The sequence below is a fragment of the Gossypium raimondii genome, chromosome 3 (genome assembly GCF_025698545.1).
Source record: "Gossypium raimondii isolate GPD5lz chromosome 3, ASM2569854v1, whole genome shotgun sequence".
Lineage (NCBI taxonomy): Eukaryota > Viridiplantae > Streptophyta > Magnoliopsida > Malvales > Malvaceae > Gossypium > Gossypium raimondii.
The window spans coordinates 61,186,197-61,313,204 of record NC_068567.1 but is presented as its reverse complement, the minus strand read 5'-3'; the positions used below and the strand labels follow the sequence as shown (position 1 = coordinate 61,313,204).

Genomic DNA, 127,008 nt, shown 5'->3' with positions numbered 1-127,008 from the left:
ACTATGCATGTTATCTATTGCTTTGAAACTAAGGAACATCATTGGATGCATAACAAGAGTGCCAAATCTTATATTTATTTGGAAGTTTTCTTTCGATCAATTATGTTGTTGTCGTTGGTCAGATAAACCTCTCCTTTCTGATACAATTGATCTTTTTACTGCAAAAATATGCAATATATATACAAATTTATCAGACTAAGAAACTTTTATCTGTTTAAATTTGTAGTAAGCTGTGATTGATACATTATCTTTTCATGTAACATCGTCCATTCAATCCGTATGATCATACATTTGAGCAAAATGTCTAGTTGGTTCGTATTGAAATATTTATTGTAAATATCAGGTTCTTGTGGAGTACAAAACTAAAGATCCAAACCATGTTGAGTGGGCAAAAGCATTGAAGGAGCTGTATTTACCAGGTCTGAGAGGTTATGTCAAAAGTCATTATCCTCTTGGACCAGTATGGAATGCTTCTGGTGTAAAGGTATCTGCTGCTCTATCCAAAGCTCCACAATCAGGTGCCCCTGCACCTCCTTGTCCTCCACCTGCTTCTCATTTCACCTCAGAACCTTCTAAAGCTTCTTCATCACAACCAAAACAAGGGATGTCAGCTGTTTTTCAAGAACTCAGTTCCGGGAATGTCACTGCCAGTTAACCTCTTACCCCTCTCTCTCTTCTGCTTTCCTGTCTAAATTTTATGTCAATGATTGAGCATATATGATCTGATTCTCTTAATATCTAGGCCTGAGGAAGGTTACTGATGATATGAAGGCGAAGAACCGTACTGATAGAACAGGCGTTGTTAGCACCAGCGAAAAGCAAACAAGTTCTACACCCTCTACTACTACCCCTACTGTCAAAAAAGTCGCACCACCAAAACTAGAGCTGCAAATGGGTCGTAAGTAAGTTTGCATATTTTCTGTATTACCTTTTATTTTGGTGGTTGTGGTATTTGATTTGTTAATTGACTATTACGTGTAATATTGGCAGGTGGGCTGTTGAGAACCACATAGGAAACAAGAACTTAGTTATTGATGATTGTGATGCCAAACAATCTGTGTATGTTTTTGGATGCAAGGATTCCGTTTTGCAGATTCAGGGTAAATTTATTATCTCTATGAATGTTTACATGTATGGTTGTTTGCATTGGCTCTGTGAACAACTTAGCGCTGTTGTTATATTATGCAGGGAAAGTTAACAATATAACACTTGACAAATGCACTAAGATGGGAGTGTTATTTAAGGTTTGTAGGAGAAGACCTACTTTTTACATATATATCTTCAGAAGCATAATATTTACTCATTATGCTGCTTTTGACTTAAATTGGCAGGATGTTGTGGCCGCTTTTGAGATAGTAAATTGCAATGGCGTTGAGGCACAATGTCAGGTAACTTCTTCATCCCTGATGCTGATCTTGTTATTGTGGTAAATAAATTAGTATAGGGGCCCTTTTCCCATGCTCTTTGATTGATAATTCTACCAATTACTATGCTGTAATTAGTGATCGACAGTTTTTATACTTATGATTATCTACTTTGCGGATGTTCAAGGGTTCGGCTCCAACAATTTCAGTGGACAACACATCCGGAGCTCAGTTGTACTTGAGCAAAGATTCTTTAGAAGCAGCTATAACGACAGCAAAGTCAATTGACATCAATGTATTAGTACCCGGTGCTACCTCTGATGCTGACTGGGTAAGTTTTCAAGTTTTTGAACCTTTTGGCTTTAAAGGTTTTATTGATCACCTTAATTCTCCTTCCTCTTGTTTGGAATCCTTTTGTTTTACTTATGGATTGTTGAGCTTGAACTATGTTAATATCGATTTGGTTGCCATGTCTTATAGAATAAAAGTTTATTCTGCATATATATTGAAAGACCGATAACATGAAGCGAATATACCGGCCAGGTCTCTTTATTATAAGAATAGAATTAAATTAGTCCCTTTATTATTAAATGGATCAATTTATTCTTGCATTATTAAAAATAAAATAAATCCAAATTTCAATAAAGTTAACATTTATTATTTAAAAATGACTTTTATGGATAAAAGAGTTAATATTTTGAAATCTTTTTATGATTTTGCAAATAAAATTTTTGTTTAGAGTTAAACTACAAATGAAAAAAATAGTTTTCATGTCAAATTTTTAACATTAAATGTTAGCTATGCTACAAGTTCGCTTTATTTGTTTCATTGTAATAGTATAAGAATTAAATTGAAGCATTTAATAATAGAGAGACTAATTTGATCCCGTCCTATGATAGAGTGACTTGACAATTACTTTCATTGATAATATCATTAGTTAATTTAAATGGTTAATACTATTAACTATAATAGTTAAAATGTTGATTTCAATTTCTCATTAAAAAAATCTCTTCCAACTCAGCATACTAACACAAGCTTTTCCAATGTTCAAAGATATTTTTTATTATAAAAATTCATATCAGCATTTTAATCGAAATAGTTAAAAAATTAACTAATAACGTTAGTAAAAAGATTAAATTATACTGAATTAAAGTAGGGGACTAAATATTAAATTAAAGTATTGTAAAGGGATAAAAACAAATTTCGACCTGCATTATTCCATGATTATATGCTTCTTATGTTTCCATTATTATTTATGTCAAGCATGCTTTTCAATGACATGTTGGTTTATATATTTCTTTACCAAGAAATGGATGATGGCTTAACCATGTTTGTTGTGATAGGCGGAGCATCCATTGCCACAACAGTATATCCATGTATATAAGAATGGCCAATTTGAAACTAGTCCAGTCTCTCACTCAGGAGCATAAGTAAGACTAAAATTTAAAATCCACAATTTTTAGCCTTTTTGTTCTTCTAATTTTTACGTCAATTCTTTTCTTTCTTTGGACAGTGCTTTTGATCTCTTTCTCTACCCTTTGATCAATTTATGACACATCATTATTTTTTTTATTCCTTCAGTTTAATTTTTTTTTTAAAAAAACAAATTTTATTCTCTTTCAATGAGCTTTTTGCAACTATTTATAGTATGTTGTAATTGGAACTTCAATTTTCTTTTCAATTGTTCTTAAATAAATTGATCTATTCGGTTTATTTATTTTATATTGACAAAGATTTCTTCAATTTATTTTCCTTAGATTTAAGTGGCTTAATTTATTAATTTATTTGGATGTCCTGAAAAATATGTCAGGTGATAAAAATATAAATACATGAAACGAACGTTTTCCAATAAACGAGTCAATGTAAAGAAGAAATGAAGAATAGTAGATTGGTACCCTTAAATCTATTAATTCTGATACAACTTTGAAATTTTAATAAGATGACTTGAAATCTAGTTTCATCTAACTTGATCTCGGATTCGAAATAATCTAAATTTAAACTTATTTGAATTACAAAAGAGTTAATTACAAAACATCCTAAATTATGACACTCATTCTAAATTGATCTTTAAAATTTAAAATATTCTATTTACATCTTTAAGCTATTGATCTTATATTAATAAGGTCCTTTTGTTACTAAAATAGTTCATTTAACTATTAAGTGACATAATTGAAAATGAAAACTTTAAAGAAAAATGAATGTTGTAAAAATATTAGTTTTGAGGTTTTTAAAATTTTACTGAAACTATCATTCACTTTCTTCTTTTTTTATTTTACTTTATTTTTAATTTTAAAAGTTATGCGACAATATTTTAGTTTTCTTTAAACTTTTCATTTTAACTTATGTCACATAAGATTTTACATATCATTTAATAGTTAAATTAACTAATTTAGTAACGGAAGGACCTTATTGATACAAGATCGATAGTTTGAGGATGTAATTAAAATGTTTTAAAGTTTGAGGACAAACTTAAAATGAGAGTCATAGTTTAGGGATGTCGGTGTAATCAACTATTAAAAATAAGATTTAATATATATTTTAGCATCTAAATTTAGTAAATTACTTTTTAAAAATTAATTAAATTTAGCAATTAAATTTATTTTAATTTAAAAATTTTAATAATGTAACTAAAACTTAACGAAATCTAAATTTATTAATTAAAATAGATTTAATTATCAAATTTAAATATTAAAATAAATAAATACAAAATACAAAAGCTAAAATCATGAATAAAACATTTAATGATTTAATCCAAAAAATCCGAATCTAAAATGGGCCCAATTGAGAGGCCCAGGGTACAATTTGATTGAACGAAATTTCTTTACCTCTTTCACCCTTTGCATTGCCCCTGCCTTGGGGAAAACGGGCGTTGGTCGGAGACTTGGTTGGTAGGCCTATCCATACACGTGCTCCTCCAAATAAGCATGACGTCTAGTTTGCTGCGTTTTTCTATATTTCAATGGGTTAAATTAATTTTTAGCCCCTGAACTTGATAACTAATTTAATTTTAGTATTTCTTTTTGTTTACTTTAATACTTAAATTTGATAACTAAATCAATTTTGGTTCCTGAATATAATAAATGTAAATGTTTGATTACTTGACACTCTATATGCCACATCATCAAATCTAAATAAAATCCAAGTTTAATTATTAAAATAGGTTTCGTTGCTAAGTGATACTTTGAGTGCCAAATCATTAAATCTTGACGCGATATAAATCAGAGAATTAAAATAAATTTAATTATCAAATTTAAATACCAATGTGGACCAAAAAGACTATAAGTATTAAAATGTATTTAATTATAAATTAAAAAATTTAAAATAAAATAAAATAATTCAAAAAAGTCCACCAATAAAACAAACTAATGGTACTCCTGTTTTGCCCCCACCCTCAAAAAAGAAAGGGAAAAACACACGTTGCGGGTCCCTAAAAAATGCAGTGATGTTACATCAATTAATTGAGGAAAATATCGAGGATGTATAATGATTTATTTAGTCCTTCAATTTTAATAAAAAATTATTTTAATTATTTATTTTATTTTTATACTTTTAAATTTTTAAATTTATGTTTTTTTGTTAAAATATCTCAAAATAGATGAAAATTTAAAAATATTAACTTTGTTAATATGAACATATACGTAAACTATCACATCAACAATTAATTATTTTAAAAATTTAGAAAAAAAGTTATTAAAATTATTTAAAATGTTGTAAAAACAAAATATATATTATAATTTTTTAAAAAATTGAAAAATATTATAAAACAATTAATTGTTTATGTGGCAGTCCATGTGTATGTCCACATCAGCAAAATTAACGTTTGTTAACTTTTTCACCTATTCTGAGGTGACTTGACAAAAGAATGTAAATTCAATAGTAGATGAAGGGCTAAAATGAGTTCTTTTATAAAGTTGGAGGGCTAAAAAATTTATTATGCGGTAGTCAAATTTATTTCAATAATAATTTTAAATTTCATTCCAATGCAAATTTAGGTCGATATCAACTATGTTGATGCATACCGATTAATTTCATCCATATCGACCGAAATATGGTGTACCAACTGGAATAAAAAATGATTTTAAAATATAGGGGTGAAACCAAAAAAAAAATTATTTGAGGGGACCAAAATTAGGTTTTATATTTTTATGATAGCTAAAATGAAATTTCACAATTTTAATAACTTATATCTTGATAATTTTTGGAAGGCCAATGCGTAATTTTATCATTTATTGAATTAAAATCTTGTAAAATTTAAAAGGTCAAAAGTAAAATTATTCACTTTAAGGGGTTTGGGGCCCCTACTAGCCCCTCTAGCACTGCCCTGCTAAAATATTTTTTATTATTTATAAATTATTATCTGCATAATATGGGATTATCTTCTTGTTTAATTTATGAAATAAAATTTTTACTTGTTTATTTTGAGTTTATTTAACGATGAATTGTATTTGTAAATTTTATTAAAGAATATTTTATCCGACTGAAAACTACTTTATATTTGAGACTTGATATTTACAAATATTTTTATATACATATATAAAAATATTTTTAAAAATTACAATAAATCCGAAATAATGCATCAAAACAGATCGATATCAATATCAATAAAAAAATATGTGGACCAAAATAAACAGTTTAAAAATAACTCACACTACTTTTATGAGTTTACCAAGACCCACTTTCCTCTACCATTTATTCAATCCTCACTCTCTTTCAACCTTCCAAATGTTTGTAATATTTTATCATATTAGCTTTGACACTACTGTTTATTGTCTAGAAAGTGTTTCTTTTTAAATAAATACGTTGACTCAAACTCGTGTTTTATATTTATAGGCGAAGTGGATATCATTTCAGCTGACTACTTGTTGATCGATTTATTACATTATAAATATAGAGAAAAGTTTAATTTGATACATGATTGATATTAAATTCTTGGTTGAGTTGGCGTAATGCATTAATCGAGCGCCAATTTAGTTGAAAAATTACTAAAATATTTTTTATGTTTTTAATAAAATAATATTAAGATGAGATTTGAACTCGAAACACACAAGTTTTAACCATTTAACTTAATATCAATTCAACTAAAGATTCATTTAGTTTTGATATAAAATTGTTATAAATATTTTATTTATATTTTTTTTCGCGCACATTGTGAGTGCACTATAGTCTAGTATTTATAAAGAATCATATGCTTTTTTATTGTTTTAAAAAAAATCAATATTTGATAGTCAAATCTGATCTCAACTGTATCCAAAGTCAAGCCGTATTAGACCTCTAAATGGGGAGAAGCTCTCCTATAGTTGCTTTCTCTATCAGCAAACTTGAAAAGGGTATCGAATTTTTTGTCCTTGAACTCGGTAAATGTAAATGTTTGATGACATAACACTTTGTGTGCCAGATCATTAAATCTTGATGGAATTCAAGTTTCAATGGCTAAAATGAACCTCGTTACTAAGTGATACTTTGGGTGTCACATCATCAAATCAAGTTTAAAAATCAAATTAGACTTAATTGCCAAGTTTATGTACAGAAACAAAATAAAAAATATATAAATATCAAAATAGACCTAATTACCAAGTTCAAAGACTAAAAATATATAGTAACCCTATTTGGAATTTTTTATACAATTCTTGCTTCTACCTATTACCTCTAACTCTTAAATCGAAAAAAAAACACACACAATTAAATATCTCTAATCCACGTCTCGTTAATTATTGCAATATCAATGACCTTATTTGAAATTTGAAATAAAAGTGAATGGGCCGGGAATTGACGTTTCGCCATACCAAGAGCTCTTTCTTTCGCAATTTAACCTTTTTATTGTTATTATTAAGGACATGTTTTTTTTTTTGAATTATAAAGGAGGGTAAAGCCCAAACATCAACGTGATTAGTGCGATTCGAACTTAAATTTCACTTGAAGCGATAAACATTCTAACCATCAAGTCAACACACGAGGTTATTAAGAATTTAGATAAATAAGAAGAGATAACTTTTTTTTCATTTTAAACGTGGGGTTAAAGCTTGAGCTAAGGTGCCTGGAATGGCAACCCAATCCTTGGGTTGGTGGCTCAAATCTAGCACACTGGATTTAACTTACCCCATCTTCTTCTATGCCTTTATACATACGTTTGGTTCCAATAAAACAAAAGCCAGGTCACAGAAAGTGACACCAACTTCGTCCTTTAATAGAAAAAAGAAAAGTTGGGGGATTGCTATTTCATCAATGGAAGAAGATATTGAAATTTCACGATCGGTCTAGTGGTTAAGAGATGTTCAATTATAAACTTCATCCGGATTTGAGTATTCCGAGGAGCAAGTATTAAGTATTTATTTGAACAACTCCCTTTAGACATAATGTGTGGGTGAGTGGTGTAGGTACGTCCTGACTATGTGTGTGAGAGAGCACTAATTCTTTTATTGTACAATACCAGAAAATGAAAGAAGATATTACATTGTCGTTGCAAGTTTGGCTAAATAATTAAAATTAGGGAAGGTTTGGAATAGAATATACAGGGGATTTTATTACCCTTTTATTTGATGGTAAAATGAAAAGGAAATTCGTAATTGAGAAAATTTTAAATTGATCTAATAATTAAAAAAATTATAGTTTTAATAAATTTCATTTTAAAAGTTGTTATGATAAAAGTATCATAAATGTTTCCGTGTTAAGAATCAAATTGCATTTTGTCCCCTTTACTCAAAACATGGGTAAACTAGTCCTTATACATTAGGTCAAAGAATAAACTGGTCATTTCTGTTAAAAATTTCATCCATTTTTACTGTTAAAAACTGATGCAGCTGACGAAATAACCAATCAGTTACACATGGCGTACCGCATGTACCTTATGCTAACATCTAAGACCAATTTTTAACAGTAAATTTGAATAAAATTATTAACAGAATGATCAATTTTCTCTTTAATCTAACCTATGGAGATTAATTTGCCCAATTTTAAATTGAAAAAGTAAAATACAATCTAACCCCTAATAAATTCTCACTATAATTGCCACGACGCTATCGAAAAAAATCCAAACTAAATTTAACCCTAACTATAAATGGTCCACCTCTTATGCCCCTACACTCAATTGTAAATTTAATATAGTAGAAAAAGAGAAGAGAAAGAAAGAAAAAACACCCGAGGGGGTCCCTACGAAATACAGTAATATGCTACATCATTTAATTGTGGAAAATTTTGGGAAAATAATATAATTTATGAAAAATTAACAATTTGGTCCCACATCCCAGCACGAGGTAGTTGAAATGTTAAATTTCTCACTCAAAAAGATTTAAAAAAAATTAATTCACACTACTTTTTTGAGTTTTCCACAACCTTTTTAACCCTTACATCATCCATATGGGATAGTACCATACACTATTTCCAAATCCCACTTTCCTTCACAATTTCTCATATCCTCCCTCTTTGACCCTTCCATATGGTTTTTAATCGGATTAAATCGGTTGGGTTCGGAATTGATTCGATTATCAGTTTGGAGAGAGATCAAATCGGGTTATTTGCAAATTGGTATGAATCAAGTTAAGAAATTGATTGAACTGTTTTTGTTTATATTTTTATAAATTTTTCATGATTTATTTGATTTAATCATATAGAATAATTGGACCGTCAAAGTGGTGGCGTGATCGATTTGGTCATCTATTTTTTTTATGAAAACTTTGATTTTATCATATGGAATATGAGACCATTTTATATCGTTTCAAAAGTATTGAAATTAATAAGTACACTTATCAGAATATGAATTTGTGTCTTTTCATTTATGAGAGACGAGGTGGATTTCGCTTCAATCATCTACTCGTTAGTATTTATCACATTACAGAGATAAAAAGGTTATGTTTGATCCATGATTAGTGTATAAATCTGTACGTTAATAATGAATCATATTTTTTTATTCAGAAATTTTTAATAATCGATAATCGCATTAAACTTCGATTAAATCTAAAATCAAATAACATTAAACTTCTAAATGAGGAAAATTTTATCATAAAACTGCTTTCTCTATCGATAAAACTCGAAAAGTGCATCAAATTTGTTTGCACTTAGCCTAATAGTAATTGGTAATGAAATCTTATTCGAAACTTTATAACTGTTAAGTGTTTTAGTGTGTCAATTTCTAAAGAGTATTAATTCTCTATTTATATGATATGGTTCTTAGATGTGACGTCGTAAGTAAATCCTCATGCATGTCAACACTTACCTTATTCTAGGATTAATACGTATTCTTAACCTAATTTATTGTGTCTTAAATATTTTTCAAGATAAAATTTATTAATTTGATATTTAAAGTTCATATTTGATATATATAATTTTATAAAATATCAATAAATTATATGTTTAATTATTATTATTTGATTCGTTCAAAATCGATAAAAATTTAAAATTTATAATAAAAAATTAATAATTGTTCAAAATTTTTTATTTAATTATTATTAACCGAAAATTAATGCGTTGGCTATTAAAACAATGAGCTCTTATATAAACTCATCCCTTGCAAGCAACAGACACTCAGCTTAACAAATAAGCAAACACACACTCTCATTCTCTCTCTGTATTTCCTTTGTCTCTTTAATGGCTACTTTCTTCTTCTTCCTCCTCTCCTTCCTTATCTGCTTTCACTTCTCAAGTAAGTTTCTTACTCTCCAAAACGATACCGTTTTCCCTTTCCCTTTCTCAATAAAATGAAATCTCTACACACACACACAAAAAAAAAAAAAAAGAAACTGCATCACTATCAGTTACTTCACTTTCAAGTTCCATATTTCCAATTAATAATTTCGGTTTTTTTTTTGTTTGTAAATAGGTGCTGAGCCGTTTATTGGAGTGAACTACGGCCAAGTGGCGGACAACTTACCGCCGCCATCAGCCACCGCGAAGCTTCTAAAATCGACGTCGATTGAGAAAGTTAGATTGTACGGAGCGGATCCGGCGATTATCAAAGCTTTGGCTAATACCGAAATTGGGATCGTAATCGGAGCAGCTAATGGAGATATTCCTTCTTTGGCTTCCGATCCAAACTCAGCAGCTCAGTGGATTAACTCCAACGTGTTGCCTTTTTACCCTGCTAGCAAAATCATCCTCATCACTGTTGGCAACGAGGTCACTTTCTAAAAAATTACCCATTCTTCGCTTTACACTCCCTTTTTCAATTTTTTTTTAACTTTCTAAAAACATTCTTAAATTTCAGCAAAAGTGAAACCTTTTTCTAAAAAAAAATTCAGTTAATATTGTTACTGGTTTGGGAACGAGGTATTAAATTTTGGAGTTTAATTTAATTTTTTAAAAAAATTTGGGAGTTTAGTTAAAAAATTTCAAAAATTTTGGATTTAAAGAAAAATTTAAAAAAAATTCAGGGAATTTAATTAAATATTTTAAAAAAATTCAGGGAATTTCAAATTAGTTCATAAATGTTAAAATTATTATTATTTTACCCAGGTATTGACTACAAATGACCCGAATTTAATAAACCAACTGCTACCCGCAATGCAAAATATGCAAAACGCCATTAACGGTGCTTCACTGGGTGGAAAGATCAAGGTCTCAACGGTTCATTCAATGGCGGTGTTGGGTCAATCCGACCCGCCATCTTCCGGGTTGTTTAGCCCGAGTTATCAACCCGCATTGAAAGGTTTGCTTCAGTTCCACAAGGACAACGGGTCCCCTTTTGCCATTAATCCGTACCCGTTTTTCGCTTATCAAAGTGACTCCAGACCCGAAACGCTTGCCTTCTGCTTGTTTCAACCCAACGCGGGACGAGTTGACTCGGGGAACGGAATCAAGTACATGAACATGTTTGATGCTCAGGTTTTGGTCCCTCCCTAACTTTTTCTTTTGGTTAAATTTGGTTTTGATGCTTTTATTATCTTTAATTTTAAGATTTAATCCTTGCATTTAAACCTATTCCAATTAAAATATTAACATAATTTTTCTTGAAAACAACTTTTCGAACAACAAGCAAGGTTTAGTTGTTAAAATTGATAAATTTTCCCAACTTAATTTCTATTTTTTTTTCAAATTAATTTAGTTGATAACATACAAAGTCTCAAAATTTTACATCTTTGAAAGAGTTGTAAGTTCAGGGACTAATACGAATAAAAAAAGTTAGGGACCGAATTAAAAAAAAAGTTGTTAGGTTTATGTTACCTTATCCAAAAAAAAGGCAGGTTAACAGGGTGTCAACCTACAACTCTATAGCTTTTAGAGGGAGTGAGCCATAATTTTACCAGCTTTTGCTACCACGTTTAAATTTCAAATTTGAGAATATGATTAAAATATCAAAATATAATTATATATATAATTTTTTCTATTTCCTAGAAAAATCGGGATTATAAAAATTCCGAAGTAGTAATCGTTTTCAAGGAATGTTTCAGATATTATATTAATAATATTTTTTTGCTGTAAATATTTAATTGTCGGTGGAATTCGTCGCTCTCATTCACGTGTGAGCTAATTATTCACTATAAAATAAATATTCTTGTAATGGGCTGAGTTGAGTTGAGTTGAGCTGAGCTGAGTTTGGTTCGGACCGAGCCCAGTTAAAAAGTGGAATCTGAGTCAACACAGACAACAGTGTGGAAATAAAAACGTAGGACATACGTTAATATTAGTCACTAGTCCACGACATTGACGTAGACTGTGTTGTGGGATTTGATCACATGGATTCTTTTTTATTTATTTATTTATTTTTAATTTAATTTTTAATTTGTTTGATTTACTTTTTTGACTTAGCCCAGAATTTATATATATATATATATTTTATTTCTTTGCCTAATCCAACTTCTTTTCCTTTTTAAATCAAGGTGTTATATATAAGAAAATCTAGTTACATGTAGAAATTAGGGTTATCTTAGTGCATTTAGTACTTTAGGGGTTTCTTTATACATTTACTTGAAATTAGATGAGACCGCAACAATACGTCGGTTGACTTGTAAATTGGTGGTTGAACCGAATTTCATAACTTTTTAGTATTTTTTAATAATTATATAATTTGAACTAGACAGATCGATTGGATTGAGAATCGAGACAATAGTGTTCATGAGCTATTTGAGTTCGACTCAGAAAAACTTTAAACTCGATTCGGTAATTATCGAGCCGACAATTATCGATCAAGCTGAATTTAAGCTTAGTAATACTTGATTCGAACGGCTCGGGAGTCTTATCGAGTTTTTCATGTTTTTATAATGTTAAATTACGTTATTGCTCTTAATATTATATCATCAACTCTAAGTTTAATTATTGAGTCGAGCTCGAAGTTCGAGTACAAAAATTGGTAAATGAGCTAAAGTTTAGTTTGAACTCGTGTAGTTCAATTATCTTTTGAGTTGAGCTCAAACTTAAAAATAGATATTTGATCGAGCTTGAGCCGAGTATCGAGCTTCGAATTTCGGGTCGTACTCAAAGTTCGAGTACAAAAATTGATAAATGAGCTTAATTGAGTCTGAACTCGAGTAGTTTAATTATATCTTGAGTTGAGTTTGAACTTAAAAATAGATATTCAGTCGAGCTCGAACCGAATATCGATCTCCAAATTTCAGGTCAAGATTAAACTTGGTAATATTCAGACTCAGCGTAATTATACTCTTAAGCTTAACTAGTTGAATCATAAATCTTTAAGATATAAATTTAAGAAATAACTGGTGACACTGACCCTTAATTAGCTGATTAATGAACTTTTTAAGACTAACATTTGTCATTGTTTATCCTGTCTTTTCTTCCATGATTTTGATGGTTTTTTTGAACTCAATTTAAAATCTTATCCAAGAACTGGATTTGTTGCAAAGTTTGATTAAAATTCATTAGCTTGCTGCAATCTGTCTTGTGTATATCATTATATTCTATGGAATTAATCACTTTTAAAAGATAAATTACCTTTTTACCATATTATTCATGATTTTTAAAATTATTTAATGATATTTTAGTTATTGATTCTTAATTTTAATATTTTTCTACCTTAAATTCAGAATTTTGAACCCCAAATAATAAATTCTAAACTCTAATTTTAAACTCCAAATCAAAGTTCAAGGTTTAGATTTAGGTTTAAGATTCAGGTTTGAGTTTGGCGTTTTGTGTCTAGAGTTTTCATGATTCATGATAAATAATTATTAAAATTATATGTTAATGACATAAAACAAATTATTAAAATATTAGAAATGAAGGCAGGAAAAATTTATAAAATAATTTCTCAAATGGTAGATATTAAAATAACTGAAAAGGAAAACAATGTGCATATACACACAAAACCATGTCATTCTATAGCTTTAGTATGAGAAATAGTCAACTCTATGCCTCAGTTGACTCGGTTCTATTTTTATTTTTTAATATTAATTTTGAAGTTTTGGATTTATTTTAATAAAATTAATATTATACTTTTAAACATTATCCAATAAAGTTTCAATTTTTAAATAAATATTTCTAAAATTAATTTTTCAAGTAAATAAAAAATAAAATATTATTTTTACATAATAAAATTTAATTATTTTTAAATAAAAAGTAAAATTTTGGATAAACAAATCTTTCAACTGAGCTAATGTCTCCCTACTAAATCCTAATCACATTAAATGCATCTTTGGCTTTTTTCATGAAATAATTGGAGGCACTAATAAGCGTGGTTGATGGGTGACTTACTGTGCTTGGTAACAGGCTGGCCATTCCAATAATTCTAGATTAGCCCCTCAATTGTTTTGTTAACTGTTGCAAGTATATAGATGGCTTTCAAGTAAATCTAACCTATTTCTTGAATTATATTTTGTTCTTTTTATTTAAAATACGGGTAAATTAGCTTTTATATATTAGATCAAAAAATAAATTGGTCACTTTGTTAAAAATTCATTTTATTTCTACCGTTACAAATTAATTTTTGTATATCATGCCACATGGCTCGTCATATATCGCTACTTGATTATTCCGTTAATCACACTAGTTTTTAACAGTACAAATTGATAAAAATTTTAATAGAAAAGATTAAATTATTTTTGTTCTAACGTACAAGGGCTAATTTGTCTTTTTATTAATAGAGTGGACAAAACGTAATCTAGTTTCTAATATAAGAGTTTCCATATTACTTTTAACAAGGTAAAAAAAAGAAGTTTATAATGCAGTACTTTATTACGAGATTTAAATGTTGATAGTTGGTCCTAATGGTTGTGCAGGTTGATTCAGTGCATTCTGCTTTGAGTGCTATGGGGTTCAAGGATGTCGAGATTATGGTTGCCGAAACGGGATGGCCATATAGCGGCGATAGTAATGAGGTCGGACCTAGCATTGAGAATGCAAAAGCCTATAATGGGAACTTGATTGCTCATTTGAAATCGATGGTCGGGACACCGTTGATGCCCGGGAAATCTGTGGATACTTACCTCTTTGCACTCTATGATGAGGACTTGAAACCCGGTCCCGGTTCTGAACGGGCATTTGGACTTTACAAGTCGGACCTTTCCATGACATATGATGTTGGCATTTCAAAGAGTAGTCAGGTAAGTGAATTAATTTATTCATTTGAACCGAAGAAAAAGTTATAATAATCAATTTTTCCTTTTTTATGTTCTAGACTCCACCGACTCCGAAAACTCCGGTGACTCCTCAACCAAAACCGACTGCAACTGGTTGGTGTGTACCAAAGGCCGGTATTTCTGATGCTCAATTGCAATCGAGTCTAGACTATGCATGTGGCCAAGGCATCGATTGCAGTCCGATCCAACCGGGAGGTGCCTGTTTTGAACCGAACACCGTAGCATCTCACGCTGCTTATGCCATGAACCTTTACTACCAAAATTCCGCCAAGAATCCGTGGAACTGTGATTTCTCGCAGACGGCAACACTAACATCCCAAAATCCTAGTAAATATACTTCACTCAAACTTTATCTCAGTTCTATAACGGACAATTGGTTTAATCGGTCGGTTCAGTCGGTTTTTTTTTTAATCTATTTAATCAACTTTAACATGAGAAAACTAATATGATCAACTTTAGTTGAAAAAACTAACCAAATCGAGATTGTGACATGGTCGATTTGAATGGGTTTTGTCGGTTAATTGAACTTGAGTTATTGGGTTGTGTTATATAGTTATATATTTATTATATAATAAAATATAAATATCTTTTAAATAATTTAAAATTAATATAAACGGCTTTTTCGGTCAATTGGTTTAAAAATTCTAAAATTAATAACCAATTGAATTAACCGATTAAACCAAAGTCAAAACCTACCAACCATATATTCAATCCTTCTAGTCCAAATCCAAGTAATAGACCCATAGAAATGGATATTTAGTAAAAGATTATGCTCTTTTGTGGTATTAGTGTCAATAACTTTGTGATATTGAAACATCTAAGTAACTTTAAAATTAGGCCCTAAATGATTTTAAAGTTTTTAGTTAAAAGTAATATTTATGTTACTAATGTGGTCTCATTTTATAATATATATATATATATGACATCCAATAAAACCATATCATGTGTCACATTCTTTTTATTAAAACTATATTTTGAGATAAAATGAAACAAAATTGATAATTTGAAGACTAATTTTTACATTTAAGCCTTAATAATAAGCATCGATGCACGTGTTCGATGCATACATAGACATGAATCTGAAAATATCATTCTCTAATAATATATATATGGGTGAACTATAAAAATAGTCACTTTTATTTCTCTTAGATTACATTTTAGTTACTTATGTTTGAAATGTTACGTTTTAGTCACTTACATTAACGTGTTTTAACATTGTAGTCATTGAGCCGTTAATTACCATTAATGTTGTAATGGTAAGCTGACGTGGCACATTAAATCATCATTTCGAACAAAAATTTTAGGTTAAATTATACAATCGGTCTCCATATTTCTTCGTTTTGAGCAATTTAACTTTTAACTTTTTTTTCTTTTTTTTTCATTCTCTTCTGCTTCTCTCTCTATTTTCTTCCCTTCTCCATCTCTTTTAACGTAAAAGGAAAAAATTAAATTGCTCAAAACAAAAAAAATATAAGGACCAATTGTATAATTTAACTTAAAATTTTTGTTTGAAATGATGATCTAACGTGCCACGTCAGCTTACAGTTACACCGTTAACGACAATTAACGCTCAGTAACTAAAATGTTATAACATGGTAACGTAAATAACTAAAACGTAACATTTCAGACATAAATGACTAAAATATAACCTGAAATAAACAAAAATAATTATTTCAATAGTTTACCCTATATATATATATATAACACCCATATTCGACATTTATATCAAAATCTCGACATTTATATCAAAATCTTAATTTCCATTTTTTTTTCTCTAAAAGAAAATTTTCCTTTGATTGCAGCTTATAATAATTGCATCTACCCTGGCGGGAGCACTTAGAAAAGTAAGATAAAATGTGTGGGTCTTATTTTAGAAATACAAAGTAGCTTTGACTGTAAAGTTATTCTCCTTTGATATGGATTTGCTGTGGTCTGTGTTCTTTTTTGGGTAAATTATTTGATGTAATAAAGTTAGGGTTGGAATATTGATGAACTTTTGTGGTTAAAAAAAATGGGTCATGCTTATAATCTCTTGAACATAATATCAAAATCAGTATGATGAAGGTATGAAAGTTTAGATTTTCTTCCCAATTATTAAAAAAATAAAATCATATTTCGCTTCTTGCATGTTCTATGTACCCTATCTTCTCTAAATGTATTGTTTTATATATAGTCAATGAATTTTGGCCTGTTCTTATGCCTAAAATATAGGTTTCATGTCCAAGTTTCTGCTGGTTCTTTACTTGTTCAAATGCTTATTATATGATTATGAATGTTTGAGGATTGAATACTACTCAAACTCATTTTTGCAATGGGTAAAACTAACATTAGCTTTTGTATTATGGATTGGATTGTATTTTACTTATTTTTACTTAAAAATAAGAAAATTAGTCCATGTACATTAGATTAGAGAGTAAACTAGCACTTTCTATTAAGAAATTTATCCATTTCTATCATTAAAAATTGGTGCGGCTTACAGAACAATTAAATTGTTATGCATGGTGTGTCACGTATACTTCATTCTAATTTTTAATGTACAATGATAAGTTTTTAACGGTAGAAACAAATTAAATTTTTATAGGAGGATTAGTTTGCTCTTTGATCTAATATATAGAGATTAATTTGCCCTTTTTTTTTGTAGAAGGAACACAATACAATCAAACTCCTAATATAAAGAGCTTCATGGTACTTTTACCGTTTGGAGGTTAATTTCTTCAGATGAAAAAAATTAAGTTTGGGCTTCAATTTCTTACAAAACAAAGACTTGAAAAAGGGGAATAACTAATGTAAGATAAAAATACAAATACCAATGGATCTAAAATTGAAGCCAGACAGAAAACCGGTTGAGTTTTAGCTTAATTCGCATGGATAAATATAATTCGAGTCTGTATAAAATTGTTAAAAAAAAAAACCAAAGTCGTTATGAACTATAAAAAAATTATTCTTAAAATGAACTCGTTAATGTTTAAAATTCAAATTAATTTAATCATTTGTAGTAGGGAGATTTATTTAATATTAAAATAAATTTAATTTTGAAAATTAATTTTTAACTACCTTAATTTAAAAATAAAAAATCAAAGTAATGCATTTCATATTTTTCATTAAAGTGCAAAATTTTAACTTATTTTAACTTATGGACATGATTTTAACCATATTGACTCAATATGGTTCATTCAAAAAAAGGATAATTTAAAAAATTTCATAAAATTCTATAATTTTTTTATTGGGTTCCATTTTTTTTCCTTTTATAGTATTGACTTTGGATCAATATAATAAATATATATACAGAAGTAGTATTTTTATATTTATTAAATATGTTACCATTACATGTCTTGTGACTTGGTCCAAATGACAACCCGATTAGAAAAACTCAAACATGGCGACTTGATTAGGGAAACCACAATAGTTTGCCTTTTCCTGCGTCCACAGCTCGCCATCCCCTTATCTGCCTGATACCAATAGCTCGTCATCCTCTTGTCCACCAGATGGCTACAACTCGTCATTTCTTTATTCGTACATCCGCAAGAATGCCTCTTCGAGGAATCCCTTAAAGGAATAACGCGTCTTCATGCATGACACATAATTATCCCCCTACCACGTCCCATCAAAAAATCATTTCTTATAAATACGATGAGTATTAATCTATGACAAGGAAGGAAGAGAACCACAAAAAAAATGATATTTTTATTGTTAAAAAAATTAAATGGTATTTTTAAAAAATAACTATTCTAAATAAAATAAAATAAAATAAAAACCTTTCATTTATATAAAATCTAGTTTAGACCATTTCAAAACTTACTTACAAGAATATTATATTTATTAACAAAAAGAAAAAGAAAAATTGACAAATACAATGTCAACTCTTCCTCTCCTGTCGTATTCTTATGCTGCCCAACCTTTTCCCTTAGTTATATTATATGATTAGCAGCCATTCCAACTTCTAATATTATTAATTACTTGTTATTTTAGTAAATTCCATTATATTGAAGACAGATTCTCCTCTAGTTGTTGACTTCAATGTTGAGCCATTTTTCTTTTTTAGGTTTATATTTTTCAAAATATTTATCGGAATGAGTTTAGTAATTAATCATTCGTATTCTGTAAGTTTATTAAGGGGTAGATGCTAGCCACGAATTTTAAAATTACTTCATATTCAGGATCAGACCCTCGATTATTGATTAAGATAAAAGAAATAAGGAGAACCAAAAATTGATTAATTACCTTCCAGCTATGCTTCTGCTAGTGTTTATAAGAGAAAGAAAAAAAAAAAAAACATGGTAATGGAGGAAGATTGGGAAAAAGTTAATTCCACTAAAAGTCCCCAAACTATTACCCAAAATTTAAATTAATCCTTAAATTTTAAAAATTGTAGTTGAAAATCAGTATTCTATGAATTTAGTCATCAATTGTAAACATTAGTGTAGATGAATAATCTATTATTGTATAAGAATCTTGAGTAAGATGTGTTAATACAATATTTAGTCCTTGAACTTGATAAAAAATATTTAATTTAATTCTTGAACCTTCTTCTTTTTCACATTAGTTTCAAATCTGAACAATTTTTTAATCTGATTATTGAATTTGGATTTCATTAATATGTGATAATGGGATATTATTAGAGTGTCATGTTATCACCAGCACGATCTTTAGGTGATGATGTAGCTAATCTTAAAGTGACATGTTATTACACTTTAATAGAAACCGAGTTTAAGGATAAAATCAAGAAAAGTTGTCAAGTTTTGAGACAAACGTGGATAAGCAGAGGCTAAGACGAGAAAAGTTTCCAAATTCAGGGACTAAATGTTTTTTTATCTCTAAAAGAAAATCATCTCTATAAAAATTAGGACCTATATTTTTTAACATGTCATATCTAAAGTATTTGTGTGGTAAATATATACGTGTTTATAATTTAATACACACATTTAAAATATATTTTACATCGCTAAGAGTACCATGGAAGTCTTTGTATTAGAGTCAGATTGCATTTTGTCCATTCTAGTAAAACATGGATAAATTAGTCCTAGTATGTTAAATCAAAGAGCAAGTTAGACATTTTTGTTAAAAATTGACATGGTTGATGAAATAATTCAACAATAACACATGATATGCCACGTGTACCTCAGAATGATGTACAAGGACCAATTTTAAACAATAAAAATAGATAAAATTTTTAACAGGAAGATCAATTTGCTCTTTGATGTAAATTTTAAGTAGAATAAAAAAAATACAATCTAACTTCTAGCATATAGGCCTCCATGATACTCTTACCATTTTACATCATATTTGAGTTGCATTTAACCTCCAAAAGCATCTAGCTTGAGACCGATTTAGAATTTGAGTCATAGTTTGAGGACTGATAATGAGAGTAATCCAAACAAATGCCGCAGTGGAGATCCACGTGGAAGGGTAAGTGGGGCCGGCGGCGACAGTCAAAACACAATCAAAACCTTTACCGATCAGCCATAAACCCCCCTTTTTATTTTATCTCTTTCAGAATCTTACAAAACCATCAATCATCACCTTCACCATAAAAAACCCTTCCCTTTATTTTGGGTTCTTTTTCCTTCTAAATTTTTGGGTTTTTTTTTTCTTTTTAATTATGAACCCATAGCAGAGAGATCATAGAAAAAAGGCTTGACCTTTGATCGATCTTGCAACAAGGAAGTTTACTTTTTTAATTTTAAAAAATGCTTTTTCTTTTTAAGTTAAAAAGATTTTAAAAGACCCAAAAAAAGTATAAAAAAATGTCTGTTGCAGAGCTGAAAGAGAAGCACGCGGCGGCGACGGAGACAGTGAATAATCTAAGAGAACGATTAAAGCAAAGACGTCAACAGTTGCTCGACACTGATGGTAAAAAAAAAAAATCAAAGTTTTTTAATTTTGTTGGGTAATTATAAATGATTTTTTTTAGCTTCTAAGATCTATTTGGGTTTTTTTTTTTTTGTGTGTAAATCATCATGTGTAGTTGCTACATATGCAAGATCACAAGGGAAGAGTCCAGTTACTTTTGGTCCTACGGATCTGGTTTGTTGCAGGACCTTGCAAGGTCACACTGGCAAGGTAATTTAAAAAAAAAAAAAAAACTTTTTTATTGCAATTTTTTGAATTGATTATTGTTTTTTTTAAGGTTAAAGAAGGTGAAAATTTGCTTACTTTGTTTGAAATTGAATTGCTTTGGGACATGTATATATATATATATATATATATATATATGTATGTATGTGTATCAGATTTCAGTTGCATGTGTATTTTCTCTAGGAGAAAGGGACTTTTTTTTTTTTTTGCTATGTTGATAGCTTTGTAAGTAGAAATGCTTTGTTGGAAGACAAAAATGGTGGTTTAGTTTATGGATTATTATCATATACGCCGCCGCGAGTGGAGTATAAAAAACTTCACAAGCGGGTTTAGGGTGATGCTATTTGTTATTAAGGACACTTGGCATCATCTTAGAACGTTTGTGGAGTTTTTTTACTATACTGGGGGTGGATGGAATAATTGTCGTTTGTTTAAGTGATGCATGCTCCAATGGCAAGAGAAGCTCGGATAAAGATTCGAATTTGGGGTAAAAATTGACTTAGAATGCTTCATTTAAGATTTGATATTTTTGGGCTGATTTCGCTTTCATTCAATTCTTTTTTCGTTTTTTCGAGTCTTGGGTTGCACAAATGAATTATATACTGAAATGGGGCTAAATAGTTGCTAAATTGAAGCAAATAGTCATTTGGATTGTTTTTGAGTTCTGCATGATGATAGGGAAAAACTCAAGTTAATGATAATTTGTTTGCGGATCACTTGTTATACTGATGGCTATAGATGAAGTTGAGTATTTGAACTTAATTTCCAAGGAAATATGCAGGTTTACTCCTTGGATTGGACTCCGGAAAGGAACCGGATTGTTAGCGCGTCTCAGGATGGACGATTAATTGTGTGGAACGCTCTAACTAGCCAGAAAACTCACGCCATAAAGCTGCCTTGTGCGTGGGTTATGACGTGTGCTTTTTCTCCCACGGGTCAATCAGTTGCCTGTGGTGGTCTCGATAGTATGTGTTCCATTTTCAACTTGAATTCTCCGACTGACAGGGATGGAAACCTACCTGTATCAAAAACCCTTAGTGGACATAAGGGTTACGTCTCGTGTTGTCAGTATGTTCCAGATGAAGACATTCACATTATTACCAGTTCCGGTGATCAGACCTGTGTTCTATGGGATATTACTACTGGCCTTAGAACATCGGTTTTCGGGGGAGAATTTCAATCTGGACATACTGCTGATGTGCTAAGGTATCTTAGTGTTTTTTTACCTATTTTGATTACCTTATAAGTCCATTGATTTGCATTAATGAAGTGTTTGATATCTTTGTTTAAGTGGCTCGGGTATGAAGTTAATACAGAAAAGTTATGATTTGTATAAGGTAAAATATGCCATAGGTCCCTGTACTCTTCACAAATTTTGGATTTAGTTCTTGTACTTTTTTTTCCCAGAAATTTAGTTCCTCTACTTTTCAGATTTTAAAATTCAAGTCCAATTGTTAACACTGTTAAATTTGTTGGTATAACATTTTGAAATTAAAAAAAGAACTCAATTGATAGCAATGTAACTAAAATAATACGCTGCAATAAACCTAAATTTAACAAAATAATCTTAATAGTGTTAAGCGTAACAGTTGGACCTGAATTTTAAAATCTGAAAAATAGGACTAAATTTTTAGAAATAAAAGTATAGGGGCTAAATTTCAAATTTTCAAAGAATAGAGGGACTTCTGGTATATTTTAACCTTAGTATAATGTTTGTTTTATGCACATACTCTGTTAACTACTGTGGATAATAAGCTCGAGGAATCCTGAGCAGACTTTCTGTTGCTTCTGATCAATCTGTTCTCCTTTTATTGGTATGGTGGAACCTATGTCCGGTGATATTTGTGTTTATCAAAACTTTTGATGAAAGATAATAAGTCTTCTTTTATGTTCATTCTTTCAGTGTCTCAATTAATGGATCGAACTCAAGAATGTTTGTCTCTGGTTCATGTGATGCAACTGCCCGATTGTGGGATACTCGTGTTGCAAGTCGAGCAGTTCGTACATTTCATGGTCACGAGGGCGATGTAAACACCGTGAAGTTCTTTCCAGATGGCAATAGGTTTGGAACTGGATCGGATGATGGAACTTGTAGGTTGTTTGACATTAGAACTGGTCACCAATTACAAGTATACTATCAGCAACATGGCGATAACGAGGTTCCACATGTGACCTCCATCGCATTCTCCATTTCTGGAAGACTTCTCTTTGCCGGATACTCAAATGGAGATTGCTACGTATGGGACACGTTATTGGAAAAGGTAATAATAACCCATCCTCCATCCCCCACCCCCCGTTTTTGACTTACTTTCATCTTTCCAACCCTTTGATTCCCAAACACGAATTTTTAATCCATTCGTAAACCTATTTTCCCCCATGTGATGTTTTGTTTTGGATTGTGTATTGGTTTAGGCATAATGTTACCTGTTCTCATTGTATTCTTTCCCTGCTCATCACCATCGGTGATTAGCAGGCTTTTCTTTAGCATTAGACTTTTTGATGATTTAGACCAGCATAATGCTCACATCGTTGACATAGATGTTTAATGAATACTTAAGCTGAAAAGCATAGGACTCAATGAACCCGAGTTTTGTCGACTTTCCCTCTCTTCGGGTTGAATACGGTTTGTGCAAATGCAATATATGAAGTGTCAAATGTAGTCAGCTTTGGAACCTTGCAGCCTAAACTTTTTTATTTTTCGTTTTTTATCCCATTCTTTCAAGTTTCAACTACTTGTAATTAAACTTTAGCTGAAACTATTTATAGCTGTCTCGGGTTTGGCACATAGTAGGCAGTGATTTTCTAATCACCTTCGTCTTTTATGTTAGGTCGTTTTGAACTTGGGATCTGTCCAGAACTCACACGAGGGACGGATTAACTGTTTGGGTTTATCAGCCGACGGTAGTGCCTTATGTACAGGAAGTTCGGATACAAACCTCAAGGTTAGTCTACATTCTTCATTTTATCATACTTGCATTTGCTACTACTAGAAATGAAAAACTGGCTCTGCATACCGAAACAACTAGGAATCGGTAATGAAACGAAAAATGGAAATTCAGAATTTCTTCTAAATGCAAAAGCGATATTTGAAAATGGCAGATTTGGGCATTTGGAGGGCATAGAAAGGTGATCTGATTCATCAGACCGAGAAAAACAAGTTACGGTATCTCCGGCAGGTGCCCCATTTCTTCAAACTGCAATCTTTCATGGCATTATCCAATGTGGGAGATTTCCTATGTATTTTAATGCTTCGCACTGTTGCTTGTAAACTTCCATGTTGAAAACCCAATTTGATTAGTGCATAAAGAAAGATTAAGGAAAAAAAACTTTGTATTAGGCAGAGATGTTCATTTGCATTTTTCTTATATAGCTTTTGCTTGATTGTGATTTGTGATAAAAAAAATTTTCATTTTATTTTTCCCAAATTGTCTTTGGACCGTTTTCATTCCTATAATGTAACTTTTGTGTTAAATTATAAATCTGCTAATATTGTTCTTATTAATAAACTAATAAGCTTTGTGTAATCATACCATCTTAAGCAGGACCAGCATCAAGTTGAGATTATATTGAGAAGTATAATTGGTTAAAACCAACTTAGGCTTTGTATTTTTATTTTTAAGAATTTAATCTTTTCTTTTTATATTTCAAAACTCAAATCAATTGTCAACACAATTTAAAATTTATTAAATTGGTTGGTATAAAAAATTCTCACTCAATCACTTGATAGCAATAGAAAATGACTAATTAACTGTAGTAGCAAATTTACAAAAAGTATAAAAATTTATGAAATTAATTTAATCAAATGTCTAAATTATCGCTTAAATTTCAAATTGGTTCAGTAATTTCTAAATATTTTAATCAAGTCATTTCATCAACTGAATTTCTACCTATTACATAAATATTTTATGTTTAAATTGTGAAAAGAATATTTAGTCATTGGGAAGGAGAATAATCTTCCTTAATTTTAATAATTCCTTGTTTTTAACACACAAGTTGTCACAAACTGACAATTAAGCAAAAAGACTACAAGACTTTAAAAGAAAACTTCATGTCTACACCCCGGATCCTAATATTTATAAAATTGATTGATAATCGGTAACCAGATTACCAAACGTTTTATTAGGAACAGGAAAATTCATGATTAATAATAAAATAAAAAATGAAGCAAAGCTTTGATCCACTACACTTGAATCCCGACATAAAAATAAATGTAAAAAGAAAAAAATCATTCCTATGAGCCTGACCTGACTGATACACGGTATTATTGGCAGCATTAACACAAGACCATTTAAATGTAAACGAAAATCCCGGAATAAGTTTGCATGCAATTCTCTCTACACAATTATTTGCCTTTGGAACTCGTACAAAACCACCCCCAAAAAATAGCTTAGAAGCCAGATTAGAGCCCCCAAAAAATGAAAAACTAACCGCTAGCTACGATCTCATGAATGGCGTCACTAACAGTTCCATCCTCGGATCTAACAGCAAGTTTCATGGCAACGTCCTTCGGACCGTCAAGTCCGAATTGCAACCGCACAAGCACTTTCACATTGCCTATGTATACCCCAGATAGAAGGCAAGTGTGTGACCTTGAATTTGGAGGGATAACCTCTGTGCCCTGCATCGCAAGGCATGTATAATAATATTATATCAATAGCAACAGTATAGAGCAAAACAAATGAAAAACTAAAACAGGTACGAACCTCGCAGGGTTGCATGCCGAGAAGATTAATGACAGCATTTACAGCTTCGGCTAGGCTATCCCTTGGGCCAAGGCCATATTCATCTACGTGTTCAAAGTCCACACCCATGCTTTCCCATGCATTCCTGAAATTAGAGACACCCACCTTCAACATGTAATCGGCTGCAACAAGTTCAAGGTCCTCCAGTTGGTACTCGTCCTCAACTCCATCGTCCTCAGCCTCGCCAGTACTTGGATCAACCTAGCAGAAACATTGCAAACATGAGATAGGAAAAACACCTAAAATGTCTCCAGTTCATGCCAAAACATGTTATCATTCAGAATCAATTTAAACACGATGTCCGGTCTTTGCAAAATTTGTTACCATCGAGAACCAAGTTATCATTCAAATAGTTCAGCAATGTAAAAAAACCACACATTCTTTGGAGCAAAAGAGAGAAGAAAGCGTACCTCTTTTACGATGAACCTCAGCATATTTGAAAACTTTCCAACAGCTGAGACCCCCTCTGGCTTTTCAAATGCCACGAAGGTCTGTCCGGGTGAATCATATGGAAGTTGTCTTAAAGGCTTTGAATCTACTTCAGCAAATTCCTCAGCCTCTGAAGCATCCACAATAACAGTGACCTAGTAACAGGCAGATAAAGTTATCAAAATAGTCTACCAGATTTTTTTAAGTATTTATTGATGGTTTCATGTAATTTGATCATTACGTTCTCCAATAATTGCTCTGGAATGGTATTACGGCAGTTGTACTGAAACACAACATGACCGTCAAAAATATGTTTGACAACATTAACTGCATATTCCGTTTCTGCTTCTGTCAACTCCACAGGTGCAGAGGACTGGCCAATCGAAAAACAAGGAAAAGTCACACGAGGCAAAATTGGAATACCGTCTAAATTATTATATGCAATTATATGAAAGGGACATGCAAGGCAAAGTCAATGGAAGTACCTTGAAGAGCTTGCCAAAGCTTGCAAACTCGGGAATTGATGAAAGCAGCTTCTCGTAAGCATCAACAGTTGATGGAGGGCCAGGGGGAGGAGCACCAAGACCGGTTGGTTTTTTACTTGTAGCTTTCTTCTCAGCAAGTGGCTGAGTCTTGACATCCTTTGGCACGGAATTAATGTCAAATGCCTTCTCTGACGGATCCTGCACCCAAATTAAACACATCAGATTATGTGACCTGAAAAGCAGAAAAGTTGAAAGAGAAATTTAGAAACTTACATAATTTTTCAAACTGTTCTCCAAGTTCACCAGAGGGACATCTAGTGAACCAAAGAGAAACTCCTTTACACCTTCATCAGTTTCAACAACTGCACCATCACCACCAAGTGTATTAAGATAGAGTGTAGCCCTGTCACGAACCTACAACGCAACAGATTTAGAAAACCTATTTACGAGTAAAAAGAAAAGCACATTTGACTTGCTAGAAAATCCGATTAACAATGCAACTAACATAAATAACAAAATGATGGGACAATAATGCATGCATCAGCAAGTAATACAACTGTGCACATAAAAAGAAAAGTATGCAAACCAGCAAAAATGACATTATTTATGATAAACTGACCTCATCATCATTGTCAAAAAGACAGCGCCTTAAGAGAACAAATATGCGGGGCTGCAAAAGAGTGCAAAATTTTCAAGCTTAAGTAGGTGAGCAATGAGTTGAAAGTTTTGGTTACTTCAGAAAAACGAAAGAGAATCATTAACATTTCATACCTTCAATCCATCAACCATAGCGCCAAATTTTGCTAGGGTGCTCACTGCACCAGCCCGGACAGTGGCATTCTCAAGATGCACACGGTTGTAAATGTAGCGTATATATTTGCTTGGATCAGATGTTTTTGGGCCTTCAATCCCCAAGAAATGGAGTATCTATAATACAATGTTCAGATAAATTTAACTGTACTCAAAGATGGGAGAAAAATGGAAAATAAATAAATAACATGACAGAGTTGATGCAAGATAACAAATGAAAATGCTACCTGTGTGGAAAGATATGTGAATTCACAATCTTCAATGAACTCACACAAATGAAGCAATCCACTCTCCTTTGCTTCAGGGATATCTCTGATTAGAATCACAATTGAATCTACAATGGCCTTTTTGTACTCAAATCCACCTTCCTCCCTTAAAATATTGCTTAAGAAATTCATCCTGAAGATAACAATGGATAAAAAACACTTTAAGGGAAGCATTTACCATAGCCTACTGACCAATAATACAAAGCAAAGTATCCCTTACAAAGATCTGTGCTTCAATGGAAACTTTAAGCATAGTGATCTTATGGCGTCCACCACAACAATTTTAAATTCATCAGCAATATCAGACATAAAATTAGTTATCTGCTTCATCAGGCGATCCACACTTGACTCATTTCCAGTCTTGAGAAGGGTAGTGATTGCAAGTGTGGCAATGCTTCTATTTTGGTCAGAAATTAAACTCTCCATGTCAATATTGCAGTTCGTAACAGCTGTTGGATGAGACATTGCAACCTAAAGAGAAATTATGTCACACAGTCAAAAAGTCAGGATACACAAAAAACTGAATGTCTGAATCATAAAGAAACAACAATCACTTATCATTAATTAAATGTTTTCCCTAAACAATATAGTAACAGACCTTTCAACACACCCCATAAGCATGTTTTAACTTCTGCAATTTGCAGAAGAAACTACTCTAGCCCTTCCCACTAAAGTGCATGGCTATCATTTTTCTGAGCCAGTAATAGATCTAATAATAGCATGAAATATTAATTAGCAAAGGAAAATAAATCAACCTTGTTCAGCGTACGAACTGCAGCAAACCTCAGCACTGGCTTAGAAGAGCTTAAGAAAAGCTGAAGAACAGTGATTGCCGGTGTCAATTCTCGGCTTGTCACACCATTGAGCTCTGTGATTGCTCTAGCAGCCTCAAAAATCACCATCTCAGCCTTGTGGCGCAGGCAGCCCTCAAGAAAATCATAAAAAGGGCGATCCCCTGTTTGAGTGTCATTGGTTGACTCCCGAATGACCTGCAGACTCAACAATTACTTAATGTTTATGAACAAAAAAGGTTGGCAGAAGTAAGAAGATATTTTGGAGATGAAGTACCTGACTAGTATAGCGTATCAACAGGCATTGGGCTAAAGGTGAACGGACACTTCCCCTTGTCAAACTACTGACCAGCTTATTAACAGCTAGTCGATCATTTTGCCGTATCTGCAAGTATGAAATCACATACATCCATCAATAATGTGAATCATAACAAACATTGCCCCAAACCCAACCATGCAAAAATACCATGGATTTATACTGCGTGAAGTCACTATACTTTCCTTTGTTACATGCATTGTAGTTTCAACTTGTTGCAGAACTTTTCTAACTAGGATGATGAGCATGCTGTGTGTTAAAATCCAGTAACCAGAAATTGATAAGATGCTAAAATTAATCTAAAGAAACAAAAAATCTTTGAGAAGCTATATGACACAACCTATCTTAAGAAAAAACTTGTCTTCAATTACCAGATAAAACCCCAAAACTTTCCAAACAAGGAATGTAAATACCTGGTGGAGCAATGCTAGGGCATGAAACTGCACAAGGGCTGCTCTTGATTGAACAGCTTCTTGGACCTCATTACTCCATCTTTTAACAATCTCAGGGTTTGTCTGCCCAAATATTTATGACAAGTTAATAAATCATCAGAATTTTGATAATTAATTTAAAATTTATATATAAAAAAAGAAACCTTGAGACAAAACTGTTACCTGCAGCAAGTGAATACCACTGACTAGGGCTGCACTTGCAACAACTGGATTTTTGTCAACAATTGCTTGTTTCAAGTATCTCTCAATCTGGGTAAGAAGAGTTCCATCTGTTATCCGGCAAAGTACACGAATAGCATTTGCTCGATACATATCAGTCTTGCTAGTCATGTCCTTCATGAGAGAGCTTGTAACAATAATAACCTATTACCAACAAGAGTAAGTATTAATTAGTATATAAATATGAAGACATGCATACACACACGTGAAAGGTTATTCAACAAGCATGGAAAATTCAAAACATATAACCTCATCTGCTGATGGAGATAGTTCCTTTATTATCACATAGACCATTCTCCTCAAACCCATATCCCTTGATTGGAAGAGCTTCGTCACAGCGAAGAAAACTTCTGTGGCTTCAACCTATACATATAACACGAGAAAATCATCATTCAACAAGGTCAATTTTCATCAGAATAGAGCACACTTCCTTCATTATACATGCTTAACTAAAGTAGAAATCTAAACATTATTGGTCAATTGTAATTCAGCACAGAAGAAAAATGGATTTAGTCCTTTCCTGTACAATTAGAAAGAAAGACCGACCTTAGTGAACGTTTCTCCTTGGTTCAATAGATAAAGAAGCTTTGTTATAACCTGCATTAAAAAAATTTATAAACAAACATTCCTCTACAAATTGAAATAGCAAACACAGAAAATAGAGAATCAAGATAGCCTAAAAGAAGAAACCTGAGAGCATCTTCGTGGATCAAGCTGAGGGTCATTAAAGACCCTCGCTTCTTGAAGAACGGCACCCTTCTCAATCCCCAAAAAGGGAGAGTAATCCACTGTTTAACAACAAAATTGCAAAATAAACAATTAAAAAAGACCTTCACTGAACACCTGAAAAGCTAGAAGAACTCAACAACACTATAAATAGAACTCGAACAAAACAGATACATAAAGCCTCGAGATCCACATCAAAATCAACTAAAATCACAGGCATCCATCGAACCAAACAAGCTACATTGCTCCTTCAGAAACAGAAAAATATAGTAGAGCAATAATTTGGATAAGATCAACTAGAACAAAACAATATTTCACTAAAACCAAACCGTAATCCTCAAAATAAGATCTATAAATTACGCAGTGCATCTCTAAATCAATCGAAATGAATCAAAACCGCGCAGATCTAGAAGCTAACGGCTTATCTAACAACTCGCGAACATAATAAGATTTACAATTAAAAATTAAACGATTCCGAATAAGAAAAAAAAGATACATAAAAAAGGGTGAAAAAGAGTGGAGTGAAGATGAATCGAAGGAAAATGAGAATTGAACTTACCTTCATCGTCACGATCATCGTCTTTCTTCACCAAAGGCTGTGCCATCGCTAATTAAGAATTTGAATATTCGAGATCTAATAATAGTTATATGAATATCCTTATTTTATATTTACAGGCGAGTCAATTTTTCCCCTCTTTATTTTTCTCTCTTTCTCGCTCGCTTTTCTCTCTTTCTCGCTCGCGGGGGTATAAATAACAAAAAGGTTGAATTTCATTTCGATCCATCTAACATACTTAAATTTTAGATTTAACTTTTTATATTTTAATTCATATAATTTGGTCCCTCTATTTTATTCATAAGATAATTCAAAATCCATACCATTCCTCCTCACACAACAACATAAAAAGAGAAAATAATGCAAAATACAAATAAATTAATGTAAAAAATTATACAATCAGATAATTCAAAATTCATATCATCCCTCTTCAGTCCCTCTCATACAACACCATAAAAAAAAAAGAAAATAAGAAAATGGACCTATTTTTATTAAAATATATGTATTCTTTACATCCTCAACCAAGAAAATTTTGACAGCAAAACAATCACTTTATTTCAAAAGAATCTATGGCCACAATATTGTAAGGAAATTTTCATACAGCCAATTCATAATTAACTCTAGCATTCAAATAGGTGAAAAAGAAAAATTATTAACTGCTATTTCATTATCAACTTTAGCCTTCAAATGGGTGGGTGAACAAAAAATTACTATACCAACAAATAGTATAACGCATCCACGATTTGAAATTTTCAACAGCTAATTCATAATGGGTAAAAGAAATTAGTTATCTAATGATTAGGGTCCATTAAAACCTTGTTTATTATTTTGAGAAGGTCGTGGAGGGATAGCTGGATATAAGCTTCCACCTAATCTCTCTTCCTTCTTCAAGTAAATAAGGTAATATATGTTAGTTCTTGTGTCACTTGTCGGGACTTTAGCTTTGGTCACATGCGACCTTGGACTTGGATTTCTTGCCCACAAGTCTAGTTAATCTTCAATCCTCGCTTGAGAGAGGCTTGGCACACTTAGCCTAAGCAAGTAAATAAGGAAAAGAACACTTAAAACACAGAGAAAGAGAGATAATGAGAGACTATGGAAGTGTTTCTATTACTCAAAGCTAGCTTGGATACAAATGAAGGAGGGAGCCTCCCATTTTATAGGCAAGCCCTATTCAATCTAATGGTTACAGTTAATCTCAATGGACAATTAATATCTAATTCTAGAACTTTCCCATCTAACTCAATATTGAAGCATTCTAAAATTTTTAGAACATTCTACACGGGTTTGGTCCTAGAGTTTTCCGGGACACTTTGAGAAATTTGTGGCTAGATACTCTCGTGTTTGCTCGATTTCGGGCTTGATGAGTTTTTGCTCACTTATGAGGCATGACATTCATCCTCACTCAATCCAACAATGCCCTTGTTGCTAAGGGAGCATTGCTCTTGATTCTTTGGTCGTTGCCTTCTTCGTGAGTGACTCCTTTGGAGCCTTTGCGTCAAGTCTTCTACCCTCGGCTTTGCTTGAGCATCGCTACTCTTGGAACCATCGTTCTAGGTTCCTTTACTTCCACATTGTCGGTGTTATCACCACTCTTTTCGTTGCACTCTCAAATGAGAGGGGTTGAACTTTTTCTCACTTGGTTTCACATTCTCCTTCGGTGCTTGATTGGACTTTGCCTTGAAACACCTTTGGATAGCACCCAACCTTCACACTTTTAATATTTAAACTTCAATTATTTTATTATAATTAATAAAAATAGTAATTCAAATATGGTGAAAACGCATTCAATTGTTAATGTGATTCATTTCTTTATCTTTGTCATTTTCATTCATTTTTGTTTATTTGGTTTTATGTGCAATTCGTCTATGGTTTCAATAAACTAGCGGAGGGACCGATTGAATATATTTAATTAGGGTTCAAATAATTTATAATTAAGTTTCAACTTTTTGCCTATTAATTAAAAACATATTTAGTCACGAAGTCATTTCACTATAGTATCATAACTGAACTCTCTCTAATTATATATCATTATGAAAGCTACCTAATCAATGCTCATCCAATGACTTTGTCATAAGTGTATTACCCTCATAAGATATTATTAATCTCTTTGGAATAAATCTATTCCCCCAATATAATCTTATTTTATCTTATAGCAACAATTATATCTTCCTTAATGAAAAGTCAATTACTATTAGATAGTAATAAAGTCATTTGTCACAAAGACAAACGACCCATGACCACATTTACTTTTTATCTATCATGTAATGTCGACGAGAAAATATCATTTACCCATTAGTTAGGTTATGAATTTCACTTTTGTAAATGATGCTACATACTACAGAAGTCGTATACCCAACACACTAGTTTTCAGTTTCTTATCTATTTGAACTCAATTTTTTATTTACATTAAAGTATATGAGTCATGCGTATTTAGTCCATCTTCTACTCAGGATTAATGTATGTCACACTATAAACATCACAGATGAATAAATCCATAAATGTTATGAATCTAAAACTTTTTTCAAGAATATTCAATATATCCGTTTTACATATATATGTTTATTTTTTGTACTGATGAAATTATTGTGGTGACCACCTTTTACTTAGTTTCGCTGATGAAATTTTTGTAGGTTATAATCAGTTAAATTAGTTTCATCAAAAAAATTCGACCGAGAAAACCTAATAATCTTCCCCGCAAGTCATACAATGTAGAAATCGGATCGGATCAACATAAATTTTCAATCGGGTCGGTTAGAAAAACCCAGCCCCACCCTGGTCCGCCCAGCTCTATTGTAAATTTGGTCTAACAGGAGCAACAAGGGAAGATAACGTTACCTTTAAATCTTTTTCCATAAATAACAGACCAATCAACAAGCTACCACCAAATCAGTTACTCATAGGTTCACTCATGTTGAACGAAACAAACAATCAAACAAAGCTGTCACCCAAACTTTCCCTCAATTCCTTCACAAATTACAGGTCATTCCAGCTTTTGCATAAGAGAGAGAGAGAGAAAAAAAAAGCTAGAAAATACTTTGAAAAACACGCTAGAAAGTTTCAGCCAATTTTCCTGCCAGACAAACAAGTCCACCAGTCCTCTCACTAGGTTTCAATATAGAAATTTTTTTCTCCTTTTTCTATCGATCTGTACATCCGCCGATTCCTTAGTGTTCTTTACGATGCCTTCTCGCCGTAGAACCCTCTTGAAGGTCATCATCCTCGGCGACAGCGGGTTAGTGTTTTCTTTTTTCTTGTTGCTATTATTATAAGCCTGTCCGTTCAATTTTATGCGTATATATTCGCATGTATTTTGAAAGAATTCGTTTCTAGGTTTTCCGTACGGATCTTTCTATTCGAATTACTGCTCTCGTTTGTTGTCGAATGATTATGATTTGATTGTGATTTGTGATCTTTAATTTGCAGGGTAGGGAAGACGTCTTTGATGAATCAGTATCCTGCAGCAGTCGTTTTTTACTAATTATTGAGAAAAGCAGAGAAATGAAGTGTTTTTTTTTATATGTAAATAAGAAATTTACTTTTTACTTTTAGATATGGTTTTGTTTTTTACTATTAGTTATGGTTTTGTTTGCCTTTACATTTTACTTTTAGATATGTAAATAAGAAATTTAGCAATCAGTATAAGGCGACGATTGGAGCTGATTTTTTGACAAAGGAAGTGCAGTTTGAGGATAGGCTTTTTACCTTACAGGTTAGATTTCACACTGATCTCTACTTTTTAACATCTCGATGAGATTGTTTTAGTTGCTGTATTTGTTTATTTTTTTGAGATCTTAATCTACAATGAACGACTATGGTGTGCTATTGACTAGTGCTTGGTTTTTTATACCTACTCCTTTGTTCTTGAACCAAGTTCTAGCTTTGCATCCAAGATCTGTGACAAATGCATCTTTTCTCTATGATATTTAACTCATAACTGCCAATGCTAACTTTTTTCTTTTTATTCATTGAAAAACTCCATGGCTGCTTTTTTCTTTAGTTATATCATTGATCAATTGACGAGGAGCGGATTTGTGGTTATTGACTAGGGAATTATGTTGCTCCACTTGTTGACTAGACTTCTGTGATTTAGCATTAGACAACCTCATGGATCACTATTGAGTATTTTCTAGCAGATTGTAGCATTGCATTCTAAAATTATCTAACTTTTCTTTTAGCCTTTTTGTGTTATTTGAGTGACCACTTAGCTCAAAATTCATCAATTTTCCCCCTCAGATCTGGGACACAGCTGGCCAGGAAAGATTCCAGAGCCTAGGTGTTGCTTTCTATCGCGGTGCTGATTGTTGTGTTCTTGTATATGATGTCAACTCAATGAAATCGTTTGACAACCTTAACAACTGGAGAGAAGAATTCCTTATTCAGGTATATATTCTGAACTTCTGAATACAGATGAAAACCATCTATCAACTCTCTGGGATTTATTCGGTAGAGAAATGACAATTTGAGAAACCTTGCAGGCAAGCCCTTCGGATCCTGAGAATTTCCCGTTTGTTGTTTTGGGGAACAAAATCGATGTTGATGGTGGAAACAGTAGAGTGGTATGTATTTTTCAATTCTTCCTTTACAGTGTCACTTGATATTCTCTTTCTTCCTAAAAGATACAATTATCCACATTGTTTTGACTCTCTAGGTGTCTTTGAAAAAGGCCCGAGCATGGTGTGCCTCGAAAGGAAATATCCCCTATTTTGAGACATCTGCCAAGGAAGGAGTTAACGTGGAAGAAGCTTTCCAATGCATAGCAAGGGATGCTCTAAAGAGTGGGGAAGAGGAAGACATGTAAGTTAAAAACCATAAAGTAGTTCTACTCCTGCAAACATAACATTCAGCACTTTCGAATTATGAAAAAAAAGCCCTCGGTAACACCAATCAATTGCTACACATAGATATGCAATACAATGGTTTAGCTTGTACATTCTCAAACCGGGAAGTAGCAATATTTGCATGGCAATATTTAATATTGAGGACACATAGTTGCAGACTGTTTAGTTTGTGAATTTATTTTTAGCATAATGACTTATTTGGCTCTCCGTTTAATTTTTTGTTTTTTTAGCTCTTAAACTTGCATTAATTAATTTTTGAACATTTTCAGTCATGTTAATACTTTCTTATTTTTTCATGTTTTTGTTTTCGTTCATGAAGATACTTGCCCGACACCATAGATGTTGGGAGCAGCAGCAGCCAACCAAGGTCAGGCGGATGCGAATGTTGAAAGATACCATGCATGTTCATTATTTTTTCCTGTTCCGCCAATAAGTACGGTTAAAATGTTTAGAATGATTTGGTGTTTCCCAACCATTTTATGGGATTTATGGTGTTGGTGTGAGAAAAAAAAAAGGTCTGTTAATGCTTTTGGTTTGGCTGGATTTAGTTCTGTAATGTTCTCATTTGTAAACATTGTTTTTTGTTCTGCACTGCCTACGCATTGTTTTTAAAGTACATTTTATGGTATATTTCATAATTTCAAACTAAGATTATCTTGTGGAAGAATTAATTTTCATTGTCCGTAAAATGAACATTATTTATAAAAGAAAACCCAATCTCAGCTTAGCAGCTTGTGAAAACTATTCTAAAATCATCGAATATTTGTGAAATCAATCCAATCGGCTACTAAAATTTGGTCCATTTTTTCCATGATTTATCCATTTACTTGGGCGTTGATGCAATGATATAATAAGGAAAGAGTACTGAGGAAGATGTGGTGGTATCAATCAGGTTGAAGTGTTGTGAAGAGTCGGAAATTATAAAGGGTAGACGTGGAGAGAGTTTGAATGTTACGTGTCAAGGGTAAGTTGACAGCTTAGGGGTCAGGGTTTTTCTTTCAACGGCTCTGTACCTTGTATCAGAATGAATGATAAGATATGTCCCATAATAGATATCATTGTCTCATCAAAGACATCTACTCTAGACATTCCGCAATTATAACTTAATTACAAATTCAACACGTTAACGTTATTGTTTTGGAGTATTTTATCGGCTAAATAATATACCGTCTCAAACCTTTCTAGTATAAAACATTTTAAAATTGTCTTGCTCTTTTTTTAAATTTCTTCCAATTTAACTTATCATTATAATATTTTAACCTCCTAACTTTTTGGGAGCTTAAGATTAGACCTATTCATGAGTTGGGTATTTTATTTGATTCAATTGATTTGGGTTGAGCTTAAACAATGAATTTTTGTCTTCGGGTCTAGCTGGATTAACTCAAGTTTAAATTAAATGATTTTTAAAAATATTTTAACGAAAATTTAATTATTAAAATATATAAATATTAATATAAAAGATATTCTTTTGTTATTTTATTAGTTTTAGAAGAAGTGTATGCTTTTTGGACAAGTTGGGTTAAGCTAGGCTCTGACTTAGAAATTTTTTTGATATCGAACTTTGGCATAGCCCACGAACACTTCTAATTAAGATCCTTCAATGCATAATGAAGTTAAAAAAATCATAATTAGTTTTACTATCGCAAACATATATATATTTAGTACTTTTGAATTTAGTTAAATTTTATTATTAAGTTGTGGATTTATTTCTTGTGCTTTAATTCAACCAATTTTAAGTCTTATAGTTTTCGAGTTTTAAACTTCAATCTTCCAAATGGTAGCCTTTAAATTTGTTATGTTATATCCAAAATCTGATTTGACAGATATTATCACATATGTGAAACCATGTTAGTTTCTATTTCTACATACTAAAAAAAAAAAAGTTAGATAATGAATTTAACGATTGTCGTTAGCATCAAAATTGAAATTTTCAAATTCGAAAATGATAGGGAATAAGATTGACCCGATTATGCTTAATACAAGACTAATGCCGGAATTTAACCAAATGGATTCAATTGTTATCTTTGGATAATGGTTGGAATTTTAGAATTGGAAAAGTAAAAAAGTAAAATTGATTAAATTTTATGGATTCAGGATGACAATTTCTATTCACAAGTAAAAGAGTCTGCATTTGCTTTTGCAAATAAATTACCTGCTTTTCTATTAATGATGTCGTAAGTTGCCGGATTTGATCCTCTTCCTGGTCTGCAAGAAGTTTTGCCTTCACTGCTGCTGCTGAGAGTGCTGTTTATCAGTGGATAGGCAATTGGGTGAAGCTGATGTCATCTTTTCTTGAGGAAGAGAAGTTTCAGCATTTTGGTCAGCATGGTTGCTGGATGAAGTTTTCTGATCCCAAACTGGGGTGGACTTGTCCTCCTTGAGGCTTCTGTTTTCTGAATTTTCAACATTCTGAGCATCCTGATTACCGGCATCATTGACAACACTGCCAAACTCTAACTCACATCAGATATAAGAGCCACAAAGTGGTTCAATACTTCCGGATAATGCTTTCAGTGAAAGTTAATAAAACCCCAGTAGTCCAAGAACTCCAATACTTCCTGCCTTGCATCCAAGTCGCCAACTTCAATATCTGGCACTCAATTTGTACACTCGGATTTGCATGAAATTTCTTCATAATCCTATTACGTTTTTCATAGCGAAGGATGCTCAATTTATGCATACAAAGATATATGTACGTTTTCCATAGTGTACAAATCCGAGTGTTAACGTGGAAGAAGCTTTCCAATGCATAGCAAAGGATGCTCTAAAGAGTGGGGAAGAGGAACATATGTAAGTTAAAAACCATAAAGTAGTTCTGCAAACATAACATTCAGCACTTTCGAATTGGAAACCTTTCAGCTGTTCCAAACAAAGATTATCCCCTGTTTCCTCTGCACCTTTCAGCTGCTTTTAAAAGTTTCATCACTATCTTATTACTCAAATTGGAAGCCTTGGAAGGCTTGTTATTGAATGTAAATCAAATATGGAGGACTGACCAGAATAGGGATTCTTTTCTTGATAGACATTATAACAGTAGTTACTTAGGCATAGAAAAGAGATATATACCTAAATATATGGAAAAATATATAATATATTCCTAAATATAATATCCCATAATAATATACAGCTAAAACACCAGCACCATGGAAAGCACCTAAACATTACTGATATGTGACTCTGCCAATTTATGATTACGTATGTAATGCATCTTTTTCATGTTTTGAATATCCAAGCAAATACATAAAACCCATCATAATGAAGCTTCAAGTTCCACACAAGTCATAAAGGAGAAAACTGAACACAGCTAAAAAAAATCATCAATCAGTAGGAGATTATAGTTTTGGAAACATATTAATGTAATATCTTCAATAACATTGCTTTTATGTCACTAATCAAAAGAGACATAAAAGAGAGTATAATATTTCATCCTATGATTTGAACTAGCCCGTATAATGCTAGAGGACTCAGTAGTATTTGATTCGCCTCATTCCATTCAGATTCAAAAATTTTCTTACTCTTGAGCTTCATAAAACATTGAAGCATGAGTAGACTGTCCGACCCGGCTTGATGACTTGATCCGACAATACGAGTTACTTTTAAAGTTTGAGCTATTTTCTCTAAACCACCCAGCAACCCTAATAGTTTGAATGTGTGTTTGAGGTCGAAAACATTGTAGCCAAAGAAATAAGCCAATTGATGCACGAATGAGTGAAGATCCAAAGGCAATGGACTTTGAGTAAGCATCTTTAGCATGAATCCAAAGTCATAAGCACCGTGAAAAGTAATCCAAGTAATACCATTCAGACCATAACAATTGAAAACCAAACCGTAATCCCAAAGCTTCTTTGCAAAATCTCTAGAATCAATCCCCTTCTCTTTATTCTTCTCAAAATCTATTCCTTGACGTTTGAGCAGCTCGATCGAAGTGCTAGCATAGTGGTCTCGATTGATATTGAAATCTTTAAAATTAAATTCCCAAACATAACGAAAGGGAGAATCAAAATCCGGCAAATTACCTTGAGCATCCGAAAGACTCAAGCCGAGCTGAATAATTTGAAGCGCATCAACATTCGACTTCATATAATGATAATTAATAACGGGATTGTCTTCAAAAACCACTTGCTTACTTGGTTTAAAAATCGTCCCCGGAAATTCAGTATCCATAAATACAAAAGGATACCTCAAAATTGCTGCCCTAATTAACCAGAGTTCATTGTCTAAATCTTCAGCAAACACTCGTCTCACAACGATTGACTTATTGCTAGAAATCGACATCGTTGCTTTGTTTTTGTTGCCGTAATCTCACTCTGTTTTGTGTCTGCTCAATATCGTAATCTCTGTCTCTGTTTTGTCGGTAGAGTGCCGACTTTTAAGAACTGCTTTCTAATCTTGTTAGTTCAACATGGAAGCACACGTAAGATGATATATAAGCCCACGATTACTTGTACAACAAGAAATAGGTTGCTTGAGGAGTCATATTATAATCTGTCTATTTATTTTAGTAGATAAGTTTTCATTAATGGTTTTATATTTTCTTACGTTGGTGATAAATTAATTTATTAATATAATATTTTATTTTATGTAATATATATATAAAAAAAGTGTCCCAAGTAAATCGGAAGACTTTGTAATATATAAATTTAAGCTTCTATTTTATTTATATTAAAAATAAATAGTAATAATAAAATAAAATAAAATAAAAAGGAAATAAATAATAATAAAAGAAAAGAAAAAGAAAGGGTCACGTTAAGATTTCACTTCTTTCACTTTGAGGTAAATTACTTATCTAGTCCCTGAAGTAAAATAGTTAGTCAAACATGAATTTCTTCTCTCTCTTTTTTAAAAATAGTTTTAGTAGTCAAATAATTTAATAAAGTTCAGTGACCAAAATGTAAATTTACATAAACATAAGTGATCAATTTTATAGTTTACCCTTTTTAATAGTTAAAACAAATTAATTTATTATTAAAATGGTAATAGTTGAAAATAATAATTTAATTTAATAAAATTTGGAAATATATTTCTATTTTTTAAAAAATTATAAATTTAGTAATTGTTTTAGTTTCATTTTAATATTATTCGTTTTCTTAGTATTATTATGGTTTCATTTTAAAATTATTTTTATTAAAAATCCCCACGCGAATCCTAGGGATTATATTGATATATTTCGTAAGAGAATTATTATTATTATTATTATTATATAAAAACCATTTTAAATTTAATAAAAATCCAATTAAAACTGCATATAATAAAGATATTTATCTACTAAATAACATACCTGTTGAGCCCTCCTAGTATACTACTTCTATAATTTATCTTACTCTTATTATAATGAATATTTCATTTTATCTTCTTGATAATTACAATATCATTATCAGATTGTCATAATAAAATGCATAATCAATAAATTAATAAATAGTTTTATAGAAAAATTAATACATAAATTTCAAACACATTAAAGATAAATGATTCTTATTATATTTTTTAATAAGTGACTTCTTGTGATTTATTTACTGACGTATAAATTTATATATACGATCTTTGCATTAAATGTAAATTTTTATTAAGAAATAAAGAAAATCTAAATATATGAATGAGGAACACTATTTAACTTTAAAAACAATTTATTTTTCTTTTAATTTTAAATTAGTTAAATCTAATTATTTGGATTATTCAATTTTTCAAGTTTGATTTTTGATGTAAAACTCATTAGATCCTTCGCAATTTTTGAAATTGGCAAATTGATCCTTTATAAAATCTACAAAATTTCAAAACTACCTTCAAAATTTCAAAATATTTATAGAAGTCTCAAAAATTTATAAAAGATATTTAATTTTTAAAAATAAAAATGATAAATAATAAATTTGAAGCCTTAAATACACAAAATTACCAAATCAAATTTATTATACTAAGTTATCTTATTTTACTTTGAAAGAGTTCATAAATATATAATTCCAAATTTATGTTAAACTCGAAAAAAGTTATTCAACTCGATTTAATCTCTTCAACTCAATTAAGATCAAACACTCTGCCCCTAGAGCCAAGCATTTCACCTAAAAGATCAAGTTCATGAAAACAGGGAGCTTTTTAAAAGTTTCTAGAGAACAGCAGAGATGAAAGGAGGTCCAATCCAAAGATTTACAATCATTTATAACATTAAAATATCATAACATTAAAATATCATAAATAAATAGATTACATGGGTTACATCAGCCACACTTGCACCTTAAGACAACCAAAGAGTTCTGTAACCAAGGTTATATGAATGTTTAATTTTTGCACTAAATTCAGCAAGAGTACCCAAACTACCTATTATCCTTACAAAATTCCAGACACAGTAAAAAAAATTGCAGGTTAGATGACTTAAACGTTTTTAACTCGAGTAGGGACGAAGGGAGAACAATAACCATCTGCTCCTTCCTCCCAAGACAATGAGATTCCAGCTCCATTCGGTCGGTTGGAGATAGTCAACGCTCTTGATGCTGGCGCTGTAACTATCACAGGGAAACATCTTAAGTTCTTAAAAGTTCCTGAAACGAATGGCAACGCTTAAGCGAAAGAGGTACTCACCTGGCAAAACCTCATGATTGGTGACCGTCGTATAAGAATGGATGACAAATTCTATTCACAAGTAAAAGAGACTACTTTGTTCTGACTGAAGAAAGGTTGTCTTGGCTAGCACGCCGGATTGAACTTCCTGCAACTGTTGTAGATACAAATGGGTTGGATGAGGTAGGAGCCATAGGCCCCATAGGTCTTGACATTGGTGGTCTTGCGGCAGTTGTTCTCATCGGAGGCCTTGCGACTGAATTTGCATAGTTGGTTGCAATTCTATTTGCGGTATTTGCTGGTGGCATTGCTCTAGAGGAGGAAGCTGGTAGGCCCAGTCGAGCTGCAATAATTTGAGTTCGTTCATGGTAAAGCTTTTGCCTTGATCTGTCTAATTGCTCTTTTACCCTCATCATGAGACCCTCCATTTCATTGAAGAAACCTAATTTGGCTTCCATCTTAGAAAACTGCATTGAATTAAAGCCTCAAAGAACTCAAATTTTTGCTCCAGCTGTGTAAATCTTAAAAGGAGTCTGCATTTGCTTTTGCAACTAAATTACCTGCTTTTCTATTAATGATGTCGTAAGTTTCCGGATTTGATCCTCTTCCTGGTCTGCAAGAAGTTTGGCCTTCACTGCAGCTGCTGAGAGTGCTGTTACGGCAGCACGCTTTACTTTGTCAATGCTACTATCATCTTTTGTTTCTGTAGAGGTATGGCTCTCACTTTTACCTTCTTTAATCACATCTGCCAAGAATAATAAGAATAATGAGAAGATAAAAAGTACCCGTTTTTCCAAAATGCAGTTTTTATAATAAACTTTTTATGTTTTAGTAGACACCATAAAGACATTGCTCTGTATCAAAATTCAAATTTCCAAGCTGCTATGCTTAACGTTATAGGACCAATTATTGCATCTAGCCCTCCATGTATATTTTCAATCTGACTTGCGAAATATTTATATGTATTCCCACAAAATATTACTTAAAATTTCAGTACAATCAGCTTCTGAACAAAAAGTTCAAGGGAAAAAGGAGAGAAACCTGTGATTGTTCCATTTTCATTTACTGAATTAGATGTGACTGGTTGCTGAGGTTCACTCCTTTCTGATGGCTGTGAATCAGACACCATTTCTATATCATTTGATGCCTTTGTAGGCTGAGAAATCTCTCCACCAGAACTTGATTTAACTGGTTGTTGCTCATTCTTTGCTCCAGATGGAGAGCCAGAAACCGTCTCTACATTTTTCAATGCCTCTGTTGGTTCAGATAGCTCTGCCACTGGCTCTGATGCAGCTGCATCAGAAGGCTCATTCTTTTCTAATGGAACAGACTCGGACATTTCTACTTCCTTCACAACCTCTGTTCGTTGAGAAGACTCTTGTGCTGAGGTTTCCTTCCCACCAGTCTCCTCCGCAGAACTTGGTGGAACCTGGGATGCCAAGTTATCTGATCCCCTCATTACACCTGGTTCATGATCTTTTGATTGATTAGCCTTTTTAGCTTCCTTACTGGTTGCAGAAGTACCTGGCTCTTTCTTATCAGTGGATAGGCAATTAGGTGAAGCTGATGTCACCTTTTCTTCAGGAAGAGAAGTTTCAGCATTTTGGTCTGCATGGTTGCTCGATGAACTTTTCTGATCCAAAACTGGGGTGGACTTGTCCTCCTTGAGGCTTTTGTTTTCTGAATTTTCGACATTCTGAGCATCCTGATTACCGACATCATTGACAACACTGCCAAACTCTAACTCACATCAGATATAAGAGCCACAAAGTGGCAAGGAAATATAAGCTTGAGAAAAGGTTTACATACCTCTCAGAACCAGTTTGTTCCTTCTTGTCATCTGGTGGATCTTCCAAAAGAAAGCAGTTCCTTGCAGCCAGTTGAATGTTGGGAGAACTACCAGATAATGCTTTCAGTGAAGCCTGTGCTGAAGCAGCACCAATTTTGGGCCCAGCAAGGCGTGCAAAGAATCCTGCCTGCAGAGGAAGTAAAATTAGTTGTAACATATCAAACCAAATCGATAGATGAAAATAATGAAAAGTGGAATATGTCAAGAGAAAAGCTGCAAAGTCTACTTGAAGCAAAACATCTAGACTGAAGCAATGAAGATTGTTCATCATTAAGTATAGCATGTGCATAAGATAAAGGACTTTGTATGGCATAACAATCATTCACAAAGAAGTGGATTCAGAAAAAGACCTTGAAAAAGCTACTGCAATGGAGCAGAAAAAGCAAAATGCAGCATTTTGTGGTTCTGTCCTTCATTTATGACCAAGCATGGAAAATATGAATGTAAATCCAAGGACGCTTGGCACCAATTTCATTAAAATATATATATAAACAGACACATAAATAGAATCAAAAGACTAACATCTTTGGGGGTTAAGAAATCAGGTCAAAGTGTTTAAGTAGGACCACATCAAGTCACGTCCTCAATCTTTTCCAATCAGCTTATTTAGCACATTGAAATAAAGCCATGTACATGCCTTCTGATTTGAATCAAACTTGATAAAGCCATTAAAAATTATTCAAACACAAATACATGATTCCCTGATATGCAACTCACCAATGCCATGATGGGGTTTCCCACATCAGCAAATGAGAGTGTACTCTCAGATGTTAAATTATAACCAACAGCTTCGAATGCCTCCCTTAGAGCCATAATTGCACAATTTTCTTTGGTGTCTTGTCCATCTTTTGCTTCATCCATTTCTTCTGGCTTTGATGTTTCTGGAGCACATTTTATGTCGGTTCCTGTTTCAGGTTTTGACATTTCCTCACTCTCTCTCTTTTCTTTCTCATCTTCAGGTTTTGAAGCATCCACGGGTGTAGTCTGGGTCTGGTCCTCTTGAGGAACCTGATCTTCCTGAGAAGTAGTCTTAGTCTCTGTTGCTTCAGAGACATCTTTAGGGACAGATGTTTCATCAGTCACTACAGCAGGTGCAGATGTTTCTTTGGAATTAGTGTCTATATTATCATCAGAATTAAAGAATACATCCTCAATTGGCATTTGAAGAAAGTGCAGTATGCATTGAGCTTTGGTTTTTGTCGCAACATGCTCTGCAATCTCATTCCAGTTTTCTTTATAAAGTTCTAGTGCCTCGAGAAGAAGGAGAGTTTCCTGATCTGTCCACTTCCCGCCGCTAAGGCCAGAGGCCTCACCAGGCTCCATGAGAATAAAATCAGAAGAAGACATGCCAGAGCCAAACTTCCGGTTGTTAAAGCAATCAGTACATAAGTCAAAATCTGCCTGTCAAATACAAACATAGTTAGCATCATAAAGAAATGTAAGAATAAGTCAATAAATAAACATAAACCAATTTACTAAATTAGTTACGTTTGCCATTGTGATCATCCAATTCATACAAAGCTTCAAAGCTCATTACATTATTGTTGCAAGTAGAGCATCAAACATAGAACAAATTGTACAGATGGTGCAAAAGATTCAAGTTGATTTCTTACATGCTGAAAACCTATTTCTACAACAGTCGGATGAGAAGCGGAAAGGCTTGTGGATTTTTCGTTACCGTTTGGCCTAAACAGAAGATGCATAAATTGGTAGAATTCCCTCTTGCTCTCTTAGGAACATAAAACTGAATATAACATGCATATGTAGATACAAAATACATATATCAATTCCACCCAGGCATGATTTAATAACAATATAGGGAGAACCTGAACAGACATAATTGGTGCAGTTATTCTCTTGCATAGTGCACTAAATATTTTAAGGATAAGACTTATTAGTCAAGTCACTATTCACGAACCTGCTTCTGGCAATGGTAGCGCTTCCGAGAGCAATCAGCTGAACAAGAGTTGCAATGGTAATCAACAGATGGTCCCTCAAGTCTCAACAAATCATCAAGAACTGCAGACTCTGGAAGAAACCCAGATGGCATAGATGGAGTTGAAAGGTTAGCTTTGGGAACAACTGATGGGCGCGATTCAATCACCTCAAAATGAAACAAATTTTCAAGCAAAGAATCCTTTTTCGCTATCCCGTCACAATCACCATCAGCACTGACCACGGCAGAATCACCTGGAGGGAATGGATGAAAGTTAATCAAACCCCAGTAGTCCAAGAACTCCAGTACTTCCTGCCTTGCATCCAAGTCGCCAACTTCAATATCTGGCAGATCTTTAGACTCAATTTGTACACTCGGATTTGCATGAAATTTCTTCATAATGCTATTACGTATCTCCAAGTACACATCAGGGGTACGCACTGGGGATTTCCCATTAAAGAATGAAGGTAATATACATTCCTCCACATGGTGAGCTTTTTTCCATGAAAACCATCCTGTGAGTACAAAAAAGGATGAAGACCAAAATTGACAACAATATCAAACACCAAAGAGTCTAATATTTCATTTTCTTCAATATTTACAACATCAAATTAAGAGGCTTCCATGAAAGCCAATTTATTCAGAGCCCTGGTCTGCACTCTGTTAATGAAAAATGTGAGCACAAGAAACTGTCCCGAATACTTATTATCATTTCCTTGTGAGAAAACCATAATATTAAAGAATTTAAAAAAGAATTAACATTTTCACATTTCATCCATTTCAAATCTTTCTGTTTACCGATCAAATGTATGAATAGCAACCATTCAAACCGCATTGACATTTAAGACTACAGTTGAATGAAAGCACTCTCAAGCAAATAAACATAATAAAATCCTTATTATATAAGGACATTATCGCAGCATTCATAATATCATATAAGTCCAAACAAATAAAGAAAGAAAACTCTCTATTTAAGCACTCAATAAAACTTAAGAACTCACTATTTTTTTCCCTGTTTCCATTTAATTAAGATTCAAGTCAAACTGAATTTAACTTCTAAATCAACAGGAAAAAAGTTCAATCTAATTTCACCAATTCACTAGCTCCCCAAAGAAGAAATTCAGCTCACTTGAGTTCTAAAAGTAAATCTTCGATTTCCCTCCCGTTTCGTACCCATTTTTTCCCAGCAAACAAACAAAGAAAAAGAAAATTCACCGCAATGATTAGGAACCACGTGCGCATTACTGTCACGAGACCTAACAGCTTCAAACTCAGCTTCAATCTTAGCTTCCAAAGCCTCCAACTCTTCACTTGCCTTATTCAATTCCTCCAAATCTTCAGCCTTCACACTCTCTTTAACCAAAATCCTCTCCTCAAGCTTCGCGCCACCGAATCCGGAGCCCAAACCCAAGGCTAGGTTTCCACTAGGCGCTCCTTGGCGAGCCCTAGTTAAAGGACCGTTATGGTTGATCGAAGAGTGGGAGATCAAGTTAGATGACTTCTCCCGTGTAGCCCGTTTCGACGGCGTCGATGATGAGCTGGACCCGGAAAGAGAATTAGCTTTCCTCTTTTGTGCTCCAGCTCGACGGCGAGTTGTTGCCGGCTCCAGCTCGGCTGAGCTCGGTCCAGCCGGTGAGTTCCCCGCGTCCCGGCGTTTCTCCTCCATCACCACGGGTCAGGAGATTAGTTTTCTAGAAGGCAAAAAAAAAATGGACTTTGAGTCGGTTCAGTGTGAAATTTGTTGCTGTGATTTTGCTATTGCCAGTTTAAGGTAATTGCTTCTTCCACGACTAACAACAGATAATTATCTGGTGTAGTAGCGGTTCAGCACTAGCCATAAGATCGCTAACTAAACTTGTAATCGATGCCGTTGAATGATTCGTCTGCCTTGAATTGTTAGATGATAAGAGTGTTCGAATTTCGGTTAAAATTGAATTAATTTAATTAACCGATTAAATTTAGTTAATTGGTCTGTTAATCGAATTGATTTGATCGGAGTCAGTTAATAATTTTTTAGAAATTCGGTTAATAGTTAATTCGATTCAAAACTGGTCAGTTAACTAAATTAACCGAACTTAATAAATAATATTATAATATATAACTATTCGGTCGGTTCGGTTAATTCTTTGGAAGTATAAATTAATTGGTCGTTTAATTCAATTAATTTTTTATATGTTTTATACTTGTTTTAACAAAAAAAAAACATATAAATTTCGATTAACCACCGAATTAACCAAAAAAGTTTGGTCGGATTTTTTTTTTGAAAAAAATTTAGTTCGATTAACGATTAAGGGTTTAAAAGGGTCAGTTAATAGTAGTTCGGACCTAATTGAAGATGTTGAAATTATGAACTTTTTTCGTTTTAAGCGGAATATATTAAAACGACTTGAATAACGCATTTGATTCCACCCTCCCTCAAAGTTAAATTCAGCTATTAGTCTATGTACTTCATGAAAATTGCGGATTTAACCCTTATGCTTTAATTTGATCAATTTTAGTCTCCATACTTTTCTAATTTTGAAAGTTCTGACTCAAACAGTAGCAGTTAAAATTATCTGGTTAAATTTAATTACTAATCATGTACTACGCATATAGTTGTAAATTTAATTCATATTCTCCAGTTGGATCATACTAAGTCCCTATACTTTTAATTTTTAAAATTTTAATATTGACGCAAATGATACTCATTCATTATCCGGATTTTTAGTGAGTAATATGGGAAATAACAAGCTAACATGATATTACACATGTGATGATATGTTTACAAAGACTAAAATGACCATATTAAAGTACATGGACTAAATCCATAACGTTTACATAATTTAACCCTTTTTATTTTTTTATTGTTTAATTATATTGATCTTCCACTAAATTCAAAATAAGTGCATCCAACTATTACGCGGTGGGTAAATTTTTCTTCTTCAAAATTAATTTTTCAAACATAATATTTTTATTCAAATTCTTCAAATTTTTGAAGCTTGAACAAGTAAAGTGAATAATTTTATAGACCAACATAAACTATCAATATAAAATAAAAAAGGGTTATCGAGCCAACCGGTTATATTCGATCATAGTTAGTTTTTGATAGATGTGTTCATGGGTTGAACAAGTCGAGTCGAGTTTAAGTATCTTATTCGATCGATCCAATTTTGAGTTAAGATTAAGCTTATAGTTTTTAACTTCAACCCAGTTCAACTACTTATTATTTAAAAATAATAAAAATATAAAATATTTTTATTAATATTTATATATTTTAAATTAAATTCAAATAAAAATATTTTTTATTATTTTGTAGGGTAAACTACCTCCAGGTCACTAAATTATTAGTAATATGTTTAAGCCACTCAACTTCAAAAGTTACAAAATGAACTATTTGAAAGTTTCTATTTAAGTTACCGAACTATTCAAAAGTTTTTATTTAAGTTACTAGGATGATAAGTTTTTTTTTTTTTTTTAAGTTTGGTTAGTAGGCTTAAAAGTGACGGCTTGATGATCGATACGATTTGAAGAAACATATCTTACATCGAAGTCCATTTGACCGTAAGTGTTGGAGATAAGAAAAGAAAGTTATTTGGATTTTGATTTAGAAATTCGTGACGTTTAAAATTATTTCATGAGAAAAAAACTTAACTTTAGAAGAGAAAGAGAAGAAGAGTTTTCGATTGGCGCAAGTGTTGTGAATGAAGAAGGCCATAAAACATCAAGTTTAACAGCCTAGTGACTTAAATGAAAACTTTCAAAAAGTTCAATGACCATTTTGTAACTTTTTGAAGTCGAGTGACCAAAACGTAAACTTACTAATAGTTTGGTGACCTTGGATGAAATTTACCCTTTCTTCAGTAGAATGGATCATTTAAGTGGACTCGAGAGGACTGAGCTTGAGTTCGGGCCTAAAGATTTTTTTGAATCGGGTCTTGACCTGACCCGGCCGGCCCATGAACTATACCGGACGTCAACTATCTTTTAAAAACGTTGAAAACCGAAGCAACACTGATAAAATAAAATTAAGAAGAACAAAACTCTCTATAATGGAGATATCGTCGATTCTTAGTACAAACAGGTTTCATTTTCATCACCATTTTATCATCCATCCATTACCCTCTTCTTTTCCCACAATTCCTTCAATATCCTATCCCACCCCAAGAGCCAGCTTCACTAATCTCACCTCTGCACCACCACCAGCAACTCCCTTTAAAGAACCCAACCCCACTCGTCCTCACTCCAAGTCTTACTTAAAAAGACAATCTGCTCTTCTTCAGCTCCAACAATCTTCTAATTTGAGCTCTTCACTTCAAGAACTCGGTGGGATTTTAAAGCCGCAAGATTTGAATGTAGTTTTACGACATTTCGGGAACTTGGGCAAATGGCATCATCTTTCTCAGGTACCCGGATTTTTGTATGCAGTGGGAAGACATGAATTTTGCGTTAAAAGTCTTAAATTGAAATTTTAATTATTGGGAGGACCAAAATGCAAATTTTCCATTTACCAAAGGCCTGCCTGTCCCTTGGTTTCACCCCTGTTTGTATGCTATTGCTACGTATCCTTAATGTCAAAGTAGATATTTTGTTTGGATGAACTTTGATTCTTTGTTTTTTCGAATAAATTTTTTGCTGCTGTTAAAAGGGTCTTAAATTGAAATTTTAACTCTTGGGAGGGCCTAAAATGCAAATTTTCCATTTACCGAAGGCCTTCCTGTCCCTTGGTTTCACCCTTGTTTGTATGCTATTGCTATGTATCCTTAATGTCAAAGTAGATATTTTGTTTGAATGGACTTCGATTCTTTGTTGTTTTGGATAATTTTTTTCCAGCTGTTTGATTGGATGCAACAGCATGGGAAGACCAATGGTTCATCTTATACCACTTATATGAAAGTTATGGGGAAAAAACTCAGCCCTGTTAAAGCTTTGGCGATTTACAATGGTATTCCTGATAAACCAACCAAAGTTAATGTGTTTATATGTAATTCTCTTCTTAGTTGTTTGGTTAGGAATGGGAAATTCGATAGTGGTATCAAATTGTTTGATAAGATGAAGCAGGAGGGTCTAACCCCAGATTTGGTTACGTATAACACGGTATGTTTCTTAATGCAACTCAGAATATAAGGTAAAAGTACCATGAAGGCCACTGCACTAGGAATTAGATTGCATTTTGTCCCCTTCACTAAAAAAAGGGCAATTTAGTCCTTGTACGTTAGATCAAAGAGCAAACAACTCCTTTTTGTTAAAATTTCACATTTACCTTATTTTGATATACAAGGACCAATTTTTAGCAGTAGAAATGAATGAAATTTTTAATAAAAAGACCAATTTGCTCTTTGATCTAACATATAGAGACTAATTTGCCCATTTTTTGAATAGAAGAGGTAAAATGCAATCCAACTTCTAGTATAAAGGCATCCACGGTGCTTTTACCGAGAATATAATGGTTGTTTTCGAATGTGAAACTTTAATTGTTGTTTTTGTTTTTGTCAATACTTAGTTGCTGGCAGGTTGCATAAGAATAAAAAATGGGCATTATAAGGCATTAGAGTTGATGAAGGAGTTGAAATATAATGGTTTGGAAATGGATAATGTGATGTATGGAACACTTTTGGCCGTTTGTGCTTCGAGTGGGCTTAGCGAAGAAGCTCAAAACTACTTCAACCAGATGAGGGATGAAGGCCTTTCACCTAATTTATATCATTACAGTTCTTTACTTAATGCTTACTCTTATGATGGGAATTATCGTAAGTCCGATGAGTTGATGGAGGAATTGAAATCTTCAGGGTTAGCACCAAATAAGGTTTGCTTTTTTTTTTCTTTTTTTTTATTTGGTTAGATTTCAAAATTGCATTAAGGAATTAGCTAGGGTTACTTGCGTGTAAATTGATGTTTCGTTTATTTTGTTTTGTAATTCTTGCAGGTTATACTGACTACTTTGTTAAAGGTGTATGTTCGAGGAGGCTTGTTTGAAAAATCGAGAAAATTATTATCTGAATTGGAAGCTTTAGGTTATGCTGAAGATGAGGTACTTCGATAATTTCCTCTCATTTTGTGCCTGGTCAAATATGAGATGTGAAAAATGATAAAAGTTATGCATTTATTTATATGATTAAGCTTCATTGGCTGCTTTTGTGATTGAAAACCTTGCTTAGTTTTGTAACTAAGTGCTCGTAATATGCACACACTTATGCAGATGCCTTACTGTTTATTGATGGATGGTCTTTCGAAAGCTGGGCGCCTTGATGAAGCAAGATCAGTTTTTGCTGAAATGCATGAAAAACGTGTCAAATCCGGTAAGTTTACAAGTACTGAGTGTTCAAGGAACACTGGCAAATGATTTAAGGCACGCTTACCTTGTTATATTGAAGTTTCATCTCCCCTTGTTTAGTAAAAGTACCATGGAGGACCTTGTACTAGGATTCGGATTGCATTTTGCCCTCTTTACTCAAAAAATAGGCAAATTAACTGCTATATGTTAGACCAAATAGCAAATTGGTCATTCTATTAAAAATTTCATCCATTTCTATTGTTAAAAATTGGTCCATGTATGTTAACATTAGGTACATGTGGCATATCATGTGTCATTGTCTAGTTATTCTGTCAGTTATGCCAGTTTTTAATAGTAAAAATGGATGAAATTTTTAATAGAAAGAACCAATTTGCTCTTCGATCTAACGCACAGGGACTAATTTGCTCATTTTTTGAGTATAGGGAGCAAAATGCAATTTAACTCTTAGTATGGGATTTTCTATGGTACTTTTACCCTGGTTTGGTTCCAATTCCAAGTATATGAAACTTATTTGTCTCCTTCAGATGGATACTCGCATAGCATCATGATCTCAGCTATGTGTCGAAGCGAGCTTTTTGAAGAGGCAAAGAAGTTGGCTCAAGATTTCGAGACCAAGTATAACAAGTATGACCTGGTTATGTTAAATACGATGCTTTGTGCTTACTGTAGAGCAGGCGATATGGAGAGTGTAATGCAAACAATGAAGAAAATGGATGAACTTGCAATCAGTCCGGATTATAGCACTTTTCATATCCTAATAAAGTATTTCTGTAAGGAGAAACTATATCTTCTTGCTTATAAGATCATGCAGGACATGCACGGTAAAGGATATCATCCGGAGGAGGTACAGGACTTTCAAATTTTTAGATGTTATTATGAATGGTGGCGTGGGTTCCTGAGTTGTTATCATAGTCCAGCATCGGTTCAGCATAACTAACGTAATCCCATGAGTTTTTCTTCACTTTGCGCATCGTATGAAACACTCTTAGGACTTGGTCCATTCTTCCATAGCAATGTTTTGTACTTCCAGTTACGGGACTCCATACTTGGTTGCCTGTCATAATACAAATTACTGGAACAAGTCTTTTTGTCTATACAATTGTTATCTCCAACTATACTCTCTTTTTTTTCCTGCAAATATGCCTGAAGGCGGTTTCTTGTCGTTATGTGAACGTTGTTTGCTTAAGTTTATTCGAGTTGCTGCTTTGGCAGTGGACATGTTACTTAATAACAAGGGTCGCATTAAAAGCTCTCCGGAAAACATACCTAAGTTATTGGTTTTACTTTAATGGGAATTCTACGCTTGGCGTGTAGGCAGCATCTTTTATGGAAATAAGTTAAATCATTATAACCATACAATTCTATTCTATTTGCAGGAACTTTGCTGCTCCTTAATATTTCAACTTGGTAAAATGAAGGCTCATTCTGAAGCATTTTCGGTTTACAATATGTTGAGATATAGCAAAAGAACAATGTGTAAAGCCCTTCATGAGAAAATTCTACATATTCTTATAGCTGGAAAACTGTTCAAAGATGCATATGTAGTTGTCAAGGTATGTGATAGAACTATCAGCCCCTTCTTTACTATCAATTTTTTTCTCTCAAATTATTTCTCTTATCAGGATAATGCAGAACACATCTCTCAGCCTGCTATAAAGAAGTTCGCAAGTGCATTCATGAAGTTTGGTAATATCAACTTGATAAATGATGTCCTGAAGGTTATTCATGGTTCTGGGTGCAAGATTTATCAGGTAGGTATTTATGGACTTTAATTAATTTGATTCACGAATTGAAATTACTTTTCTATGAACTTGCCATGTCTCTGCTGTTCTGTATTCTGATGCATGGACTGCATCTGCGTTTGATTATCATGAGCTTGGTGTATGTAGGTATACTTAGAGCTGAACAGATCATATTAATGTTATAATCCATCTGCTGGATTAAATATCTCCAGTCCGTGAAAGCTATACCCTGGAGATCCTTAGCATGGATACATCGGTACTGTAGTGGCATTATTTTTAGTTTTTATTGCCATAGAAAAGATGGTCAAGTTAAAAAATAGGTAATAGTTTCTGATTATGTTACTCGGACTCGGGTGTGTGTTGTATACAGGTATGGATGGTTTTTCTAAGTTTTTTCATGTATTTGAAGGATTTTTGGAGGTCATATCCTTGTATCGGTGTGTCAAACACCAGTGTTGAACATGGGTACTTCATGAATAATGAAGAGTCCGAGCAACATAGGTTTTTGAACACAATTAGACCCAGTTCTACTTCCATGGAATTGGAGCAATATCTCTTGATTTTGATACAGGTTTGGCTGTGTGTTATAATTCATAATATGATCAAATCATTCAATTTATTCGGTTTTACACAGGGACTGTTTCAGACTGCTGTATCCCGTTATATTGCTCAGCCCGAAAAAAAGGAATTGCTCCTGCAGTTGCTGCAGTGGATGCCAGGACAAGGATATGCTGTTGATTCAACGACAAGAAACCTGATTCTTAAGAACTCTGAGTTACTTGGACGCCAACTCACTGCAGAGATATTATCCAAGCAACATATAATGTCGAAAGGGTCACAGCCTAAACGTTAGATCACGGATGGGTCAGCATTCAATGGAGCAGTTTACATTGAATAGAAGAATTCCAATCAAATAATCTGGTTGCAGGTAATGATAATTCTGATTTTCCGAAATCCAATTCCTTTGTGTTAACGTTTCTTCTTTCTTGTGTTCCAAGTTTTTCGTTTTTCCAAAGACATTTCATATCAAAATATCAATGCTTTTAGGATCTGTTTGTGTTTGTAGGGAAGACCTTTCGTCCATGTAAAAAGCATGTTTCAACCTCTTTTCTTGAGCTTCACTCAACAAACCATTAGATAATACCTTGTGAAGTGAAGGTGGACAGGATTCACTTCCCTCAGCTGATTTCCGTAAATTTTCACCTGGAAATCGATGCTTTGTAAAGTAGAAGCTTTGAATGGGAACAACACAGTTTTTTCGATAGGAGAGACAAGTTTTTGGGTTGGTTTCCGTTCATGCAATCATTTTTAAAAAGTGATATTAATAACTCCGCAACCTTCATAATTTTCACTCGCAAACAAGCTGCTTTATAATATATGTAAGTGCTTCTCTTTATTCCTTCAACAATATTCTTCTTTTACAAGCAAGCGTTCTCTTTTTTTTTTTTTTTTCATGAATACGGCTCTTGGACCGACTCAAAGCTGAAGTACTGCATGCTGATCGCCTCGAACCACAGCTAAGACCTGCAAAAATTTGCAGGAAACTCTTAAAATCTGGGGAGTTCCAACTAGTATTATTATTGCAAGCAAGAATGTGATCATGAAAAGAAAACCTTACCTCGCTTATGGAAATACTGCGACCGGAATCATTTTTCAGACAAAGCAAAGCTGCCCGAGCCATACAATGAACCACCTTCAAATCATCTTCTTTGTCCGCCAATCTTGGATCCATCAGTTGAGTGACTGAACTGCTTTCTAGAAGCGGCAGTGCCTTCATTTAAGTATAAAGAGAATTAATGTCATCCGAATACATAGTCAGACGTTGGTATAACCTCGTGATAGACAAATGTTAGTATCTAACATTCATCTAAATCCGGGTAACATAGCTTATATTTGTTCGATATTTCTAGCTGCCTAAAAATATCTTAGAACATATGTGATAATTCATAATCATTTTCATCAAGAAACTCCTATAAAAGTTTTATGGAAGCTCCTATATTGGAAGGTAGATTGTATTTTGTCTACTCTACTCAAAGAATAGACAAATTAGTCTATCTATTTTAGATTAAAGAGAAAGTTGATCTTTTCATTAAAATTTCATCCAGTTATATTGTTAAAAACTAGTGTGGTTGATAGAATAAACAAACAATGATACAAGACGTGTTTTGTGTATCTGATGTTGATGTATAGGGATTGATTTTTAATAATAGAAATGAATGGAATTTTTAACAAAAGGATCAGTTTGTTTTTTGATTTAACGTATTAGGATTAATTTATTAATTTTTTAGTAGATGGAACAAAATACAATCTGATTTTTAGTACAGAGGCATTCATGATACTTTTACTGAAACCTCCTTATTACAATTGAAAATCGTCACCATAGGAAGCAATTTGAACAAAAATCTTACCCAGTCTATCAAGGACTGACCCTCATTTTCATGTGGAAAGCAACCTGCAACTTTTCCAGAAATAAGCTCCACAAGAAACAATCCATAGTCATGTATATCCACATAAAGTTGCTTGTCTTCCTCTAGGTTTGGGCATCTTCATCCACCAAAAACAGGTTCAAAATTATCACAAATATTTTGACATGGGTGATATTTATTTAAAGATTACATTATAGTGGGATCTTGTGAGATTTTTTTAAATCAACGGTTAAAATAAAAAGGAAGAAAAAGAAACATCAATACATTGTTGATCATGTCCTGTAAAATTCGCATTTTAACTAATTTAATTGGTTTTAATACTAAAGAGTGAGAGAAACTAATTTCTAGAGAAAAGCAACATACTGGTAACGGATTTGATAAGTTTCAGGTCTTCCGTATAATTTCTTAGTTTCTAACATGGCTTGATCAAACAGTTATAACTCTTATTTTTATCTTTTAACTATTACCGTTGATTTAAAAAAGACCTTATAAGATCTCACCTTAAAAGTTATAGGCAAAGACGTGTAACAATTCAACTCTTATGGAGAAAATTTTTTCTTACTTTCCAGTTGAATTCCCGTTAAAAGGAACATCACCTTTGTACCACTTGGCTGTCATAAAATTGCTTAGCTTCAATATGGTAATACAAATCCATAAACATCAGTCAGTAATCTGTATGCAAATTTCTAATGCAAAAGATATAGTTTTAGATTTACTTACCATAGGTGAGCAGCCATGAGAATAAACAATGCTAGATGAACAAACAGATTGATGAACGATCGGTCCGTCGGGGCATTCTTCATGGAGATAGCGCAAGCTACCGCCTATTTCAGTAGCAGTATACCACCTTGCTCTCCAAGAAAGGTTAATAGCAGAGACATCACCTGCAGAATATTAAGAATGTTTTGCTCTAAAGCTGTGGAAACTGAAACGGGGGAACAAAGGAAGAAGGTATCTTACATTGCAACTTCATAGCAAAACTATACAAACATGGATAATCGGATATGAGTAATCTGTTCGTGGCGGTACAGCAATATCCAATGATGTTCATGATATTGCGGTGGCGTACACGGGAGAGGATCGTAAGCATCGACCAAAACTGTTCATCGTCTTGAATAGATTTGACTATAACAGGTGTATTCTTCAATACCCCTTCGTAAACTTTAAGGTTTTCCTCTTGACAAAGGATATCAGAGAAGCCGTTCGTAATCTCTTCGATTTCACTGAACAAAAATTCTCGAGGAAAACCAGGTCTAAATTGTAATGGACCCCAAGAGGGACCCCGTGGAGCTGGTTGTATCGATGATTCCCCTTCCTCAATCACGTTCTGATTTCCGGTTTCTTGATCATTAAGGGATCGACCATCGGGCCAAGTTTCAGCATCGGCTTGTTCACTACTTACAGGAGAGCAATCAGGCTTGGGAGCCCTTGATGGCATTAAAGTAGCAACATCTTTTCCTTTCATTACTGCAACATTGCATTCAACATTCCAATATATACACATTTTGTACTTCTTTAAGTGGCTGTCAATAATCAAGATTATAAAAAAAACACTAATCAATATTCAAATTTAATACCCTTTTTCCAGTTTGAGAAATTGTATGCATTAGAATGCAAAAAACAGAAGCAATGAAAAGGATAGTTGGCCATACCTGTCAAGAACAATCCATCTTGTGTTAGCATTTTCTGCTTCTTTGAGTGTTATTTCTTCAGGACATATTCCAGCAGCAAGTTTGACCTCCAACTTAACCTAATCAGTACAAAGTTTCAGATAATATGCCAGTAAAACCCTATTTACCGTCAAGTCTCGAGTGCAATCATAATATACAATACACTCTTTAGGGAAAAAACTCAAGTTTAGGATTGTAAATGAGATAATAATGCTAGCAAACTATTTGAGTTCGACTTGAAAAAAACTTTAATTTAATTCGGTAATTATCAAGCCAATCATCTCGATCTTGAGCAACTCAAACTTTCAACCGAACCAAAATCAAGCACTATCTTGATTCGAACGTCTCACTAGCCTAATTGAGCTTTTTATTTTAATATATTTTTATATCATGAAATTTAAAATTTTTATCCTTATAATATAGAAACAAACATAATCAAGTTTTGAGTACGAAAATTGATAAACATGTTTAATTATATCTCAAGCCAAGCTCAAGCATAGAAATTGATGCCCAAGTCAAGCTTGAGTCGGGTATCAAGCCTCAAATTTCTAGTTAAGCTTGAGCTTACCACTATTTGGGCTCAATTCAGCTCGACTACACCCCTACGCAAGTTCAATTCTAGAGATCATATTGTTAGAGGCAACAAAAATCCCGAAAAGATTTAATCCGTATATTCCGTAAAACGGGCATAGAAGATAACTTAGTTCGAAAGGAATTTTTCACTTACCTCGTTTCTTTTACATTGTTTAGAGAAAGGTTGAAGGATAGCTTGGAACTGTTCCCTTTTTCTCTCAATTTCTTCACCAAGATCTCTGGGTTTCACTTCTGCATGTCCTGATGAAATTGAAAACTCCAACTTTTCCACTACAAAAACATTAGATGAACAATTTAACTCATGAAATCCATAATATTATGCAGCCTGCACCATGTGAAAAATCCATGAGCTCCATAACATATCTAAAATGAGATGCCAAAGCAGTTTGGACCCAATTTTCAGAAATTATTTCTCAGCCTGAAAAATCTAGAGCTTTGATTATCAAATGTAAGTCCATTAATCTAATATCCCTAATCTCTTATGTCTTGACCTTGATAACAAGCTGAGTGCTTAACAAGGAATTTAAGCTTTTCACTGTCAAGTAAAAAGAACAAACAATTCAAGAATTCATATGTGCCAAATGTATAAATACTTCTCACAAGGAAAAAGAAAATTTCTTTGGCCATAACCCAACATAGCTTGTCTGGTTGTAGTCAAGAAAACAAGCCACCTGACATAACAAGTGCTTGTTAATGCCCAATAACCTTATCAAAGACTCTAAGCAACCAATATTACAGGACAAACAAACTGATCACTAAACAGATCACGTAGGCCAGTGCACTAATATGATTAGACAGATAGTCACTGAACATGCATTGTGTAGCCCTTTAGGTAGCTCGAGTGTTATGTATAAATTCCAAGTATGAAACTCATCCTCAACGCTTACACTTTGTGGAAAAACATGAAAATAAATTTTGGGAGCTCTAATTGGGGTTTAATTAAAATTTTTTAAAATTTTGATTAAAAAGATTAATGAAAATTTATAAAAAAAATTAGAGGTCTAATTAAATTTTTTTAAACTTTTGAAGACTTAATTAAATTTTCTAAAAGCGTTAAAGAATCTAATTAAAATTTTCAAAAATTTTGAATGATATAATAAAAAATTTTCAAAATTTTGAGGCTAAGGTCTCCTACTCCGGCTCCAATGATGTTCCATCCTCACCTATACATAGAAGCTAAGCTAGGGTTGTCTATGAGTAGGGTCCCGATCGAAAAGCGTGAGATTTTGGGCAAAAAAATAAGGAATTGGGTCTCAGATAAGGTTTTTTGGCCCGGCTTATCCGAATTTATAAAAAAAATTCTAATGTTTTGTTGTTGTTTTCGCACTGTTTTGCTACCATTTCATTGTTATATTGTTATTATTTTGTTGTTATTGTCTGGATATTATATAACTAATGTTTTATTGTTAAATTTGCTACTATTTTAGAGCCATTTGCTTGTTAAGTTATGCATATCTTAATGTTATTTAAGTATAAAGATATTTTTAAATTTATTTTTAATTTGTTGGGAAACATTTATTTTAATGTTTTTAGTCTATTTGATGTATTATATTTTTTTAATTTTTTTATATAAAAATAAAATAAAATATTTTTAATACAACCGAACTGGGCCCAAATTTTAGTATTTTTATTCAGACCAGGTTTGGGCAAAAATTTAGACTTATGGACAACTCCAGCTAGGGGTAGACACGAGCCTTCGCTCCTAAATTAAATTTTTTTCTTTTTATTCCTTTTAAAAATTATAAAATTTTAGGTTAATCTAATGATAAATTTACATGTTGGCCTCTTAAAATTTAAAATTCATTTCTATTCCTTTAAAATGATTATAATTAATCCCTCAAAAAGTTATAAACTTTTATTATTGTATTTTAACTTTCACAAATTTATAATTTAAATTTGACCCTTAAAAGAATTTCTCACTTCACCCCTTGCCTACGTACCTTTTATCAACCCCCAAACTTTACATTTACCTCACAAGTATTTTCGGAAAAGATTGTATGAAACAGTAACGTCACGTCATTTGTATCCCTTTTTCCGTAGTTGTATGTTACATTAGTATTTTCATCTTGAAATTCAGTATTTTCATCCTAAAAAAATCAAATTCAAAAAAAAAATCTTAAAATTCAAGATGAAATTACTGTAATATAAAACTATTAGAAAAAGATAATATCCTTATTTCATACCATTTTTTTCTCCATATTTTCGAACCCCAAATTCGACCTGCCAGCCTATACTAGATATGAGAGATGCCAAGCTCTTTTTATCAAACACAGAGTACTAAATAAACAAATAAATAAAATAGCTCACATATTCCAGAGAAGTTAAATCTCATGTTCAAAGGAAAGCATTGAGTAGCGTTCTTCTTCCCCATATCACCCAAAATTGCGACGACGATCACGATGTTTTTCCGGCGAACGACGTGTTTAAGAGCCCAGTCAAGTGGCTCCACCATTCCTTTGCTTCTCTTACCATCTATCACCACGATCACACTCTCTCTTGCCATCGATTCCGCTTCAGACACCATCTTTGTTGTTGTTAGCTTCGTGATTGTCAATCTGAAAGTAATTAATGAAATGCTCTTCAGCTGGACATTGGGGTAAAGATGGTCACTAAATATCCATTAATGGCGACTCGGACTAGATTGTAGTTTTTAGTTATAATCGCCTGTTAACAATGTTGCAATCTCATTGGCATGCTGTATCATATAATCCAAAAAATAGCTGTGTATTAAGACTATATGAATTTTATATGGTAATTATAAAAATTTTAAATTAATGACTCCTTTAGAAATGATAAAAATTTAATTTAATCCTTTAAAAATTATAAAGATATATGCTATTTAAAATGGTGAAATTGTATTTTTACTATTGTAAAAATTATAATTTAATTTCGGCCCCGTAAAAGAAATTTCTGGCTTCGCCCCTGTGGTAAAACTTGGATTGTATTTTTATTTGAGATCTAAACTTGGCAAGTTTTCTTAATTCGGTCCTTAAATATTTTTTAACTTGGCAATTTTTTTCAATTTGGTCCTCAATTTTGTATTCTATTAAGGTAAGATGACATGGTACTCTTCATCACAAGAAAATTTAAAATTTTCATATAAATTTTAAAATACAAAAAAAAATTTAAGGTAATGATGTGGCACAATCTTGAAGTGCCATGTTGTCACACTTTAACCGACTAAATGTGAATCAAAAAGTTTAAAGACTAAATGTTTTTCTATCTTTTTATTTTTATATTTTTAAAATAAAAGACTTTTTATATTAAAGAAGAAAAAACAAAATGATATTTTTATAACAACTTAAAATTGTTTATTTTATAGGATAGTTTTAATTAAATGATGTTACATTAATTTAAAATATGTCGTGATATAATATGGCACGTTATTGAATATATCGTAGTTAAAAACTCAAACGATTGCATTTAATATAATTCGATTTCATATATTATTTATTAGTTAAATGCAACCGTTTGAGTTTTTAAATTACCATGATTCAAGTGATCATGCTTTTAATTAAATCGTTAAATTCAATATTTTCCATGTTAAATATTATGTGAATATTTTTTCATCTTAATATTACTAAATTTTAAAAAAAATTATATTATTAATTTTTATTAGAGCTCACTTGTTTGTAATTTTCTATGAAAAATTTAATTATCTTTCTCTGGTACCCAGATTTTTTTATGCAGTGGGAAGACATGAATTTTGCGTTAAAAGTCTTAAATTGAAATTTTAATTCTTGGGAGGGCCAAAATGCAAAATTTCCATTTACCAAAGGCCTGCCTGTCCCTTGGTTTCACCCCTGTTTGTATGCTATTGCTACGTATCCTTAATGTCAAAGTAGATATTTTGTTTGGATGAACTTTGATTCTTTGTTGTTTCTGTTAAAAGGGTCTTAAATTGAAATTTTAATTCTTGGGAGGGCCTAAAATGCAAATTTTCCATTTACCGAAGGCCTTCCTGTCCCTTGGTTTCACCCCTGTTTGTATACTATTGCTATGTATCATTAATGTCAAAGTAGATATTTTGTTTGGATGTACTTTGATTCTTTGTTGTTTTGGATAATTTTTTTGCAGCTGTCAACAGCGTGGGAAGACCAATGGTTCATCTTATACCACTTATATGAAAGTTATGGGGAAAAAACTCAGCCCTGTTAAAGCTTTGGCGATTTACAATGGTATTCCTGATAAACCAACCAAAGTTAATGTGTTTATATGGAACTCTCTTCTTAGCTGTTTGGTTAGGAATGGGAAATTCGATAGTGGCATCAAATTGTTTGATAAGATAAAGCAGGAGGGTCTAACCCCAGATTTGGTTACGTATAACACGGTATGTTTCTTAATGCAACTTAGAATTTAAGGTAAAAGTACCATGAAGGTCACTGCACTAAGAATCAGATTGCATTTTGTCCCCTCCATTAAAAAATGGGCAATTTAGTCCTAGTATGTTAGATCAAAGAGCAAACAACTCTTTTTTGTTAAAATTTCACATTTACCTCATTCTGATATACATGGACCAATTTTTAGCAGTAGAAATGAATGAAATTTTTAATAAAAGACCAATTTACTCTTTGATCTAACATATAGAGACTAATTTGTCCATTTTTTGAATAGAAGAGGTAAAATGCAATCTAACTTTTAGTACTGCTTTTACCGAGAAGATAATGGTTGTTTTCGAATGTGAAACTTTAATTGTTGTTTTTGTTTTTGTCAATACTTAGTTGCTGGCAGGTTGCATAAGAATAAAAAATGGGCATTATAAGGCATTAGAGTTGATGAAGGAGTTGAAATATAATGGTTTGGAAATGGATAATGTGATGTATGGAACACTTTTGGCCGTTTGTGCTTCGAGTGGGCTTAGCGAAGAAGCTCAAAACCACTTCAACCAGATGAGGGATGAAGGCCTTTCACCTAATTTATATCATTACAGCTCTTTACTTAAAGCTTACTCTTATGATGGGAATTATCGTAAGTCCGATGAGTTGATGGAGGAATTGAAATCTTCAGGGTTATACTGACTACTTTGTTAAAGGTGTATGTTCGAGGAGGCTTGTTTGAAAAATCAAGAAAATTATTATCTGAATTGGAAGCTTTAGGTTATGCTGAAGATGAGGTACTTCGATAATTTCCTCTCATTTTGTGCCTGGCCAAATATGAGATGTGAAAAATGATAAAAGTTATGCATTTATTTATATGATTAAGCTTCATTGGCTGCTTTTGTGATTGAAAACCTTGCTTAGTTTTGTAACTAAGTGCTCGTAATATGCACACACTTATGCAGATGCCTTACTGTTTATTGATGGATGGTCTTTCCAAAGCTGGGCGCCTTGATGAAGCAAGATCAGTTTTTGCTGAAATGCATGAAAAACGTGTCAAATCCGGTAAGTTTACAAGTACTGAGTGTTCAAGGAACACTGGCTAATGATTTAAGGCAAGCTTACCTTGTTATATTGAAGTTTCATCTCCCCTTATTTAGTAAAAGTACCATGGAGGCCCTTGTACTAGGATTCGGATTGCATTTAGCCCTCTTTACTCAAAAAATTGGCAAATTAATTCCTATATGTTAGACCAAATAGCAAATTGGTCATTATATTAAAATTTTCATCCATTTCTATTGCTAAAAATTGGTCCATGTATGTTAACATTAGGTACATGTGGCATGTCGTGTGTCCTTGTCTAGTTATTCTGTCAGTTATGCCAGTTTTTAATAGTAAAAATGGATGAAATTTTTAATAGAAAGGACCAATTTGCTTTTCGATCTAACGCACAGGGACTAATTTGCTCATTTTTTTAGTATAGGGAGCAAAATGCAATTTAACTCTTAGTATGGGATTTTCTATGGTACTTTTACCCTTGTTTGGTTCCAATTCCAAGTATATGAAACTTATTTGTCTCGTTCAGATGGATACTTGCATAGCATCATGATCTCAGCTATGTGTTGAAGCGAGCTTTTTGAAGAGGCAAAGAAGTTGGCTCAAGATTTCGAGGCCAAGTATAACAAGTATGACCAGGTTATATGTTAAATACGATGCTTTGTGCTTACTGTAGAGCAGGCGATATGGAGAGTGTAATGCAAACAATGAAGAAAATGGATGAACTTGCAATCAGTCCGGATTATAGCACTTTTCATATCCTAATAAAGTATTTCTGTAAGGAGAAACTATATCTTCTTGCTTATAAGATCATGCAGGACATGCACGGTAAAGGATATCATCCGGAGGAGGTACAGGACTTTCAAACTTTTAGATGTTATTATGAATGGTAGCGTGGGTTCCTGAGTTGTTATCATAGTCCAGCATCAGTTCAGCATAACTAACGTAATCCCATGAGTTTTTCTTCACTTTGCGCATCGTATGAAACACTCTTAGAACTTGGTCCAATCTTCCATAGCAATGTTTTGTACTTCCAGTTACGGGACTATATACTTGGTTGCCTGTCATAATACAAATTACTGGAACGAGTCTTTTTGTCTATACAATTGTTATCTCCAGCTATACTCTCTTTTTTTTCCCGCAAATATGCCTGAAGGCGGTTTCTTGTCGTTATGTGAATGTTGTTTGCTCAAGTTTATTCGAGTTGCTGCTTTGGCAGTGGACATGTTACTTAATAACAAGGGTCGCATTAAAAGCTATCCAGAAAGCATACCTAAGTTATTGGTTTTACTTTAATGGGAGTTCTACGCTTGGAGTGTAGGCAGCATCTTTTATGGAAATAAGTTAAATCATTATAACCATACAATTCTATTCTATTTGCAGGAACTTTGCTGCTCCTTAATATTTCAACTTGGTAAAATGAAGGCTCATTCTGAAGCATTTTCGGTTTACAATATGTTGAGATATAGCAAAAGAACAATGTGTAAAGGCCGTCATGAGAAAATTCTACATATTCTTATAGCTGGAAAACTGTTCAAAGATGCATATGTAGTTGTCAAGGTATCTGGTAGAACTATCAGTCCCTTCTTTACTATCAATTTTTTTCTCTCAAATTATTTCTCGTATCAGGATAATGCAGAACACATCTCTCAGCCTGCTATAAAGAAGTTCGCAAGTGCATTCATGAAGTTCGGTAATATCAACTTGATAAATGATGTCCTGAAGGTTATTCATGGTTCCGGGTACAAGACTGATCAGGTACTTTTCTATGAACTTGCCATGTCTCTGCCATTCTGCATTCTGATGCATGGACTGCATCTGCGTTTGATTATCATGAGATTGGTGTATGTAGGTATACTTAGAGCTGAACAGATCATATTAATGTTATAATCCATCTGCTGGATTAAATATCTCCAGTCCATGAAAGCTATACCCTGGAGATCCTCAGCATGGATACATCAGTATTGTAGTGGCATTATTTTTAGTTTTTATTGCCATAGAAAAGATGGTCAAGTTAAAACATAGGTAATAGTTTCTGCTTAGGTTACTCGGACTCGGGTGTTTGTTGTATACAGGTATGGTTGGTTTTTCTAAGTTTTTTCGTGTATTTGAAGGTCATATCCTTGTATCGGTGTTTCAAACACCAGTGTCGGACATGGGTACTTCATGAATAATGAAGAGTCCGAGCAACATAGGTTTTTGAACACAATTAGACCCAGTCCTACTTCCATGGAATTGGAGCAATATCTCTTGATTTTGATACAGGTTTGGCTGTGTGTTATAATTCATAATATGATCAAATCATTCGATTTATTCGGTTTTACACAGGGACTCTTTCAGACTGCTGTATCCCGTTATATTGCTCAGCCCGAAAAAAGGGAATTGCTCTTGCAGTTGCTGCAGTGGATGCCAGGACAAGGATATGCTGTTGATTCAACGACAAGAAACCTGATTCTTAAGAACTCTGAGTTACTTGGACGCCAACTCACTGCAGAGATATTATCCAAGCAACATATAATGTCGAAAGGGTCACAGCCTAAACGTTAGATCACGGATGGGTCAGCATTCAATGGAGCAGTTTACATTGAATAGAAGAATTCCAATCAAATAATCTGGTTGCAGGTAATGATAATTCTGATTTTCCAAAATCCAATTCCTTTGTGTTAACGTTTCTTCTTTCTTGTGTTCCAAGTTTTTCGTTTTCCAAGACATTTCAATATCAAAATATCAATGCTTTTAGGATCTGTTTGTGTTTGTAGGGAAGACCTTTCGTCCATGTAAAAAGCATGTTTCAACCTCTTTTCTTGAGCTTCACTCAACAAACCATTAGATAGTATCTTGTGAAGTGAAGGTGGACAGGATTCACTTCCCTCAGCTGATTTCAGTAAATTTTCACCAGGAAACCGATGCTTTGTAAAGTCGAAGCTCTGAATGGAGAACAACCCAGAGTTTTTTCGATAGGAGAGACAAGTTTTCGGGTTGGTTTCCGTTCATGCAATCATTTTTAAGAAGTGATATTAATAACGCCGCAACCTTCATAATTTTCACTTTCAAACAAGCTGCTTTATAGTATATGTAAGTGCTTCTCTTTATTCCTTCAACAATATTCTTCTTTTACAAGCAAGCGTTCTCTTTTCTTTTCTTTTTTTTTCCATGAATACGGCTGTTGGACCGATTCAAAGCTGAAGTACTGCATGCTGATCGCCTCGAACCACAGCTAAGACCTGCAAAAATTTGCAGGAAACTCTTAAAATCTGGGGAGTTCCAACTGGTATTATTATTGCAAGCAAGAACGTGATTATGAAAAAAAAACCTTACCTCGCTTATGGAAATACTGCGACCGGAATCATTTTTCAGACAAAACAAAGCCGCCCGAGCCATACAATGAACCACCTTCAAATCATCTTCTTTATCCGCCAATCTCGGATCCATCAGTTGAGTGACTGAACTGCTTTCTAGAAGCGGCAGCGCCTTCATTTAAGTATGAAGAGCGTTAATGTCATCCTAATACATAGTCAGACGTTGGTATAACCTCGTGATAGACAAATGTTAGTATCTAACATTCATCTAAATCCGGGTACAATAGCTTATATTTGTTCGATATTTCTAGCTGCCTAAAAATTTCTTAGAACACATATTTTCATCGAGAAACTCCTATAAAAGTTTTATGGAGGCTCCTTTATTAGAAGTTAGATTGTATTTTGTTTCCTCTACTTAAAGAATTGGCAAATTAGTCCATCTATTTTAGATTAAGGAGGAAGTTGATCTTTTTCGTTAAAATTTTCATCCATTTATATTGTTAAAAACTGATTTGGTTGATAGAATAACCAAACAGTTATACAAGACGTGTCTTGTGTATCTTATGCTGATGTATAGGGATCAGTTTTTAATAATAGAAATGAATGAAATTTTTAACAGAATGATCAGTTTGTTTTTTGATTTAACGTATTAGGATTAATTTATTCATTTTTTAGTAGATGGAACAAAAAAACAATCTAATTCTTATTACAGAGGTATTCATGATACTTTTACTAAAACCTCCTTATAACAATTGAAAATGGTCACCATAAGAAGCAATTTGAACAAAAATCTTACCCAGTCTATCAAGGACTGACCCTCATTTTCATGTGGAAAGCAACCTGCAACTTTTCCAGAAATAAGCTCCACAAGAAACAATCCATAGTCATGTATATCCACATAAAGTTGCTTGTCTCCCTCAAGGTTTGGGCATCTTCATCCACCAAAAACAAGTTCAAAATTATCACAAATATTTTGACATGGTGACGTTTATTTAAAGATTACATTATAGTGGAATCTTGAGAAAATTTTTTAAATCAACGGTTAAAATAAAAAGGAAGAAAAAGAAACATCAATACATTGTTGATCATTTCATGTAAAATTCGCATTTAACCAATTTAATTGATTTTAATACTAAAGAGTGAGAGAAACTAATTTTTAGAGAAAAGCAACATATTGGTAATGGATTTGATAGGTTTGAGGTCTCCCGCATAATTTCTTAGTTTCTAAGGTGACTTGATAAAACAGTTACAACTCTTATTTTTATCTTTTAACTATTACTGTTGATTTAAAAAGACATATAAGATCTCACCTTAAAAGTTATAGGTAAAGACATGTAAAAGGAACATCACCTTTGTACCACTTGGCAGTCATAAAATTGTTTAGCTTCAATATGGTAATACAAATCCAAAAACATGAGTTTTTGATTAGAGCTCACTTGTTTGTGAATTAAATCGTTAAATTCAATATTTTCCATGTGAATTTTTTTTCATCTTAATATTATTAAAAAAAATTTTAAAAAATTATATTATTAATTTTGATTAGAGCTCACTTGTTTGTAATTTTCTATGAAAAATTTAATTATTTTTCTGGACATTTAAGCTTTAAAATTAATAAACAAATTGAAGATAAAACTCAATTTCCAACTCAACGATTAAACTGGCGGTTAAGATTATTTTCATTTTTGGTTTTTGGCTTTTTTAATCCATATTTCAGCATTTTCCCACTTCACAGCCGGCATATCCGCTGCGACAAAACGAAGCAATGACGACTGCGACCGCGACGGCGACGCCTTGCGTAGCTCACTTAGTTAGCCATTCCACAGCTCGTCTTCAACACTCCAGAGCCGCTCTTCTTCTTCACCAAAACGCGGCGTTTCGGACTAAGAAAACCACCAAGAACAATCTCTCATCGAGAAACACTTCATCTACCATCGCCGCCGCTTTACCTTTCGAACTCTCCCCTCCTCCTATCGATCACGATTTCCTAGTAAGTAGCTTTCTTCCTCTTTTAATCCTAGGAAAAAAGCTTCGTTTATGGACTTTAATTTCGATTTTTTTTTTGTTGCAGGATTCAGTTACAGCAGAAGGAGCAAAAGTTTCTGAGGAAGGGATAATAGAAACGTTTGAAAATGACGATGAAGCTTTGGATGCATTCGATAATGGCGTGGTGGTAAGATTCTACTTTTGAATTCCTGTCTTCGTTGATCCAATCTCTTACTAGAATTTCTAATATTATCTTCTTCTTTTTTATTTGATAATTGCTCTAGGTTATGGACCTTTCACATTTTGGAAGGATAAGAGGTTGGTGTCTCCACTTAATTCCCGCTTCAATTAATTTTAGGTTTTTAAATTTTATTTATTATGAATTTATTATTCTTTATGAAAATTTACATGTATTGGATTGAATTGTTGAAAAAGCCAGTGGAGATGATAGGATTCAGTTTCTTCATAATCAAACCACTGCCAATTTTGAATGTCTTAGTGAAGGGCAGGTGATAGATCTAATCATCTAATCTACCCCTTCTTTTTTCTTCTCTTTTGCTTAATTTGATTCAAATTGATTGGATTTTGTGTAAAATTCTTAGGGATGTGAAACCGTTTTCGTTACGCCGACGGCAAGGACGATTGATATTGCTTATGCTTGGATTATGGTAGTTCTTCTTTTTGCTATTTCTAATAATCTTTAGTTTTAGTTTATAGTAATGGGTTGATCCTAGTTGATTTGTTAAGACTTAACTATACTTTTGTTTTATGTTTTTACAGAAGAAAGCAGTTTTATTGATGGTTTCACCAGAGACATGTGGAAACATAACTGAAATGCTCAATAAGTAAGTGCATCAATGATCAATCTCTTTTAGATCCTTACCTTCATTTACGAAGAAAAAAATGGAGAGTTTTTATTAGGAGTCAGATTGTATTTTGTCCTCTTTACTCAAAGAATAGGCAAATTAGTCGTTGTATATAAGATCACAGAGTAAACTGATCATTTCTATTAAAAAGTTTATCCATTTCTAGTGTTAAAAATTGGTTTGGCTAACAAAATAATCAGACAATTAGACATGACGTGCTATGTGTACCTCATGTTGATGTAAGTAGAAATTGATGAAATTTTTAATAGAAAGATCCGTTTGCTCTTTGATCTTACGTACGAGGACTAATTTGCCCATTTTTTTAGTAAAGGGGGAAAATGCAATCCAACTCTTAATACAGAGTCGTCCATGATACTTTTACTGTAGTAAGTGCTAAGCTTTTCTTATGCAGGTACATATTTTTTGCTGATAAGGTAGAGATTCAAGACATCACCAAGCAAACTTGCTTATTCGCTTTATCTGGTCCCAAGAGCTCTGAAGTAAGCAATTTTGTATAAATTGTGCATATTTCCAGGATATTTCTCTTTTTGTTGGTTTTAATCTGATAATCTTAATGATAGGTGATGGCTAATTTGAATCTGGGTGATCTTGTTGGACAACCATACGGCACAAATCGTCATTATAATGTAAGATACCTGTATATTGCCAATGCCAAGTTGTAAATGTTTGAACATTTGAACTATTTCGTATTAGAATGAGGTAATCTAATATCAAAGCAATACTTAGAATGAGAAAATAGTAAAAGTTTACTCTGTTTAATGTTCATTTCAGTGAATCAAAAATAGGATCATTAACCAATTTCAGGTGAACGGTATGCCTATAACTGTTGGGGTCGGAAATATCATTTCCGAAGAAGGTTTTTCATTGTTGACATCACCAGCGGCAGCCGATTCCGTCTGGAAAACTCTTCTATCTCAAGGTGCTATTCCTTTAGGTTCTAATGCCTGGGAAAAGCTAAGGATTACACAAGGTGGTAACTCTTGATTTATTAGTTAGTCATGGCTTAAGAACGGTGTACTTATTGTAACAAAGTTCCTAGGAAATTCTAATTTAATTTTGCAGGTAGACCAGCTCCTGGAAAGGAACTTACCAATGACTTTAATGTTCTGGAGGCTGGTCTTTGGAACTCAATTTCATTGAACAAAGGTACCTAATCCTTACCATGTGTTAAACTGAACTACTGGTGGAGTGACAAAAGACTTGCGATCAAGTCTTTTTGTTGACAGAGGCGAAGGCAAGGGAGCAAATTTTCCATTTGGCCCTTAAAAATTTATGAAATTACATGTTTGTATAATAATAAAATTGCATTTTGCCTCCCCAAATTTATGATTCATCTCTTCTCTTGACCCCCAAAGCAATTTTCTGGATTCGCTATTATCCTTGGACAACCCCTACCCCCAACCCTTATGATATATACATTTCTTACCATTGAATGTCTGCTAAGAAAATTACAAAACATGCTTTATCGGACTCTATGATCCGTAGGCTGTTACAAGGGACAAGAGACAATATCAAGACTCATTACATATGATGGAGTTAAACAGAGACTGTGGGGTATTCATTTATCAGCACCTGCAGAACCAGGCAGCCCCATTACAGTTAATGGGAAAAAGGTTCTAATCTCACTCTTTACCCGAACTGATGATATGCATGGTTTCATATTTTGGGTAATTTTGGGAACTATTGACATAAAGCTACTCTTTAAAGGGAAATTTCTGCCATCAGTCCCTGTATTATTCGTTATGAATTTTAAAATTCCAATCTTAATAAAATAATAACTGTCAAATTCATTAAGTTATGTTATTTCCAGAAAATGATGTGGCAAACATGTTATCACATACATAATGCTTTATCAAATTGTTATTTTCACATTACTCACAAAAAGTTAGTTATATTTAAAGACAATTGTTTGAGTTAGGATTGAAATTTTGAAATTTTGAAATTTGAAAAATATAGGAATTAATAATGATCTAATTGGAGAACATGGATTAAACCTACAACTTTAGGCATAATACAAGACTAATAGCAAAATTTAACCAAAATGATCTAACTACTAGTATTTAATTAGAAAAGTACATTGACTAAAATTGACCAAATTAAAGTACAAGGACTAAAGCTACAAGACTTATAGAAGAATTTGACCTTCTTTGAATTCCTGCAGGTGGGAAAGCTGACAAGCTATACAACAGGAAGAAAGGAATGTGACCATTTTGCTTTAGGCTACATAAAGAGGAAAGCGGCTTCAGATGGAGACACTGTAATTGTTGGAGAAAAGATTATTGGGACAGTAGTAAATGTTCCTTTTCTTTCTCGGCAATCTCCACCTCCGGTAAAGAACTCCGGCCCTCGACTCAATTGAAATTATATGGATATAAACAATCTTGGTTCAAAGGTTTTTCTGGTATGGCTTAGCTTTTGTCAAGTTTCATACCGCTTTCTTTGATTTGTATCTTTTTGGGCTTTAATTCCTACGTACCGAAGCATTATGCTCCTTTCGTTGTAATGTTTTTACAAATCGATGAACTCGATCCCTCCTTTTTCTATGATAAATCCCTGAATTTTGTATACTTATAGCTCTTCCTTGTGGTATGCTAATGTCCATATTTAGAGTTGAAGACTTGCATCTTTGTATTTTTTAAAGTGATGGGTTTGGGATGTAATTGAACCGAATTGAGCTTGAATGAAGCTTAAGCTGAATTAAATTTTGTGTTCCAAAGTTAAGTTGAACTTTAATTTAAGTTCTACTTTAAAGCTCTAGTATAAGTTCGAATTAGATTTTTTTTTTAATCTAGGTAACATTTAGGAAAGTTTGGATCCGGATTCAGATTTAGATTTTAGAAATTTATGATTTATATTATTTTAAATTTTTATTTGGTAATGAAAGTATTTAAAATTTAATATTTTGAATTAATCCAAATTTATTGTTGGATAATTCAAATTTAGATTTTGATTTCAACTAATTCTAGACTTTGAAAATATTTTTTTAATTTTATTATTTAGGAGGATTTTAAACATTGTCGTTTGAATCGAACTCGACCAACCAGTTGGATCGAGAATTAGCTAGGGTATCAGTCTGGAGAAAAGTATTAGATCGATTGACTTGAGAATTGATACAGACCAGTTGATTGGGCGGTTGAACCGCTTGAACCAATTTTTTTAATTTTTTAATTTTATGATTTTTAAAATTTTTATTTAATAGAACCGGATGGAATGGTCGAACCAATCATACCAACCAAACCGATCAAACTGGTTGGACCAATAAATTGGTTGCCTAATTAGTTTGTCCACCAGTTCGGTTCTGAAAATCGATCCGGACCTGTTGGTCAACCTGATTGCACTAGGCATAAGTGAACTTACTTAGGTATAAATTAAAAATCAAGGGTTTAAAATTAAAATCGTGGAATTTATGGGATAAATGGAATTTTTTTAATATTTATATTGTATTAAATTAAATGTACGAAGCTTCATCATTGTTTTTAGAATCGAATTGATTGGTCAGGCAGATTGGATTCGGAATCGGCTAAGGTACCAGTCCAGAATAAGGGCTCAGATTGGTTTACTCGTGAACCGATTGGACCAGTTGAACAAGTTTTATCTATTTTTAATTTTTTTTATTTTAAAGAATCTATTCAATCGAACCAATTGACTTGATTGCACCAAGAACTGATGGTCTGATCAGTTTGCCTACTGGCCAAACTCTAAAAATCGTGAACTTTGTTGATGATATATTAAAAGTAAAATTAAATATTTATTGTTTGGATTTTGAAGGAGGTGTGAAAGAAGAGAACAAAAAAGTTCTCCATATGTTTTTTAATCAATCTTGGATTTTGAAAATTCTAAGTTTTAAAATGGATTTTTAAATCCAAAATTTAGCTCTTATTAAAATTAGATTTGGATTTGCCCAAATTCAAATCCAATATTTTATTTGTTATAAAAAAAATTGGATTTGGATTTGGAAATCATGGTTTCAAACATGCCACTAAAAAATTTGATTATTCAATAACTCGAATTACTTGAACTTATTTAGTACTTCGAGTTAAATTCGACTCAAATACCTGAGTGGCTTACAGAAAAATTGGCTTAAATGGTGAAAAGTCCCTAAATCTTAAGCAAAAAAATCATGTAACATAAAAATAGATACTCAATTAAGCTTTCAAACTCTCAAATTACATCAATTAAGAACTTTGGCCAGCATTTTTCATATTTGATTGTTATGTATTGAAGTGGTGGTCCACGTCAACTACGGTGTTAGTAAAAAAATCAAAATAAAAAATTTTGTGTCCGAAATGTGCTGGGACAAATCTTTTTTCTTTTTTAATTTTTTACTAACGCGGATCGTCACATCAGCATCGTTAATGGCCACATTAGTGACATAATGATCAAAGACGGAAAACGTTGATTATAGGGCTTAATTTGTACAATTTGAGAGTTTAAGGACTTAATTGAATGCATTTTTTACGAAGAGACTTAATTGATTTTTTTCCAAAATTTAAAGACTTTTTTACCCTACAAAAAATCAATATTCCTTAATTAATGCACTAAAAACAGTAAAAGTATCACGAAGGCCCTTGTATTAATAGTCAAATTACATTTTACCCCAATACTAAAAAATAAACAAATTAATCTCTATATATAGATAAAAAATTAAACCGATCATTTCTAATATTAAAATTAGTCCTTGTACATTATAACTGTTTGGTTATTCATCAATTATGTTAGTTTTAACAATAAAATGGATGTAATTTTTAACAGAAAAAATCAATTTACTCGTAATCTAACGTACATGGACTAATCTGTTTATTTTAAAAATAAAAAGAGTAAAATGCAAATTAAAATTCAAATTATTTCTATTATATATAAGACAGGTAATCTGTTTGACCATGTTCATAGAATCTAAATTTTAATCATTAATGTCAATCATTTTCTTTTAAAGCAAAAAGGTCAAGCAGCAGATGAGGCAGATGAAATGAATGTGGAAAATAAAAACAATAAATTTAGTTTCATCTGGAAATTTAATTACAACATTAGATGGGCAATTTCTATGATGCTTCCTTTTAATTTTATCAAACTCACGTTTTCTTTTCCTTTTTGCTCTGTTTTTGTGTCAAACATAAGTTTTTTATATAAAATTGTCAAGATTATCGACTATATTTTCTTTCAAATTGAAAATTATTTTCAATAAAGAAAATAGTGATTAAATATAAATTACTATAAATAAATAGCGATTAATATAAATTATTATAATATTGTTTTAAATTTTTAAAAAAAAATCAATTTTTCGCTGATTCTAAAATGCATAAAGTATCATTAATATCGAGACTAAAAGGTAAAATTTTCCGTTGAAATTTCAATGTTGCTTAAACCAAACTAGATTGACCAATTAGATAAAAAAAAATCGGTCGAAGTGTTGATCTAGAGAGGGATTAGACCCATTGACTTGTGAAGTGATTAAATCAGTTGAGTCGTTTTTTTAGTTTTTCCAAAATTTTCAAACAGTTTATTTAATTAAACCGATTGGATTGCCGAATAAAATTTCGATTGTTTAACCAGTTTGATCACTAATTCAACGCTAAAAACCATGCAAAATTCCTTCTTTTTCCTTTTCTTATCTCCATATATTCAAAAATTAAATTTACACTAACATTAATATTGTTTGAAGGAGATTAGATCAATAATTAATCGGATAGTAATTTGAAAAAGGGCTTTAAACTAATTAATATACTAACATGTACGAATCGAATAAATCGATCAAACCAACAAATCAGTGATCTAATCAATCCGACTGCTTGTTAAATCTTTAACTAACATTTATATAGAAACTTCTAAAATAATTTTTTAAATATAAATTTATTTAATGAAAACAAATTTATTTTTTTACAATATTTAAATTGAGGTTATCGAATCCAAGACAAATCTACAAAAAGTCGACAATAACAAAAAGGCAAAGAAAGAAAAATGAGACAGAATATATTTCATCGTATATTATATCGCGTGTAGTCAACGCTCCAATCAAAGCCATCTCCATCACTCCATCTACTGACGTGACATGCAAGCGCCACCAACGAAAGTAAGAAAAAAACAAAACTCGGCTGCCGAAATAGAGTGTAATAAAAAGAGGTAAAGGTTTGACTAGAATAGCATCGTTCCTTTTATCTCTGCAACTTCATCTTCTTCCTCATATTAATATCACCAAAAAAAAAAAAAAGTAAGAAAAAAAAAACCACCCAAGGAATGAAGATCATCAATAGTTTAAAGTTTTCAATCTCGTCCCTTGTTTTCCTATCAACCCTTTCATTAACCATAGCTGCTTCTTGTCCAATGGATCTCAACTATGTAACGAGAGTCCCATGGAACTCAACTGTTTGCCGTGATTTTCACCCTTCAAATTCAACACCCAAAGCTGAAATCTCGAAGCAAAACTGTTGTGTTTCACTGTTATCGGTCTTCGGCATTGGATTAGCCGAAAACCTTAAAGAAACCAGTCTTTTTCAGCTCCCTGATTTGCCCTCTTCCGTTTCATGCCTCCATGATTTCCAGTCCAAGCTCGATTTGCTTTCTCTCCCTAACGACGTCGTTTCCCTTTGTTTCGAGCCGGCCCAGTTCGTGATTACGCCTGATCTTTGTGCCGAGATACAAACGACTAAAGATTGGGTCGCTAAATTAGGTCAATCCACGGTGTTAGACCAAGGTTGCAAAGCTGATCTCGGTGATTTAACGGCGTGTGATACTTGTCTCCGTGCTGGTAACGAGGTTCATTCACGGTTAATGGCTATCGATGGTAATCGCTCACACGGTACCGATTGTTTCGATTTCATTGTTCTTTATGCTGCTGGGATTGTTAATGAATTTGGCCCTGAAAGTGATGGGACTGTTTCTTGTGCTTTTTCTTTAACATTGAATAAAAAATCTGGTTCTAATAACAAGCATTCAGCTCTTGTTTTTGGCTTAACAGGAGCTGGCGTAGCCGTTTTTGTTACTATTAGTGTATTGGGTTTTTACTTTTGGTATGAAAAACGATTTGTGAAGAGAAACAATGGCGGTTCTGGTTCTAATTTTTATGATTTAGAAGAACAAGGTTCTAGAACTAGGTTAAGGCCTAATACTGGTTCAATTTGGTTTAAACTCCATGATCTTGAGAAAGCAACTGATCATTTTTCAAGTAAGAATTTTGTAGGAAGAGGGGGATTTGGATTTGTTTTCAAAGGGATTTTACCAGATGGAACACTGGTAGCTGTTAAAAGGATCATAGAATCTGAATTTCAAGGTGATGAAGAGTTTTGCAATGAAGTTGAAATTATTAGTAATTTGAAACATAGGAATTTGGTTCCTCTTAGAGGATGTTGTATGATTGATGATGAAGAAATCGAACATTATGACGACGGTGATGGTGAAAAAGGGAGTCAAAGATATCTTGTTTACGAGTATATGCCTAATGGAAACCTCGATGACCATTTGTTTCCGTCGAAATCGGGTGTTAAACCGTTGAGTTGGCCTCAAAGGAAGAATATAATCTTGGATGTGGCAAAAGGGTTGGCTTATTTGCATTATGGAGTTAAGCCTGCTATATATCATAGAGATATTAAAGCTACTAATATATTACTCGATGCCGATATGCGAGCGAGGGTTTCGGATTTCGGGTTAGCAAAACAGAGTAGGGAAGGCCAGTCTCATTTAACGACTAGAGTTGCTGGGACTCATGGATATTTGGCTCCTGAATATGCTTTATATGGTCAGTTGACTGAGAAGAGCGATGTTTATAGTTTCGGTGTCGTTGTTTTGGAGATAATGTGTGGGAGGAAAGCTCTTGATTTGTCTTCGTCGAGTTCGCCGCGTGCATTTTTGATAACGGATTGGGCTTGGTCTTTGGTAAAAGCAGGGAAAGTTGAGGAAGCTTTTGATCGTTCGTTGATGGATAGTGAGGATTCCGTGAACTCGAATCCAAAAGCTATAATGGAGAGGTTTTTGCATGTTGGGATTTTGTGTGCTCATGTAATGGTAGCCTTAAGACCTACCATTTTGGATGCATTGAAAATGTTGGAAGGTGATATTGAAGTTCCCCCAATCCCGGATCGACCAATGTCTCTCGCTCACCCTTTGTGTTACAGTGACGGCAATGCATTTAGCATCTCACCTGCATTAAGTGGACCACAACTACTTAAAGGAGACATGCTCAGATAATCCGACATGTTCACTAACCCAGAGAAGAAGAGGGCATGTTCGAGTATGCTTCCCGGTGCCGGTTTTATCAGGCTTTTTCAGACAAAGATGTCCTGAACATACGAAGATCCAAAGATGCATGTATCAAATTGGTCGATTGGCATATAAGATTTGGCCTCCAAGTAAACTGGAAATTGCTCGACCAGCCGAAGATTTTCGGGCTCTTTTCGTTCGTAGAACAACGAATCACGTCGAACTTTCTTCATGATGATGGAAAAATCGAAGTTGCAACCGAGATATTTGCTTCATTTCATTACATCCAATGGATTCTCAACGCGCAAAGATTTCATGATGTATATTTGTAGTATATGCAAGTAGCCTTGCACTGGTTTTTATCATCTTTGAGGTTTTTAGATTATGGTTTAGATTTTAAATACTTGTTTTGATATGATTAGAGAGTATATTTAAATGTTAAATTAAATTTTAAACACAAATGTACTTACTCTATAGATAGAGCTTAAATTTGACTCGTTAAGTAAATCAATTTTTTTAACATGTTAAATCTAAGTTGTTTGATGCTCACGTGTTCAAAATTAAAATAAAGACCCATGAAGCCAATGTTATAGGGTCTGAAGTAGTGTTATTTGAGTTGTACCAGTCGGTTGGATTAATTGGTATATGATCCGAACATAGGGATTGAATTGGTCTATGAGCAATCCACTTGAAATTGATAAAAAATAGAAAATCAAAACAAAAAACGATTGAACTGGTTGGATCAAATTTTATAAAATTTTTTAAATATTTTAATTAATTATTTAACTATTGTTTGATCGGCAATCAATAGTTTGATCAACTTGATAATCACTTTAACTATGGTGGATAAGATGCATTTATTATAGGGTAAACTATAAAAATAGTCACTTTTGTTTGTCTCAGATTACATTTTAGTCACTTATGTTTGAAATGTAACGTTTTAGCCATTTACGTTATTATTTTGTTACAAAGTAGTCACTCCGTCGTTAAGCTCCATTACCTCTCTAATAGTAATCTTACGTAGCAATCTAAATAGGTTTTAAATGCTAACTTGAATGTCCAACTGCGACAAGAATAGATTTTTAATTAAATAAATTTATTTAATTAAAATTTTTAAATTAATTACACCTTGAACTGGAAAAGAACAACCGTTCGCCTCTCTTTTCTTTTAGTTTTCTTTTCTATTTTGAATAAAAAAAACTATTTTCATCATAGTTGGACATCCAAGTTGGCATTTAAAACCCATTTGGACTGCCACGTAGGATTGTTGTTAGGGAGGTAATGGAGTTTAATGACAGGGTGACTACTTCGTAACAAAACGATAACGTAAGTGACTAAAACGTAACATTTCAAACATAAGTGACTAAAATGTAATTTGAGGCAAACAAAAGTGACTATTTTTGTAGTTTACCCTTTATTATAAGATGCATTTAATATTTGAATTTTTTTATGACCCATTTTATAATAAAAGACTAAATTGATCTAATGCTTATAATAGAGGGACTCCGCAAGTATTTTTCCCTTATAATATATGTAGATTATATACACAGCTGATGACAGCATAAAATCTTGTATTTGGACTGTATGGTTGTGAGCTTTTGGGTAGTTGTAATGGGCCGTTGGTTTCTTTCTATATTATCTATTTTTTTTAGTAATATATATTATATAAAATTTGTATCAGGCATACAGGACGTGTGTTTAAGTGCACTGAAATGCATTATCCTCCTATTTATAAATTGAGGGGTTGTGGGTAGTTCTAGTTATTGTGTCAAAAAAAGTAGATATAATCAGAACTTATAATGAAATTATTCTAAAAAAAAATATTGTATCGTCACAAAATATTATATTGTTTTAATGTATGGACCGTAATTTTAAATTTCATAAATAAATTATAATTTTATTACATAAATTTATTGTTTTTTCAATATACTTAATTAATTAGATTCCTTTGTCACTTGCGTTGCAGGAGAATAAACACATTTATTTTTAAAAAATTAAAATAAATAATATGAAATATATATAACGTAAGTAATATTTAAAATAAATAATATTTTATAAATTAAAAATTGAAAATAATATAAAAATTTAGAAATATATTAGAAAGTATATGATATTAAATTAAATTTTTTAAAAATACAACAATATACATCAATTATAATAATGATTAATGATAAGCATGAAAGACATATACATTAAATTAATAAACACATTTAAAATAGTAATTAAAAATAATTATTAAAATCTCTCTTCCGTTCACAATTTCATGTATAATAATAATAATAATAATAATAATAATAATAATAATAATAATAATAACGTAAAAAGAAAGTACTTTGCTTCACAGAATAAACAACTTATAATATTTTTATAAATAACATAATATTATATAATGTCATCATCAATTAAAAATAAAATTAATCTCTATTTATATACTTAATTTCTATTCAAGTTATAACTTTATTTTATTACGTTAACAAATATAAAGATAAAAATTACTTATAAAAATAAAAATAATCCAGATTTTTAAAAATAATATTTTAATCTTAATTATTATTAATTATTTTGACTTATTGGTAGTGAGCATGTTTTGAATTTTATTCAAGTTATAACTCTATTTTAGAGTTATTAAAATTATCACAACTTATTTTTAAATTATAAATAGTTTTAAATGTCAATTTAGTAATATGGTAGAAAATAAATGGTATTCTCGTCGGTTTAAATGTTTTTCCGAACCCGTACTTTTTATATATCATTTCGAGTTTATGAATATTTTGTAAATATTTTTACATATATATTTATAGTTTATTGTTTAATTTCTTATTAAATTATATATTATGTACACATGCATATATATATATATATATATATATATCTCAATTACATCATATGAATATATTTAAATGCAAATATAAGTTTTAAAAGTATTAATTAGGTTTAGTAACCTAATTTAATAATTATAAGATAAAAAATAAAGGTTAAATTATTCTATTAGTCCTTATGCGATGCATAAGTTGTGGATTTAGTCTCTTTCTTCAAATTAGTCCCTTTTAGTCCTTGTACTTTTCAGTTTTTAGAACAACAGTCCTTACCAAATGATAGTTGTTGAATTCATTAAGTTCTGTTATTTTCAAAATTTGACATGTCAAACATATTAAGACATGCGTAATGTCGTGCCAACTTACTATTTTCACATATTATTCACAAAAAAGACAATTAATAGATTTAACTGTTGCCATTTACATCAATATTAAAATTTCAAATTTGAAAAGTATAAGGAATAAGAATAGTCCAATTGGAGAGGATGGACTAAAGCCACAACTTTGTGCATAGTACAAGATTAATAACAAAATTTAACCAATTTGATTAACCACGGTTGCTTAGGTAGGGATTGAAATTTTAAAATTCAAAAAGTACAGGGGATAAAATTGACCAATTTGAAAAGTTCAAGAACTAAAATTAATCAAATTAAAATATGAGGACTAAAACCACAACTTACGCATAATACAAAGACTAATAATCAATACAAATCGATACAAGCTGTTATTGGCCAAAACAAATTAAAACACACTCGAAACGTTCTTAAACTACTTAATATCTATTTAGAATCCAAACAACACATAACATATGATACCGGTACAATATCAACTATCATAAATTTCAACATCAATATAATAGGACAACAAAACTATTAAATATTAAAATGTGGAAATTAACAAATAGGTACCCAAAATTTTGTGCCATAAAATGGATTTTCTTTTTTGGCAATATGCCAATTATTATATATATAAAGTAAATGGCACCAAATTATAATTGTATAACAGCTTTTGTTTGATTCAATTTAGCTATAGGTGTCCAAAATAAAATAAACAAAGCATTGGGTGGGTTCTCCCAAAATCTAACATAAATATAGTAACCTAATTTGAGCATTGATTTTCAATTTCATCCACCTTGTTTTGTTCAATTGCGAATTAATTAAGTTGAAATTTAGGTCTAATTAGGTGAAATAGTGTGAACTATTAAATGCTTTGAAATAGGAATATGCCTTTATTATACAAATGGTCCTTCGAAAGTTACAAAAATGACCACTCAACTATTCGATCTTTTCTTTTTGGGTCATCAACTGTTAAATTACTAACGAAACGATAACTTGTCAGCTTTTAAAATTGACATAATAGCAACATTAACTCTTAATATTTATACATTATGTCAAATTAGTCTTGGTTCTAAAAAAATTATCCTTAACATTTACACATTTGTGTAATTTGATCATTTTTGCAGTTTTGTTTTTCTTTGTGACATTGAGGTTAATTTAAAAAATAAGAAAATATGAAAATTATTATCTTAGATTTTGGATGTTTCCATTTTCGTATACTTTCAATCAATTTTAGCTAATAAATTTATTTTTTAGCTTTTTAGGTGAAAAGGGTTATAAAGAAGAAAAACAAATCTACAAAAAGATCAATTTAAACAATGTGTAAATGTTGAGGGTTATATTTTTTAGAATCGAGACTACATTGACACAATTAATACGTAAATGTTGAGGGTTAAATTTACTATTATGCCCATTTTAAAGGTTACCACATCATCTTTCCGTTAGCCATTTATTGATTGGTGACCAAAAAATACAAAATTGAGTAATTAAGGACTATTTTATAATTTTTCATAGTTGGGTAACCAATGTTGTTTACCCTTTTAAATTTTCTAGTTAATTTCATCAAATGTCTTTAAATTACTCTTGGATTTCAAATGAATATTTAAGCTTTAGAATGCTTTAATTGAATTTTCAAAGTATTTATCTTGTATTAATCAGGTTATTCCATAAACTAAGTTCTCAATTTTTACATATATTTTTTTATGAAGTGCACACGAACTGTCACATGGGCTATAATTACATTGTCGTTAAAATTTTTAACTTTCCAATCATCTTTTTCATCCAAAGAAAAGCAATTTGATTAAGTTTTAAAAGTTGAGGATCAAAGTGATCCAAAAAAATGAAAGATGTAAATGTTAGAGGCTGAATTTGTCATATGTCAATTGTAAACATATGTACACCTACAATATAAACGGTTTAGATCTAATGTGTTAAAAAATCGTGTCATAAAATTTAGAAGCCTCTTTGTTTTTTCTTCTCTTTTCTTTACTTTATATGTTAGATCAAAATTGTTCATCCAATAAGTACGCACATGTTAAAATTGATCCGTGTATCTTACACGTACTTCATAAGATTTGAGCGATTAATATAATACTTATTCTTAGAGAACTCAATTAAAATGTTTTGAAGTTTAGAAATTAATTTAGAATCTGAAGGATGCGTGATGCAATTAACCCTAAAACTAATGAATCTCCCGTAAAACACGTTTATCTATGGTCAAATTTGGTCCATGTCTTCTTGTTTCTTATGATTGAGATCAAAATTTATTTTGTTATAAATAATATAATTAGGTTAAATTCTGCTACTAGTCCCTTTACTTTGCTAAAGTTGTGGATTTAGTTCATCTACTTTAGTTTGGTCATTTTTAGTCCTGTACTTTTCAATTTTTAAAATTTCAGTCCCTTACCAAACAATAATTGTTAGATTCGTTAAGCTAAATTATGCTATTTCCAAAATCTGATGCGACAAATATATTATCATATGTGTAATACCATTTCAATTTGTTATTTCCGTATTTATTACTCATAAAAATCCAATTAATGGATAAATTATTGTATTTTGCGTCAAGACTGAAATTTCAAAATTCAAAAAGTATCGGGACTTAAAATGATCTGATTAGGGAATATGGAATAAATCTATAACCACATGCATAGTAGAAAACTAGTAATTGAATTTAACCAAAGAGATTTAACTGTTACTATTTGGGTCAAGACTAAAATTTTGAAATTCAAAAAATACAGAGACTAAAATCGACCAATTCGAAAAGTAAAGAGACTAGAATTGACCAAATTATAGTAAAGGGACTGGTTTTAAAACTTTTATAAAGTATAGAGACTGATAGCAAAGTTTAATGATTCATTTTGTTAAGTGTTAATGATTCATTTGATATATATATATATATATATATATATATGAAAATTATTCGATATATTATGGGTAGAAAATTTTAATTTTAAAAATAAAGTTTAAAACATCGTAAGTGGTTAGGTATAATGGTAAGATATGTTGCATCCTCAAAGGAGGATTTAGGTTTGAACTTTGAAGATAACATTTTTGAGAGGAGTAGTTACGAACCTCGAACATGAATTGTAAAATAAACATGAAGAATATATATATATAAAAGACATGTGATAGTATTATTTAAAAATTTTGTATTTATTATATATTAAAGATAAGTCCACATATATGATTAATGACTTATTGTGACTTTGATGTTTCGTACATTCAATTGTTTTGTGAAAATTTGATCCAATCAAAATTATTTATTTAAAATAATTTAATTTTTTATGTTTATAATATTATTTTATATTTTATATTCTATATTTATAAAATATAAAATAATATATTACATAATTAAAAAGTGAACTTAAATATTAAAGTCAAGCTGTAAACCATTATATTCTTTTTTTCATGCTGATTTTTTTAAAATTTATATGTTTAAAATATTAATGTTTCTTGAAAAAAAAAACTAAAATTTTAGCATGTATGTTCTAATTTGAATGGGTTTAGTGGCAAAGCTATAGGGGCTGGCAGGGGCCTCGATCTTCATAAAATGGACAATTTTTCATTTAGGTCTATTTATAAAATTTTAAATTAGTAATGATAAAATTATACTTTGGTCCCCTAAAAAATTATAAAAATTTAATTTAGTCCTTTAAAAATTATAAAGATATAAACTATTAAAATGGTGAAATTACATTTTTACCATTGTAAAAATATATAATTTAATCCCTCCAAAAAAATTTTCTAGTTTCGCCTCTGATGAGGTTTAACCCTTAAATGAGAGGATGGAGGAGGAAAACTTTCCCAACATTATTTTCTCCTTTCACACAAGACTCGAAATTAAAATTTATTTAAAACACATCAAAATTTTTACTGTTCAACTCAACAAATATCGTCATGAAAAGATACAAGTAAAAATAAAATGTTACCAACAAATGGTTGGATACGGTGGTAAGATAATATTATTGAAAAAACAATTACAAGCTCCGAATATTAACCGTAAAACGTAAAACGAACCTAAAGAAATTAATTTCATGCAATAAGTGCATACCGAAACAATATGGCCATTGTCTTACATTACATCAAAAAAGGAGACAATGACTTGCCCTTAATCCAAACAAAATTTTGCTGGCTCTTTGTTTGTGTCTCTTTACGTACCTCCAATCATTTATAGACACGTGGAATAATAAATTATAAAGCAAATTAATTGAGATTCACCGTTCTCCTTTCTTTGCTCATTTCTCCTTATATCTCTTAATAAATATTTTTAATTTATTCATTTTGATAGGTATTGTGTAAGCTCCTTTCTATTTTCGGTTTTTCCCTTTCTCCTTTTTATCTATGAACACAAGCACTACTCACATGTCAGGTGAAATTTTTACGAGAAATTCTTAATTTCCTTCACTTTTATTTTTATTATTCCGAATTCAAATTATATTTAAAATTTCAAGGTATTGATTGTATGTTGAAATTATGCTTCAAATATTTGTCTCTATGTTGGATTGTTGATGGGAAGAACTTGAAGTGTTGCTTTCATTGGTTTCTTTTTCTTACACATTATATTCTTTTTCCAGTTAAAATCTTCTTTAATTTCAAGAAATTTGCTTACCCATCTCAAGTTTTGGGTATCCTAATCAGAGAAATCATGTGCATCGAAATTGATATAAGGAGAAGTAAACCGGTGAAAGAGAAGCGATCGAATATAAAGTTAACGGCATATCCCAGCTAATTTACCTGTAATCTATTGATCTACACATCAATAAATTATTGGAGTATACAAAGGGGCACGAACAAGGGGAAGAGGAGTTTTGTTTCCTCGATCCCCTTTCATATACACATAAATATTGGAAAACCCACCAATTTCCTTTCATTATCTTTATCACAAATTAAATCAATCAATGTATGTGGTTTTCATTGCAAACACCCATTTTCATTTGTTGAAAGGGTATTATTCCCTATAGGTTTCTTTTCACTTTCAATGCCACTTCTTTATTATCTTATCATTTTTAATATCATATAAATAGGTCTAAGATCCAAAAAGACCCAAACCCTAGCAATAATCGGCTAGCGGCTAAGCAATGTCCACCTAGAGAATAAGTAGTTTTCAGACAATCTCCATTCACACATAACCCTGAATTCAACTATCACCCTCGCATCTTTACGTTCTTTATCATTACTCCGTAGAAACACTTGATTGTTCAAACCATTATTACAATGCGCTATTTGTCGATTTAAGTATAGAGAGATTTTTGAAGCACAAACTCCGATCCTCCTTAACTCATCTTTCATCTCGCATAAAACTCAAACTCAAACTTTTAATATGTAACCCAACTCTTTACCATAAAAGACGTAAACAATTCTTTTTTATTTTATCAAAGGAGGACCACCAAAATACCCTCTCCCATGCCCACAATAATAACACCAACTCACTTAGTACATCACTCTTTTTTTGACCCTTTGCCTTTTCTCTCTCTCCCCCCTCCCCCATCTTCTCCCTTCAATTCAAAAATCAAATCCCCACACACCCACTCTTAAAAAACAAATCAAACCCCTCCACAATTGAATCCTCTTGTCACTATCATCATTTTTCATTTGTGTTTTTAAAACCACACCCTTTCAACCAATTAGAAAAAGAAAATAATGGAAACCAAACAAGAAATGAGCTTTGACTCTACCATGGAGAAAGTTAAGCAACCAAATGAAGGAAAAGGTGCCAAAGTTGATGAAGGTACTTCTACTCCACAATCAGAGCTTGAAGATCCTCTTAGTTTGAGGAACTTGTCCAAGTTTATAATCCCTCCTTTGGGTGTTTCAAGCTATAGCCAGAATCAAATAGACTCCAAGGGATGGGTCATTACTCCCATGGATTCAACATACAGGTATGTTTTTTTTTTTTTGGGGGGGGGGTCATATGAGGAACTATAGGTGCATGAAAAACTTGCTTATGTTCTACTTTTGTTACATAAGCATGCACATTTTCATGTTGCTTTGGTTAGATCAACAAAAAAGGTGCATGTGCATTGAAGGTTAAAAAACACTCAACTTAAATGGAGATTATTATTAGGGTAATTTTTTTTTTATAACTCACGACTATTGGTAAGAGCAAATTACTTTCACATAGTAACTATTAGTAGACAATTCTTATTAGATCATCGTGAGTATGGGTTGAATACCTATGGACAATGATTCAAAATGTTGGCGTTCGTTAGGGTAATTATTTGATACATAACTTGTGAGGTTTTTAAACGTCACAAGTATGGTTGAAAACATGATCAACGGGATGAATCTAAATTTTTTTTAGAGAGATCTGAATTAAATAATAAATTTTTGAGAGATCAAAACATAATTTTATAATTTTTAATTTAATCATTTAATAGGGACTTATGCGACAAAATTTTTTATTTAAGGTTAAGGCCGGTCTATCCCTCAAATTCGCTCCTGATTACCTGGATCTCATTTGTTTATATATATATATTTTTTAATATACTTTATATAAAATACATATAACATCCTCGACCCACTTATTAAATCTAAAAAACATTATAAGTGTTATATCATCTGAATGAAAAATAAATTAAAAATTTTAATAATTTATACTATTATTTAATTATATAAAATTTTATATATAGTTATTGCATTAAATATTCACCATAACTACTTAAATCAGTTCTAGCAACATCACAGCAACCAATATCAACTATTCTCATTCGTTTATGCTAAAAGAATACTTTTAGGAAAGCCTATGCCAAAAGCAAGTGAAAAAAACGAAAGAAAAAGTGGTAAACATAAAAAAATTTACATCCTCAAATTATGGTTTAATTTTAAATTAGTCCTAAATTTCAAAATCTTTTAATTAAGTCCTTAAAGTATCAATTTCATCCTTTCATAGGCCCTAGCCATTAACTCAGACATTGAATGTCAAAAGTCTAACGTAGAGCATATTTAAAACTCAATGACCAAATTGTAAAACACTTGCCTAAAAGGCAGACTTAAGCTCCCCTCAAAATTTTGAAAAATTTCTATTTCTCCCTTAAAATTTTTAGAAAATTTTAATTAGGCCCTCTCAAATCTTTTAAAATTCTCAATATACCTTTTAGTTTTTTTTTCTGAAAATTTTAGAGAATTCTCATTAGTCTCACAAAAATTTTAATTAGACTCCAATTTTTATAAACAGAATCTCATTGAACTCTTTAAAATTTTTAAAAAATTTACTAATCCCCAAAACTTAGTCTCAAGATTCGCCATTGACATGTCTATACCTACTCTATGAACACGTCTTTTAATACATCGTGCTTCATATAAATTTTGAACCGTCATTTAAAACCCTAAATCGATGGCTAAACTGATTCTAGAAATTAATTAGTAGGTTTGCTATGTAAATGCAGGTGCTGGGAAACGTTTATGGTGATGTTAGTGTTTTATTCGTCATGGGTTTACCCATTCGAAGTGGCGTTTCTCAGTTCATCGGCGCCGAGAAAACTGTACATGGCCGACAACATCGTGGATCTATTCTTCGCCATTGATATTGTGTTGACGTTTTTCGTTGCTTATATTGATACTAGAACTCAACTTCTAGTTCGAGACTCCAAAAAGATTGCTATCAGGTACATTTTTATATTTTTCGTAAATTTAGTTTTTGTATTTTTATTTTTATGAATTTAGTCCCTTTATCTTTTAGATTTCAAAATTTAAGCCCAACTATTAAAACTGTTAAAATTATTTTGTTAAACTCAAGTTCATTACATCGTCATTTTTTTAGTTACATTGCTCCCAAGTGATTTTTTTAATTTTAAAATGTCACATCAATAAATTTAACAAAAATAATAATTAGACCTGAATTTTAAATTTGAAAAATAGAGGACTAAATTCTAAATTTGAAAAGAGTGTTGGGACCTGATAACATATTTTAACCTTTAAATATATATATTCAGTATTCAACTGAATTGGATAAAAAGAGCATTCTAGTTCATTCTAAGAATCTAAGTATTATTGGAATGAAGGGAAGGGTTAGTTGCCAAAACGCCCTCAAATCATCATTCAGGTTTTAAATTGATTAGTAAACTTCAAAATATTCTAATTGAGTTATCAGGATGTATCAATCGTGTTGTTCCATCAACTTGACCATTAGTTTTGACGTTAAATGTCGGTTCAAATCTCATGTGGAGCTTTTTAAAACACCTATGTATTTGTTGCATGGATAGTTTGAATCTAACATGTTAAAAAATAGACAATGCCATTAAAATCTAATTGGGCTATTTTTGAACACGTTAGATCCAAATCGTTTATGCAGTAACCAAGCATATGTTCACAATTTGATCGTGTTCAAAATATGCTCCATGCTAGATTTAAGTTGACATTTAATACTCAACCTAAGGGCGAGACTAACAAAAATACCTGATTGATATAATATTAAGTTGGTGACGGAAGGGGAATTACCCCGGCTTTTAATATATACTAGTTTTATGGTACATTTATAATGTTGAGTTCTAGTTTATAACTTCTTGTTCGATTTTATAAAGTTGTCCAAACCCAATACTTAGCCACCAAAATGACCCATTTTATTGTTAAAAAAATGAAAATATTTTTATTTAAATTTAATTAAAAATATCAAATATTAATATAAAATAATTTCTTTTTTTATTATTTTTAAATAGTAAAACGAAAAAGACCATACCGATCCAATATCGAGAAATTTAAACTCAAACCCGAACCAAAACAAATCCAACTTGCTTTATCAATAAACACCCCTACATATAACCAAGAGCCAAGGTGAAGAAGCCCCATGATTGCAATGATTATGAATTTGATCTTTAGAAAACGATAGCTCTCACAGCAACAAAAATTGTTGTTAAAAATGTCTGGATCTGATTCTTGGTAAAGGCAAGGGACCCAAATGCATAATTATTCCAATACACCTCAGGACCATATATTTTGTGAATAATTGAAATTTAGAAGAAAAAAATAAGTATTTTAGAATCACAATATTAATATTGAAATATGGAGGATTGAATTGAGAAAATGAAAGGTATAAAGTGTTTTTTTTCTTCTTGTTGTTGTTATTCTTATTATTAGGTTAAAATATGCCATAAGTCCTTATACTCTTCACAAACTTAGAATTTAGTCATTGTACATTTATTTCCAGAAATTTAGTCCCTCAACTTTTCAAATTTTAAAATTCAGATCCATCTGTTAGTACTGTTAAGATTATTTTGTTAAGTTCAGGTTTATTGCGTCATTCTTTTTAGTTACACCAATAAATTTAACTAAAAAAATGTATTTGTGTTAACAATTGGACCTACATGAAAAGTAAATTTCAAGCTTGTGAAGAGCACGGGGATTTATGGCATATGCTAACCTTATTGTTATGGTATATTATTAGGTTAAAATATGTCATAAGTCTTTGTACTCTTCATAAACTTGAAATTTAGTCTCTATACTTTTGTTTTTAAGAATTTAGTCCCTTGACTTTTCAAAATTTAAAATTCAAAATTCAGGTTCAACTAATAATACTATTAAAATTATTTTGTTAAATCAATTTTATTACAATGCCATTTTTTAGTTACATGGCTACCAAGCGAGTTTTTTTATTATTACTATTTCAAAATGTCACCAAAACAAAAATAATTTTGCAAGTGTTAACAATTGAATTTGAATTTTTAAATCATCTAAAAAGTTGAAGGACTAAGGGTGAGTTTGGATGAGCGGTGCGTTTACCTGCGATTAGTGTAAAAACAGCGGTGGCGGTGAGATTAGATACTGCAGCGATACTGTAGCGTGAGAGAAAAAGTAAGCTAAACACACCGCACCTCACCCAATCGCCCATCCAAACCCACCCTAAATCCTAGAAATAAAAGTATAGGAACTAAATTACAAATTTATTAAAATTAGTTTGTTAAATTTAGGTTCATTACAACGTCATTTTTCCGATCATATGGCTACCAAGTGAGTTTTTTTTTCAAAATATCACACCAACAAATTTAATAAAAAAATTTACTAGTGTTAATAAATGGACCTAAATTTAGAAATTTGAAAAACAGAAAGACTAAATTACTAGTAATAAAAGTACAGGGATTAAATTCCAAATTTGTAAATAGTACAAGGACTTACTATTGTTGTTGTTGTTGTTGTTGTTTGTGTGGAAATGGATAGGTACCTATCAACATGGTTCTTAATAGATGTGATATCAACAATCCCATTTGAAGCACTAGGCTATTTGTTCACTGGCAATAGCAGAGTGGGCATCTCTTATTCCCTTTTGGGTTTGCTTAGATTTTGTCGTCTCAGAAGGGTCAAGCAGCTTTTCACCAGGTTTTTCTCTCCCTTTTATTCCTATATATCTAATCCTTCATTATTCTTTTTTCAGAATTTGACCATTTCTAATAGTAAATCATAGAATTGGTCATATTACTCATCACACCCTTAATTTTTTATATAATTTTTCTTTTGTAGGTTGGAGAAAGACATCAGATTCAGCTATTTTTGGATCCGATGTGCTAGACTTCTAGCTGTGAGTGAAGTTTTCGACCATTCCATTTCCAGAGTATAGGGGATCACATGCCAAATGTGAACAAAAAAGAGGGACCAACCCCTAGAGCTTGTCCCGAAAAATACAACTATTTAGTTAATCTTTTTCCCAATTATTCATGGTTGAAACTTCAAAATAAATGTGGGAATTGTTTCAAAACAATTACTAATATTAAATTTGCTCTCAAAATTAAAACTATAATGATAAAATGTTGAGAACTTTTATTTTTATAGTACAATATTGGGGGAGGTACGAAGGGAAGGGGATAACAAAATTAAGTCATCTAAGGATAAACGGAATAAAACCTGTCATCTAAGTACCTTAGAGAACTCTAACCACTGCTTCAACTAAGTCTTGGCGACTACATTCCTTTGAATACACTATTTTGCAGGTGACCTTACTTGCGATTCATTGTGCTGGATGCCTTTACTACCTACTAGCTGACAGGTACCCACAACAGGGAAGAACATGGCTAGGCTCAGTACACCCAAATTTCAGGGAAACAAGCCTTTGGATCCGATATATCTCAGCCATGTATTGGTCCATCACCACCATGACTACTGTTGGTTATGGTGACCTCCATGCAGTCAACACTATGGAAATGATCTTTATCATCTTCTACATGCTCTTCAACCTTGGCTTAACCGCTTATATAATCGGTAACATGACAAACTTGGTCTGTGAAGGAACTCGCCGTACCATGGAATTCGTAAGTACTTCTCCTGTGTATTAAATTTGTTATCAGAATGCCAGATTTTGATTGAATTGTCGGTCGTTGTTGATGGTGATGCAGAGGAATAGTATCGAAGCGGCTTCACAATTCGTATCGAGAAACCGGTTGCCCCCGAGGTTGAAAGAGCAGATATTGGCTTACATGTGTTTGAGGTTCAAGGCTGAGAGCTTGAACCAACAGCAACTAATTGAACAATTACCAAAATCCATTTATACAGGGATTTGCCAGCATTTGTTCTTGCCAACAGTGGAGAAAGTGTACCTGTTCAATGGAATATCAAGGGAAATTTTGCAGCATCTGGTAAGCATGCTATACTATGCTTTTGCATGTAAAAGTATCATGAAGGCCCTTATATTAGAAGTTAAATTTCATTTTGTCCCATTTACTCAAAAAATTGGACAAATTAATCATTGTACGTCAGATCAAATAGCAAAGCAGTCCTTTTTGTTAAAATTTTATCCATTTTTATTGTTAAAACCTAGAGTGGTCAACAGCATAATCACGTCACATGTATCTCATTCTGACATACAAGGACTACTTTTAACAGTAGAAATGAATTGAGTTTTTAATAAAAAAACTGGTTTACTCTTTGATCTAACGTATAGGGGCTAATTTGCCCTTTTTTTCATAAAGGGGCAAAATATACTCCAACTCCTAATACAATGGCCTACATAGTACTTTTTCCTGCTTTTGCACGTAGAGTTTAAGCTTGTAGGATAAGAAAATTAAACCTCAGGGGATCTCGAAACAATGATCAGGTCGCGAAGATGAAGGCAGAGTATCTCCCACCGAGAGAGGATGTAATAATGCAGAATGAAGCACCAGATGATGTTTACATCATTGTGTCCGGAGAAGTGGAAATCATTAATTGTGACATGGAGAGAGAGATGGTTGTTGGAACCTTGCAATCCGGGGATATGTTCGGAGAAACCTGTGCAATTTGTTGCAGACCTCAAAGATTTATGTACCGAACTAAGACGCTTTCTCAACTCCTGAGGCTAAAAACAACTGACCTGATTGAATCGATGCAGACCAAACACGAAGATAATGTAGCCATCTTTAAGAATTTACTACAGGTCAGTTGAACATGTAATGTATCTGTTCTCAGACTGCAGAGGACAAAAGATTGAACATGTAATGTGTTGCAGCATAACAAAAGGCTAAAGGATCTTAAAATCGGAGACCTAGCAGAAGAGGGCGGAGAAGAAGACGATGAGCCAAAAAACATCACTATTAATTTGCTGAATGCGGCCGATATAGGCAATGCTGCTTTTCTTGATGAGCTTCTGAAAGCAAGGTTGGATCCTGACATCGGAGATTCTAAAGGAAGAACCCCATTGGTAAGCTTTATTTTCTGTTGACCTTTCAAGTCAATATGTTTCAAAGAATGTTCATGCATTAATGAAAATATCTTGTGTGATTCCTCAGCACATAGCAGCAACAAAAGGGCATGAAGATTGTGTGCTGGTACTCCTTAAGCATGCATGCAATGTACATTTACAAGGTAAAATATGATGTTAACACCATTGATCCGAGAATGAATCAAGTTCTTACGTTGTATCTTGTTATTCCATGTATGTGGCAGATATGAATGGCAACACCTCACTATGGAATGCGATATCCTCAAAACACCATTCGATATTTAGGGTCCTATATAATTGTGCTGCTGTTTCCAACCCGTTCACTGCCGGTGATCTCTTATGCCTTGCTGCACAAAGAAATGATCAGACAGTGATGAAAGAACTACTGAAACATGGATTGCCCATAGATGCAAAGAATCGTCATGGATTAACAGCGTTGCAGATTGCCATGAAAGAGAAGCATGAAAACATGGTTAATCTACTTGTAATGAATGGAGCAGATGTCATCAATACAAATACATATGAATTTTCTTCAGAAGCGTTAAATGAAATGCTTGAAAAGAGAGAGATCGGCCACCGAATTAATGTACCTGATACCACTTCCAGTGAAGCACTGCTGAAGAAGCTCGAAGGGGACACTGTAGGCAAACTAGACAAAAGCAGAACAGTAGACCATCCAAGGGTGAGCATTTATAAAGGCCACCCTCTAATGAGGAAAGAATCTTGTTCTACAGAGCCTGGGAAGCTAATAAGTTTGCCAGATTCACTCGAGGATCTCAAGAACATTGCAGGTTTGTAACTTAAGCTGAAATAAACTGGTCTACAACATAGCTTCATTGTAAAGCAATTAACTTGAATCATTTCTAACAGGCAAAAAATTTGGGATCGATGCAAGAAATGCAACTGTAACAGATGAAGCAGGGGACGAAATTGATTCCATTGAAGTGATTAGAGACAATGATAAGCTTTACATTGTTGAATAACAAATATAAAACCATATGTAATAAGAGCGAGTTAAAACTTAGAAGTTCAATTAACAGATTATGCTCTTTCAGTAATGTGCATATTCCCAGAAGGAAAGCACAATCTTTACACAATTGTAAAATACAGTTGTCAGATAATTTGGGAAATGTTTTTCTTCCCTAGTTAGAAATTAAGAACATAACCTTCAAATAGCTTGATCAGAAAATTATCAAACTTCATTATGGAAACAATGATCTTTAATTAGTGCAAAGAATATTAACACGATATCCTTTATAAATCAAGTCAACTACATAAAAGACAAGATCAACGAATTGTTGATCTTACACTGGATCCACTATAACAAATGAAACTGATGACAACAGAACAAAATTCTGGGCTTCAATATTATTTGTAAACAATCTGCAAACACAACTAGAAGACTAGCAACAATGAGAACATATATGTTCAAAAAAAGAACCAGCACCTTCACCGTCAAAATTGTTGCAATATTTTCGGGAATTCAATCACTGTTATAGAAAGACATGATGATGTGGGTTGGTTACAGGAAAATAACCTCAGCTTACCCCACAATTCCTCTGCAGAGTCGTTGGAACTTCCGGTATGTAGGCACCTTCACAATTCAGTCAAATGTCAAAACCTGGCATTGCAAATTGAGATGCAAAAGTCTCCACTTGCATTCGGAGCTCCAAAATATCCTTATGTTCTTGGAGACTCTTCACAGAGGCCTTCGGCAGCTTCCCATGATCACGCTGCATTATACTAGTGATATGTGCAGCTCTGAGAAGAAAGCTTGCGATTGTGTCAAAATCACACTCTAGACAACCTCTTGATGTCATAGCAGGAGTACCTCCAGAAATAAACATGAAAAGTCATCATACCATTAACCTAAACCTCCTCTATAAAGGGTAAGGAACTGCAATTTTAATTGAATGAGATCTGCACTCACCAATCCTTACTCCTCCAGGAGTAATGACACCATTCTCGCCAAAAATAGCAATTTTGTTGACAGTAATGTGGCACATCTCACACACCTTCTCGTAAATTTTACCTACAAAAAGAAAAGTTGGAAGATTAGACGTGCTCTGACATGAAAGAGAGTAGGGATACGTAGTATTATCTCTTGCAAGTAACACAGAACTTACTACATGACATGTTGCCAAGAGATAAAAGAAACAAACGAAGGTGTGCAAGTTCCATATGTGTAACAGAGACATAAGCAGAGCGAAGACTTAACTTCAAATTTTCAACAATTTTGGCATTTAAACCATTACCCAATCACAAGAAGCAATGAAACCATAGAAGAGTCCTAAATGTATGTATGTAAATATATAAAAGATTTATGGAGAGGTGATAGATACATTCTCTGACTGAAGTCAAATCAGACCTTTTGTACTTCGAGTCACTAGACAGAACAATAAACCCCTCTATCCCCTCGATAAAAAGGAATCCATAAAATAAAGGGGAAGGCAAAAAGAGGGAATCAGAATGATTAACCCATCCCATAGTTAGTAATCTTTTTTAGCCATAAGAGTTTGTAAACTCTTACAGTCCATTGAAACATCTACCACAAGCACGGATTATCAGAAACACAATAAATAATCACTTCCTGGATCTCAATTATGAAGCCAAGATGGTCGACATTAGCAATAAACAATATATATAAGGACATGGAGGTTCAACTTCATATCATACAAAACAATTATTTGAATGCAAAGAAGATTGTCAATGAAGCACTTTACCTGTCAACCCAAAATGTCTTAGATCCCAGAGTAACAAATGGTTGTCTGTGCCTCCTGTAATTAGCTTGCATTTTCTTCTTAACAATGAAGATGCCAATGCCTGAGCATTTTTCTTCACTTGTTGCATATAGGTCTTATACTCTGGTGTAGCCACTTGCTTCAATGCTATGGCAAGCGCAGCAATATGATTATTATGTGGTCCGCCTTGCAAAGATGGGAAAACAGCAAAGTTTATCTTTTCCTCGAAATCATATTGCTCATTGCAATCTCCTTGGCTTAGTAGCATGCCACCCTTCTTTGGCTTTTTACCCTTTCTATAGAAAATTATGCCTCCTCTGGGACCTCGGAGGCTTTTATGGGTGGTAGAGGTGACAATGTCACAGTATTCAAAAGGATTGGCAGCTTCCTGTAAAATTATCAAGTACCATAGTATTGGGATTAATTCCCTATAAAAGCTACAGCAGCTTAGAACTATTAAAAAAATCAATAACATGATAAGAAGAAAATGAAACTCATTTTCCAGTAATGATGTTATTCATTATTTCCCATTTCTAACATACTAACAATGACTAACCTAAAAGAACTCATTAGCACATTTGCATCAAGAATACTAGAAACCCAATCTCCATCTATAAACTTCTGCATTATCGATACCAAACCCAATGAAAGATAAATCAATATGCATGTCCAAAAAAATGTTAAGATTTTCAATTTCAAACATACTTCCAATGGGCAATGACTAAACTAAAACAACTCAATGAGTGCATTAGCATCAAGCACCGTAGAAACTATATCTCCATCTCCAAACTTCTATATTACCAGCACCAGAAACGGTATTTCAAGTCCCAAAAGGTAGTCTGCAGCTCTAGTTTGAAGTTGCTTAGGTTAATATTAGTTGCCTTAGATACCAACTTTTATGTTAAGCAGTCAACAGCACATAAAGTCTGCTAAAACACTAGCCTTAAAAGATTCCAGATTACGACAGCAAAGCAAGTAGATTTGCTAACAAATTTTAAGCCAAAACAGTAAAATGAAATAGTCAATAACAGGATATAGCGTTGGTCCAGCATAGAACAAAAACCAAGCAATGTAATTGAACTCCAACATCGGGCATAAAGCTGAGCACATAAAGCAAAGCACCTATTAAATAGTAGTAATTCACAGTATCACACCTTAGCAGCAATTAGTCCACTTATCTGAGCCATATCACAAAGCAAAACAGCACCACACTTATCCGCAATCTGTCTAAACCTTGCATAATCCCATTCCCTAGGATATGAACTCCCACCACAAATTAATATCTTTGGCCTGAAATCAAGTGCCCTTTCCTCCAACTTCTCATAATCAATGTACCCAGTTTGAGGATTCACTTTATAAGACAAACTCTCAAAGAATATAGATGCCCCAGAAACTTTCCTCCCATTTGGGGTATAATATCCATGACTAGTATTCCCTCCAGACGGTGTATCTAATCCCATGATCCTATCACCGGGCAATAGCAACCCAGTAAAAACCGCGAAATTCGCTGATGTACACGAATAAGGCTGCACATTGACTCCCCAGTTCTCGGCATCAAGCCCGAAAGCTTCCAATGCACGTTTCCAACACAGGGTTTCGATTTCATCTATGTACTGATTCCCGCCGTAATACCTTGCTCTGGGCATCCCTTCGGAGTATTTGTTGGTTAAATGGCTTCCGAGGGCTTCCATCACAGCACGGCACACGAAGTTTTCCGAAGCTATTAACTCAATGCCCATGAACTGCCTCTTCTTCTCCTGTTCCATCATGTCGAACACATCAGGATCAGCCACGTGGATCGGCTGGCTACCCCACGATTTCACGGCCGCTTTTCTCTTCTCGAGATCCGTTTCCACCGTCATCCGCTTCGTCGGCGACGGCGACGACAAAGAAGAACTATCTCTCCGCCTCTTAAGACACATGGGATGCCCTAAAATACGAAACTCTTCGATTTCCCTACTCCCATCATCATTATCATCGCAACGCTCCCTTTCAATCGTGTTCCCGTTCTGATGCGGTTCGAGGAGTTGGAGAGGAACCGGTCGGAAAGGGCTTCGGGTAGGGTCCCTCGTTCCCAGCTGCAAGGTAACAGAATCATCGGCGATCGAGTTACGGTGAGAAGACGACGGCGATGGAGATACTAGCCCTAAAGTTAGGGTCGATGACGTGTCAGTCGATTGAGACGACAAGTCCATGAAACTCTAATCACAAAATATATAATAAAAAATTTGGATTGATTGATTGAATCAATAAAAACATGAACAGTAATTGGAATTGAAATCCATGTAAAAAGAATCTGAGATTCTATGCGTAACCCAAAAAATTAAAAAAAAATAAAAATAAAAAACCTAATCTCTAAACCAATATTCAAATTGGTAAAATGTAGGGAACCAAGGGTTCAGGTTCGGGACAAAGGAGTATGGGGATAGGTGTGACTGTGTAAGAGGGTGGTGTCGACGGGGACCGGTAAATTCCAAGTGAAAGCGGGGGTGAACCTAGACATGTTGACAATGGGTTAAACGAAGATGGTAACCGGGGAGTTCAGTTATCGGTTACCATTATTAAGTCCTGTTCCGGTTTGGGTGCGAGAAAAGATGCAAAAAGATAAAACCCATTTAGAAGCAGAGATTGTCAAGTGGGTTTGGTAAAGCCTAAGCCCAATTAATTTGATCAATCTTTTTATATATAGGAAATTTTCGGACCCAATTAATTTGATCAATTTTTTTTGTTAAGTTCATTTTTTAAGTCTATATTTTTGTCCAAACCTTTTCATTTTTCGGACGAGCCAAGTGGTTCGGCACATGATCATGTCTATTTGTGGGTATGATAATCGATGATTAAGCTTATTCCATTAGACTGACATTTGTTTTGAGCATTGGTTAAAGTTGAAATGAATATAATTAACGTCAAATAAAAAAGTTTGTCCCCTTCAAGGGCGAAACTAGAAAACATTTTGGAGGGCCAAAATTAAATTTTATATTTTCACGATAATAAAAATACAATTTTATTATTTTAATAGTCTATATTTTTATAATTTTTAAATGATCAAATCAAGTTTTTATCATTTTATGGGGGTCAAAGTGTAATTTTACCATTACTAATTTAAAATTTTATAAATTATAAAGAGGCCTAGATATAATTTTTTCCATTTATTTGTTGATTAGATATCTGACTTGCATTCTCTCTCTAAAAAAACAATAGGATTTTTATTGCTATGAAAAAGTTATGACGGTTCATTTAGAGAGCATAGAGCATAAGAATGTTAGGACAATTGAATGTGAGTTACTAGAAATGAGGAAAAACAGGAGAGGGTGTGTGTGACTTGATCCAGTGCCTTGTCGCCATATGTTGGTGGGATATACTCTATCCAAGTTCGGGGCGTGGCCTCAATGGTACAGGTTTGTAAAGTCTTGGTTTGTAGGTGTCGTTAGCTCATGAAATGATCTCTTTTAAAGTGTGTGTATATTGACCCATGAAGTACGAATTTATAAGGTTTTGGGTTCACAAGTGTCTTTGGCTCGTGAGATGATCCCTTTCAACCAATGACATTAACAATAAGACTGGAGGGAGACGAGGTAAGCTTGCAAGGTGTAAGCATAACTATTTTAATAAATTTAAATGTATTATTGAAGAGAGAGAGATTAGCTAATTCATGATTCGTCTATAAAGGCTTTAACTTCAAATTCGACAAAATATAATTACGTATGATTTGCTTTCTTAAACCTTCTACAATACACTCCTGTTTTTTGAACTTACAATCTCTTAAGTTATTCGAGTTTACGATAAAAGACAATATAGTATGATAATATTTATGCGGTAGATAGATCACATGTATCATAAGGGTTTTGATGATTTATGCTATTTGTGCTTCAATTATTCATTCAACATTAGAATATTATAAGCTTTGATGTTTACATTTTCTTTGTTTTTCTTATAAATTTTGAAAAAAATAACCAGGTTTTTATGTTGAATTTTTTTTCAAGATTTAGGTGTCATGTCTAATGGTGAAATATACCTAATTTGATCAAAATTCAAAATCCCATAAAAGAAGATAAATAACTTAATATAATTTCTCACTCAACCCAAACCCAAAGTAGTTGACTCAGTTCATTTTAAAAGAAGATTTCCCATTTTTTATATAAATAATAGAAAAAATTAAATAGTTAGTAAAATGAGATAAATTAAAATTTAAATATGAAAATAGATAAAATATATCGTATTTACCGATGCTTCCTGACATATCGACGATATCATCTTCATTTTTCCTATCATTCGGTCATCATTGATGGCCGATCTCAGAGTTGATATTTTATTTTGCTTATTAATTTAATAAACACAATTAAATATAAATATAAATACTTTAGTAATTGATTCAATAAAAGAATCAGCAATTATTAAATAGCCGACTTAATTGACCAATTAAAATTGATAATTATGTCAATTAACAAACAAAAAAACATGGGTTGAATGTGTATATATTATAAAGGTATAATGATTTATTTGACCTTCTAACTTTTAAAAATTTCATTTTAGTTTTTTTATTTTATTTTTGATATTTTTTAATTCTTAAACTTACGTTTTTTGTCAAAGCACCTTAAAGTAGACGGAAAAGTTAACGTTTGACAACTTTGCTGACATGGATGCCATGTAAACAATTAATTAATTTTTTGAATTCAAAAAAATATATATAAAAACTTATTAAAAGAGTTAAAAAGGAGTATAAAAAGTATTTTTTAAATTTTAAAAATAATTATTGACTTGGTATTCATGTGAATTGCCACGTGGTATCCACATGGCCAATTCATGTGCATGTCAAGTCAACAAAGTTACCAAACGTTAACTTTCTCATCTATTTTCGGGTAAATTGACAAACAACGTGAGTTTAAGGGCTAAAAGAGGTTAAAAATAAAATAGAGGGCTAAAATTATTTTTTTGTAAAGTTTGACAATCAAATATGTCATTATCCCTGTAAATAATATATATTGAGGGTATCACCAAACTATCAGTAAGTTTACATTTTGGTCCCTCAACTTTAAAAAGTTACAAAATGGTCATTGCTTTTTTTTTTTTTGAAGTCCAACTAGCAAGCTCAAAACGATGATTTGACGATTGGTAAAGTGAATCAGTACCTATCGACGAATAGAAGAACATACCTTCGATCCAAGTCGATTTAACGGTCAGTGTCAAAGATTGGAGAAAAAATTGTTTGGATTTTGATTCACAAATTCGTGACATTCAAAATTGTTTCATGAAAAAAAAACTTAACTATAAAAAAGAAGGAAATGAGAGCTTTCAATTGGTACAGGCAATGCGAACAGAGAAGACCATACAACATCAGTTTTAACAGCCTAATAACTTAAATGAAAACTTTCGGATAGTTTATTGACTATTTTGTAAATTTTTTAAATTGAGTGACCAAAATGTAAATTTACTAATAGTTTAACAAATTTAGATATAATTGACCTTAATATTTTATACAATTTCAATTCTCACCCACATCCCAAATTTTTAAATCGAGAATTGAATTAACGCTCAATCGAAAATATATTAAATTATTTACATTTAAAATTTTTATATAATGCATACTTAATATTCACTCTACTCAACATAATTCTATTTAACTCAAAAACATTTCGAATCATAATTTATTTTCAAATTAATTTTATTCAAATAATTAATTATATCAAACCAATTAAACCGAAAATTGACTTATATGGCACTTGTTTATAAGGTTGAGAACATCCGGCTGCATTATCTCCTTGACACGTGCGTACTCCACACGTGTTTTCTATGACAGCCAGCCACCTAAGCACAAAGCCCGGATGTAAACGTCTCTGGCTATGCTTCTCTGGAAGAAGGAAACCAAATAATAATTTGTGGATCCCACCTTCCGGCTGCTCCAGCCAATATCTCGGCGTAAACTAGGCGACACGTCACGCTTTCTTTTTCCCTTGTAGGGGTTGCTTTGACGTACTCGACGGACAGGTGAGTGAAAGGCGGAGGGAGTTGAATTCGATTAACGTACTCGCGAGAGTGAGATTTGGAAAAAAAGTGCATGTTCGGTTGACGTGGTGGCTTTAAACGAGGAGACGCGTTGCGTCATCATGAAGCGTCGCCAGCCGCTCGTTTTCGGTGGCTTGGCTTGAGACTAAATTCAAAATTGTTTAAATGACGGAACCAAGGAAATTACGAAAGTATCCCTTTCATTTAAGTTTATGTCCTTTTCCGTCCCCCACCTTTCGGCGTTTTACTAAATGGAAAAATTAAATGCGGCCGTAGGGTCTTTTCTGAGATTCTGGCTTTCTTTATTTAATTTAATAAAATTATGATAATTTTGATTTTATTATAAATAAAATATTAAACACGTAATTAATGGGATTGCTATATAAGTTATTTTCTGATTACGATTTTAAGTGATTGGAATTAATGCTTGAAATTGGTTTAATTTTGACATAATTAGTTACGTATTAAATTCTCAACCTAGCTGTAACCCATCGATAATGAGAAGCAAATAATTTATTTTTATTAAAAATTTTATAATTAGTAATTTATATTACAAATATATATATTCGAATTAATTATGATCAAAATCAAATATTATGAATTGAATTCAAAAGTAAAAGTATGATTAAAATTGAGCGAATTAGATCAAAGAGTAAACTAGTTATTCTGTTATGAAAAATTGATCGTTGTATGTTGATATGAGGTATACGTGACACGCTAAGTGTAATTATTTGATTATTACGTCAGCCGCGCCAATTTTTAGCTGTAGAAATGAATGAAAATCGTAATTGAAACTAGTTTGCTCTTTGATTTAATGTGAAAAGACTAATTTGCTCATTTTTTTAAGTAAACGGGACAAAATATAATTTGACTCTTAGTACAAAGGCATCCATGATACTTTTACTTGAAATTAAATTAATATCCAAAATATATCGCAAGTTAATCAAAATAGTTCTGAAAATGATCCACTGAAATTTAAAAAATTGTTCACTCTTTGTACAATTCTTAAACAGCACGTAAATTGAAAGATATTAGATGCTTAAGCATGCTCGAAGCTATAACCAATGGAGGAGGTAGGGGTGGCAAGGGTCTTGGTTCACTCTAAAATTTTAAATTACTAATTTATAAAATTTTAAATTAGTAATGATAAAATTACACTTCGGCCCCCAGAATGATAAAAATTTGATTTAATCTTTAAAAAATCATAACGATATAGACTATTAAAATGGTAAAATTACATTTTTACTATAGTAATAATATACGATTTAATTCCTCTTCCAAACAAAATTTCTAGCCTTGCCAATGACTATGACCTCCAAATTAATATAATAACATCAATGTCATTTGTGCTAATTCTCGATTGATAAAAAATGTGAATTTTTTTTGAAGAATTTTAAATATATGCATCAATAATTACATTAAAAATATTCGATTGTTACTAATTTTTTATACAATAAAATTTTAAATACGTCTATACACACATTCATTTAAGCCATCAAACAAGCACGATTTGTGAATCGATTTTACAATCTTAAAGTTATATCGAGATTTACGTTACTATTTGAATATTAAAATCCAATAATTTGAATTTTCTTTAACCCTGTTAGTATTTATAAAGTCAATTTTTTATGAAAAATAAATAAACCCAACAACCAAGTGCCTCTTTACATTTATATAATTTGGTCAACAAAATTGGTGAGCATGTACTCTGAACCCATTCATCTATGAGTGCTTAAATTCAATTTTAGTTGACATCGTTGGCACGTCATCCATGGATAAGAAAATATTCACATTATTAAATTTAAAATAGTAAAATGTTAAAAAAGAGAGTTAACTTTTAATAGCTTTTTAAGATGAAAAAAAAACTATTTAAGAAATAATAAATATATTCTTTTAGAAATTACAATAATAGATATAGTAAAGGGTTCGGCATTAGCCAATAATGTCAATATCACAATTAAACTGATGATTGAAGCATATTTGAACAAAGTTCGTACATAGTAAGACTTAAGGCATAATACATCTGAATAGGGACTAGTTTTTAATGGAATGACCAGTTTGCTATTTGATCTAATGTACAATGATTAATTTGCCTATTTTTTAATTGAGTGAGTAAAATGTAATTCAACTCCTAATACAAGGGTATCCATGACACTACATTTTGAGAAAATATTCAAATAATGAGAGGGGTTAAAGAATATATATCCATACATTATACTACATTAATTGTATTTAACTATAAAATTTAGGGTGGGTTTGGATGGGCGGTGCGTTTACTTGCGGTTAGTGTAAAAATAGCAATGGCGGTGAGATTAAATACTATAGCGTGAGACAAAAAGTAAACTAAACGCACCGCACTGCACTGCAACCAATCGCCATCCAAACCCACCCTTACAGTTAATTATATCAAACATTCCTGAATTACGATCTTCATTTTAAATTAGTCTTTAAATTTTAAATTTTACGTGACATGATTTAAACTCGTACTGAAACTTTATTATTCGTTCATTTTTTTAGTTTTACTTTATTTTTAGTTTTTATGCAAAATGATTTTGTTGATATAACAATAATAGTTTAGAGATGTAATTAGAATGTTTTGAAGTTTGAAAATCAATTTAAATTGAGATTACTTGAATATTTTTTACAATATTTGTTATACTATACGCCGATAATGGTAGAATGAATGACCGCAAAGCAAAAGAAAGATAAATAAGAACACATAGATTTTACGTGAAAAATCATTAACGGAAAAATTATGGATAGAGGAGGAGAAATTCACTAATATTGAAAAACAAGATTACAAGAGGTTTTCGACCCTCAAACCTTCCCCCCTATCCTCAAATTTGGCTCTATTTTATTTATTTAACCAGTAAGTTGCACATCAAACTTTTCAAGCCAAATCAAACAAGATTCGAGTCACACAACTCTAATAATATTATTATTTTAACGATTTAAAAAAAAAAATTATTTAAACTCGAAAAATTTCGATAAATAAACATCTCTATTTAATATCCCAAAGATCATAGGTTAATTATCAAATAACAACAATGACGTGCAATCCATCATTTAATATTAAATTCATCAAACAATAATAAACAATAATAGAGGATTATTCATTGCCCAAAATTATTAGCAAAGCACATGCAAAAACCAAAAAGTAGGGAAAAGTAAAGATTGCTTAAGAAATTGGAAAAGGTAGAAAAATATTCCATTATTTGACTATATTTTTTAATTTTAATGATGTAATAAAAGTTTCCAAACCATTCATTAATTATCTTTTATGCTATTTTTAATTCATGTCATTTTTCCATAATTTCATTTCATGTATGCTCAATATAATTTGCATTTATAAGATTAAGTATATATATATAATTTTGAAATTCATGAGATTTTGGGCGCGTTTAGTTTACTTTTTGTCTCGCGTTACAGTATTTAATTTTACTTTCACCGTTATTTTTACACTAATCACAGGTAAACGCATCGCCTATCTAAACCCACCCTTTAGTTTTTAGATATTTTTTTAATAATTTTATTATATGTTTTGACTGTATCTGTTTTATTACACAATGTCTAGAATTACTCACAACCTCTTCTCTCCAACCCATAAATAAGAATATAATTTGCTTCGGCACATTCAAACCCATACCAATCAAGCTAAGATTCAATCAGCAACTTTTAGATATAAAAAAGGAAAGTTTGTTCTAATTTTATTAAGAGTTAAATTATTATTTGGTGCTTTAATTTGTCGGCAGCTTTTATATCGTGATTTGGATTTTTTTTCCCAAATTTACTCTTTTAACTTAGCAATTGTTTTCATATTAGGGTTTAAATTTTAGGGTTTTTAAGGAAATATCAGGGGCTAAAAAAATTTAAACCCCACTGTAAGAACAATTACCAAGTTTAGTAATTAACTTGAACAAAAAAAATTTAAACCCCAAATAAAAATAATTACTAAATTCAAGCTCCAAAAAATAATTTAACCCTTTGTTAAAAATAAATTAACGAAAGATTTTATCACCATAAATTGTGGATGAGACATATTTGATATAGTAAAAATAAAATGTTTAGAACTACCTATAGTTCCTCCTCAACCCTTAAATAAAAGGATAATGCACTCTGACGCACTCAAATTTACGTCTTCTTGTACTAATAATAATGCCGATACTAATCGAACTTAGACTTCCACAATAAATTTTTTTTTTTTAAAACAAGCCTAATAAATTAATATAATATATGTTCCTATTCTTATCATTTTAGCACCCCCTAGGCCTAAAAGTCTATTATATAGACAACAATAAATATGTTGGCACAAAGTGGTCTACATTGGTAAGTCATTTATTAATTTATTTTATTTAAATGCAGCGTTGAAAGTGTGCCTTTATTTATGCTTTCCTTTCTCTATTGGCTTTGTTTGACAAATTATTAAAGTTAATATTCTCAAAGGAGAATGGCTAATTATTTACATATTATTTAATTTTTGTTTCGATAATTACATTGAACTCCGATAAAATGTGTAGTTAAATCGAGGTTGGATATTTTAAATGGAGGTCAAGCTTTCTTAAGATTGTCTTTTTTGTACATAATATTTGGGATGGTAAAAGTATCATGAAGATTTTTATATTAAAAGCCATATTGCATTTTATCTCTGGTATTTAGAAATGTAAAAACTATCTATTTGGGTTGTTAAAAACTGGTGTGGCTGCTGAAATTACAAGACAGTAACATATGTATCTCATGTTGACTTACAATGAACAATTTTTAACAATAGAAAAACTAATTTACTTTTTGATATAACGTATGAGGACTAGTTGACCTATTTTGTTTAGAGAGAAAAAATACAATCTAACTTCTAAAATATTAGGCTCCGAAATACTTTTAACTAGTTGAAACTCAAATTTTATTTAAATAATATCAAATTTTGTATATCCAAAAGGAAATGTATTAAGTATATGTAATGGGGTTTGCTCTTTTCTTAAACATAATTGAACTTTCTAATTTGATGAAAGCCTTTTAGAAAATTTCAAAAGCAAATAATACAATCCAAAACCCAATCATCATCTAACTCATGATTGATGTTGAAAAGCTAATTAAAAAAAAACCAAGCAAAATTTGATAAAAATTATTAAAAGGTGAAATTATTTTATATATAAAAATAAAAAATAAAAATAATATTTAATAGAGATAAATCGTAAAACTATACGAACTATAGTTTAATGTGTAATTTGTATACAAGAACTTTGATTTTGTGCAATTTTATACATGAAATTTTGATTTGGCCCGATTTTGTAAATTATTAACACAATTATTAATACAATATCATTTTATGTTTATATCTGCATACATAAATAATTATATTTGTCAAATATAAAAATAAATTGATGTATTTATTTAAATATGTATGATTAAATCAAAATTAAAGTTTCAAGTATAATTTTGAACCACAATTAGAGTTTTAAATATATTTAATTGCACATTAAATCAAAACTCATGTGTAATTTTAAAATTTATCCCTATTTAATAAGTCGAGTTAAATCCAAACATCTACAAGTTTTCACCTTTAACCCCATATTTTATTGTTAAAAATTGAATATATCTTTTCTCAAAAATAATTGAAAAAGTGGAGTTAAAAAAACTTTATTTAGGTAATATTAAAAATTTAAAATAATTAAAATAAATATATAATTTATTTAATATTATTTATCGAGTTTAAAATTATAAATAATAAAAAATAACATTTTATAATAAAATTATAATTTATTGACTATATAATTGTTTACGCTTATCTATAATTTATATAACTTATAAATTTCTTTTAACTAAATTAGTGTCACGAGTTAATCGAATATAATTTAATAGAAAATTTAAAACAAAAATTATTATAAAGTATTAATTTTATAATTTTTAAATAAAAGGTTTAAACTACAATCTTAAAAGATCCTTTAAGTGCATGCTTAATATTTGGCATTGATTTTAGGACAATTAATTGATATATTATAAGCGGAATGTTTTTATTTCACAAATCGGTTAAAATTTTACTATTTATTTTTAAATTATATCTAAAAAATAAAAAATATCTGTGATAAAATCCCAAAAATTCAATTTTTAAATAAAAATTTTACACTATCAGTGCGTCAAATAATAATGATTTATGAATAATTATTTTTATCAATGATCAGTGGAGTAAAATAAAAAAATAAAAACTCCACAAATTAGTCTTGTAATAGCCCGTTTTTCAGTGGTGTCGGAAACAGTGATTTCGGGGCCACCAAATTCAACGAGTAAGTTCTTAAATATTCTTATTTAATATTTACGAATCAAATTTGATTTAAAAAAAGGTTTTTAATTTGATAATTTATGTTATATAAGTGATTTATTAAGTTCAAATGGTTTTAAAAATAAGGTATTGGGATCTTGTTTTTATAAACCGAGCCGTAAATATTTTTATAAATATTTACGGAGTGTCATTAAGGTGGTATTAAAGTTTCATTAAGAAATTTCAACGTTTCGATGGTTAATTAATTAAAAAGGATCAAATTAAAAAAAGTGCATCCCCGGGACTCCGTTCCTGTAAATTAGACTATTAATTATTTATTAAAAATATTTACGGAGCTAGTTGGGTAGTTAATTAGGTTTTGGTTAGGTGAATTTGTATAAATTAAGAGTAATTAGGTATAAGGACTAAATTGCATATAGGATGAAAGTTTAATTATAGATTAAAGAAAAACTAAAAGGGACTAAATAAGCAATTATGCTATTGTTCTTTAGGTGAGGGCCGTGACGCCGCATAATTTAAATATATGTTAATTTAATATATTTTATATTAAAATAAAAATGAAATAGAGAAGCAAAACGAAAAAAAAGAGAGAAAGAAACAGACGAAGGGCCTTAGGTTTCAAAAGTTTCAAATTCAATTGGTTAGCCAAATTAATCCCTTTTTCTTGTAATTTTTTTATTTTTAGAATCTCGGTGTTAAATACTACCCGGCCCATGTCAAAATTTTAGAAATTATTTAGTTTTTAAGTGTTGTTTATGTTGAATAATTTTAGTATTAGAGACTAAATTGATAGATTTTCAAGTTAGAAATGAAAAGGATTAAATTGTAGAACAAATAGTAAATTTTGTACAATAGGGACTAAATTGTAAAAATTTGAAATTTAGGAATTTATGTGAAAACAGGAGTTCAATTTAGTCTAAAGTGGAATTTGAATGAAAATAAAGAATTAAATTGTGAATAAATGAAGTTAGTCTCGGTTTAGAGACTAAATTGGAAATTAGGCAAATATTGAGTAAAAATGAAATTTTTAATATGAAATTAAATTATATTGTATTGATGAAATTTAATTGTTTTAATTCCATAGCTAACGTCGTGCGGAATCATTGACTAAAAATGGAAAAGATAAAATCGACGAGGAATAGCTCGAATTTCTAGTTTGTATTTCTATAATCCAATTTAGTTATTAATTGTTGTATTTTGATTAAATGTTTGTGGTAAGTGTTGAGGTGAGTAATTAATATTTTGATAATTGATTGAATGATTTGAATTGATATATATATATATATATATATATATATATATATATATATTGAATGAATTGATTTTTGAATTGAAAAGAATATATGTGTAATTATGTGATTATATGAAAAATCAGCATTGGATATTGATTATATCTGAAATGTGAAATTAAACCTTATTAACTGTATCGGGCTGAGTCATATATAGATAACATGCCATAAGATTGGAAGAGTCCAGGGATTTCTTCGACTTTGAGTTGATGACACATTGGGTGCCAATTTACTACTTCGGATTGATTCGATGAGGTACTGGGTGCCAATTTATTACTTCGAATTATCTGATGAGGCACTGAGTGCCAAACTGGTGTGTTTTGGTTGGATCCGTGTATCCCTCAGAATCTGAGTCGTGTTAATAGGGGTAAATGAATAATAAATTTTATAATTGATATTGAAATGGTATGGTATAAGAAATGGAAGTAAAATAGTGAATTGAAAATAGAATGTGAAATATGTTGCAAATATATGGAATATATGAGTTATATACTCATGAAATGACTATGGAATGGATATTGCAATTGTATAATGAAAATGTAAAATAAATTGTGAAAATCTATTTATATAGCAAGTATGAGAATTGAGATATTTGTGAAACAAATTAAATATTAATACGTGTTTATATTTCAATTGTATATTTGTAATTTATTATCTTTAAATATTCAGATTATAGAAATACCACTGAGTTTATACTCAGCGTACGATTTTGTTTCCCGTGCGCAAGTTAGGTACTTAACTTTTGATCACCGATTCAGCATCCAACAACGATCCCGAACTCAAATGTGGTGATGTTTATCCTTTGTGTCGGCATGTACCTAGGGCGTATAAATAATAGTTATTTTGTGGTTTGATTGTAAATGAGGTTATAAGTTTAATTTTGGTTTGTTTTATACATATAAATATGTGTTTGTTTTTTAAGCTATATTATGACATGATAAATTGAACTAAATCTAAATAGGTGCATGTGAATTTAATTTTATGTTTAAGTGTTGATGAACTAGGCAAATTTGATTTGGATTTGATATGTTTATAATTTGGATTAAAATGATACTTTGATGACTTGTTTTGATGATATGAAATGTTTGAAAATTCTGTCTGTTTGATCTGTAAACTCCAGTAATATTCCGTAATCCGGTTCCGGCGAGAGATACAAGTTAGTGATGTTACAAGTCTATAGTAATGTTGACTCTGACTTGTATCATTTTAGACTCATTTATGATTTGTTTTACTCGATTAATTATTTGTAACATATGATAATCCTTTTTAAATAATATTTTTATTTATTCACATGTTATAAATCTATTAAATAATAATATTATTTCTATAGGTATTAAAAGAACAAAATATTTTTTACTTTATCTAGTGGTCGAGGATTTCGATCATGCCCTGAATATGAAACAACTTTAAAACTCATAGCCAACACGGGATAATAGATAATTTCAAAATTAAGGAGTGGCGTTGGGACCCATTATCTGACGTGGAAAGCACCCTATTAATTAGGATTAAATAAATTCCCATATTACATAAATCGCATACAGAGACACACAACACAGTTGCGTCTTCCAATACGCTTTATATTTATTTTCGACAAAACATTTCCATCAAAATTAGAAAAAAAAAAAAAACCCCCAAAAGCGTAACTCTCTCTCTCTCTCTCTCTCTCTTTAAAGCTTTCAAACAAGAAGAAGCAAAGAACTGCGATACTCATTTCTTCTCCAACTCTCTTTTCTTTTCATCTTTTATAAAAATAATTGAATTTTTTTTCAATTATTTTTAAAATAATAAAAGTTCATGTGATCGGTTGTTATTTTCTGATCAGTTTGGAATTTTTTTTACGGATCGTCGTGATTGTGGAATTGTGTCGATACGGTTTTTTTTTTGTTGTGTGTGTGAATTGTGGAAAATTTGGTGTATGTATAATTGATGATGATGGAGACGTGGGAGGGAGGGAGAGCGGTGGCGTTGGAATTTCCGGTTAGTGAAACATCGTCGTTTTCGCGTGTGCCGAGGAGGATTCGGAAGAGGCTTCTTTCGGAGTGCAAGACTCCTACTGTGGAAGAAATCGAAACCAAGCTTCGACACGCCGATCTTCGTAGACAGGTAAACTCAGGAGTTTTATTTTTTTTCTCTCCTATTTACGTTTCTAATTCATTTCTTGAAAAAAAAAGTTTGTTCTTAATTAAGAGGATACAAAAGTTACGGAGAGAATATATTTGAGTTTTTGAAGCGTTTTTTTAAATTTTTTTTAAAGTATTGTTTTACGATCAAAGATACTGTTATAACTGAAATAACCGATTGATTCAGTCAAGTCTAGAGTTTTTTTGAAAATTCAAAATTTAAAATTAACAGAGTTTTCTGGAAAATATTTAAATTTTGAATTTCAAAACTTAGTTACTCATGGCTGGTTAAGATATTTTCATGGAGACGAAAGATAGTAAATAACTTCACCTAACTAAAGTGGTTTAAGTTAAGTCGTTGTCTTTTTAAAATAAAGAGAGCAAAGAACCGAAATAAATAAATTAATTACTTTTTTTACTATTTATTTTATTTCTTGTTTATGTCATGCAATTGATCCTATTTAAATGAAATCACCGGTTGGAAGAAGTTCAACGGAGTTCGAATTCTAGAATCATCACCGAGGGTTTTACTTTTACCTATTATATCACTTCAGTCTGAACAAGATTAGTCTTCGACTCTTTTAACTGTAAAACAGAGGAAGACATTTTTTATTAAACTAAAAAACGAAATCAAAATTAAAAGATTTTAGAGCATGAAAACTTAGAAAGTCTTCCTATGGTAGAATCTTTGTTTCCAAGTCATTTTTATCTGTGTTAGGTAAAAAGGGTGGGGTGGGTGTTGCTGCCTGAGTTAGTTTTGCAATTTTTGGTACTTTATTTCACGTGCAAGCCTGTGTTTCTTTTCCCGGGAAGTTAGATTTTCCATTATTGTTTTTGAACCATTTGTTTCTTCAATTTTCCCTTAACATGCCTGCCAAACACGGCTGAGGTTACTTTGTTCTACATTTATTTTCTGTCCAATTTACTGCAATTTTATCAGAATATGTGGCAAATTAACTAGAGCTTGAACATTTTTTTGCATGGACTACTTTCTCTTACCTTTTTTTTTTTTTTTTTTTTGTGGTGGTTGTATGGTTGTAGCAATTCTATGAAAGTGTGTCGAGCAAGGCAAGATCAAAGCCAAGAAGCCCTTCTAGATCCTCATCAAATGAGGAAGACCCTGGTCAGCGCCTTGAAGCAAGGCTCCAAGCTGCCGAGCAGAAAAGGTAAAGTCTAGTCTCGTGCTACCTCTGATGATAATTAGTTGTTGCATTCTCATTCTCTGCACACTTTTGACTCGTGATTCAATTCCTACAGTGTCCATTTTTGTTGTTTCCGGAAGTTCACAGTGTGATTTATTTATGTGCTGTTATGTTCTTTTATATGTAATTTTACAGTGCAGAAATTATTCGAGTACATTTTTCTAAGGGATAACAAATTCAAATTCTACATTGGTGTTGATATTTTTCATTTTTGTAATTTGAAAGCTCATGGATGGTGGATCAACAGGTTGAACATTTTGGCAAAGTCTCAGATGCGCCTAGCCAAGTTAGATGAGTTGCGGCAAGCGGCAAAAACTGGTGTAGAAATGCGTTTTGAGAGGGAACGCAAGAAGCTTGGAACAAAGGTTGAATCGCGGGTTCAGCAGGCAGAGGCAAATAGAATGCTTATCCTTAAGACTTACAGTCAGCGAAGGGCAACCCAAAATGAGAGATCATCACAATCAATGTTACGAAGGATGGCTAGAGAAAGTAAATATAAGGAGCGTGTTCGTGCTGCTATTCATCAAAAGCGTGTGGCTGCTGAGAAAAAGCGATTGGGACTGCTGGAAGCAGAGAAGAAGAAAGCCTGTGCTAGGATTTTGCAAGTTCGACGAGTGGCTAATTCTATCTCTCATCAACGTGAGGTTGAGAGGAGGAAAATGAGAGACCAGTTGGAAGACAGACTGCAAAGGGTATATGCATGTTCTATGAAATTTCTATAGTATGATTCTGTCTTCAAGTGCAAATCTGCTTTTTCCTTTATATTTTATTGCATGTACTATGTTTTTCTTATTAATTTCTTGATAAAAGGCAAGGAGACAAAGAGCAGAGTACTTGAGGCAGAGAGGAAGGACACAGAAATCTATTCGAGTGAATTGTACCAGGATGCACAAACAAGCTGATCTGCTTTCTCGAAAATTAGCAAGGTATAAGACCAGTATTTTCTATTTGATAGCATTTATTTATACTCTGTTATAATCTTTAAAGGACATTATTTGCAGTAGTAGAGAACATTATTGTTATGAAATTATAAGAAATCACTTTTTGCAGCACATTTTGGTGAATAGTCTAATAATTTTGTATTATTCAGGTGCTGGAGGCAGTTCCTTAGGCAGAGAAAAACTACTTTAGACTTGGCAAAAGCCTTTGATTCCTTGAAAATCAATGGGAAATCGGTCAAGTCGATGCCATTTGAGCAACTTGCCCTTCTAATTGAATCAATAGCTACCATTCAAACGGTGAAAGCTTTGCTTGATCGTATTGAGAGCCGCATTAAGGCCTCTAGAGTTGGTGGTGCTTCTGATCTCCTATCCAGTTTGGATAACATTGATCATCTTCTCAAAAGAGTTGCTACTCCAAAGAGAAAGACCACTCCCAGGCCTTCTATGAGAAGCAGAGAGGCTAAGACAGTTGCCACAGTGAGGGAGACTGCCAAATATCTTGCTAAATCATCGAGATATCCTGTCAGAGTAGTTCTTTGTGCATACATGATATTGGGCCATCCTGAGGCAGTTTTAAGTGGTCACGGAGAGAGAGAGATTGCTTTGTCCAAGTCTGCAGAAGCATTTGTTCAAGAGCTTGAGTTGTTGGTAAGGATTATTTTAGAGGGTCCCATAAAGAATTCCGACAAAGAATCTGGATCTGCATTGACCGAACGTTTGACCATTAGGTCACAGCTCACAGCATTTGACAAAGCATGGTGCTCCTACTTAAATTGCTTTGTGGTGTGGAAGGTAAAGGATGCTCAGTTATTGGAGGAGGACTTGGTAAGAGCGGCATGCCAGCTTGAGCTCTCTATGATTCAAAAGTGCAAGTTGACTCCAGAAGGAGATAATACTGCTCTTACTCATGATATGAAGGCTATTCAAAGACAGGTCTTTCTTTTCATCCTTCTTGGTAGAATTATCAATGAAATTGAAAATCACTAAAAACTTATGGATATGGTCATCAGTTTGACTACAATACGTCAAAATGCTTGCAGCTTATGATTCAGTTAAACTTTTTTTTTTTTTTTTGAAGTTTTAAGATATAGATGAGGTCTCTACCTTGCTCTACACTTGATACAGAGATCCTAATTGAATTTTCTTATAATTCAGGTTGTGGAAGATCAAAAACTTCTAAGGGAGAAAGTTCAACATTTGAGTGGAGATGCTGGGATTGAAAGGATGGAATGTGCACTATCCGAGACACGGACTAAATTTTTCCAAGCAAAGGAAAGGGGAAGTCCAATTGGGTCACCACTTACCTCCTTTCTTTCTCCAAATATCCACGGTTCTCCTAGTTCTCCTAATGCTCGAACGCATAATAGAAGCACTCCGACTCAGAAGCCAAACCGGGTTGTCCGTTCTCTGTTCAAGGAAGATGGCACAACCCCTTCTAAAAGTCATGGTTCCTCTGTGGCTAGCAGCAGCCATTCAGATGCTCAGTTGGGTTCTTCAATTGAAAAGCATATGGTCACTGAGAATGCATTGATCGTTAATGAATTCCTTCATGGGCAACGTGTGTTTGTTGATAATTTCAATGCCATTGATGAAGATAAAAACAGCATAAATGTATGTGCATCAGTAATTAATCTTGTGGTAGAAGAAGCGGACAATAAGAATGATCTGTAGAATTTTTGGCACTTTTGCAGGCTTGGGATAGGAATTGCCTCAGAAACTTGTCAATTTTCTAGTTGCCATGCTCAATGCTTGTATGGTAACATTTTTTTCTGTTCTGCAGGCAAAAATGAGAGAAATAATGGAGAAGGCTTTCTGGGATGGGATCATGGAATCCATGAGACAGGATGAGCCTGATTTTGACCGGGTTATTGAGCTTGTGAGGGAAGTGAGGGATGAAATATGTGAGCTGGCTCCTCAAAGTTGGAGAGAAGAAATAACTGATGCTATTGATTTGGAAATTCTTGCCCAGGTACTAGAACACCAGTACTATTGTTGTATTAGTATTCTCATCGTTTACATCCTAATTCTTTTTAATCCTCCTCTTTCTAAGGTGCTGAAGTCAGGCAACCTGGACATTCATTATCTTGGACGGATTCTGGAATTCGCTTTGATCACTTTGCAGAAGCTCTCTGCTCCGGCCAATGACGATGAAATGAAGGCTGCTAACCAAAGGTTATTGAAAGAGTTAGCTGAGATATGTGAAGCCAGAGAGAACTCGGAGAATTCTCCTGCCCTTGCAATGATAAAGGGTCTACGTTTTGTCCTAGAACAGATTCAGGTGTTTTTCCATTTATTTTCCTCTCGATCGAATGGATTCTTCATGTATCACTTGTTTCAAAGGTGTTGAATTATATGCATTTTCTTGACAGGTTCTTAAGACAGAGATAAGCAAAGCTCGTATAAGGTTGATGGAGCCATTGTTAAAGGGACCCGCTGCTTTGGATTACCTTATGAAAGCTTTTACTAACTGTTATGGCTCACCGTCTGAGGCGTGCTCGTCTTTACCAATGACCATGCGGTGGCTTTCATCTGTCTCGAACTGCAAAGATGAAGAGTGGGGAGAACATCAAAATTCTGTGTCAAATTTGAAAGCAAATGATAGTTCATCTCAAGAGCTTCTTACGTCCATCACCCTTAAAACCGGTGGAAGCTATAATTCAAAAAATTCAACCCAAATTCCATTTGTCAATCCTAATTCTTCTAATGTAACAGGTTCGAATGTGAAACTATTAAATTAGATGAAGCGAAGCTTATTTCGGAGGTTTTAAACTTTTCGATATATCAACTCCTCCCATCATTTTTAACAGTTCTTATGTTCTTTGGTTAGGTCGAGAACAACCAGAATGCAAGGGAGACAAAGTCGATGTACTGGTTAGGCTCGGTTTGCTGAAGCTAGTAAGCGGAGTTTCTGGTCTAACACCGGATGCTTTACCTGAAACCTTCATGCTTAACTTCTCTAGATTGCGGGGTGTTCAGGCCGAGATTCAGAAGATCATTGTAATATCAACAAGGTATTTGTTAGATCTTGCAAATTATTTGTTGGTTGGAACTTGGACATGCCTGGTCCGGTTCCCAGATGAAGAAAGGATTTAATATTTTATTTTTGGTTTGCAGCATTCTTATATTTAGGCAAATCCTCTCGAGCGAGCAAGCCTCTGACATGGAAAGAACAATATCAAATTGCACTGAACAGCTCTCGGAATTCTTAAACTGTGTCGAAGATGCAGATATTGAAGGGATTGTTGACACAATCATCGGGACCTCAAGACATGGTGACAAAGTAACAGATGACAAAAACCTTCAGTTAAGGAAATCTATGATGGCCAGGATGCTAGCAAAGAGCTTGCAAGCTGAGGATCCAGTGTTCAAAAAGGTATCCCTTGCCGTTTATTTAGCTTTCAGAGGGGTTGTATTCGGCGGGAGCGGTACCCATGGTAGAAAGTTAGCGGAAACTGTTCTCCGCCGAGTCGGGGCTGCTTCTCTAACCGAAAGGGTCGTGAAAGAAGCCAAGGTGTTGGTGGTTGCTGCCACAGTGTCTATCGGGGTCCACGGACCATGGTACGCAACCTTGATTGGTACATGTGATTTGTGAAAATAATGGCAATCTGTAATGTAAATAATGTGTGTTTCAAAATATGGTTAGAATGGATTCTATTATATTTCCTACGGTCTGTTCAATAGAACCTATATTGTAATGTAAATATTTTTTAGGTTTATTGGAAAAAAAGAAGGGATTTGTGTTGGCTTTTCTTTCTTTTCATTGGGAATAAGCCAAAATGTAAGACGAAGTATTTTAATATTAATAAATGTGTTTCTTAAAATTTTAATTTCATGTAATATTTTGGGTTAGTTTTCTTGAGTTAATAGCACTTGATTCGTATTTTGTATTACTTGTGGTATTTTTTATTAATATTACAGTCAAGGTTTAATCGGATTGTTTGTTGGTTTTTTAATTATATTTTCGGGTTTGTACTAGAATTCAGATTGTATATTATTTATTTTATTCAAAAATAAGTAAATTAGTTTCTATACATAAAGAATAAAGAGCAAATTAGTCATTTTTATTAAAAATTTTACTGTTAAAAGCTAGTGAGACTAATAGAATAACCTAACAATAACACATAATGTGTTACGTATACCTAATCTTGACATATAGGAACCTGTTTTTAACAGTAGAAATGGATAAAATTTTTAATAGGAGTATCGGTTTGTTCTTTGATCTAATAGGCATAGATTAATTTTCTCATTTTTTAAGTAGAAGGAACAAAATGCAATCCGACTTCTAATATAAGAGCATCCATGGTACCTTTACCCATATTTTCATTGTATTTTGACATGTTCGGTACATATTTAGACGTACGCGAGATTTTTTGTCATATTTAATCTTCGGGCCTTTTTTGCAATACGATTTGTCACTCTATTACTCTCAAAATTTCACTTCCCAATCTTAAGACATCAATATTAAATGAGCCTAACTTAGCTGTAGTTATTGTTCCCTGCTAGCCCATTTTGTATAATGACTACCAAAATTGAATTATTACTCTCAATCTCCACTCTACGATGCCCTTTTTTTCCAAGTAAACTTAAAGCCTTCAAGTAATGCTCGAGTTTCAACCTAAAAAATCGTCCAATAGTCCCACCACCATTTCAAAACCTCCCATCCAATTAATATTCAGTCATTTTTTTTCTGGTAAGGATAACAGTTATCCAATGAACTTAAGGCAAGTACCCTAAAATGAATCCAAGAATTTATTTTGAGGACTAAAATAAATTTATAGTCTTAGAGGGCCAAAGCAAAAATAATTTTGTTAAGCTTAAATTGAAGGGTTAAATATAAAATTTCCATTAATTGAAGGGTAAAAAGTTTAAATTAAATAATTAATTAATAAGAGGGCTAATATTGAAATTATCACCCCAGCTTTACCCTAAATTGAATAAATAAAATCCATGCTAAATTTCGCTGTATCGTTTCGATTTTATTAGATATTCTTTCTTTATTATTATTTTATTTTATCAAATGTTTTTTATCAATTTATTACATATTTGAATTAACATATAATATGATTAAAAATTTAAAATATATTTTTAAAAATATCAATTGAGGATTGTACCCATCGCGACACCGATGAAATCATCATAAAAAGGGATAATATATTATTTAGTACTTGAGTTTAGTTTTAATATTTAATTTAATACTCATAATAAATCATTCAGTAAATGTCTCATACGTGTAAAAAAATAGATACTTAAATTAAGATAAAGAAAAAATTATGTACCAAATTAAACATTAAAGCTAAACTCAAATACTAAAGTGAACATTGAAACCAAATTAGGTACCAAATTGAACATTAAAACCAAAACTCAGATACCAAATATTATATTAACCCTTAAACGAAATTATAGATAATGCAAGCAATCATAATTCGCCACGTGGCAGATAAGAATCCACACAACCAGCCAATTCTTTATCCTCAGCCGTACTTTCCCCTGTATATTTCAACTCATCTGCTAACGGCTCTCACAAAATGGCTTCCTCCACCACAGCCACCCTCTCCATCGCTGTAACCACGGCGGCGATGACGACGAGGACCCTAAGTTCCCTTCCATTTAACCAATCAGTTTTCGGGCTAAAGTCCCAAAGAAAAGGCCGCTTTACCATGGCTTCACACAAAGTAACACTGATAACTCCTTCGGGAACCAAGCAATTCGACTGCTCGGACAGCGACTATATCCTGGACCGTGCCGAGGAAGTAGGAATGGATCTCCCGTACTCGTGCAGGGCTGGGGCTTGCTCTTCGTGTGCGGGACTGATCAAACAAGGCACCGTCGACCAATCGGACAATAGCTTCCTTGATGATGAATTGATTGATGCAGGCTTCGTCCTAACTTGTGTTGCCATCCCTAAGAGTGATGTTATCATTGAGACACACAAAGAGGAGGACCTAGCATCTTATTAAGGATTTGTATTTTTCAAAATATTAAAATTTCAATTTCATTTGGTAATCCTATTAGTAGTATTAATAATTTTCAAAATATTAAAAAAATATTCTCTATCCTAGGATAGAGTTTTTATAACTTAACTACAACCTTTTTTAATTTTTGTGGCTCGACTATACATTTACAAAAATTAAATTCTCAAATATATGAAATGAGAGTGATAATAAATCTAACAATAAGCCCCTTTTAACAGCTCGTTAAAAGTGTAATAGCCCAATTCCAGTGGTGTCAAAAGTAGTGGTTTCAAGACCACGACTTCGACAAGTGAGTTATTATTTTAATATTTATTTAATATGTATAGGGTTAATTTAAGGTAGTATAAAATTTTCATTAAGAAATTTTTAAGTTTAAATGGTTAATTAGGTAAAAAGGACTGAATTGAACAAGGTGTAAAAGTTGAGTTTTATTATTTAAATGGACTGAAAAGCTTTAATAAGATGAATTAATGAACTTAGATGGTAATTATACCATATATGTTGATGGTGGACAAATATGGACATGTTTATGTTAGTTTTTAAGTTATAATATAAGGGTAAATCAGTAAATAATAAAAAATAATGAAATAAACAAAACAAAGCTAATAAACAAAACAAAGCTATCATCTTCTTTTCATTTTTCTTGTTTTCACATAAATAGCCATTGAAGGAGGGGAGAAAGCTTTGGTTTTGAGTTTCCTTCATGCATGGTATGTATTTGAGCCCCGTTTTTAGTAATTTTTATGTTTTTGAGCTTGTTTTAACTTAAACTACTTAGCCTGGGGATTCATTTGTAAAAATGTTAAAGTTTGAGGGATATGTTAGGAATGAAATTGATGATTTTGTGATGTTAATTTATAGATTAGTAAATTTGATTGTCAAATGAACATGTTTTGTTAAGTGATTTTTGGTAAAATTGTGTTTAGGGATTAATCAATTAAAATAGTAAAATTACATGGTAACATTATGAGATGATGTCTTGAATGGGCTGGTATAGGTCCTAAGAGGTTCGGTTAGCATGTATGGAGGGTAAAAATACTATTTTTACAAGTTTTGAGCTTAAGGACTAATTTGTGAAAAAGTTAAAATATGAGGGTAAATTCATAATTTTATGATAATGTGAATTATTGATTGAATTGAATACTTAAAGTACTTAATTGAATGAAATTATCTATTTGGATAAATATAAATAACAACCGGACTTAAATCAGGGAAAAACTAAAGCTTTGGACTAGACTTCAACTTTGTTATTGCAACTATAGTTGTTGAGGTAAGTTCGTATGAATTATAATTTCATTAATGATAATTTGATTGTTTATTTGTTATATTATGTTAGTATAAATCAATTTGATTATACAAATATGTTGACGTTTTGATTAATTGATGGATAAATGATCCTGTTTGAACCTTAAGAATTCTTAGGATACGAATGACATGTCATTAAGGATTTCATGTTTTAGGTGCTGGTCTTGAATGTCCTATTGATGGCTGAGGTCCTGCATTTATTGTGGATTCTCCACAGCTCGTGTGAGCAGCATCGTGTAGCTAACATTCCGACCCATAGCTCGTGTGAGCAGACTCATTTCACAGCTCGTGTGAGCACTATTGAAAAGGAAAGGTTATGGTTATATGGAAAGGTGCACTATGCGTGAGCATTCCTGAGTATCCAATGTAATTCTAGATGGTTCAATGGGTGATTAAAGGTAAATGGCAAGGTATGTATACAAATGGATGTTTGACCCTAATCTATTGAAAATGTAAAATTAATGAATGCAAATGATGTGAATGTAACAAAATAAGTAGTAGTTGCTCCGGCAACGAATGTAGCATCCTGTAGCTCAAACCTGACGATTGGGTCGAGTGACGGGTGTTACACTCCTAGAAAATATTTACAAGAGAGATGAAAGAATAAAGATTTGGATACTTTCCTCTTGATCTTGATGTTTAGATATCTCTCTCATGAGTCTTGAAGTGTATTTATATTAAGGAACAAGTTTGTAGACATTTATGGTTGTTGTGGATGAATTCTATCATTGGAAGCATAAGTTTTGGGCTTAAAATTTGTCCCTGCAATGTATGTCTCGAGACTTGACAAGATGTCTCAAAACAAGGCTGAAAAATAGCCTTTATATAGCCATTGGCAGGTGATATCTCAAGACATGAATAGTGTGTCTCGAGACATATTGCATAATGTCTCAAGATAGGCAGCCCCTAAAGCAGATTTTTGCTTCAAAGTTTTCATGTCTTGAGATTTGCATACCAAACCCCCTTAAAAATATTTTAAACACCTTAAAACACTTTGGTATTAACCCCAAAAAAACATTTAGATAAATTAAAACACATTTAAAACATATTTTGATTATTTTGCAAGTATTTGAAAATATTTGATAAAATTTTCAATCATATTTTCACCAAATAATTTAGGACATATAATACATATAAAGTTTGTCTTAAATTTTATTATACCAAAAGCTTGAGACATCAAATTTAACAATCTCCCCTTTTGATATAACAAAATTTAAGAGAAATTTGCATTTTGAAAAACTCCTTCTAACTCATTTAGTCATTTTCAAAACATAATTCCCCATTAATAAAAATATTCGTTGAAAACATATTGAATTTCAGTAAGAGATATGACAATTAAGCATTAGAGAAATTCAATAAAATCCAAGATTTTATAAAGACTTTATGCATGCATTCAAGATAAAACATGGTTTGCTTATATGCATAAAGTATCTACTACTGTCAGTGATGCATGGACATTAATTCATTTGCATAAGCATATGAACGTATACATTTAAAATAAAGTGTATATGCAGATTTCATCCCTTTATCCCTTTTTGGTATATCAAAAAGCAATTGAAGCATTTGAAAAATGATACCAATTTTAAAAATATTTTGAAAATCAACGTTTAGGGAGAATAAAGATTGATTTAATAATGCAATGAGTCATAACATATTCATGCCAAGAACATTCAATTGCGTTCTCACAAGTAAACAATGAACTTCAAGAAATGATGATATGGAAAAGAAGTATACTTGAAATACATTTATAAAGAACATTTTATGCAAAAATTCTAAATATCATACAAATGAGTCCTAATCGCATAAAAGTTCACCTAAATTCATGCCTGATGAAAGATACCAGTTGTTAACAAGAAATATGAACAATGCATGAATTGGGAATAAAAGAATTGCATGCTAAGGATAATTCAATAAAATCACAAGCAATTCCTATTTCTAGTAAACCCCCTTACTTGATGTATATCTTAACTATTTTCTCCTCTTCTCTAGATACCAATTGTTATTAAACAAAATAAGACATGAAAAACATAATGACATTAACAATGTGGATATCAAAATTTCATCAAGGCTACAATGATACCAATTATGAAGAGCATAAGAAGGAGAAACAAATATGAAAAATATACTTCATTGAATGAATAAAAATATGTGAGCATGAAGAATTTTATTCAATAAGCATACTTAGTGTCACACATTTTCATCATGTTTAGTAAAGATAAGTCTATAAAGCATAAGACATGACAAAGATATCCATTCACTAATATAGCAATATAATCTTACAATGGATATCAATGTGAGTGTGATGTGAGGGAGGAGATCATGACATATCAGTACACACAAAAAGAAAATCAAATAAAAAAAAACAAAATGTGAAAAAGGTATCTAAATGGTATATCAAGTTTGTAGCAAGATACTAATGTAAGGGGTTCTATTTCCTAAATCCAAATCCTAAGACTAAATTTAAGTCTAATCCTAAGTTCTAATCCTAAACTTAATTCTAATACTAATGTAAGGGGTTCGGATGGGCGATTGGGTGCGGTGTGCGGTGCGTTTAGCTTACTTTTTGTCTCACACTACAGTATCACTACAGTATCTAATCTCACCGCCATCGTTGTTTTTACACTAACTGCAGGTAAACGCACCGCCCATCCAAACTCAATCTAAGTAGTATTTTAAAACTATTTCTAAGACTAATTCTAAGCCTATTGGATAGTTCTAATCCTAAGTCTAACCCTAAGACTTTGTAGACAACTTAAGGTAACGGGGGAAATCAAAGCTTAAGAGAAGAGTTTTAAGACTTTAATACCTTGGAAAATTGCCATCAAAGGTTCAAAACAAGATAAAAGCTTCTCCTTTTTTTTCATCTTGAACATTTTCAACAAAGTTTAGAACACTTTGGTATTAACCCCAAAAATATTTAGATAAATTAAAACACATTTAAAATATAATTTTGAGTATTTTGCAAGTATTTGACAAAAAAATTCAATCATATTTTCACAAAATTTTTTAGGACATATAATACATATAAAATTTGTCTTAAATGTTGTTATAGCAAAAGCTTGGGACATCAAAGCTAACAGAGTAACTCACTATAAATCAATTTGTACAAGACGTAATTTAAGTCTAACTCACTCATCGAGTTACGATCTCACTCTTATACACAATTTAGATCATTCTCCCCACTAAAATTTTCCCTTAAAAGCTTAGTTGCAAATTGAACAATGAAAACAACTTGCTTATAATAAATTTGCACTAAAATAAGTTTCTCGCCTAAATAAGAAAAGTGCTCTCAATCTTGTACATAAAACTAAAACAAACACTCTCCTAGATAAGCATGTGTTGGCTTGCTTAATTACAATCAATGTGTATCTTTGTCTCCTTGAATTTTGCTTAATGAAGTCTTCAACATGGATTACAATTAGTAGAGATCTTCTCGGTACAGTCTTTTATGGAAATCAAATCTCTTCGATAAAGAAAGTTCTATCACATTAAAAGTCTTCAAACAATCATCATTTGAAGTTACATTGGCTTGCTAGATGCAAGTTAAGTTACAACTAGATTTGCATTAGACCCGTGTAATTGGTACAAACAATCTACTTTGGGATTTAACCTAACTTATCCGATATAACATAGTATACTTTGGGATTTGAAAACAAAAAAAGGTATACTCTCCTGCCATTTTTGATATAGTGTTAAAGATATGTAACCCAAATTTTTATTAAAATAAAATACAAGTGAAATTTGTATAGAAGTATACTACCTCTATTTGAGGTTGATTAGAATAAGGTGTTTTAACCTTATAACTACATTACTTCTATTTGACTTTGATTAAAATATGGTTTTACAAACCTATAAATAGACGTAGTCGTCTCTCCTCTTGTATCATTCGAATTCGACATAGTAAAATTTCTTCTCCTCTGCCCCAACTTTTCTTTCTTTTCTTTGTGATACATTGCCATTATCGACATTCTATTATCACATATAGTATTATTGTCATTGATCAATTTTTTTTCTTAATTTAAGATACTTAAATATCTTTGTTCTTTCTGATAAAATTTTGATATTGTTACTAAGTACTCAAGTTCGAGTCTTATCATGCACAATTATCATGCGTGAGTCTCCAATAAAAGTGTACTTGAGCCTGACGTATAATGAGTAAGTCATTGATACATGTTTTAACACTCATTTCATGCTTATTCTTGGCTTGCTTTGAATAAAAACCAATGTTTTAGAAGTGTTTTCATGCATCATAATTTATGAATTTAGTGCATTTTTTTTGCATGTTTTATGAATTTTTAATATTTAAGAATAATCTCATGTTGTTTGTGCTCGTTTCATAGCTAAAAGATCCCCGAATTGTGGAACTGCACTGAAACAACAATGCAGTTCACAACGCGAAATTGATGAGCAATCGTGACCCTGAGCCTTGAGTTGCAGTGAAGATTTGAGACAGACACGAGACTCGTTACGTTGAATTGACGCGAGCTGCAACGCAGGATGCTAACTTGTAAGAACACTTGTAAGAATTTGCCATAACAAAACCCTTATTTAAATCACAAATAGAAATGCCGACCGAATTTTAGTTTTATTGGCATGGATATTGTTGTCAATGCAGGAGGACGTGGGTTCGAGTGCGCTTCAGTGTGTCAAAAAGATCAGATATGATCAAAATTTATAATAAAATTATTAAAAAAATTATAGGTTAGAACTAAACTTATATTTTCAATTATATACAACCAATTAAAGAAAGCAATTTTCAAAAATACAACTGAGATTATGCTTTGGGGGATGAAAATTGTGGTCATAAATTTATTTCATTTTCAATTTCAAATTTTGGGTTTGTTTTATCCAATCATTTCTTATCAATGAACTAAAAGCCTCTGAAAACAGAAGGATAGGATGCTGTTGTTGGGTTACATTTCCTCGCTAAATTTGTGGTGCAACTTTCTCTCCTCCTTGTTTAAAATAAATTAAAATTAATATATTACATATAAAATAATAACATATTATTTAAAATAAAAATAATTTATA

At 32.1% G+C, this 127,008-nt stretch overlaps 15 protein-coding genes and 1 pseudogene across 21 annotated transcripts in view; 11 read left to right on the top strand and 5 right to left on the bottom strand.

Annotated features, from left to right (window-relative positions):
- The window catches only part of LOC105795302 (cyclase-associated protein 1), a 4,698-nt gene extending 1,656 nt beyond the window's left edge, over positions 1-3,042 (top strand). Inside the window, exons 4-10 of the mRNA XM_012624867.2 lie at positions 344-650; positions 743-902; positions 991-1,100; positions 1,189-1,244; positions 1,332-1,388; positions 1,552-1,695; positions 2,708-3,042. Of these exons, the coding sequence (XP_012480321.1) occupies positions 344-650; positions 743-902; positions 991-1,100; positions 1,189-1,244; positions 1,332-1,388; positions 1,552-1,695; positions 2,708-2,794 (921 nt within the window). The 3' untranslated portion in view covers positions 2,795-3,042. The remainder of the gene's footprint in view (positions 1-343; positions 651-742; positions 903-990; positions 1,101-1,188; positions 1,245-1,331; positions 1,389-1,551; positions 1,696-2,707) is intronic.
- A 6,808-nt stretch (positions 3,043-9,850) lies between these two features.
- On the top strand, positions 9,851-17,008 carry LOC105795297 (glucan endo-1,3-beta-glucosidase 7). Its single transcript, XM_012624863.2, has 6 exons — positions 9,851-9,999; positions 10,177-10,472; positions 10,809-11,177; positions 14,522-14,845; positions 14,920-15,208; positions 16,684-17,008. Exons 1-6 carry the CDS (start codon positions 9,945-9,947, stop codon positions 16,719-16,721), a joined length of 1,371 nt encoding a protein of 456 aa, XP_012480317.1. The 5' UTR covers positions 9,851-9,944; the 3' UTR covers positions 16,722-17,008.
- Positions 17,009-20,371: 3,363 nt separating this feature from the next.
- Positions 20,372-24,381, top strand: LOC105795298 (guanine nucleotide-binding protein subunit beta-2). Its single transcript, XM_012624864.2, has 6 exons — positions 20,372-20,731; positions 20,847-20,941; positions 21,738-22,162; positions 22,860-23,217; positions 23,785-23,898; positions 24,056-24,381. The coding sequence occupies exons 1-6, from the start codon at positions 20,626-20,628 to the stop codon at positions 24,089-24,091; spliced, it is 1,134 nt and encodes a 377-aa protein (XP_012480318.1). The 5' UTR covers positions 20,372-20,625; the 3' UTR covers positions 24,092-24,381.
- Positions 24,382-25,028: 647 nt separating this feature from the next.
- On the bottom strand, positions 25,029-30,906 carry LOC105795296 (coatomer subunit gamma). The gene is made up of 18 exons (XM_012624862.2): positions 30,752-30,906; positions 30,157-30,254; positions 30,013-30,063; positions 29,716-29,829; positions 29,410-29,610; positions 29,209-29,310; positions 28,757-28,864; positions 28,444-28,677; positions 27,909-28,159; positions 27,650-27,821; positions 27,384-27,539; positions 27,232-27,282; positions 26,886-27,026; positions 26,613-26,810; positions 26,369-26,500; positions 26,109-26,282; positions 25,660-25,899; positions 25,029-25,574 (listed from the first exon to the last, which is right to left on the bottom strand). The coding sequence occupies exons 1-18, from the start codon at positions 30,795-30,797 to the stop codon at positions 25,380-25,382; spliced, it is 2,664 nt and encodes an 887-aa protein (XP_012480316.1). The 5' UTR covers positions 30,798-30,906; the 3' UTR covers positions 25,029-25,379.
- A 2,785-nt stretch (positions 30,907-33,691) lies between these two features.
- On the top strand, positions 33,692-36,238 carry LOC105795301 (ras-related protein Rab7). The gene is made up of 7 exons (XM_012624866.2): positions 33,692-33,983; positions 34,175-34,201; positions 34,361-34,460; positions 34,985-35,131; positions 35,227-35,307; positions 35,400-35,545; positions 35,909-36,238. The coding sequence occupies exons 1-7, from the start codon at positions 33,931-33,933 to the stop codon at positions 35,976-35,978; spliced, it is 624 nt and encodes a 207-aa protein (XP_012480320.1). The 5' UTR covers positions 33,692-33,930; the 3' UTR covers positions 35,979-36,238.
- Positions 36,239-38,894: 2,656 nt separating this feature from the next.
- Positions 38,895-39,963, bottom strand: LOC105795299 (probable CCR4-associated factor 1 homolog 11). Its single transcript, XM_012624865.2, has one exon. It carries the CDS (start codon positions 39,862-39,864, stop codon positions 39,013-39,015), a length of 852 nt encoding a protein of 283 aa, XP_012480319.1. The 5' UTR covers positions 39,865-39,963; the 3' UTR covers positions 38,895-39,012.
- Positions 39,964-41,736: 1,773 nt separating this feature from the next.
- LOC105795295 (SWI/SNF complex subunit SWI3D) lies at positions 41,737-47,677 on the bottom strand. Of its 2 annotated transcripts, none has more exons than XM_052628712.1 (8): positions 47,139-47,677; positions 45,906-46,438; positions 44,705-45,388; positions 43,948-44,114; positions 43,180-43,868; positions 42,699-42,883; positions 42,160-42,605; positions 41,737-42,077 (listed from the first exon to the last, which is right to left on the bottom strand). In XM_052628712.1, exons 1-7 carry the CDS (start codon positions 47,587-47,589, stop codon positions 42,231-42,233), a joined length of 3,084 nt encoding a protein of 1,027 aa, XP_052484672.1. In that variant the 5' UTR covers positions 47,590-47,677; the 3' UTR covers positions 41,737-42,077; positions 42,160-42,230. The 2 variants fall into 2 exon arrangements, with proteins under 2 accessions (XP_052484672.1, XP_052484671.1); XM_052628711.1 differs by having other exon boundaries at positions 41,737-42,083; positions 47,139-47,676.
- A 2,244-nt stretch (positions 47,678-49,921) lies between these two features.
- LOC105795289 (pentatricopeptide repeat-containing protein At1g10910, chloroplastic) lies at positions 49,922-66,836 on the top strand. Of its 5 annotated transcripts, XM_012624851.2 has the most exons (11): positions 49,922-50,305; positions 50,733-50,996; positions 51,403-51,705; positions 51,826-51,930; positions 52,099-52,198; positions 52,719-53,038; positions 53,571-53,747; positions 53,817-53,945; positions 54,571-54,864; positions 55,003-55,315; positions 55,477-55,839. In XM_012624851.2, the coding sequence occupies exons 1-9, from the start codon at positions 49,952-49,954 to the stop codon at positions 54,787-54,789; spliced, it is 1,971 nt and encodes a 656-aa protein (XP_012480305.1). In that variant the 5' UTR covers positions 49,922-49,951; the 3' UTR covers positions 54,790-54,864; positions 55,003-55,315; positions 55,477-55,839. The 5 variants fall into 5 exon arrangements, with proteins under 5 accessions (XP_012480305.1, XP_052484669.1, XP_012480306.1 ...); XM_052628709.1 differs by lacking the exons at positions 55,003-55,315; positions 55,477-55,839 and adding an exon at positions 66,763-66,836; XM_012624852.2 differs by having other exon boundaries at positions 55,008-55,839.
- On the bottom strand, positions 55,413-61,150 carry LOC105795292 (serine/threonine-protein kinase CDG1-like). Its single transcript, XM_052628970.1, has 9 exons — positions 60,934-61,150; positions 58,760-58,896; positions 58,015-58,112; positions 57,353-57,885; positions 57,083-57,246; positions 56,925-56,992; positions 56,345-56,480; positions 55,555-55,707; positions 55,413-55,460 (listed from the first exon to the last, which is right to left on the bottom strand). Exons 1-9 carry the CDS (start codon positions 61,148-61,150, stop codon positions 55,413-55,415), a joined length of 1,554 nt encoding a protein of 517 aa, XP_052484930.1.
- Positions 61,250-66,898, top strand: LOC105796039 (pentatricopeptide repeat-containing protein At1g10910, chloroplastic-like; annotated as a pseudogene).
- Positions 66,899-68,957: 2,059 nt separating this feature from the next.
- Positions 68,958-72,869, top strand: LOC105795293 (putative transferase At1g60990, chloroplastic). Its single transcript, XM_012624858.2, has 12 exons — positions 68,958-69,284; positions 69,366-69,467; positions 69,565-69,598; positions 69,716-69,789; positions 69,883-69,948; positions 70,061-70,125; positions 70,559-70,646; positions 70,728-70,793; positions 70,972-71,137; positions 71,230-71,313; positions 71,653-71,780; positions 72,329-72,869. The coding sequence occupies exons 1-12, from the start codon at positions 69,060-69,062 to the stop codon at positions 72,524-72,526; spliced, it is 1,296 nt and encodes a 431-aa protein (XP_012480312.1). The 5' UTR covers positions 68,958-69,059; the 3' UTR covers positions 72,527-72,869.
- Positions 72,870-76,312: 3,443 nt separating this feature from the next.
- LOC105795290 (probable receptor-like protein kinase At1g11050) lies at positions 76,313-78,492 on the top strand. Its single transcript, XM_012624855.2, has one exon. The coding sequence runs from the start codon at positions 76,399-76,401 to the stop codon at positions 78,343-78,345; it is 1,947 nt and encodes a 648-aa protein (XP_012480309.1). The 5' UTR covers positions 76,313-76,398; the 3' UTR covers positions 78,346-78,492.
- Positions 78,493-86,981: 8,489 nt separating this feature from the next.
- Positions 86,982-95,305, top strand: LOC105795288 (potassium channel AKT2/3). The gene is made up of 11 exons (XM_012624848.2): positions 86,982-87,390; positions 88,897-89,115; positions 91,661-91,819; positions 91,961-92,018; positions 92,428-92,745; positions 92,830-93,069; positions 93,528-93,845; positions 93,918-94,109; positions 94,198-94,273; positions 94,355-94,921; positions 95,001-95,305. The coding sequence occupies exons 1-11, from the start codon at positions 87,152-87,154 to the stop codon at positions 95,111-95,113; spliced, it is 2,499 nt and encodes an 832-aa protein (XP_012480302.1). The 5' UTR covers positions 86,982-87,151; the 3' UTR covers positions 95,114-95,305.
- A 27-nt stretch (positions 95,306-95,332) lies between these two features.
- On the bottom strand, positions 95,333-99,343 carry LOC105795291 (serine hydroxymethyltransferase 6). Its single transcript, XM_012624856.2, has 4 exons — positions 98,026-99,343; positions 96,854-97,259; positions 96,061-96,162; positions 95,333-95,961 (listed from the first exon to the last, which is right to left on the bottom strand). The coding sequence occupies exons 1-4, from the start codon at positions 99,064-99,066 to the stop codon at positions 95,738-95,740; spliced, it is 1,773 nt and encodes a 590-aa protein (XP_012480310.1). The 5' UTR covers positions 99,067-99,343; the 3' UTR covers positions 95,333-95,737.
- Positions 99,344-112,056: 12,713 nt separating this feature from the next.
- Positions 112,057-118,525, top strand: LOC105795287 (uncharacterized). Of its 2 annotated transcripts, none has more exons than XM_012624846.2 (11): positions 112,057-112,540; positions 113,599-113,723; positions 114,007-114,451; positions 114,570-114,685; positions 114,850-115,633; positions 115,856-116,311; positions 116,481-116,669; positions 116,751-116,978; positions 117,070-117,412; positions 117,528-117,711; positions 117,815-118,525. In XM_012624846.2, exons 1-11 carry the CDS (start codon positions 112,364-112,366, stop codon positions 118,290-118,292), a joined length of 3,525 nt encoding a protein of 1,174 aa, XP_012480300.1. In that variant the 5' UTR covers positions 112,057-112,363; the 3' UTR covers positions 118,293-118,525. The 2 variants fall into 2 exon arrangements, with proteins under 2 accessions (XP_012480300.1, XP_012480301.1); XM_012624847.2 differs by having other exon boundaries at positions 113,985-114,451.
- A 1,668-nt stretch (positions 118,526-120,193) lies between these two features.
- LOC105795286 (ferredoxin-1) lies at positions 120,194-120,703 on the top strand. Its single transcript, XM_012624845.2, has one exon. It carries the CDS (start codon positions 120,226-120,228, stop codon positions 120,655-120,657), a length of 432 nt encoding a protein of 143 aa, XP_012480299.1. The 5' UTR covers positions 120,194-120,225; the 3' UTR covers positions 120,658-120,703.
- The last annotated feature ends 6,305 nt before the right edge of the window (positions 120,704-127,008 follow it).

What these genes read in the sequence shown, in the direction of transcription:
- LOC105795297 (XM_012624863.2), top strand. Translation starts at nt 9,945, where the DNA reads ATGGCTACTTTCTTCTTCTTCCTCCTCTCCTTCCTTATCTGCTTTCAC. An exon ending in TCATCACTGTTGGCAACGAG is followed by an intron (nt 10,473 to 10,808) that starts GTCACTTTCTAA and finishes TATTTTACCCAG; the next exon opens with GTATTGACTACAAATGACCC. An exon ending in GCATTTCAAAGAGTAGTCAG is followed by an intron (nt 14,846 to 14,919) that starts GTAAGTGAATTA and finishes TTTATGTTCTAG; the next exon opens with ACTCCACCGACTCCGAAAAC.
- LOC105795298 (XM_012624864.2), top strand. Translation starts at nt 20,626, where the DNA reads ATGTCTGTTGCAGAGCTGAAAGAGAAGCACGCGGCGGCGACGGAGACA. An exon ending in TGCAAGGTCACACTGGCAAG is followed by an intron (nt 20,942 to 21,737) that starts GTAATTTAAAAA and finishes GGAAATATGCAG; the next exon opens with GTTTACTCCTTGGATTGGAC. An exon ending in GTTCGGATACAAACCTCAAG is followed by an intron (nt 23,899 to 24,055) that starts GTTAGTCTACAT and finishes TGAAAATGGCAG; the next exon opens with ATTTGGGCATTTGGAGGGCA.
- LOC105795296 (XM_012624862.2), bottom strand. Translation starts at nt 30,797, where the DNA reads ATGGCACAGCCTTTGGTGAAGAAAGACGATGATCGTGACGATGAAG. An exon ending in CCCTAGCATTGCTCCACCAG is followed by an intron (nt 28,865 to 29,208) that starts GTATTTACATTC and finishes TCATACTTGCAG; the next exon opens with ATACGGCAAAATGATCGACT. An exon ending in GCTTTGGCAAGCTCTTCAAG is followed by an intron (nt 26,501 to 26,612) that starts GTACTTCCATTG and finishes TCGATTGGCCAG; the next exon opens with TCCTCTGCACCTGTGGAGTT.
- LOC105795301 (XM_012624866.2), top strand. Translation starts at nt 33,931, where the DNA reads ATGCCTTCTCGCCGTAGAACCCTCTTGAAGGTCATCATCCTCGGCGAC. An exon ending in ATCATCCTCGGCGACAGCGG is followed by an intron (nt 33,984 to 34,174) that starts GTTAGTGTTTTC and finishes TTTAATTTGCAG; the next exon opens with GGTAGGGAAGACGTCTTTGA. An exon ending in AGTGGGGAAGAGGAAGACAT is followed by an intron (nt 35,546 to 35,908) that starts GTAAGTTAAAAA and finishes TCGTTCATGAAG; the next exon opens with ATACTTGCCCGACACCATAG.
- LOC105795299 (XM_012624865.2), bottom strand. Translation starts at nt 39,864, where the DNA reads ATGTCGATTTCTAGCAATAAGTCAATCGTTGTGAGACGAGTGTTTGCT.
- LOC105795295 (XM_052628712.1), bottom strand. Translation starts at nt 47,589, where the DNA reads ATGGAGGAGAAACGCCGGGACGCGGGGAACTCACCGGCTGGACCGAGC. An exon ending in CGTGGTTCCTAATCATTGCG is followed by an intron (nt 46,439 to 47,138) that starts GTGAATTTTCTT and finishes TTGTACTCACAG; the next exon opens with GATGGTTTTCATGGAAAAAA. An exon ending in GCTACCATTGCCAGAAGCAG is followed by an intron (nt 45,389 to 45,905) that starts GTTCGTGAATAG and finishes TGTATTTGACAG; the next exon opens with GCAGATTTTGACTTATGTAC.
- LOC105795289 (XM_052628709.1), top strand. Translation starts at nt 49,952, where the DNA reads ATGGAGATATCGTCGATTCTTAGTACAAACAGGTTTCATTTTCATCAC. An exon ending in CAGGGTTAGCACCAAATAAG is followed by an intron (nt 51,706 to 51,825) that starts GTTTGCTTTTTT and finishes TAATTCTTGCAG; the next exon opens with GTTATACTGACTACTTTGTT. An exon ending in AAGGATATCATCCGGAGGAG is followed by an intron (nt 53,039 to 53,570) that starts GTACAGGACTTT and finishes TTCTATTTGCAG; the next exon opens with GAACTTTGCTGCTCCTTAAT.
- LOC105795292 (XM_052628970.1), bottom strand. Translation starts at nt 61,150, where the DNA reads ATGGTGTCTGAAGCGGAATCGATGGCAAGAGAGAGTGTGATCGTGGTG. An exon ending in AACAATGTAAAAGAAACGAG is followed by an intron (nt 58,113 to 58,759) that starts GTAAGTGAAAAA and finishes TGTACTGATTAG; the next exon opens with GTTAAGTTGGAGGTCAAACT. An exon ending in GTCAGTCCTTGATAGACTGG is followed by an intron (nt 55,708 to 56,344) that starts GTAAGATTTTTG and finishes ACTTAAATGAAG; the next exon opens with GCACTGCCGCTTCTAGAAAG.
- LOC105795293 (XM_012624858.2), top strand. Translation starts at nt 69,060, where the DNA reads ATGACGACTGCGACCGCGACGGCGACGCCTTGCGTAGCTCACTTAGTT. An exon ending in ATAACTGAAATGCTCAATAA is followed by an intron (nt 70,126 to 70,558) that starts GTAAGTGCATCA and finishes TTTCTTATGCAG; the next exon opens with GTACATATTTTTTGCTGATA. An exon ending in TTACAGTTAATGGGAAAAAG is followed by an intron (nt 71,781 to 72,328) that starts GTTCTAATCTCA and finishes GAATTCCTGCAG; the next exon opens with GTGGGAAAGCTGACAAGCTA.
- LOC105795290 (XM_012624855.2), top strand. Translation starts at nt 76,399, where the DNA reads ATGAAGATCATCAATAGTTTAAAGTTTTCAATCTCGTCCCTTGTTTTC.
- LOC105795288 (XM_012624848.2), top strand. Translation starts at nt 87,152, where the DNA reads ATGGAAACCAAACAAGAAATGAGCTTTGACTCTACCATGGAGAAAGTT. An exon ending in CCCATGGATTCAACATACAG is followed by an intron (nt 87,391 to 88,896) that starts GTATGTTTTTTT and finishes ATGTAAATGCAG; the next exon opens with GTGCTGGGAAACGTTTATGG. An exon ending in ATGCAATGTACATTTACAAG is followed by an intron (nt 94,274 to 94,354) that starts GTAAAATATGAT and finishes TGTATGTGGCAG; the next exon opens with ATATGAATGGCAACACCTCA.
- LOC105795291 (XM_012624856.2), bottom strand. Translation starts at nt 99,066, where the DNA reads ATGGACTTGTCGTCTCAATCGACTGACACGTCATCGACCCTAACTTTA. An exon ending in AAGACATTTTGGGTTGACAG is followed by an intron (nt 96,163 to 96,853) that starts GTAAAGTGCTTC and finishes TTCTTTTTGTAG; the next exon opens with GTAAAATTTACGAGAAGGTG. An exon ending in TCCTGGAGGAGTAAGGATTG is followed by an intron (nt 95,962 to 96,060) that starts GTGAGTGCAGAT and finishes TTATTTCTGGAG; the next exon opens with GTACTCCTGCTATGACATCA.
- LOC105795287 (XM_012624846.2), top strand. Translation starts at nt 112,364, where the DNA reads ATGATGATGGAGACGTGGGAGGGAGGGAGAGCGGTGGCGTTGGAATTT. An exon ending in CTTTCTCGAAAATTAGCAAG is followed by an intron (nt 114,686 to 114,849) that starts GTATAAGACCAG and finishes TGTATTATTCAG; the next exon opens with GTGCTGGAGGCAGTTCCTTA. An exon ending in AAGATAAAAACAGCATAAAT is followed by an intron (nt 116,312 to 116,480) that starts GTATGTGCATCA and finishes TCTGTTCTGCAG; the next exon opens with GCAAAAATGAGAGAAATAAT.
- LOC105795286 (XM_012624845.2), top strand. Translation starts at nt 120,226, where the DNA reads ATGGCTTCCTCCACCACAGCCACCCTCTCCATCGCTGTAACCACGGCG.